Source organism: Cherax quadricarinatus, chromosome 24 (genome assembly GCF_038502225.1).
Source record: "Cherax quadricarinatus isolate ZL_2023a chromosome 24, ASM3850222v1, whole genome shotgun sequence".
NCBI classification, from domain to species: domain Eukaryota; kingdom Metazoa; phylum Arthropoda; class Malacostraca; order Decapoda; family Parastacidae; genus Cherax; species Cherax quadricarinatus.
The window spans coordinates 38,088,608-38,232,786 of record NC_091315.1 but is presented as its reverse complement, the minus strand read 5'-3'; the positions used below and the strand labels follow the sequence as shown (position 1 = coordinate 38,232,786).

The following is a 144,179-nucleotide window of genomic DNA, read 5'->3' as shown; positions in this document are numbered from 1 at the left end:
CAGCTTTGTATAAAGAGTAGTTAGAAACTAACTTGACAATTATATATTTTTTAAATCTGATTCTTCATACACATTGCTGAATGGAGCAGTTTCTGTTAAGATTTTTTATGGCTAAGTTATTCCTACATGTTAAGTGTATTAGGTTCTTGCCAGGTGGTTTAAAATGATAGCACTAGTTCTTACCATCATACATAGGATTTATTTTAACCCGTTACCTATCTCTCATAGAGGTTTTTAGAATCAAGACAGTGATGTACAGTTATATGTAATAAACCTGTGCCAATTTCATAAAGAATTTTTGGTATTGTAAGATACGAAGTTGTAATATACAGTAGTGGGTTATGTATTTACAATTCGTCTGGTTATATAATATAATGCAGATCAACCAGCTGGAGGTGTTTACACTAAATGGAGAAATATGTTATAATAAACACCAGCATTCTCAGTTTTGCATTGCATAAAGTTAATGATTGGCATTTAAGTTTTTAAATTATAGGTACATCACTTTAAAGTTACTGGAGTCACACAAACCCCCAAATGAAATTTTGTGCCTCACGGTTCTTATATTAAAATCGTAAAAAAAGAAACGGTTATAGTTTCTGTTGCATTTTTACCTTTGGGTTACAAACTGTTTTCATGAAAAGGGGGTTCTCATTGGATTATCTTAAGTGATTACCTATTATCTATACATGTCAATTAGTTCACTTAGCCACAAGCTAATGAAAGTGTAGCAATATCTTATTAATGTAACATGTATTGCTAGATGCATAAATCCTTATCTAGTTAAGTCAGACCTGATCTAGAAATTGTTTCAGGGTGCCTGACAACTATGCAGTCTTATCAAGCATAGGATGATGGATTATTGTCAATTTCTTATCTGTCTGTATGTGACAGTAGCAACAATAGCTCTTATAGAGATAAAGCATGTGAAATTCACCCTTCCATGAATCTTGTGTGTAACCTGATTCTAAACATTACTCCTGGTGTTATATACTGTATTGTGCAAGAATGCTCCTGAATATATGTTGACATATATGTTTGTTAGATCTTGTCTTCTAAGATGATACAGGGATATTGTAGTATAGACCTCAGTCTAGAGTTTAAGGTTTGTAATGGTGATTTTGACCACTTATACAGGTAGTTAATGGGGAAGTTCAGTGGCATGGGAAGGCAATTGACATTTTAAAGTCTTTAGCATTGCATTAGGGTACTGTAGATCTAGATTTTCAATGCAGGGTATTTAATTTTTGTATCAGTACAGTAATGGATGTTCAACAGTATTCAAGAGAAAATAGTAAATCTAAAAATTTATATTTTATGTAAGGAGAATTTTTTTTTCCTGATCATACATGTTTACTCTTTTTATTGCAACATAATTTGTTGAGCTGTGCCTACAAATGGTTTTGTACTAAGTACCATATTCAGGCTTCATTTTAGGACTTTCGTGTAATATGATTTAATAGATTTCTCCATGGGCAGCTGTAATATTTCCAGCTTGATCAAATTGACATGAAAGTCAGTGTGTTATATCATTATAGTATCTTAAAGCTCTTGTAAAACATGGGGTGTAGTTTCACTGACATCTTAAGCTATCCATCTCCAGTGACTTCATCAGAAATGAAATTATTTAAAGATTTTATAAATATTTTACAAGCAGTATTGATAGGCACTTTAATGTAATGTATATACCATTATACATTTTATAGTACAATATATTTCGTTATTGTCATCTGAGTAAAATTTTAAGGAAATTTCAGATTAATAATGTTTTAATGGGTTATATAAATTTCTTCTGTAAATTGCACTACTGTATAATAAGGCATATTCTGTAATTAATATGTATGACAGTCACAGAGTACAGTATTTGCAGGGTGTCACCAAGTCTAGAGGCTCTCCAGGCCTGCACGCTATCTCCTGCTTTCAAAGTTAAGCTAAGACTTGAGTATATTCCAACCCATCCCCCTAAACTATATAGTTGGTATTTTACTGTGAATCAAGACTGTCAATAAAGTGACTTGGACACTAAAATGTGAACATTAGAATCTTACTGTCATGGCTCCTCAGTCTTCGTGGTGGCTCCCTGTTTCCTATTCATTCATCAAAACATAGTCTTACCTTTGTGCATTGTTGCATTTATTGATGCTATTATATGTTATAATTGGTGAAATTTTGTTAATTTATTTTGGCTTAGCCTGTTTAGCATGCATAAAGAAATTAACTGAAGCATATAAACATAAAAATCCCAATGTTGGCATTAGGAGGACAGGCTGCATATTCTTGTGTGATTCAAAGATGCTTTATTTTAAGTACATATGGTAATCTCTGGTGATCAGCACACCTACATCTAAAATGAGGACATTGAGATACTTTTTTTTTTATCCAGGATTAATTCTTTCTTGCAACACCTTGATCAGTTCTCACTTGTGAATGATAAGGAATCTGATGGATCTCAACCCCTGTTCTTCCCGTCACCCCCTTCCCCTCTTTGCCATTCCTTTTCTTCCTTCCCTTCTCTTCCTCCCTCTCTCCCTCCCTCTCTCCCTCCCTCCTCTCCCTCCCTGTCTTCTCTCCCCCTCCCTCCCCCTCCCATCTCCCATTCTCCCACTCTCTTAGCCACTCTCTCTTTCCCCCCTCTTTTTCCCTCTCTCCCTCAGTCTTTTTTAATTTTAAACCTATCGTAGTGTAAATTACATGTGTATTCTCACTGTGCTATATTTTATAGGAATCATGCAAACAAAGTTGTTTTGGATATAACTCTCAAATATAAAATGAAAGAATGTACAGTATTTCTATATAGGTTTAATAAATAAATATATAATTTAAAGGGAAACCAAGTGAATTTCATTATGGGCCTAATTGCGTTAGAAATATGCAGATTTGGTTACGATATTGTATGAGATCAAGCTTACCAGACTAAATTTAACATTTATCAATATATTATATACACATGTTTATTTATTAATTATTCATGCAAATTATTGTATCCAAAATATAATTATGGAGAGTTTTGTATTATTTTGGTGTAGACAGATTTCTGTATGCATTTCTTTTCTCTCCTTTTGACAACTGTTATGAACATCTTGCCATTAGTCCACGAATCATACATGTATACATTGTGAATATTGGTATACTGTATAGGAATTCTGCCCTATGGCGCAATCTTTATATTGGTAAGAGCACTTGTATGGGTGTGTGAGAGTAAGGGTGTGTATCATTGTAAAACTGACTCGTATAATGTGCATACATCAATGCATTCATTATTCATTACCTAAATGACAACCTCGGATGCTCACTGACACTACCTGTCATTACTGACAAGGATAGAAAGTTTGCAGATACTGGCAAATTGGAAGATACTATATGGTAGGTGAAAAATGTTGAACTATGTACAATTCAGTGCAATTGGTCACCTTATGATTTTAGTGTCTGCTGAATTTTCAGGTAGCAGTAGAGTTGCTATTGTAAGTTATACTCTTTATTAAATTATAATTTGCTGGCAATATTATGCAAATGTCATTAAGTCAGGTAAGGAATAAAAGATGCATTGTTGTACAGAAGTATACTACAACTGCCCTATGGTGCAACCTTCATGCTAGTTAGAGCTCTTGTATGATGCCTGCCTGTGTGAAACTGTGTACTAATATTTTTGTATTCTAATAAAAATTGTTTGCCCTTACCTGGTATTAAATCACAATAATTGATTCCTCAAAGGTAGATGCTCACTTTTATCTGGATATACTTAAAAAAAAAAAAAGTGTTTATAGTAATACCTTTTGAGAGTAGTCATTTTTTCCATAAGGTGGAAATTATTGAAGCCTAAATAAGAATTATTACAGGCCAGACTTTTTCAAAGGGGGTGACTTGTTGCTGATGAATAATAAGTCCCCAGGCACTGATTGATTCCAATAGGTTTAGCACTTCCTCATGAATATACTAATGACAAAAAAAAGCTTACAGCATACAGTTTTTTAAATGCCTGAAGCCACTAAATAAATGATTTCTTATGAGTGATATAAGTTTAGAAAGTGACCATGGAAGGTGAGAAATAAATGTAGTACTGTATAATTGAAAGCCATGCTGTACGACCCTTGTGGCTTTAGCGTTTAGGTTTGATTGTAATAATTGTTCCATCTTTGACACAGACTCCGTCTTTGATTCTGTCAACAACTTTATTACACTCCTCTGACTCTGTTATACTCTTCACCTTCGCTGGTCTCTGATCAAGCATATTATACCTTTAGCACACCCTACCCTGGATTTAGCGCTTAGTTACGATCATAATGTAATACTTATAATATAATCCAAAATTTACATTAATAGGCAAATTAGAGACTGCAAAACCCAATAAAATAGTCTCTTAAGACACCCTAACATAAGTTTGAAGGCTATCAGATGAGGCATTTTCCAGTTACTGCAGGGAATTCAATGAATCCAAGCTGTTTACTATGTTAATATATCCTCTTCAAGGGGGGCTCCTTGGCGTGGTGAAGAGGCTCTTGGTCTGAGGAATTAGACCTGTCGGTCTTCTTCCTCAGACCGAACCTAATTACCCCCCAATCTTCCCTCCCCTATCCCATCCTCCCCTTTTTCCTTTCCTCCTCCTCCTCCCCACCCCTCCCTTTTGCCCTTCCTCTTTTTGGCCTTAGGGATTTCTCCCACAGGCGCGCTAGCTCGTAGGTAGGGGAAAGGATACCGGGGTCCATCCCATTCCGTTGAGGTTCTTGGCGGTGGCATAGTTTGCCGTGGAATCTGGATCGCCTGGGGATGTCCCGATCCCTCTCCGGTATCCCGGAGTAGCTTTGGGTGTCTTTCGGGTGACGGGTGTATCTCTGGAAGCCACCTTTCAGATTCCGGGGGTGGTGGCCGAAGGAGGTATGCTTTGTGGCGGATATCCGGCCGCCCTCTCTTTTGTCCACCGAGGTAGCTCGGCAGATGTGAGGTTGCTATCCCGGATTGTTAGTTTACTAGCATGATGGGTTGGGTATAGCACGGGTTCCATGCTGCATCTGCGCTACTTGCGGTGCTGAGGTCCTCTTGGGCACGGAGGGAGATTTCTGGCCCTTTCATTCCTCCTAGGAACTATCCCTCCCCGGTCCCCCCTTTTTTTTCTTTTTTTTTATTTTTATTTTCTTTTCTTCTTTCTTTTTTTTTCTTAAAAACAAAAAGAAAGAAGTAACCTAACCATGGCAGCCCTAGTCCATGAACCTACTACCCCCGGGCCCCTTCTTGATACCGCACCCCGTTTTGACCCCGCCTCATCTTTGGACCACTCTTCAGACACTCCTCATGCCTCTGTACCTATTGCCGGTGCTGTTTCCTCACCCGCTTCAGGTACTGAGGCCTCGACTGACTCCTTCGATTTATCGGACCTTCGCTCTCCTCTGACTATGCTTCCGGCCTCTCCCTCTACGGTGCAGCAATTTTCAAATCGCCGACCCGTTCCACGTCGGACCAACTCTGGTCCCACGCCTAAACGCCAACGACAATTAGCGCATCATTACCGTACAGAATGCTACCCAGGCTCATGAGCTCTCTCGTCTTTCCCATATTGATACTGTTCCTGTCACTCTTGAAAAACATCATTCCCTCAATTCTTGTAGTGGTACCCCTCTTCAAGGGGGGCTCCTTGGCGTGGTGAAGAGGCTCTTGGTCTGAGGAATTAGACCTATCGGTCTTCTTCCTCAGACCGAACCTAATTACCCCCCAATCTCCCCTCCCCTATCCCATCCTCCCCATCCTCCCCTTTTTCCTTTCCTCCTCCTCCTCCCCACTCCTCCCTTTTGCCCTTCCTCTTTTTGTCCTTTGGGATTTCTCCCACAGGCACGCTAGTTCCTAGGTAGAGGAAAGGACACCGGGGTCGATCCCATTCCGTTGAGGTTTCTTGGCGGTGGCGTAGTTTGCCGTGGAATCTGGATTGCCTAGGGATGTCCCGATCCCTCTCCGGTATCCCGGAGTAGCTTTGGGTGTCTTTTGGGCGACGGGTGTATCTCTGGAAGCCACCTTTCGGATTCCGGGGGTGGTGGCTGAAGGAGGTATGCTTTGTGGCGGATATCCGGCCGCCCTCTCTTTTGTCCACCGAGGTAGCTCGGCAGATGTGAGGTTGCTATCCCAGATTGCTGGTTTACTGGCATGAAGGGTAGGGTATGGCACGGGTTCCATGCTGCATCTGCGCTACTAGCGGTGTCGAGTCCTCTTGGGCGCGGAGGGAGATTTCTGGCCCTTTCATTCCTCCTAGGAACTATCCCTCCCCGGTCCCCCCTTTTTTTTTCTTTTTTTTATTTTTATTTTCTTTTCTTCTTTCTTTTTTTTTCTTAAAAACAAAAAGAAAGAAGTAACCTAACCATGGCAGCCCTAGTCCATGAACCTTTTACCCCCGGGCCCCTTCTTGATACCGCACCCCGTTCTGACCCCGCCTCGTCTTTGGACCACTCTTCAGACATTCCTCATGCCTCTGTACCTATTGCCGGTGCTGTTTCCTCACCTGCTTCAGGTACTGAGGCCTCGACTGACTCCTTCGATTTATCAGACCTTCGCTCTCCTCTGACTATGCTTCCGGCCTCTCCCTCTACGGTGCGGCAATTTTCAAATCGCCGACCCGTTCCACGTCGGACCAACTCTGGTCCCACGCCTAAACGTCAACGACAATTACCTGCTGATGATACTTCTCCACCTTCACCTTCTCGTTCTTCTCAGAAAAGATCGACACGTCCTTCACTACCTTTCCACGCTCAGTTTCAGACTGAACAGTGGACTAAATTCTTCACTTTACGACCAACTTCCTCTACTGCCTATCTTTCTGACCATAGTATTGGCAAGGCACTCCTACGCCATGTTGGTAAAGATATTTCTTTTCATGCTCTTAAGAGCGGTACGCGCATCATTACCGTACAGAATGCTACCCAGGCTCGTGAGCTCTCTCGTCTTTCCCATATAGATACTGTTCCTGTCACCCTTGAAAAACATCATTCCCTCAATTCTTGTAGTGGTACCGTTATTCTGCCCCATACCATAGTTCAACAAAATTTCCAGACATGTGGCACCGACATTCTAGAACAGCTGGAACTCCAAGATCTCCCAATCCTCAAGGTAGACACTTACGTTCTTCCTGCCCGTGGGCGGAGACGATACCCTAGCAATGTGGCTCGTTTAACTTTTGACAGCCGAGAACTCCCATCCTCAGTTTATATAGCAGGACATCGGTTACAAGTTCGAAAGGTGATCCCTACACCACAACAGTGTAGAAATTGCTGGCGATTTGGCCATCCAGCGAAATATTGCAGATCTATCGCCGAATGCCCAGTCTGTGGTGCCGATGACCATTCTAATACGTCTTGCAATCGATCTCCCTCTTGCCTTAACTGTCATGAGGCTCACCCTTCGTACTCTCGCCGTTGTCAGGTCTATTTAAACGAGCGGGAAATCCGTTACCTCAAAGAGACAGAAGGTCTCCCTTATGCCATGGCAGTTTCTCATCTCCGCCTCCAAGGGAGACTCCCACGTGTTTCTTATTCCCGTGTTTCAAAACGTCCCCCCACTTCTGGTATCCCATCTTCTACACCCACCTCTGTGGTTACCTCTCCCATAATCACTCCTGTATCTAATCCTTTTGCTGTCCTCGGCTCAGACGTCCCTACTTCAACGCCTCAGTCTAATCTCGCTTCTTCGAGTTCTCTCTTACAAGCCTCAGTATCGACGAGACCTCGTACGACACCTCTTCCCAATCGTCCCTCTACTTCTCAAAAGTCAAAAAAAGGTCCGGTAACACCTCCTACCCATCTTCCACCTCCTCATTTTACCCTCCCTGTCTCTGTCCCTAGTTCTTCCCCTCTCACTGGCTCAGTTACAAGTGCAGAGGTTCACCCTCCTCCTCGTAATGTACCTTCCTCCCCTGTTCCCTCCCAAGTTTCTTCCTCTTCTGCCACCTCCCAGGTTCCTGTCTCTTCTGTCCCCTGCCACGCTTCTCCAGTTCCCTCCACCCTTTCGCCCCCCCCTACCTTGGTACAGTCCAATACAGTTCCAATCTTTACTCATCCTCCCCCTACCATTCCCAATATTGTCTCCCATACGACATCTCTGAATTCTGAAACACTTGAAGCAATCTCTGAATATATTGCAGAGACCAAACCATCAATGGACACTGATCCACCTTCCGCTCTTTCTCTCTCCTCTGCTCCATCTGCGCAACTCCTTTCTTCACAGCGCACCGTTCCTTCGCTGCTTGAACATTTTCCACTGCCTCCGCATGTGGACTTTTCTAACCCTCCTAGTCCGTAGGAACCCTTACCTGCGGATTTCAAGTATCTTTATCATTGCCATTCATGGCCTTTTTACAGTGGAATATACGTGGCCTCAGGGGTAATCGGGGTGAGCTTCAGATGTTACTCTCCCAGTTTGCCCCTGTTGGTGTTTGCTTACAGGAACCAAAATTACACTCTGCTGTTATTTCTCACATCTCAGGCTATAATTTATTGTATTCTTCAGATCCTTTTCCTGATGGGACCTTTAATGAAAGTGCCCTTCTTCTCCGCACTGATATTCCGTACCATCAGCTATTTGTTCATACTTCGCTGCATTACACAGCAGCCCGTATCCACTTACATAGGTGGTATACGCTCTGTTCTTTATATCTCTCTCCTTCTCGGGCATTATCTATTCCGGATTTTGCCTTCCTTGTTTCGTCATTACCGCCACCAATTCTGTTACTTGGTGATTTTAATGCCCACCATTTCCTCTGGGGAGGGTCTCACTGTGATTCCCGTGGAATTCAGTTAGAGGCTTTTCTTGCCACCCACCCCCTCCATGTTTTAAATACAGGTACTCACACCCATTTTGATCCTCGGACTCATACTCTCTCTTGCATCGATCTCTCAGTTTGCTCTTCCTCCGCCGCATTAGACTTTACTTGGTCTGTTCTCCCGGACTTACATGACAGTGATCATTTCCCAATCATTCTTACTTCCCCTTCATATTCGCCACCTCTTCGCACCCCACGCTGGCAATTTAATCGGGCAAATTGGAACCTTTACTCACACCTGACTGTTTTTAAAGAGGTTCCTTCTTCGTCCTCCATCGATGAGCTTTTACACCTATTCTCATCCTCCGTTTTCACCGCAGCTTCTCATTCTATACCCCAAACTTCGAGCAGGCATTCTCAGAAATGCGTGCCTTGGTGGTCTCCTGCTTGTGCTCGTGCAGTACGTTTGAAACGCGCTGCATGGGGCAGGTACCGGTACAATAGAACCACAGAGCGACTCCTTGATTTTAAACAGAAGCGTGCGATCGCTCGCCGTGTCATCCGTGACGCTAAACGCACTTGCTGGCGAGATTATGTCTCCACCATCACCTCTGCTTCCTCTATGAGTGCAGTCTGGAAAAAAGTACGAAAACTGAGTGGTAAATATTCTCCTGACCCGGCTCCTGTTCTGCGGGTTGCCGGTGTTGATATAGCAAACCCACTAGATGTTGCCAATGAAATTGGCAATCATCTGGTCCGTATTTCTCAGGGACTCCATCTATGCCCCTCATTTCTTTCCTCAAAGTCTGCCAGAGAGTTAGCACCCTTGGACTTTTCTTCTCTCAGAGAAGAACAGTATAATGTGCCTTTTACACTTCAAGAACTGGAGGCAACACTCTCAGCTTGTCGATCATCGGCAGCTGGGCCCGACGACATTCATATTCGTATGCTACAACATTTACATCAGTCAGCCCTTGCAGTCCTATTACGCCTTTACAATCTTATTTGGTCACAAGGAGTTCTTCCACAGCTGTGGAAATCCGCCATTGTTCTCCCTTTCCGCAAACCAGGCACTACGGGACATGAAACCTCCCACTATCGTCCCATTGCTCTTACCAGTGCAGTTTGCAAAGTAATGGAACGTCTAGTAAATAGACGTTTAGTGTGGTATTTAGAGACACACAACAGTCTCTCCACTCGTCAATATGGCTTTCGTAAGGGACGTTCTACCATAGACCCCTTACTGCGCTTGGATACGTATGTTCGTAATGCCTTTGCGAATAACCACTCAGTTATTGCCATATTTTTTGATCTTGAGAAGGCATATGACACAACTTGGAGGTATAATATTTTAGCCCAAGCCCACTCCTTAGGCCTTCGAGGCAATCTACCATCCTTCCTTAAGAACTTTTTAACTGACAGGCATTTCCGTGTTCGGGTTAATAATGTGCTCTCCCCGGACTTTATCCAAGCTGAAGGTGTCCCCCAGGGATGTGTTCTGAGCACAACACTTTTTCTCCTTGCTATTAATGATTTGGCCTCTAGTCTTCCATCAAATATTTGGTCATCACTCTATGTTGATGACTTCGCTATTGCCTGTGCAGGCGCTGACTGTCACCTCCTTACAGTTTCTCTCCAGCATGCAGTCGACCGTGTTTCCAATTGGGCCACCACACATGGGTTTAAATTTTCCAGCACTAAAACCCACCAAATCACTTTCACTAGACGCTCTGTCATCTCTGATCATCCTTTGTACCTCTATGGCTCACGTATCCCTGAACGTGATACAGTCAAGTTTCTGGGCCTCCTCTTTGATCGTAGGTTATCCTGGAAACCTCACATTACCTCTCTGAAGGCAACTTGTCACAGCCGGCTGAACCTTCTTAAAACCCTTGCTCATCTTTCGTGGGGAGCTGATCGTCGAACCCTCCTTCACCTACATTCCACCCTTATTTTATCGAAACTTGATTATGGTGACCAGATCTATTCAGCGGCATCTCCTGCTACTCTCTCTAGCCTTAACCCCATTCATCACCAAGGATTACGTTTATGCCTTGGTGCTTTTCGCTCTTCCCCTGTCGAAAGCCTCTATGCAGAAGCGAACGTTCCATCCTTATCCGATCGCCGTGATGCCCATTGCCTGCGCTACTATGTACGCTCTCATGATCTCCGCAATCCTTCCATTTATAGAATGGTCACTGATATTAGTAGACATTCTTTATTTGTTCGCCGCCCCTGCTTACTCCGTCCCTTCTCTCTTCGCCTTCATTCGCTCTTGTCTTCTCTTCAACTACCACCTTTCTATGTACATGTAGCATCACACTTTTCCCTACCCCCCTGGGAAGTTCCAGCTGTTCGAGTCTGTTCTTTCTCCCTCCCTTGCTCGAAAGCCCAACTGTCTACGGTCGCTTCCCGCTCTCTTTTTCTTGACCACTTTCACTCTCATTCTCATGCCATTGCTGTGTACACAGATGGCTCTAAGTCTTCTGACGGCGTAGGATTCGCAGCAGTGTTTCCGGACAGCGTCGTACAAGGGCATTTACTATCTTCAGCTAGTATTTTTACTGCTGAATTATATGCCATCCTTACAGCACTTATCCGTATTGCATCTATGCCTGTGTCATCATTTGTGGTTGTCTCAGACTCCCTTAGTGCTTTACAGGCTATACAAAAATTTGATACACCTCACCCCTTAGTCCTCCGTATCCAACTTTGGCTACGCCGCATCTTTACTAAGCATAAAGATATTGTTTTTTGTTGGGTCCCTGGTCATGTTGACGTACAGGGCAATGAACAGGCAGACACTGCTGCGCGGTCAGCAGTACATGACCTACCAGTTTCTTATAGAGGTATTCCATGTACGGACTATTTTGCTGTAATATCTTCCCACCTTCACACCCGTTGGCAACAACGTTGGTCTACTATGCTCGGCAACAAACTTCAGTCTATTAAACCGAGTATAGGTTACTGGCCGTCTTCTTATCACCAGTGTCGAGGTTGGGAGACTACTCTCTCCCGTCTTCGCATTGGCCATACTCGTCTTACTCATGGATATCTCATGGAGAGGCGTCTTGCTCCTCTCTGTGAGAATTGCCAAGCTCCATTATCAGTCAGCCACATTCTGTTGGACTGCCCACTTTATCAACGAGCACGCAGAATTTACCTCTGTCGTCGTCTTCGCCCCGCTGCTCTCTCTTTACCTTCCCTTCTCGCTGATGGACCCACCTTTCATCCGGACTCTCTCATTGACTTTTTGACAACGACTGACTTACTCCACAAATTTTGATACTTTCAGCCCTTTCTACTTGTATCTCTTGCTACCCTCTACCCCCGTACTATCCCCTGCCCCGCTGTTTTCTGTACCCTGCTGATCATCCCCCCTCCCTTCTGCCATCCAATTCCCTTGCTTCCTTCCCTACCCTGCAGCGCTGTATAGCCCTTGTGGCTTAGCGCTTCTTTTTGATTATAATAATAATAATAATAATTGTAGTGGTACCGTCATTCTGCCCCATACCATAGTTCAACAAAATTTCCAGACATGTGGCACTGACATTCTTGAACAGCTGGAACTCCAAGATCTCCCAATCCTCAAGGTAGACACTTACGTTCTTCCTGCCCGCGGGCGGAGACGATACCCTAGCAATGTGGCTCGTTTAACTTTTGACAGCCGAGAACTCCCATCCTCAGTTTATATAGCAGGACATTGGTTACAAGTTCGAAAGGTGATCCCTACACCACAACAGTGTAGAAATTGCTGGCGATTTGGCCATCCAGCGAAATATTGCAGATCTATCGCCGAATGCCCAGTCTGTGGTGCCGATGACCATTCTAATACATCTTGCAATCGATCTCCCTCTTGCCTTAACTGTCATGAGGCTCACCCTTCGTACTCTCGCCGTTGTCAAGTCTATTTAAACGAGCGGGAAATCCGTTACCTCAAAGAGACAGAAGGTCTCCCTTATGCCATGGCAGTTTCTCATCTCTGCCTCCAAGGGAGACTCCCACGTGTTTCTTATTCCCGTGTTTCAAAACGTCCCCCCACTTCTGGTATCCCATCTTCTACACCCACCTCTGTGGTTACCTCTCCCATAGTCACTCCTGTATCTAATCCTTTTGCTGTCCTCGGCTCAGACGTCCCTACTTCAACGCCTCAGTCTGATCTCGCTTCTTTGTGTTCTTTCTCACAAGCCTCAGTATCGACGAGACCTCGTATGACACCTCCTCCCAATCGTCCCTCTACTTCTCAAAAGTCAAAAAAAGGTCCGTTAACACCTCCTACCCATCTTCCACCTCCTCATTTTACCCTCCCTGTCTCTGTCCCTGGTTCTCCCCCTCTCACTGGCTCAGTTACAAGTGTAGAGGTTCACCCTCCTCCTCGTACTGTACCTTCCTCCCCTGTTCCCTCCCAAGTTTCTTCCTCTTCTGCCACCTCCCAGATTCCTGCCTCTTCTGTCCCCTGCCACGCTTCTCCAGTTCCCTCCACCCTTTTGCCCCCCCCCTACCTTGGTACCTGGAGTTTACCTGGAGAGAGTTCCGGGGGTCAACGCCCCCGCGGCCCGGTCTGTGACCAGGCCTCCTGGTGGATCAGAGCCTGATCAACCAGGCTGTTGCTGCTGGCTGCACGCAAACCAACGTACGAGCCACAGCCCGGCTGATCAGGAACTGACTTTAGGTGCTTGTCCAGTGCCAGCTTGAAGACTGCTAGGGGTCTGTTGGTAATCCCCCTTATGTGTGCTGGGAGGCAGTTGAACAGTCTCGGGCCCCTGACACTTATTGTATGGTCTCTTAACGTGCTAGTGACACCCCTGCTTTTCATTGGGGGGATGGTGCATCGTCTGCCAAGTCTTTTGCTTTCGTAGTGAGTGATTTTCGTGTGCAAGTTCGGTACTAGTCCCTCTAGGATTTTCCAGGTGTATATAATCATGTCTCTCTCCCTCCTGCGTTCCAGGGAATACAGGTTTAGGAACCTAAAGCGCTCCCAGTAATTGAGGTGTTTTATCTCCGTTATGTGCGCCGTGAAAGTTCTCTGTACATTTTCTAGGTCGGCAATTTCACCTGCCTTGAAAGGTGCTGTTAGTGTGCAGCAATATTCCAGCCTAGATAGAACAAGTGACCTGAAGAGTGTCATCATGGGCTTGGCCTCCCTAGTTTTGAAGGTTCTCATTATCCATCCTGTCATTTTTCTAGCAGATGCGATTGATACAATGTTATGGTCCTTGAAGGTGAGATCCTCCGACATGATCACTCCCAGGTCTTTGACGTTGGTGTTTCGCTCTATTTTGTGGCCAGAATTTGTTTTGTACTCTGATGAAGATTTAATTTCCTCATGTTTACCATATCTGAGTAATTGAAATTTCTCATCGTTGAACTTCATATTGTTTTCTGCAGCCCACTGAAAGATTTGGTTGATGTCCGCCTGGAGCCTTGCAGTGTCTGCAATGGAAGACACTGTCATGCAGATTCGGGTGTCATCTGCAAAGGAAGACACGGTGCTGTGGCTGACATCCTTGTCTATGTCGGATATGAGGATGAGGAACAAGATGGGAGTGAGTACTGTGCCTTGTGGAACAGAGCTTTTCACCGTAGCTGCCTCGGACTTTACTCTGTTGACGACTACTCTCTGTGTTCTGTTAGTGAGGAAATTATAGATCCATCGACCGACTTTTCCTGTTATTCCTTTAGCACGCATTTTGTGCACTATTACGCCATGGTCACACTTGTCGAAGGCTTTTGCAAAGTCTGTATATATTACATCTGCATTCTTTTTGTCTTCTAGTGCATTTAGGACCTTGTCGTAGTGATCCAATAGTTGAGACAGACAGGAGCGACCTGTTCTAAACCCATGTTGCCCTGGGTTGTGTAACTGATGGGTTTCTAGATGGGTGGTGATCTTGCTTCTTAGGACCCTTTCAAAGATTTTTATGATATGGGATGTTAGTGCTATTGGTCTGTAGTTCTTTGCTGTTGCTTTACTGCCCCCTTTGTGGAGTGGGGCTATGTCTGTTGTTTTTAGTAACTGTGGGACGACCCCCGTGTCCATGCTCCCTCTCCATAGGATGGAAAAGGCTCGTGATAGGGGCTTCTTGCAGTTCTTGATGAACACAGAGTTCCATGAGTCTGGCCCTGGGGCAGAGTGCATGGGCATGTCATTTATCGCCTGTTCGAAGTCATTTGGCGTCAGGATAACATCGGATAGGCTTGTGTTAATCAAATTTTGTGGCTCTCTCATAAAAAATTCATTTTGATCTTCGACTCTCAGTCTGGTTATCGGCTTGCTAAAAACTGAGTCATACTGGGACTTGAGTAGCTCACTCATTTCCTTGCTGTCATCTGTGTAGAACCCATCTTGTTTAAGTAGGGGCCCAATACTGGACGTTGTTCTCGATTTTGATTTGGCATAGGAGAAGAAATACTTTGGGTTTCTTTCGATTTCATTTATGGCTTTTAGTTCTTCCCGCGATTCCTGACTCCTAAAGGATTCTTTTAGCTTAAGTTCGATGCTTGCTATTTCTCTGACCAGTGTCTCCCTACACATTTCAGATATATTGACAGTCCAATACAGTTCCAATCTTTACTCATCCTCCCCCTACCATTTCCAATATTGTCTTCCATACGACGTCTCTGAATTCCGAAACACTTGAAGCAATCTCTGAATATATTGCAGAGACCAAACCATCAATGGACACTGATCCACCTTCCGCTCTTTCTCCTCTGCTCCATCTGCGCAACTCCTTTCTTCACAGCGCACCGTTCCTTCGCTGCTTGAACGTTTTCCACTGCCTCCGCATGTGGACTTTTCTAACCCCTCTAGTCTGTAGGAACCCTTACCTGCGGATTTCAAGTATCTTTATCATTGCCAATCATGGCCTATTTACAGTGGAATATACACGGCCTCAGGGGTAATCGGGGTGAGCTTCAGATGTTACTCTCCCAGTTTGCCCCTGTTGGTTTTTGCTTACAGGAACCAAAATTACACTCTGCTGTTATTTCTCCCATCTCAGGCTATAATTTATTGTATTCTTCAGATCCTTTTCCTGATGGGACCTTTAATGAAAGTGCCCTTCTTCTACGCACTGATATTCCGTACCATCAGCTATTTGTTCATACTTCGCTGCATTACACAGCAGCCCGTATCCACTTACACAGGTGGTATACGCTCTGTTCTTTATATCTCTCTCCTTCTCGGGCATTATCTATTCTGGATATTGCCTTTCTTGTTTCGTCATTACCACCACCGATTCTGTTACTTGGTGATTTTAATGCCCACCATTTCCTCTGGGGGGGGGTCTCACTGTGATTCCTGTGGAATTCAGTTAGAGGCTTTTCTTGCCACCCACCCCCTCCATGTTTTAAATACAGGTACGTACTCACACCCATTTTGATCCTCGGACTCATACTCTCTCTTGCATCGATCTCTCAGTCTGCTCTTCCTCCGCCGCATTAGACTTCACTTGGTCTGTTCTCCCTGACTTACATGACAGTGATCATTTCCCAATCATTCTTACTTCCCCTTCATATTCGCCACCTCTTCGCACCCCACGCTGGCAATTTAATCGGGCAAATTGGAACCTTTACTCACACCTAACTGTTTTTAAAGAGGTTCCTTCTTCGTCCTCCATCGATGAGCTTTTACACCTCTTCTCGTCCTCCATCGATGAGCTTTTACACCTCTTCTCGTCCTCCGTTTTCACTGCAGCTTCTCATTCTATACCCCAAACTTCGGGCAGGCATTCTCAGAAATGCGTGCCTTGGTGGTCTCCTGCTTGTGCTCATGCAGTACATTTGAAACGCGCTGCATGGGGCAGGTACCGGTACAAGAGAACCACAGAGAGACTCCTTGATTTTTGAACAGAAGCGTGCGATCGCTCACCATGTCATCCATGACGCTAAACGCACTTGCTGGCGAGATTATGTCTCCACCATCATCTCTGCTTCCTCTATGAGTGCAGTCTGGAAAAAAGTACGAAAACTGAGTGGTAAATATTCTCCTGACCCGGCTCCTGTTCTGCGGGTTGCCGGTGTTGATATAGCAAACCCACTAGATGTTGCCAATGAAATTGGCAATCATCTGGTCCGTATTTCTCAGGGACTCCATCTATACCCCTCATTTCTTTCCTCAAAGTCTGCCAGAGAGTTAGCACCCTTGGACTTTTCTTCTCTCAGAGAAGAACAGTATAATGTGCCTTTTACACTTCAAGAACTGGTGGCAACACTCAGCTTGTCGATCATCGGCAGCTGGGCCCGACGACATTCATATTCGTATGCTACAACATTTACATCAGTCAGCCCTTGCAGTCCTATTACGCCTTTACAATCTTATTTGGTCACAAGGAGTTCTTCCACAGCTGTGGAAATCCGCCATTGTTCTCCCTTTCCGCAAACCAGGCACTACGGGACATGAAACCTCCCACTATCGTCCCATTGCTCTTACCAGTGCAGTTTGCAAAGTAATGGAACGCCTAGTAAATAGACGTTTAGTGTGGTATTTAGAGACACACAACAGTCTCTCCACTCGTCAATATCACTCGTCAGTCCATCAATCTTGAATAAGTGTTACACTGCCTCTGACTGCTTCACCTCTCCTGCCAACGGTTTATAAGCTCCTTCTCAGCACGTATGCCGTATTCTATTCAAGATTGATGGACTGACCACATCAACTCAAGGTTGAGGGACTGATTACCTCATTCTCCTCCTATTCTTCAAGATTCTCCTTTGTATGGACTGATGAAGCCACTGTGTGGCGAAACGTTTCCTCAATAAAGATACCCAAGAGTTGCACATGTGTCTAATTTATCAACATGTCGGTTCTCTGAACCATTCATCTACAAACTTGGTCTACTATGCTCGGCAACAAACTTCAATCTATTAAACCGAGTATAGGTTACTGGCCGTCTTCTTATCACCAGTGTCGAGGTTGGGAGACTACTCTCTCCCGTCTTCGCATTGGCCATACTCGTCTTACTCATGGATATCTCATGGAGAGGCGTCTTGCTCCTCTCTGTGAGAATTGCCAAGCTCCATTATCAGTCAGCCACATTCTGTTGGACTGCCCACTTTATCAACGAGCACGCAGAATTTACCTCTGTCATCATCTTCGCTCCGCTGCTCTCTCTTTACCTTCCCTTCTCGCTGATGGACCCACCTTTCATCCAGACTCTCTCATTGACTTTTTGACAACAACTGACTTACTTCACAAATTCTGATACCTTCAGCCCTTTTTACTTCAATCTCTTGCTACCCTCTACCCCCGTACTATCCCCTGCCCCGCTGTTTTCTGTAACTTGCTGATCATCCCTCCTCCCTTCTGCCATCCAATACCCTCGCTTCCTTCCCCACCCTGCAGCACTGTATAGCCCTTGTGGCTTAGCGCTTCTTTTTGATTATAATAATAATAATATGTTAATATATTACCAAATTTCACTAACACAGACTAAGGTGAAGCATAATCTAGACATTTCACAGGGGAAAAAAATACTAATAAGGATCCCAGCCTGCTAAGTATGATACAGTACCTGTGCTGGAAGGAAATTTACCCCTCAAGGAAGGTTCCTTGATGTTGGTGAGGGGCTCTTGATTTAGGGAATTGGATCTGTGCTCCAGTTCCCCGAATTAAGCCTGAATGCCTTGCCACAGTTCCCCGAATTAAGCCTGAATGCCTTCCACATCCCCCCCCCCAGGTGCTGTATAATCCTCTGGGTTTAGCGCTTCCCCCTTGATTATAATAATAATAATGTTAGGAATCGTTTGTCCTGGGACAGGTCAATGTCCCAGAACTGAAATAAATAATAAATACGTTGTAGGGATTGTTCATGTGTCTTCTTAAACCAATTTAATAATAATATCTTTATTTCTTCAAGTACATGTACAAGGTATACAGGCCTAGCTGACATCAATGATATACTACTGTATAGAATGCCCCTTGTTAAGTTAAGCAGAGCATTTTGGGGAAATTAGGTCAATTTTGTCCTAGGATGCGACCCACACCAGTCAATTAACATCCGGGTACCCATTTTACTGACGGGTGAACAGGGACAACAGGTGTAAGGAAACACCCAATGTTTCCACCCTTGCTGGGAATCAAACCACAGACCCTCTGTGTGTGAAGCGAGAGCTTTGCCTACCATGCCTGTGGCCTGGCAGGCAAATTACCAAGGTTTATACCATAACCCCCACCCCATGATACTGGTGAGGGCTCTTAATCAAAGGAATTGGATCTGTTTATCTGGAGATCTGGAGTTTATCTGGAGAGAGTTCCGGGGGTCAACGCCCCCGCGGCCCGGTCTGTGACCAGGCCTCCTTAGGTCAGTGTCCCAGGATGCGACCCACACCAGTCGACTAACACCCAGGTACCCATTTTACTGATGGGGAACATAGACAACAGGTGGAAAGAAACACGTCCAATGTTTCTACTCTGGCTGGGAATCGAACCCAGGCCCTCACCGTGTGAAGCGAGAGCGTTAACCACCAGGCCACCAGAGCCCTGTGCTCCAATTCCCTGAATTAAGCCTGAATGTGCCTTCTACCCCTGTTCCCCACAAGCACTGTATAATCCCTATGGGTTTAGCACTCCCCACGATGATAATGCCATGAACCATCTAACAAGGCATTTTCATGATATAAACGAAAATTTGGGAGGATAGTAATACATAGGGACTAATCACATTATTTAAACAATGAACAAATTTATTTATCAGATGATACATATGTATAAAAAATTACACAGTTAAAGTTTACATACATGGAAAAACCTCAAAGTTATGCAAAGCATTTCTACTGGAGAAGGGGATATTGTGCTAAAAATATATTTTTATGTAGTTTTGAGACATGTTAAAGTATGCTCGTGGAACATAGGAACAGAAGTACTGGACCATGTAAGACGGCCAGCTGGACCAAGCAAGGCAGCACCTGTTGGACCAATAAAGGCAGCACTTGTTGGACCAATAAAGGTAGCACTTGTTGGACCAAGCAAGAAAAGTCCTACTGAACCAAGTGAGGCAGGATCTACTGAACCATGTGAGGCAGAAAATACTGGACCAAGGAAGGAAGGATCTACTGGACCAAGCAAGGTAAGTCCTACTGGACCAAGGTAGGAAGGACCTACTGGAACAAGCAAGGTAAGTCCTACTGGACCAAGGTAGGAAGGACCTACTGGAACAAGCAAGGTAAGTCCTACTGGACCAAGGTAGGAAGGACCTACTGGAACAAGCAAGGTAAGTTCTCACACACATCCATTTCCCACTCCTGCAAAGAGACTTAGATGAGAAAAACAATTCGAGGGGGAAAGAAGTGCTTTGATACTGATGGAGGGCTCTTGATCCAAGGAATTGGAGCTTCCCTTTCCCATCCTCGGATCATACCCGAGTGCCTCAGATTCCCTAGGTGCTGTATGGACCATACTGGTTTATGGTTTCCCTGTGAATAAAAAAAACTAATGCATAAATGTGAATGCATTAAAAATCAATGGCAATGGTGACTAGCATAGTGAATGTCAATTGTGACGCTTTCTATCACATGAAATGCACATTATTTACATTGTGACAGTCACTAGAATCTGGAGTGAATTGGTGACCCATACGGGATTAGCACTTATGGGTGAATATAACAGTAATCACGTAAACCGAACACATGAAAGTGATGGAAGGTCATTCTGACTAACTTGTGTAGAGCAGCTCTGAATGATCCACACGGGTTTACAGCTGTTTATTAGGTTCAAAACTTATCCACACAATGATCATTGAGGCTGTGTGATCATTACATCAGTCAAGGATATTTCTGTCCTTAAGACGGGTTAAATGCTCTCAGTATATATACACTAAGTTATACACAGCTCTTGGGTATATAAATCTGTAGATAGTTGGGGGACATTTTGGTGCAGTGTAATATTACAAATACTTGACACATCATTCCCTCTAACAGCTACCAGATGTAACCATCAAGCATTTAGGACTGGAGAATAAAAAGCTGTTACTGCGGAAAATAATTCAACTCGCGCGGTATATCAGAAAGTTTTGCTGTTTCCTTCTTGTATTTAGAAATTTTTACTAGGAATCAAATGCTAATAACTGTACTCAGCAGCTGCAGACTCAATATAGACATTATGATCTTCTGCCATCTGCCTTTCCCATGTACTCCTTGTGTTTTAAATAACTCTTATTCGATATATGATTATTAGTAAACGTGTCATCTTGCGGAGAAAACTTTTCAAGAATTCACTATAAATATTCCTTCGCTGCTTCGTCGTATGCTTCAAGTTCAGCCGATACTTCATCACTTCTACTGACCTCTTTGTAGACTTTGTGAGAAGTCACCTTTACGGGTTTCTGTGTCACCAGGGGATACCCTTTTACATCGTGCGGTAGAACCGTCAGAGTAGGAGGCGTTGTAGACGGCCCCAGCGGGTGGGACCGGTGCATATAATCGACAAGGGGGCCATGACCGTGCACCACAGGGCCATACTGTTTGTGATCTATGAGGGAATAACCTGCATTTTCTATTAGCGTTGGGGTTCTGTGTGAGCTGAGAGACACTGAAGTAGGATGTGATAGGGAGTGCGGGTGCGAATATGAATGCTCGGGTGGTGGAAGTGGATCTGGGAGAGATGGATGAAATTCCGTAGGACCAGAAGGATGCTGGAATGGGAGATGAGGTGGGTGCACGTCCAGAAGAGGCGAAGAATTCGGTGAAAACCGGATGTGAGAATCGGTTGAATAACCAACAAGTGAAGGGTAGGGCCGATGACTGTGTGGATGGGTGGGACTTGGATAATGAGGCGCTAGAATAGGTGGAGGAAAAGTAACTGGATAAGATTTGTGAGAGGAAGACGGATGAGGAAGAGGAAATTCAGCTGTATGCGGAGGGAAAGGAGTGGAAATAATGGGTCGTGGAGGCCGGTAGGGAAGTGGAGAGGAAGAAAGAGATGTAATATGATGAGGTAGAGAAGGAGGTGGAGGATGACCAGGGAGAGCAGTTAAGAAATGAAAACGATGAGGAGGAAGGGGAAGATGTAAATTAGGTGGAAGGGATGAAACGGAATGAGGAAGAGAAGTAATTGAATGAGGACGAAATGTAATCGAATGAGGAAGAGAAGAAATTGGATGAGGAGTAGAAGAAATACTTGAATAAGGAGATGAAATTGAGTGAGGAAAAGGAGTAACTGAAGGAGGTTTGAATATGACCAGACGAGGAGGAAGAGAAGAAATTGAATTAGATGGAGGAAGAGAAGAAAATGAATGAGATGGAGGAAGAGAAGAAAATGAATGCGATGGAGGAATAGAAGAAAATGAATGAGATGGGGGAAGAGAAGAAATTGAATGAGATGGAGGAAGAGAAGAAAATGAATGAGATGGAGGAAGAGACGAAATTGAATTAGATGGAGGAAGAGAAGAAAATGAATGAGATGGAGGAAGAGAAGAAATTGAATGAGATGGAGGAAGAGAAGAAATTGAATGAGATGGAGGAAGAGAAGAAAATGAATGAGATGGAGGAAGAGAAGAAATTGAATGAGATGGAGGAAGAGAAGAAATTGAATGAGATGGAGGAAGAGAAGAAATTGAATGAGATGGAGGAAGAGAAGAAATTGAATGAGATGGAGGAAGAGAAGAAATTGAATGAGATGGAGGAAGAGAAGAAATTGAATGAGATGGAGGAAGAGAAGAAAATGAATGAGATGGAGGAAGAGAAGAAAATGAATGAGATGGAGGAAGAGAAGAAATTGAATGAGATGGAGGAAGAGAAGAAATTGAATGAGGAGGAAGATAATCAGGAGAATGAGGAGGCAACTGAGCACTTGAATGAAGGCGAGATGGAACTGGATGATGAGAGAGAGATGGACTTGAATGATGAAGATGAGAAGTACTTGAATGATGAGAGGGAAGAGAAGTAATAGGATGTGGAAGAGGAGTAATTGGATGAGGATGAGAAGGATTAGTAATTGGATGTGGATTATGAGTGATTGGATGAGGAAGAGGAGTGATTGGATGTGAAGTACTTGGACGAGGAGTGGAATAGGTAACTGGATGAAGACGACGAAGTGGAGTAGTTGGATGAGGAGGGAGATACGTAATTGGATGAGGAGGGAGATACGTAATTGGATGATGAGGGAAAAGAGACGTAATTTTATGACTATTTGAAATTAGTGGAGGAAGAGACAGTGAAGAAGAGAAAGAATGGTGATGTGGCAGAGGAGTGGACATAGGTTTTAAGGTAAGCGAAAATGGCTTTAGTGTAGTAGGTTTTTCGGAAATGGACGTCGAGATTAGTGTAGAGGGCAGTGACGTAGAGGTTAGTGGAGTGGGCACTAGTTTTGGGGGAAGGTAAGTAGGCTTATACGAGGCTTCTTTGAAAGGCTCTGAAGGAATGGGACTCGTTTTTATATGAATCTCTCTTGGCTTCCCAGTGCTCAGAGTTGTTTTCTTGTAAACTGGTATTGGTTTTATACTTGGCTTATAGGCAAGGTCTCCGGGTTCTACGGGAGTGAGAGCGGGTTTCAAGGGAAGGTACACTGGCTCATGCAGATCATCAGATGATTCTTTGGGTAAGAGGGTCGTCTTCGAAGTAATGTAAGTCGGGCCTAAGGTAATGTCCTCTTGTTTTGAAAGAATAGTGCTTAAGTATGAGGCGATGAAAGGAGGAGGAGGAAGAGGCGTGAGTGTGGAAGTGGATATGGGACCCAAGGTGGTAGTACTCGAACTTGGTAGGTAAGTAGGGGACACGGAGAGACTGCCTGGGATGCTTGGCAAGTGAGTCGGCTTGACAAGAGGGTAATCATCATCTTCGTGAGAATAATCAGAGACAGAAGTGTGGACGGGCCTAGGACTGCTGTACTTCGGCTTTAGCAATGTCTTCAAAACTGTTGGGGGAATATCTCTGGGTTGAGCATACAAGGATATCAATGAAGGGCTCAGAGGTTTTATGTAAGGAGAGTAAGGGTATTTACGAGCTGGTCCATGTTTGGCCACACCGCTATAGACGACGTGAGGGTAGTAGCCAGTCTTGTTTGCATAATAAGAGACGGTCTGCAGGCGTCCGTCTGGAAGATGGACGAAGTAACGTCCTTTAGTGTTCAGACCATCACGGCTCTCTGTGTGCCCGAAGTGGTTTCCTTCCAGAGGATCCAGGACTGCATACTCGAAGGCGTAGTTATGCGATATCTGTCAAAGATTGATGAAATATAAACTCATTATAATTCGTAATAAATGAATGTCTATGAATAAACTGTGGCCCGTACTATAGAAAAAGGTCAAAGGAACCGAACCTAACAAATTTAGAATGGAGAAATGCAAGGGGGAACATGATTACGATATAAATTTCACAAAAGGATTTTACAGGATGAATAGGGACAACCAGTTTTAAACCTGGAGTTTACCTGGAGAGAGTTTCGGGGGTCAACGCCCCCGCGGCCCGGTTTGTGACCAGGCCTCCTGGTGGATCAGCGCCTGATCAACCAGGCTGTTGCTGCTGGCTGCACGCAAACCAACGTACGAGCCACAGCCCGGCTGATCAGGAACTGACTTTAGGTGCTTGTCCAGTGCCAGCTTGAAGACTGCCAGGGGTCTGTTGGTAATCCCCCTTATGTGTGCTGGGAGGCAGTTGAACAGTCTCGGGCCCCTGACACTTATTGTATGGTCTCTTAACGTGCTAGTGACACCCCTGCTTTTCATTGGGGGGATGGTGCATCGTCTGCCAAGTCTTTTGCTTTCGTAGTGAGTGATTTTCGTGTGCAAGTTCGGTACTAGTCCCTCTAGGATTTTCCAGGTGTATATAATCATGTATCTCTCCCTCCTGCGTTCCAGGGAATACAGGTTTAGAAACCTCAAGCGCTCCCAGTAATTGAGGTGTTTTATCTCCGTTATGCGCGCCGTGAAAGTTCTCTGTACATTTTCTAGGTCGGCAATTTCACCTGCCTTGAAAGGTGCTGTTAGAGTGCAGCAATATTCCAGCCTAGGAACATAGACGAGGGGGCATAAACGGAAGCTAAAAACACAGATGAGCCACAGAGATGCTTGGAAATATTTCTGCAGTCTCAGGGCAGAACGAGGAATGACCTGGGTGAGAAAGTGAGAAAGTATTTGATACGGTTTCCCACAAGATACTGGTCCATAGGTTAGAATTTCAAGCAGAGATGAAAGAGAAAGTCTTTTACTGGATCAGAGAGTACCAGAAAAACAGGAGATATCGAGTGACAGCACGGGAGAAAATGTTAGAATGGACGAGGGTAACACACGGAGGTCCTCTACTGACCTGCCAGAGGGAATCGAAAACTGTATTATTTGTCTTCAGACGATGTGAAACTATCGAGAAAAATATGAACTGAGAAGATAGATGCAGTTTCCGTTGAGACTTGGACTAAAAGACACTGGTTACTGAGTATATTTTTATTGGGACAACGTTTCACGTTGTAACGTTTTATGGCTTAATAAAGTATACAGAGTGAAACGTTCCAATGAAAGCTTGTTCTTTTGCTTTTACTATTGTCTACAGTACACCATATGGATAAATTAGGCAGGTTGTAGGGTAGTTAAACAGGTAAGTGCCAGACTTCCATCTGACTTAAGTAGAAGGTCATGCAATTTGGGGTGAGAGGGACGACTGGAGGCTGAATACAGATCAAGAGAAAAACAATACAACCTCGACGAAAGAAAAGAATTTGAGAGTGTACATTACAACGAACAAATCGTCGAAGGAACACATCAGCAAAATGACTTTCTCTAGCCTATGACGAGAACTTGTAACACGATGTTTTAAGATTCTATTTAATATATGTGAGGACCATCCACATAAATGCAACTTCAGTGTAAAGTTATATAAGAGGAGAGACTAAGAATTAAAACTTACGACTCTTAGAAGAGAGGAGGACTAGGGAAGCCATGATTACAATATACGAGATGCTCAGACGAAATAGCAAGACGCATATGGCCAGAAACGTCAGTCTTTTAGTTTAATAACGTTATTAAGCACCCCATATCCATCTTGTGGGCGGCAGACAAAAGATTCCAGAGGTAGGTAATGAGTCCAGGGCGTAGACCAGAAAGAAATGGACATCATAGATGGACGCTAAAGATAATGATGTCACAGGAATGCTAGAGGTACTACTTTTAACTCTATTGGAAGTAGTGGGGGTATATTTCATGTACAGTTTTAAGAGGTGTAAGAGATGGTAATACTAGTCAGAAAGCAATATGGACTTAATCTCCGTTTTATGTTATGAAAATTTTAAGAATTCAGTAATCTAAAAAAATAAAGTTAATTTTTAGTGCCTTGAAAATTAGCAATTCAACAGTTCGTCAGCATTCACTCTCTACACTAATGATTCACCAGTAAATCAGTTGACGCACTCTCTATGGCGTATAATGTATAAATGTATGACTTTCCCTTAGAGCAGTTGGCAACCACGCCCCCGTGACGCCACAGATCAGTGTTGGCAAGCCATGCTCCGTGTAATGGATCGTTTCCACCAGAGATATGAGGAAGTGCAATAAGAGCTGAACACGCTCGTCTCCCATGCTGGGAACATCATGAAAACACGCGAGTTTAAGCATCAGATCAGTATGCATTAGCTAATCCACTTCAGGTTTACGAACTGGAGAGAGGCACTGAATTTTAAGTATCTTCGGTGAAAGAGAATTAGCTTAATATCTCTGTTATGCACTCCATACCCATCCTGCGGGCTGTAATCAATAGATTACATAAGCATATAATAAATCCAGGGACTGGGCCGTAAAGTTCTGATAGCTAAGAGAGGGAAAGAAAAATAATCCACATGAAGGTGAATGACTAAACACACATCCAGGCTTCAAGGGCCCCTAATCCCGGCGGGGCCCCAGAAGCTACTTTAGTCCACATTGTTTAAAAATTTTGCGTCTACTGTATGAGAAGTTTTTTTTTTCAAATAATATTAATAATATAGTGTAATTCAATATAAAGTAATGGTTAAAATAAAAATTAAAAGGTTATTAAAGCATCATGTAGGCTAGCCTGGTTGATCAGGCTGATCAAAGACCGGTTTTGCGGGGGCGTTGACCCCCGAAACCCTCTCCAGGTATACTCCAGGTATAGCCGTTGCTGGTGACGTAGGCCACCCCTCTCCCTCTCTCCTCTCCAGGTATAACAGTTCAAGCTTCAGGGCCCCAAAAATGAAGGTCCGCCACTACAGTATCCAGGAGAAGCCATTTCGTCTGATAATTTCTTCTACTTTTTTGTGCTCTGGAGTAACACTACAGACTGAATGTTTCACTATTATTTACATGCTGTTGGAAGTAATTGATGATGATTTACATGATGGCAAAACCACTATAAACAAACACTTGAGTCCAGTATCGTTGTGAAAGGAGTACAAGTCTTGGCCAACAGCGTTAAACTATCATAACAATGTCCTGCCCGAAATGTTTTGAATAAATATGGGATTTACCTAAGGTTTAAAAACGTATTGTTAAACCAAATCTTGTAAAAATTAAATACACTTTTTTAAATAGTATTAATAAAGTTTATTATTATTATTATTATTATTATTATTATTATTATGAATGATGCTTCACATATTAAACAGATTTTCTTCATTGGATCTTTAAGTAATCTAAGCTAGTTTTATGACCTACTGTGTTGTCATGGCTTTTTCCCCCATATTGCCATGTCTTTTCCCTATACTGCCATCTCTTCTCCCTGTGTTATATGTTTTAAATTTATGTTATCCTTCCTTACCTGTGGGCCATCGTGGTAGAGATGTGGGCTTGGCGTCGAGGCTGTGTCATAGGGCCTCGCTGTAGACAAGAATATAGCAGGGCTGGAGGGAGGCGGGTAGCTATCTGACTCAATAATCGTAATTAAATTCTCGTCATTCCTGTATGTTGTATGTGTAGAAGACTTGTGATAGCTGTCAACTGCAGGTCCGGAAGGAATTTCGTAAGTAGGTACAGACAGGGGTGGAGTGGGATAGAGTTTTGGGAGAGGCGTCAGGAATTGTTTTGGAACGCCTGTAACAGGTGTGGATAAGCGGTCTGGGTAGTTATCTAAGGCAGGTGCAAACGGCGAGTTGTGCACCTTTATCGAGGGTCTGTATAGGGTCTCGTGCAGGTTTATTTGAGGTTTGTAAGGTGGGCTTTGAAGAATGATTTCGAGTGAGGATGAAGACCCGTCCATATCTGGATCGTTGAGATCTTCTCCAGGTGCAGAGGACGAGTGTTTATTTTCAGGTGCCAGTCGGGATAATAAGATATCCAGGTTGGTTGCAGATGTGGACAGTTCTACGTCAGGCTTGGATGTGGAATTTTCAAGATCTGTTGCAGGTGTGGCAGGGGAGTTGTTAAGGTCTGATGCTGGCGTAGTTGGGGACTCATCAAGGTCTGCTGCAAATGTGACTGACGACCCATTACGCTCTGTTGCAGGTGTGAGTGAGGATTCGTTGAGGTCTGCTGCAGGTGTGGGCGAGGATTCGTTGAGGTCTGTTGCAGGTGTGAGTGAGGATTCGTTGAGGTCTGTTGCAGGTGTGGGTGAGGATTCGTTGAGGTCTATTACAGGTGTGGGTGAGGATTTGTTGAGGTCTGTTGCAGGTGTAGCTGGGGACTCGTTGACTTCTGCGGCAGGTGTTATCGACGACTTGTTTTCCGTTGCAGGGGTGAGGAGGGTTGCTGCAGGTGTGGATGAACCACTAAAATCAGCAGCAGGTGTTGATGACAGACCTGTAATATCTTCTTCAGGATCAGATAACTCTGTGAGATCATTTACTAAAATGGCTGAAATGTCATTAAAGGTTTTTTCAGGCTTGAGTAATGACTCCCCTACTCGTGCTTCAAGTATAGGCAGACGGCTTTTAGCATCTTCAGAAACCTCTGTAGGTGTGGATGAAGACGTGCGGAAATCTATATCGGGTAAAAATGACGAAATGAACATATGCGTTTCAAGCACTGGTAACGATAAATCTGCTTCAGGTATAGAAGAAAGTTTATGTACGTGAGTTCCTGGTGCGGATTTATTAAGGGATTGTGCAGGTGCTGTGGGCTGATTTTCAAGACTTTTTGTAGGTGTAGTGGACTGAACTTCTGCTGCAGGAATGAAGGCGATTTCATTCATATTTGCTGTAGATGTAGAAGAAAACTCGGGCAAACCTGTCGTAGGAACAAATGATGTATTTCTTGGCTGAGGGTTGGTGGTGTCTGAGGCGGGGGAGCTGTGTGCTCCAGGCTGATGTGTTGTGGGCGTCAAGGAAGCGTCATCTGGATGAGCGGCGGGCGTGAGTGTGGGCGTGGGTGTGGGCGTAGTGAGAGCCCACACTGTGGTTATCACAGTCGCCGTCACTATCGCCTGGAAACACTGGAAATTTATTATGATGTTTGCAAGCTGTGGCCATATAAGAAAATTTTCTAAGCAAATAACATAGCGTGTGAAATGCAAACGCTTTACCCCTGTCAGGGCTACTTTCGGCCCTCCCCGAGGTCGACCCTGGGGCGGGTGGATCCTTACACATGTTGCCGTGTTCGCCTGTGTTAGGTGCTTGAGCCTGCTGTAATAATACTACCACTAATAATAATGATGATATCTTTATTTCTACAAGTACATGTACAAGGTATACAGGCCTAGCTGACATCTATGACATACTTCTATATAGAAAGTCGCTTGTTATGCAGAGCATTTCGGGCAAAATAGGTCAGTTTTGTCCTAGGATGCGACCCACACCAGACGACTAACACCCAGGTACTCATTTCACTGATGGGTGAACATAGACAACCGGTGTAAAGAAACACGCCCGATGCTTCTACCCTCGCTGGGAACTGAACCCGAAACCTCGCCGTGTGAAGCGAGAGCTTTAGCCACCAGGCCACGGTACATGATTCTTAACCACCCACACCATAGATGTGGGAGCAAACATTGTTTTGCCTGTTTCCTATCACTGAAAAGTTATACGTAATTAATAAAAAGTACAATATAAATATTACATTCATGTAATAGAATTGATTGGTTAGTAAGCGAGGTTTAAACACTATCGACTTCACTAGAGTCATCAAAGCTGCCCATAACCTTTCCATCACCAGAGAAGAAAACTTTCTTCCCTACAATAGGGATTAAGGTAAACTCTCTTATATATACTGAGAGAAAAATACCTCTCTGTGTAAATACCCGGTGTCGAAATTTTATGAATCTGATATGTTTGTGGAAAATACTGTATATTTTCCGGAAACACGGTAATTTATAGGTAAATAGATGCCTTATATTGTATTTTTAAAAGAAGTGTGTTATCGAAAATGGGAAACTGAGCCTGCGTCTGCGCAGAAGGGACTCGCCATCTTGGTTTTGAATTTTGTACAAACGTTGGTGTAATGGGAAGAATTTTTCGTGCTCTAGAGGTTAAAATTGTGTTGACACCTCTCAAGTAGGAGGCGAAATTGGTGGATGTGCATTCCTGCATAACTTGAGATATCAGACGACTGGACAAGACAGCTTCAGGAACCTCAGATAAGCTCTCTAGATTTGTGTGTAATTCTGGCCAGCATTATTTTCATAGATTTAGTTAGAGTGAGGTTTTCTGAGTATGATACACATTAATCTCCAGTCAAATTGGTGAGTGATATTAAGATATATTTTCCTTCTGTTATGTAATTGTGTATATATAGAACCATTTATTTTTTTTAATATACAGTCCATAAATTTATATATTTACCAGTATTCTTGGTGTATGTATATTTCATTTAATTAATAAGTCCAGAGCAACTTGTGGATATGACAGTGGTAGGTATCGAAGGGGGACATTTTTTGCGACCTAGGTGTCCCAAATTCCTACTTGTCTATGTAACATTGATAAATAATAATTACCTTTGTTATCATTTACTGTTATGTACATAATTAGTTACATTCAGATAAATGCAATTTTCCACAATATTAATTTTACATTGCATTATATTGTTAATTATAAATGATATATTCTCGTAACTGATATATTCATACAACTGATAGTTTTACATTAAAACGATTCTATATTTTAAATATTAACAGAGAGGACAAAACGGTATGTATAGTATTGTATATATACCTCTGTATAAAATAACAATAACACGAAAACCCTCATGGAAATAACTCAAAATGCTAGACTTTATGGGGTTATCCTAGGTTAATTTATACATTTGTTAAGATAAGACAAAGGTAAACAACTACAGTAATTTTGTATATTAAACATAAATACAGTACAAACTTTGTCTTCATAAAAGCAAACTCAAAAAATCATTTATGGAAAAATACGAGGAGTATTCAATGGGTGTGTTCTCTGGCGGAAGAGAAGAGTACCACAGCCAGGGAAAGTTAAATACCTGATGAATATATAACAACTGTGAGTAAATGATAGGAGAGTGTTGGTGACGGTCACGCGACCCACCACCAGTTTGTCTCAGTCTATCCTCCAACCCACCACCACCACTCATGGTCCTCACAACCCACCACCACCACTCATGGTCCTCACAACCCACCACCACCACTCATGGTCCTCACAACCCACCACCACCACTCATGGTCCTCACAACCCACCACCACCACTCATGGTCCTCACAACCCACCACCACCACTCATGGTCCTCACAACCCACCACCACCACTCATGGTCCTCACAACCCACCACCACCACTCATGGTCCTCACAACCCACCACCACCACTCATGGTTCTCACAACCCACCACCACCACTCATGGTCCTCACAACCCACCACCACCACTCATGATCCTCACAACCCACCACCACCACTCATGGTCCTCACAACCCACCACCACTCATGGTCCTCACAACCCACCACCACCACTCATGATCCTCACAACCCACCACCACCACTCATGGTCTTCACAACCCACCACCACCACTCATGGTCCTCACAACCCACCACCACCACTCATGATCCTCACAACCCACCACCACTCATGGTCCTCGCAACCCACAGCCACAACTCATGGTCCTCACAACCCACCACCACCACTCATGATAAGATAAGATAAGATAAGATTTCGTTCGGATTTTTAACCCTGGAGGGTTAGCCACCCAGGATAACCCAAGAAAGTCAGTGTGTCATCGAGGACTGTCTAACTTATTTCCATTGGAGTCCTTAATCTTGTCCCCCAGGATGCGACCCACACCATGGAAATAAATGGTATAAAATACCGACACAGTGGCAATATAAACACAAATGCAGTATAATGTGATCCTTTATTGACTACGTTTCGCCCACACAGTGGGCTTTTTCAAGTCACAAACAGAACTACCTGGGGTGGAAGGAACGCGAGTATTTATAGTCCGGCTGAGGTCAGGTGAAGAATGCTGCATCTGATGATGTACCGAGTTGGGTTGTAGAGTCTAAAAACTTGGGTAGCTTGGAAAGGAGACTGGACAAGTTTGTGAGCAGACTTCTTCATCGCTATCCCACATAAGAACACTGTAGAAGGTCTGCTCACAAACTTGTCCAGTCTCCTTTCCAAGCTACCCAAGTTTTTAGACTCTACAACCCAACTCGGTACATCATCAGATGCAGCATTCTTCACCTGACCTCAGCCGGACTATAAATACTCGCGTTCCTTCCACCCCAGGTAGTTCTGTTTGTGACTTGAAAAAGCCCACTGTGTGGGCGAAACGTAGTCAATAAAGGATCACATTATACTGCATTTGTGTTTATATTGACCCACACCAGTCGACTAACACCCAGGTACCTATTTGCTGCTAGGTGAACAGGACAACAGGTGTAAGGAAACGTGTCGAAATGTTTCCACCCGCCGGGAATCGAACCCGGGCCCTCCGTGTGTGAAGCGGGAGCTTTTAGCCACCAGGCCACCGGGCCACCGATCATCATAACCCACCACCACTCATGGTCCTCACAACCCACCACCACTCATGGTCCTCACAACCCACCACCATCACTCATGTACCTTACAACCCACCACCACTCATGGTCCTCAAAACCCACCACCATCACTCATGGTCCTCACAACACACCACCACTCATGGTCCTCACAACACACCACCACCACTCATGATCCTCACAACCCACCACCAATTATGGTCCTCCTCACAACCCACCACCACCACTGATGGTCCTCACAACACACTACTACTACTCATGGTCCTTACAACCCACCACCACCACTCATGGTCCTCACAACCCACCACCACTCATGGTCCTCCTCACAACCCACCGCCACTCATGGTCCACACAACCCACCACCACTCATAGTCCTCACAACCCACCACCACCACTCATGGTCCTCACAGCCCACCACCACCACTCATGGTCCTCACAACACACCACCACCACTCATGGTCCTCACAACCCACCACCACTCATGGTCCACACAACCCACCACCACTCATAGTCCTCACAACCCACCACCACCACCACTCATGGTCCTCACAACCCACCGCCACTCATGGTCCACACAACCCACCACCACTCATAGTCCTCACAACCCACCACCACCACCACTCATGGTCCTCACAACCCACCGCCATTCATGGTCCTCACAACCCACCACCACTCATGGTCCTCACAACCCACCACCATCACTCATGTACCTTACAACCCACCACCACTCATGGTCCTCAAAACCCACCACCACTCATGATCCTCACAACACACCACCACTCATGGTCCTTACATCCCACCACCACCACTCATGATCCTCAAAACCCACCATCACTCATGATCCTCACAACCCACCACCACCACTCATGATCCTCACAACTCACCATCATCCATGATCCTCCTTACAACCCACCACCACCGATGGTCCTCACAACCCATTACCATTCAAGGTCCTCACAACCTACCACCACCCATGGTCCCCTTCCCAACCCACCACCATTCATGGTCCTCCTCACAGCTCACCACCACCCATGGTCCTCACAACCCACCACCATCCATGGTCCTCCTCACAATCCACTACCACCAATGGTCTTCACAACCCACCACCATCCATGGTCCTCCTCACAATCCACTACCACCAATGGTCTTCACAACCCACCACCATCCATGGTCCTCCTCACAACCCACCACCACCACTCATGGTCCTCTTCACAACCCAGCACCACTCATGGTCCTCCCCACAACCCACCACCATCCATGGTCCTCCTCACAACCCACCACCACCACCCATGTTTCCCTCTCCCCCCAGGGGAGAGGGAAACATGGGTATATATATATATATATATATATATATATATATATATATATATATATATATATATATATATATATATATATATATATATATATATATATATATACATGTGTGTGTGTGTGTGTGTGTGTGTACTCACCTAATTGTACTCGTCTAATTGTGGTTGCAGGGGTCGAGACTCAGCTCCTGGCCCCGCCTCTTCACTGATCGCTACTGGGTCCTCTCTCTCTATGCTTCCTGAGCTTTGTCATACCTCTTCTTAAAACTATGTATGGTTCCTGCCTCCACTACTTCACTTGCTAGGCTATTCCACTTGCTGACAACTCTGACTGAAGAAATACTTCCTAACGTCCCTGTGACTCGTCTGAGTCTTCAGCTTCCAGTTGTGACCCCTTGTCCCTGTGTCCCCTCTCTGGAACATCCTATCTCTGTCCACCTTGTCTATTCCCCGCAGTATCTTGTATGTCGTTATCATGTCTCCCCTGACCCTTCTGTCCTCCAGTGTCGTCAGTCCGATTTCCCTTAACCTTTCCTCGTACGACATTCCCTTGAGCTCTGGGACTAGCCTTGTTGCAAACCTTTGTACTTTTTCTAACTTCTTGACGTGCTTGACCAGGTGTGGGTTCCAGACTGGTGCTGCATACTCCAGTATGGGCCTAACATACACAGTGTACAGTGTCTTGAACGATTCCTTATTAAGGTATCGGAACGCTATTCTCAGGTTTGCCAGGCGCCTGTATGCTGCAGCAGTTATTTGGTTGATGTGTGCCTCCGGTGATGTGCTCGGTGTTATGGTCACCCCAAGGTCTTTCTCCCTGAGTGAGGTCTGTAGTCTTTGTCCACCTAGCCTATACTCTGTCTGCGGTCTTCTTTGCCCCTCCCCAATCTTCATGACTTTGCATTTGGCTGGATTGAATTCGAGAAGCCAGTTACTGGACCACATGTCCAGCCTGTCCAGGCCTCTTTGCAGTCCTGCCTCATCCTCGTCCGATTTAATTCTTCTCATCAACTTCGCGTCATCTGTGAACAAGGACACTTCAGAGTCTATTCCTCCCATCATGTCGTTCACATATATCAAAAATAGCACTGGTCCTAGAACTGACCCCTGTGGGACCCCGCTCGTAACAGGCGCCCACTGTGATACCTCTTCACGTACCATGACTCGTTGCTGCCTCCCTGTCAGATATTCCCTTATCCATTGCAGTGCCCTCCCTTTTACATGCGCCTGATCCTCCAGCTTCTGCACTAATCTCTTGTGGGGAACTGTGTCAAAGGCCTTCCTGCAGTCTAGGAAAACGCAATCTACCCACCCCTCTCTCTCGTGTCTTACTTTTGTTACCTTGTCATAAAACTCCAGGAGGTTTGTGATACAAGATTTACCTTCCATGAACCCATGCTGGTTTTCATTTATAATCTTGTTCCTTTCCAGGTGTTCGACCACTCTCCTCCTGATAATCTTCTCCATGACTTTGCACACAATACATGTCAGAGACACAGGTCTGTAGTTTAGTGCCTCGTTTCTGTTTCCTTTCTTAAATATGGGGACTACATTAGCTGTCTTCCATTTCTCAGGTAGTTGCCCAGTTTCAAGGGATGTGTTGAAGATTGTGGTTAGAGGCACGCACAGCATCTCTGCTTCTTCTCTAAGGACCCATGGGGAGATGTCCAGTCCCATCGCCTTTGAGGTGTCAAGGTCACTTAAGAGCTTCTTCACCTCCTCCTCAGTTGTTCGTATGTCATCCAACACTTGTTGGTATATTCCCTCTTGATGTTCCCTTCTGTGCTGTCTTCCCACAGCCCTTCCTGTCTCTACTGTAAAAACTTCCTTAAATCTCCTGTTCAGCTCCTCACATACCTCCTGATCATTTCTTGTGAGTTCTCCACCTTCTGTCCTTAATCTGATCACCTGGTCTTTGACTGTTGTCTTCCTCCTGATGTGGCTATACAACAGTTTCAGGTCAGTCTTGATTCTCGATGCTACGTCATTTTCATACTGTCGCTGGGCCTCCCTCCTTACCTGTGCGTACTCATTCCTGGCTCTTCGACTGATCTCCCTATTTTCGTGTGTTCTCTGCCTTCTGTACTTTTTCCATTCTCTATTGCACTTTGTTTTTGCCTCCTTACACCGTCGGGTAAACCAGGGGCTCGTTCTGGTCTTCCCGTTGTTACTGTTGCCCTTGGGAATAAACCTTTCCACTGCCTCCTTGCATTTTGTTGTTACATATTCCATCATTTCATTTACTGGCTTTCCTGCCAGTTCTCTGTCCCACTGGACCTCCTGCAGGAAGTTCTTCAACCCTATGTAGTCCCCTCTTTTATAGTCAGGCTTTTCCCATTCAACTCCTGTTATTCTCTCCACTTGCAGCTCTACTATGTATTCAAAGCACAGAACCACGTGGTCGCTAGCTCCTAGGGGACTCTCATACTTGATGTCCTCAATGTCTGAGCTGCCCAGGGTGAACACAAGGTCCAATCTTGCTGGTTCATCCTCCCCTCTCACTCTGGTAGTGTCCTTAACATGTTGGTGCATGAGGTTTTCCAGCGCCACGTCCAACATCCTGGCTCTCCATGTTTCGGGACCCCCATGTGGCTCCAGGTTTTCCCAGTCAATCTCCCTGTGGTTGAAATCCTCCATAACCAGCAACTTTGCTCTGCTGGAGTGAGCTCTTCTTGCCACCTCAGTAAGTGTGTCCACCATTGCTCTGTTGCTCTCTTCATATTCCTCTCTTGGCCTCCTGAAGTTCTGTGGTGGATTATACATCACTGCAATGACCACTTTGTGTTCCCCAGACTGAAGTGTACCTGCTATGTAGTCTCTCCCATCTCATCTATGCCTTCCATTTTCTCGAATTTCCATCTGTTTTTTACGAGCAGAGCAACCCCACCTCCTCCCCTGCCCTTTCTATCTTTCCTCATGATCTGGTATCCTGGTGGGAAGATTGCATCTGTTATTGTCTCCGTGAGTTTTGTTTCTGTAACTGCTATGATGTCTGGGGACTTCTCATTGATTCTTTCTTGCCATTCCTCATGTTTATTCGTTAATCCATCTGCATTTGTGTACCAAACCTTCAACTTCTGTTCTAATACTGTAACTGTGGTGCGGGGGGTAGAAACAGAGGGATCGGTGTGTGATGGTTGGTTTGGATTGTTCAGTTGCCTTGGGGGTGTCGTGGCTGGAGTCCTTCCGCAGGTGTTTCTGGGGGGTGCGCTTGTCCTTCCATTTGATCCTGGGTTATTCTGCTCTCCTTTTTCATTTCCTCCCATTTCTCCTTTCGTTTTTGAACTCTTTCATTATCTTCTTTTCGTCCTGTGTTCTGTCTCGATCGAGGAACACACTCCGGAACTCCTGCTTGCCTCTCAGCCATGCTTTCTCCTGCAGGATCATGGTTTGGGTTGATTCTGCCTTGAAAATTACTTTGAGAGGCCGATTCCTTTTCTTTGTGAACCACCCAGTTCTCCGAAAATTTGCCACCTGGGTCATGTCCCCCTCGCCTATAACCTTCATGATATCTTCAATCGCTTTTTACTCCTCCTGCTTTCTTTCATCATAAGTTTCCCCTTTAGCTTCGTCTAGCCCATAGACAAACACAGATCTCTCCCTTTCCACCTACCACTGTGACTCCCATTGCATCCTCTGATGTGTTTTAGTTCCTTCCCGTGGAGTGTTCCTTCCTTCAGTCCCTTCCCTAGTTATGGCCCCTATGCTTCTTGGTTTGTCCTTCCTGCTCACCTGTTCCTGGCCCCCACAGGTATCTGGTAAGGTCCTTGCACATGTCCTAGTTCCTTCAATGTCTTCCAACCTCTCATTCTGTCCTAGTGTGCTCCCTGTCTTTCTTTTGGCCCCATGTGGGTTTGACAGGACCTCTGCATACAGTTTAGTTTTTATGCTTCCTTCAGACCTGTTGTCTGTGTTAGATGTAGCCATTGCCGATGCTACTTCTGTAATATCTTTGTCTCTGTGCTGTTTCAGATGTCTCAGCTCCTCTTCTAATCTCTCTATCTTGATTTCTGCTGCTGTGGCCTGTTGCTTCCACCTTCTGCATTCTGCTGCTAACCTCTCTTCCATCTTCCTTTCCAGCTCATCTAGTCTCCTTCCCCAGTCTTCCTCCCTCTTTTTGAGCTCTACCTCCCATTCCTCCCTCCCAGATTCGTCCTTGGAGCCCCTTGTCCTCATCCTGGTTCTAGGTTCCCCCATTGCTCCACAGAAGGGGGGACGGGTGGTTAGGGGGAGGGGAATAGATGGTTAGGAGGAGAGGGGATGGATGGTTGTAGGGGAGGGGGAGGATGGTTATTAGAGAGGTAGAGATAGTTGGGGAGGGGGTTAGATGGTTTGAGGGAGAGAGGGAATGGATGGTTATGGGGGAGGGGGAGGATGGTTATTGGAGGGAGGGAGGTAGTTGGGGGGTAGACGGTTTGGGGAGGGGTTAGGGGGTTTGGGGGAGGGGTAGGTGGCTAAGGTGAGGTGGTTAGGGAAGGGGGAGAGGTGGTTAGGGGAGGGAGGGGTACGTGTTTGTGTCAAGTGTTTGTGTCAAGTGGTGGAGGGTGTGTGTGGGTGTGTGTGTGTGTGTGTGTGTACTCACCTATTTGTACTCACCTATTTGTGGTTGCAAGGGTCGAATCTTAGCTCCTGGCCCTGCCTCTTCACCGGTTGCTACTGGGCCCTCTCTCTCCCCGCTCCATGAGCTTTATCAAACCTCGTCTTAAAACTGTGTATGGTTCCTGCCTCCACTACGTCATTTTCTAGGCTATTCCAATGCCTTACAACTCTATGACTGAAGAAATACTTCCTAATATCTCTCTGACTCATTTGTGTCTTCAACTTCCAATTGTGCCCTCTTGTTTCTGTGTCCCCTCCCTGGAACAGGCTGTCTTTGTCCACCTTGTCTATTCCATGCAGTATTTTATATGTCGTTATCATGTCTCCCCTGACCCTCCTGTCCTCCAGTGTCGTCAGGCCGATTTCCCTTAATCTTTCTTCATAGGACATTCCCCTTAGCTCTGGAACTAACCTTGTGGCAAACCTTTGTACTTTCTCTAGTTTCTTGACGTGCTTTATCAAGTGCGGGTTCCAAACAGGTGCTGCATACTCCAGTGTGTGTGTGTGTATGTGCGTGTGTGTGTGTGTGTGTGTGTGTGGTGTGTGTGTGTGGTGTGTGTGTGTGGTGTGTGTGTGTGGTGTGTGTGTGTGGTGTGTGTGTGGTGTGTGTGGGGTGTGTATGTGTGGTGTGTGTGTGTGGTGTGTGTGAGTGTGGTGTGTGTGTATGGTGTGTGTGTGTGGTGTGTGTGTGGTGTATGTGTGTGTGGTCTGTGTGTTTGTGGTGTGTGTGTGTGGTGTGTGTGTGTGTGGTGTGTGTGTGTGTGGTGTGTGTGTGGTGCGTGTGTGTGGTGTGTGTGTATATGTGTGTGTGTGTGTGTATGTGTTTGTGTGTGTGTGTGTGTGTATGTGTTTATGTATGTGTTTGTGTGTGTGTGTGTGTATGTGTTTATGTATGTGTGTGTGTGTGTATGTGTACTCACCTATTTGTACTCACCTATTTGTGGTTGCAGGGGTCGAGTCACAGCTCCTGGCCCCACCTCTTCGCTGATTGCTACTAGGTCGTCTCTCTCCCTGCCCCATGAGCTTTATCATACCTCGCCTTAAAACTATGTATGATTCCCGCCTCCACTACGTCACTTTCAAGGCTATTCCACGGCCTGACTACTCTATGACTGAAGAAATACTTCCTAACATCCCTTTGATTCATCTGAGTCTTCAACTTCCAATTGTGACCTCTTGTGTCTGTGTCCCTTCTGTGGAACATCCCGTCTTTGTCCACCTTGTCTATTCCGCGCAGTATTTTATATATCGTTATCATGTCTCCCCGACCCTCCTGTCCTCCAGTGTCGTCAGTCCGATTTCCCTCAACCTTTCTTCGTAGGACAATCCCCGTAGCTCTGGGACTAGTCTTGTCGCAAACCTTTGCACTTCCTCTAATTTCTTGACGTGCTTGACTAGGTGTGGATTCCAAACTGGTGCTGCATACTCCAGTATGGGCCTGACGTAAATGGTATACAGAGTCTTAAACGAATCCTTACTGAGGTATCGGAATGCTATCCGTAGGTTTGCCAGGCGCCCGTATGCTGCAGCAGTTATCTGATTGATGTGTGCCTCAGGAGATATGCTCGGTGTTATACTCACCCCCAGAGCTTTTTCCTTGAGTGAGGTTTGCAGTGTGTGTGTGTATGTGTGTGTGTATGTGTGTGTGTGTGTGTGTGTGTGTGTGTGTGTGTGTGTCTACCCTTGTGTGTGTGCTTGTGTGTGAGGGAGGGAGGGTTAGGGGGGGTAGGTGGTGTGGTTGAAAGATCCGTCGTGTAGGCACAAATTTAGTCTCATTTATCTTTCCCAATTATGCTACTCTCTCCACTTATTGCCCTTTCTGGATTTACGTATTAATTGTTGCTGGTTATTATCATTTTCCTTGTTCACATTGAGAGAGGACTTCCTAGCTTCCTAAGTATTCTTACTGCTAATAACTACCGGTAGTAACACTGCCTGTGTGCGTGTGTGCATGTGTGTGTGTGAGTGTGTGTGTGTGTGTGAGAGTGTCTTGTGCGGTGTAATGACTGGCCACAACTTCTTGTGACCTGACACAACCCTCCTGGGACCTGACCCTACACGGTCTTACAATGTTGCCCTTAAAAGCTTGTCCCACCTACCTTCTCACACTCGTCAACACTATATTCTCTATGTCTATGCTATTTCTATTCTAATTCTGGTAATAGCTTGCAGGAGTGAGTGACCAGTATCAAACAGTATGCAAGGCCAGCCAGGGCCGTCAATATGCAAATCACAAATAGGCGAATAAACTTGCGCTGCAATGGTGCGGTGGTAGTTGCCAGCTGCTGATGGCGGAGTCGTCGTACGTGTGTGTTAGTTAGTTACCATTTTGTCCTAGGCACATGTCGATTCGACACTAGGCCTGTTGTATGTGTGTGTGTGTGTGTGTGCATGTGCATGTGTGCATGTGTGTATGTGTGCATATGTGTATGTACTCACCTAGTTGAGGTTGCGGGGGTCGAGTCCGAGCTCCTGGCCCCGATGTGTGTGTGTGTGTGTGTGTGTGTGTGTGTGTGTGTGTGTGTGTGTGTGTGTGTGTGTGTGTGTGTGTGTGTGTGTGTGTGTGTAATACTAAGCGTGAGTTATGGAACATAGCTAAAATATTGTTTGATCTAAAATTATAGAATGCGTTGGCGCGTGAAAAGTAATCACAGATAATATATGCATTTATTTGAACAAATTGATGACTTGCATCAGCGAAAATTTCGATGAATTTAGAGACGCATCGCTCGTTAATGTTCAAGAAGTGTAGCAGTGTTTTATCCACTGTAATAATAATAATAATAATAATAATAATAATAATATCTATTTCTACATGTACAAGGTATACAGGTCTAGCTGACACCAGTGGCATACTGCTATATAGAAAGCCGCTTGTTATACCTGGAGTATACCTGGGTGTTATGCGCAGCATTTCGGGCAAAATAGGTCAGTTTTGTCCCCAGGATGCGACCCACACCAGTCGATTAACACCCAGGTACCCATTTTACTGATGGGTGTACATGGATAACAGGTGTCTTATGGAAACACGTCCTAATGTTTGCAACCGTACCGGAGGATCGATCCCCGGACCGCAGTGTGTGACCTGAGTGCGCTAGCGATCGAACTATGTGATAGTGGCGTGTGATCAACACCTCTGGAAATTACCCATTATTTTGCCCATTTTAAACCACTCCTAACCCCTACAGCAAGACTAAATACATCATTGTATTAGAAGAAACCACAATAAAACGCGTGATTGCAAAATGAAGAAATACCACAGTGAAAATACGAAATAAAACCTGAGCGCTTTCATGTGCTTACACACATCTTCAGAGGAATGAAGATATATGTGTGTAAGTACATGAAAGCGCTCAGGTGTCCCGTAGCTCGATCGCTACCTCATTCAGCTCACACACTGAGGTCCGGAGTTCAAATTTCCGGTACTGCTGAATAGTATTAGGACGTGTTTCCATAAGACACCTGCTGTCTATGTTCACCCATCAGTATAAAATGGGTACCTGGGTGTTAGTCGACTGGTGTGGGTCGCATCCTAGGACAAAATTGACGTAATTTACCGGAAATGCTCTGCATAACAAGCGGCTTTCTATATAGTAGTATGTCACTGATGTCAGCTATGGTCTGAATACGGCTACAAACAAACCACAGAACGGGTGAGGGTTGAACCCATGGCGAGAGAGAGTCGTAAAACTCATAATACCGGCAAGACGTTGAAGATGTTTCTCCATCCACCATCTTATATCATCTTTGTACCGAACTGAAAAATATTACTACTTGGGGGGGAGCGTCTTCAGAAATAGATACCCGGGTGCTGCCTGTGCCTCATCCACTCCCCCCCCCTCATCAACACCACACGCACAACCATGACTTAATAAACACTGCTAAATTACTCATAACCACATATAAATAATAATAATAATAATTATAATAATAATAATAATAATTATAATAATAATAATAATATCTATTTTTACGTGTACTAGGTATACAGGTCTAGCTGACACCAATGGCATACTACTATATAGAAAGCCGCTTGTTATACCTGGAGTATACCTGGGTGTTATGCGCAGCATTTCGGGCAAATTAGGTCAGTTTTGTCCCCAGGATGCGATCCACACCAGTCGATTAACACCCAAGTACCCATTTTACTGTCAATTTTACATTAATGACTTCAGAATTACGATCACACTCAGTACATGCTTAATGTACCGAGGTGTTATACTTCCCTGCACTGATGACAACCATTAATTAAATACTTTCCAGTAATTCCTCACTCGCAGGGTATATACACCGAGAGATGTGTACCTGTCGGTGTATATAAATAGAGAGATGTTTATCTTTCGGTGAATATCAGGTGAGAGGTATATATATATATATATATATATATATATATATATATATATATATATATATATATATATGTCGTGCCGAATAGGCAGAACTTGCGATCTTAGCTTAAATAGCAACGCTCATCTTGCCATATAGGACAAGTGAAAATTTGTGTATGCAATAATTTCGCCAAAATCATTCTGAACCTAACGAAAAAAATATATTTCACTGTGTTTAGTATTAAATTACTGTAAACAAATCTAAAATATATTTAGATGGGTTAGGCTAAAATAAATTGCGCTTGTTATAATAAGGTTAGGTAAGTTTTCTAAGTTCCTTTTGGTGCAAAATTAAAAAATTTTCCATCAACATTAATGAAAAAAAAATCTTTAAACGTATAAGAGAAAATTTTAGAAAAGACTTAATTTTAAATGAGTTCTTTCTAATTGACCAGTTTTACATATTCGGCACAACATATATATATATATATATATATATATATATATATATATATATATATATATATATATATACACACACACATATAGACAGTGTCTGCGTGGACACTGAAGCCAGGTAGTACGGACTTAGTACACTACCGTAGGGTGGTATACCCGGTAGCGCATTCGGCTCATCCATGCCTAAGACACCTCAGTTCGATCATGGCGCTAGTAAAAAATGCTGGCCAGGTTTCTTTACACTTGCTGCCCTTGTTCACCTAGTAACAAGTAGGGACCCGGGAGTTAGTCAACTCATGTGGGTCGTACCCCAGGGTGGATAGGGAAGGGGGACGTCATACCTTGGATTAAGATGATCTTTGAAATAAGCTGATTTAGGATAGCAGTTCTTACATTTTGTCCAGAGTGGGATATTAAAAGCTATTCTGGAAAGAAATACTCTGACTTTGCCTATTGTAAATAACTCAATACTACTTAACCTTGCTGAAATTCAACCCTACTTTGCTAAATATATAAATATAAAAAAATGAAAACCACACATTAGCTAGACTAATATTCTTGTGATGACCTAATTCATATCTGCATAAATAACCCATTACGACCATAACCAGATATAAACATGTAAATAGATAATTACCACTGTATTTTGTTTAGCTATTAAAACTTTGGGGCCCAGTCTCTGGACCCATTATGTACCTCTGTAACATTTCGACTACCTCCCACATGATAGTTATGGGGGCATTATAAAGATATTCAACTTACTGACTTAGTTTGTAAATTCGACAGAGTTAAAAAAAGATATTGAAGGTAGGATTCTGAATGACCTTTAAATTAATTTAAAATCTGGAAGGAATATCCCATTATATAACATCCATTTTCTGTACTCCATTATATCACATCCATTTTCTGCACTCCATTATATCACATCCATTAACTCAAGGGATATATACACTGAGAGGTGTAATTCTCTTAGCTTATATGTGCTAAATTTCCTTGAAGTTATGCGCAGCCTTAATGACCCTCGTATGGTCGATAGACTTGAAACCATATTAAGTAACCAACCACATTATGCAACAGCAAAAACTGATGAAATTTGAAGAAAATGTAGACCAAGTCAGTTCGACAATTTCCATCGTATAAGCTTAACATAAACATTTAAGTATTTAAATTCACGGAAGATAGAAAAAAATGAATCACACGCAGTTCAAGGCACTGGAAACACGATCAATATGAAACAATAAAAATATAACGAAAATCACTGACAGTAGTATATTAGTACCACCTACACAGTGGCCGGTCTATATTACAAGGCTGAGATGAATGAAGAAAGCAATGGATTACTCTCTATTTCATACCGTATATTTATGTTGTTTAGCTCTGGTCTCAAGATATTTGCTAGTTTGTCCTAAATAAAAGGTATCACAAGCTTCACAAGGGATGGAGCATACAATACATACCTAAAGCAACTGTATGTGCAAATGTTATTCAAGTAAAATAATCACAGTGACAAGAAAAGCGTAAATCACAGAATTTTTCGGAGTAAAGTCCCACCTGCGTCCAAGCCATAGTGAACCTTGCGTCTGTCAGTCGGTGCGAGAGTCTTGCTGGTATATATATATGTACCTGGGTGAGTTACGCTTTGTTGGGTGTGATAAAAGTTACTTGGTGATGTTACGTGAGGTGTGTGGTGTATAGTGGTGGTGGTGGTGGTGTGTGGTGTATAGTGGTGATGGTGTGTAGTGTATAGTGGTGATGGTGGTGGTGGTGTGTGGTGTATAGTGGTGATAGTGGTGGTGGTGTGTGGTGTATAGTGGTGATGGTGGTGGTGGTGTGTGGTGTATAGTGGTGGTGATGGTGGTGTGTACTGGCGGTGGTGTGTGGTAGTTGGTAGTGCTTGGTGGTGGTGGTGTATGACGGTGGTGATGGTGGCGTGTGGTGGTGGTGGTGTGTGGCGGTGGTGGTGGTGTGTGGCGGTGGTGGAGTGTGACGGTGGTGGTGGTGTGTGATGGTGAGTGGTGGTGGTGTGATGGTGGTGGTGTGTGGTGGTGGTGTGTGGTGGGGTGGGGGTGTGTGATGATAAGTAATGGTGGTGGTGGTAATGTGTGATGTTGAGTAATGGTGGTGGTGGTAGTGTGTGATGGTGAGTGGTGGTGGTGGTGGTGGTGGTGGTGGTGGTGGTGGTGCGTGGTGGTGGTGTGTGGTGGGGTGGGGGTGTGTGATGATGAGTAATGGTGGTGGTGGTAATGTGTGATGTTGAGTAATGGTGGAGGTGGTAGTGTGTGATGGTGAGTGGTGGTGGTGGTGTGTGACGGTGAGTGGTAGTGTGTGGTGATGGTGTGTGATAGTGGCATGTGGTGGTGGTGGTATGTGATGGTGAGTGGCGGCGGTGGTGGTGGTGTGTGGTGATGGTAGTGGTGGTGGTGTGTGGTGATAGTGGAGTGTGGTGGTGGTGTTGGTGGCATGTGGTGGTGAGTGGTGATATGTGGTGATGAGGGTGTGTGGTTGTGGCGCGTGGTGGCGAGTGGTGGTAGTGACATGCGGTGGTGAGTGGTGGTTGTGGCATGTGGTGGTGAGTGGTGGTTGTGATGTGTAGTGGTGAGTGGTGGTTGTGGTGGTGAATGGTGGTAGTGGTAGTAGTAGTAGTAGTGGTAGTGATGGTAGTGGTGGTAGTGATGGTAGTGGCAGTGTGTGTGGTGGTGGTGATTATTACATACATAGGTGTAGATATGGCCTGCACACCTGACTAACACAATAACCACTCAGGAACGAGCAAAAAGACAGGAGATAATAAATTAATATATTTTCTTCCCCAAAAATAAGCTGATATTTACAACATAAATAACCTTTGCACAGTGAGGCAAATGCAAGCATATGACTCATTAAGAACTGTGACGACCAGCAGGAAAGGTAAGTCTGCCAAAGCTGTTTCACGAGTGTACCACATCGCTTCACAGCTTTGGCGAGCTTCCTTGTGATTGGTTGGTTGAACCAAGGTACTGGTATAACGAAGGGGCCTCTGATCGTTAAACCCCTAGCACCAGGTTCACCGGTCAGGAGTCATGCCTATGTGGTTATGACATATGCCAAATTCAAAGTTTATTCTCTATAAGGATTACAATGCTCAGTTTACAGAATTTGGTTATTGTGTGGTTTATATGTAGTAAAATAATGATTACAGAGTGTACCACTAGAACACCTAGCATGGCTAAGCATTTCGGGCAGAGTTAGTTTATTTCTTAATTTTAAAATATTACAAATTATGAGGTAAGTTGGTATTATGGCTAAGTGACTAAATACTAGTTTGTGTGTTTAGCAATGTGAATGCTTTTGTTTTGGCACAGTACATAGTTTCAGTATATAAAATGTAACATATTCTTAGCATGCCACAGTGGTGGTGTTATTGGTGGTGTGTGGTGGTAGTGGTGATGGTGTGTGGTGGTGATGGCGTGTGGTGGTGGTGGTGGTGGTGGTGGTGGTGGTGGTGGTGGTGTTAGGGTATTACATGTAAGTTACTTGGAGTCACTTCTAGAAATCACCGCCCCTGCGGGTCAGTGCCATGCCAGGCCTCCTGGTTGCTGGCCTAATCAATTTGACTGCTGGTGCTCGCCGCTCACAGTCCAACATATGCACCACAACCTGGCTGATCAAGAAATGACTAAAGGAACTTGACGCGTTCCCTCTTAGAGTCAACTAGGGGTTTGTTGGTAATTCTCAGCATGAAGGAAGGGAGAGTTAAAGAGTCTTGGTCCTTTTACACTTACTGAGCTTTTTTCTCAGGGAACTCACTTCACCCCTTCATTTCATTCGAGGCATATTTATTGCACAATCTGCCAAACTTTTTTCATTTACGTGGAACACTCGTTGTAGATTATGCTGTATCTTTCTCGCCTGCATTATAAGGAGTACAGTTCAGTGTTAGATTGTAAGCCTTAGTTTACATCCGCAGGCTCTGTATATAAATAACATATATATTGTGCATTTTACTGAGATTAATATGAATAAAAAAGTTTTAATACCAGTAATAACAACAGTAATGATAATAACAAAGCAACGATAACAACAGCAACAAAAACAATAACAGCAACAACAACAATAATGATAAATCACGGATCGGGTGAGGCTTGAACCCCTGGCAGGTGAATCCTAAAACTCACAGGCCAGTGCGTTAACCACTGAACCTGCGAGTTTTAGCTTAAGTTCTGTGATTTGTTGGCGACAGTGTTATTAAGACTTCGCGAGTCAATAATAATAATAATAATAATAATAATAATAATAATAATAATAATAATAATACCAGAGCAATAATCCTAACAAAAAGCTATAAGCATTCAGATCAAGACCACCATTTAATAAAGGCATCACAACCATTCAACACCAACAGGGGGTGGAAAAAAAACGACTTTTTAAATCGGTTATCTAAAAAATACTCGCTATCCTTACAAAATTCTCACGCTCGTCCAAATTCTCCCACGGTACCCACGCCACCCGCTAAGATGCGGAAACTATCGGTAGCATTATGCAACACCGGGGTGTCACGGAGAAGAAAAGGAGCCCAAGTGAATAAGTATTTCGTGGAGCAATATCTAGAAAGTGTGTGTGTGTGTGTGTGTGTGTGAGAGAGAGAGAGAGAGAGAGAGAGAGAGAGAGAGAGAGAGAGAGAGAGAGAGAGAGAGAGAGAGAGAGAGAGAGAGAGAGAGAGAGAGAGAGAGAGAGAGAGAGAGAGAGAGAGAGAGAGAGAGAAAGAAAGAAGGGAGGAGCTTTATCTAGAGTATTTAATAAAATGAATCCCTCACTAATGCAGTATGGATTAACTCTGATGAATCAACATCTTTTGTACTAGCTAACCTGCTATTTTGATTTAAATTTCACGTTAGACTTTTTATTTTAGACTGAATACGGGAATAGGATCGTAAAGGGCATGTGATACCCATTCTGTGGGTCATCGCTCTACATGCATTCCATGAACGGTGGGCAGCCAAGTACATCTCAGCTACAACAAAATTACAGGTAGGGAGGCAGGACTTGAAAGTGTTACCTGAAGTTTACCTGGAGAGAGTTCCGGGGGTCAACGCCCCCGCGGCCCGGTCTGTGACCAGGCCTAATGGTGGATCAGAGCCTGATCAACCAGGCTGTTACTGCTGGCTGCACGCAATCCAACGTACAAGCCACAGCCCGGCTGGTCAGGTATCGACTTTAGGTGCTTGTCCAGTGCCAGCTTGAAGACAGCCAGGGGTCTATTGGTAATCCCCCTTATGTATGCTGGGAGGCATACATAAGGGAAATTTGGAAATTTAAATGTACGTTGCTGAGAAAAATAATTAAAATAAAAATCTTTGGTATAAGGAGAGATCTGTCCAAGGAAGACAGAAATATAATAATGGAGAGTGTAAATGGTTACTGAGGTAAGTAATAAATGTGGAGAAGGAGACATCTGCATTTTATAAAGAAAAAAGTGATAGAGTGAAGACTCCAGTGTAATAATTCTTCAAGTTAAACATCATGTTGATGTCTTTTGTTCCAATACTCTGATAATTCAGGCAGATCCGGAGTTTTCTTACACACCGACATTTTGCCCAGGATATGAGTTCCAGTATGTCTGGAGTTTTAAAACACATGATGGAAAATGATGATTATTAACCAAAACTGGCCAAGAAAGTCTTCTTTGTATAGTCTATATTAACTTATGTGATATGTAAATCTTCGTATTTTATCGTTGCTTTCGTTCATACGTTTATAATTATATTCTTCATTTTAAGAAGTAAGATAAGATAAGATTTCGTTCGGATTTTTAACCCCAGAGGGTTAGCCACCCAGGATAACCCAAGAAAGTCAGTGCGTCATCGAGGACTGTCTAACTTATTTCCATTGGGGTCCTTAATCTTGTCTCCCAGGATGCGACCCACACCAGTCGACTAACACCCAGGTACCTATTTGCTGCTAGGTGAACAGGACAACAGGTGTAAGGAAACGTGTCGAAATGTTTCCACCCGCCGTGAATCGAACCCGGGCCCTCCGTGTGTGAAGCGGGAGCTTTAGCCACCAGACCACCGGGCCACAAGGAGACTAAGGAGGAGAAAATATATAGTCTTGTGAGGATTGAGTAGATTGTCGCATTCCTGAGGCTGGCAACAGCAAGCAATCCTTAAACGCACGCAGACTTGACGAGGAGACACGCAACACAGCTTTGTAAAATGTATCTCTTTGAGGGGTGTGTCTTGGAAGACGTCTAGTGGGCGTGGTGCTAAGTGACAGGAAAATTCATTGAGGTATTCCTACGCTACTGCGTGTAAACTTATGTCACAATACACTGCAACACGCATGTATTCACGCACATAAACGCATATGAACATGCAAGCGATCAGCGAAGAGGCTGGGCCAGGAACTGTGCATCGTACCCTGCAACCATAAAGATGTGAGTACAAATGGGTGAGAACACACACACACACACACACACCAGCAAAGAGGCGGAGCAAGGAGCTGTGAGTCGACCCCTGCAACCACAAATAAGTGAGTACACACACACACGCCGAATATTTAGGAGAATAATGGTTTACTGGGTTTCTAAGGCAGTCGAGCCTGGTGAATTGAAGGCATGTCATTATGGTAAGAAATAAGGTTCTAGAGTGGGCACAGATGACGAGTCGAGTTCCTCAAGGGTCAGTGCTTGGCCCCTTGCTGCTGCTGATATAGTTAGATGACTTACAAGTGGAAGCTGAATTCTATGTTTCACTGCACAAGATAAATAATGGAGATAACAACCACAGAAGACAGGAGAAAACTTTAAGAAGACTTCAACAAGGTGCAGACATTACCTGGAGAGGGTTTCGGGGGTCAACACCCCCGCGGCCCAGTCTGAGACCAGGCCTCATGGTGGATCAGGGTCTGATCAACCAAGCTGTTACTGTTGGCCGCACGCAAGCTGACGTACGAACCGCAGCCCGGTTAGGTGCCTGTCCCGTGCCTTCTTGAAGACAGCCAGGGGTCTATTGGTAATCCCCCTTATGTATGCTGGGAGGCAACTGAACAGTCTTGGGCCCCGGACACTTATTGTGTTGTCTCAGTGTACTCGTGGCGCCCCTGCTTTTCATCAGGGGAATGTTTCATCTCCTGCCGAGTCTTTTGCTTTCGTATGGAGTGATTTTCGTGTGCAGGTTTGGTACCAATCCCTCCAGGACATGATCAAAGTAACTACTTGAATTCAATCCTAATATATGTAAAATAATTAAAATATGAGAGGAAGTGAGATAAATGGACAGAATGTACAATCCGGTAGGAGAGACGCATCAGACAACGAGCAAGAAAAATATGTTGAAGTAAGCAGTTATAGACTTGTTAGTATACTCAACATGATGTCTAAAATTCTGGAGAGAGTAGTATATTTTCAAGCAGTTATTTATTTTAATAACAAAAGCATTTGGCATAGTTGTCAATCATGTTTCAGAAAATTTCACTCAACCGGTACCTCGTTCATCAGGGCCAGCAGGCCGAGTGGTGAGGTGATCTGTATCATGTGGCGTGTGAAAACGTGCCTAGTGAGCTCTCTGTTCTTGGCTGAGATTGTGAAGATGGCTTCCCTCAACTTTAAGCAACTGTATCTTCAGGTTAAGGCAGAGTTAGAGGAAGCTAGAAGAGAGATTCAACGATTTAATAAAAGTTTTCCCTAACTACCTCCGTCATCCTAGTTCTTCATGTTTCCATTCCCACTTGTGGATCCCAGCTCTTCCAATGTTTCTTCGTGGTTGAAATCACCCATGATTAATAACTTCACTTCAGCTCTATGAGCTCTACTTCATGCTTTTGCTCGTTAGGTTACGTAAGGTTTGTCAGGATCAGAACAAGTGTTTCCTGACGTGGGTCTAAGTCACATGATGACCCGGAGCTGGAGTTTTTGGTCATCTGACCGAGGCCTTTCCGCTAAGATAAGATAAGATAAGATTTCGTTCGGATTTTTAACCCCGGAGGGTTAGCCACCCAGGATAACCCAAGAAAGTCAGTGCGTCATCGAGGACTGTCTAACTTATTTCCATTGGGGTCCTTAATCTTGTCCCCCAGGATGCTACCCACACCAGTCGACTAACACCCAGGTACCTATTTGCTGCTAGGTGAACAGGACAACAGGTGTAAGGAAACGTGTCGAAATGTTTCCACCCGCCGGGAATCGAACCCGGGCCCTCTTTGTGTGAAGCGGGAGCTTTGGCCACCGGGCCACCGATAGTTCCCGACTAACTTGGGTGTGGTTCGTACGTTGGTTTGTGTGCGACTAGCAGTAACAAACTTGTTGATCAGGCCCTTATGCACCCTTCAGGTAAATGTTAGTTATTGTTAGTTCGTGTTACCCCAATCCACAAATACGACCTTACTGTAATCAACAATAATACACCAATCTCTAACGTACCATTATTTTCTAAAATCTTTAAAAAGATATATCATAGCTCCGGACCTTCCTTTGCGGATGACACCCGAATTGCCATGACAGTGTCATCCATCGAAGACACTGCAAGACTCCAAGTCAGTACCTGACCAGCCGGGCTGTGGTTCGTACGTCAGTTTGCGTGCGGCCAACAGTAACAGCCTGATTGATCAGACCCTGATCCACCACAAGGCCTGGTCTCAGACCGGGCCGCGGGGGGAGGGGCGATGACCCCGAAACCCTCTCCAGGTATAATGGAATATATGCCTTTACCACTACACAAAATATTCTTAACCTCTGCCAGTTCAGCTTCGGGCCAGAAAAAAAAAAAGTATTGATGATAGGAGCATTAAGATTTAGAATTTTCTACGATCCTCTTAAGGGAAAAAAAGTGATTTTGTGCTTCGGATTTTTTTCTATTTGAGAAAAATTTCATCGCTTCCCCTATACAAACTAATCCAAATGGATGATATCCTGGTCATAAGATGTTGAATCCATTCAGAAGACCATTCAGGAGAATACTGAATCCATTCAGAAGATCATTCAGGAGAATACTGAGTCCAGTCCAGTCTGAGTCCAGGTTAGAAGCGATCAAGGTCCCAGTGTTTGCTTACGTGTCTTTCTAAACCAATACTGAGTCCATTCAGGAGATATAGGCACATGTATTTTTATTGTTATGATTAAATTGGGCTCAAGATGTCACAGTTTTACACATAAAATGATCAACTCTCCACCTACATACTTGGGTTTCACCCTCCACCTACATACTTGGGTTTCACTCTCCACCTGCATACTTGGGTTTCACCCTCCACCTACATACTTGGGTTTCACCCTCCACCTACATACTTGGGTTTCACCCTCCACCTACATACTTGGGATTCACCTTCCACCTACATACTTGGGTTTCACCCTCCACCTACATACTTGGGTTTCACCCTCCACCTACATACTTGGGTTTCACTCTCCACCTACATACTTGGGTTTCACCCTCCACCTACATACTTGGGTTTCACCCTCCACCTACATACTTGGGTTTCACCCTCCACCTACATACTTGGGTTTCACCCTCCACCTACATACTTGGGTTTCACCCTCCACCTACATACTTGGGTTTCACCCTCCACCTGCATACTTGGGTTTCACCCTCCACCTACATACTTGGGTTTCACCCTCCACCTACATACTTGGGTTTCACCCTCCACCTACATACTTGGGTTACACCCTCCACCTACATACTTGGGTTTCACCCTCCACCTACATACTTGGGTTTCACCCTCCACCTACATACTTGGGTTTCACCCTCCACCTACATACTTGGGTTTCACCCTCCACCTACATACTTGGGTTTCACCCTCCACCTACATACTTGGGTTTCACCCTCCACCTACATACTTGGGTTTCACCCTCCACCTACATACTTGGGTTTCACCCTCCACCTACATACTTGGGTTTCACCCTCCACCTGCATACTTGGGTTTCACCCTCCATCCTCGAAAGTTCAAATTAACTTTAACATGAATCACATGCCAAGTCTTCCAAGAATCACCCCTCAAGGAAGGTTCCTTGATGTTGGTGAGGGGCTCTTGATTTAGGGAATTGGATCTGTGCTCCAGTTCCCCGAATTAAGCCTGAATGCCTTCCACATATCCCCCCCCCCAGGCGCTGTATAATCCTCCGGGTTTAGCGCTTCCCCCTTGATTATAATAATAATAATAATTCCAAGAATCTGGGTCTCGTTCATAATTTGAATCTGATCGGACGAGAGGTTCTGGAGTTGTGAGTGAAATAAAATCGAAAAGTAGGAGCAAGAAAAAAAAAAAAGGAGAAAAATTAAGGCTAATTCTGAAAGGAATTCCTCTTCAGAAAAGAATATTTTGTTGGCATTTAGAAATGACAACTTTGGTGGCAGAAGGCCAGTGTAAGTAGGTATGTTTATTTAGGTACAGGTACACATAAGTCCATTATTATTATTATTATTATTATTATTATTATTATTATTATTATTATAATTAACGGGGAAGCGCTAAACCCGTAGGATTATACAGCGCCTGGGGCGGGGATGTGGAAGGTATTCAGGTTAAATTTAGGGAACCGGAGAACAGACCCAATTCCTTAGATCAAGAGCCCCTCACCAGCATCAAGGAACCTTCTTTGAGGAATACATAAGTGCAGATTATGTAAATTTAGAGGGAGCTGGACAGGCACCTGAAGTCAGTTCCTAATTAGCCGGGCGTGCGACCAGCAGTAACGACCTGGTTGATCAGGCCCTGATCCACCACGAGGCCTGATCATGGACCGAGCCGCGGGGGGGAGGGGGTGACCCCCCGAAACACCCTCCAAGTATATATAGTACACGTGTAGATTACCTTGGATAACCCCCCCCCCACAAAAAAAAAAAAAAAAAAAAAAAAAGTCAAACTCACTTATTTCCACTGGGGTTCCTGTAATATCTTATTATTTAAAGTTTAGCTATAAAACACAAAATATATCAGCAATAAGTATAACTTGATCAATTAAAACAGCTAAGTAATTCAACTGCGTAAAAATCACTTACAGCAAAAAGAATTGCAATTAAAAATAGTGTACTGGGTTATTTACAAGAATAATAACGAGGATCGACTTACAGTATCAGGAACACCAATGTTAACTGTATTACAGGAAATCATTCTCTTTTTTTTCTGTAATTTCATTCATTAATTAAGAAGCTTTTAACTGGCTTCTTGAACTGGCTTATACTGGGACTGGCTTTGGCATGTTCAGACTATCACTTCCGATTCTTAATTGCTGTATTTATTTATTTATTTATTTCGAAATTTTAGCATACATACAGAGGTACAAAAAAAATACAGGTAAGAGCAGCATGCCAAAGCCACTTATATGCATAGTATTACGGGCTGGCTTTATTTGAGGTCTGACCACATACTGTAGCTGCTATAGATTGAAAGCAGCAAATCTATAAAAATCATCTTTATATATAGACTAAATGAAGTTTACATAATTGTTTATTTTGGTTCTCTCTCTTAATCTAAAATACAGCAAAACGTGTTTTGGGATCAGCTGTTATTCTCAACCAGAACATCACATCAAACTTGTTTTAAACTAACAGGGACAAGCTTAAATGCATTAAAGAGATAATTCAAACTAAGTATCACTATTTAGTTACTCTATTTAATGTATAACAAGAATAAAAATGGTTTTAATTAGGGTTTTTAAACAATTTTAAGAGGGTTGTGAGGGAAGGAGAGTATTGGTACCACTGTAAGTCTCCAGAGGCGGCAAGGCGCTGTTTACACCACTTGTGAGAACAGTCACTTCCAGTTTTTGTCATTTTTAGTTATTTTGCGAGGGACTTACATCTCTATGTTCCCTCCACACACATTGCTTGGTTAATGATGCATATTTGGCTCCATCTTTTGTAACACATAGTGTGTATTTAGAGATTTGCGCCTTTAACACAGAGGTGATGGAACTTGCAACTTCAACACCTCTTTAATTGAGGTTTTTTAAATATGGTTTCTGTGGTTATTTTAAGACATTATCTTGCATATTTTGTGGAGAGACGGTCATGTTATATAGATTACCACACTTTTTGGTTATTGTAAAACGTTTTAGCTGCAGCTGTTGAATATTTTGAACCTCGTGTCATAATTCGTTGTTTGTTTATTTGCATTGGCTTTTTAAACTATTAATATTTAGAATATTATCCATAGACAATATGTAAATATTACATTCATGCTTTATAATATATTTGTATTGGTTAATTTTTTTTTTATATTTTCGGATTTTTGAAAACCTTCTGTCAAGAACTTTGAGAAAAGATCACAATTTTTGTTTTAATATTTCCAGATGTGATAAGATAATGATAACACCGAGTTAACAGGAACTTTGGCACATATGTACCCACATAATGCAACTAAGATGTTTGTGCAACATTAGAACATTTATTAAGAAATGTTTCACCTCTGGGAGCTTTGTCAATCCAAGTAGAGAATAAAAAGTCACAATACATTGTCTAGAGTCAATTACATTATTATTATGATCAAGGGGAAGCGCTAAACCCGTAGGATTATACAGCGCCTGGGGGGATGTGGAAGGCATTCAGGTTTAATTCGGAGAACTGAAGCACAGATCCAATTCCCTAAATCAAGAGCCCCTCACCAACATCAAGGAACCTTCCCTGAGGGCTAGAGTCCATTACAAATAACCGTCAGTTAGAACAGCCAACATATTAGTGGTTTAGTCCATCCTTCACATACTGGGAGCTTTCAAATTATTGCATATGTTTGTACATTAATTTGAAATAGTCATTATTACTGTCATTATCACTACATCTTAACAATGGTCAGGGATAGACCTAAATGTCATTATGAGTTTCCTCTCATGTAGACAGGTTTCATTTAGGCTCTTTAAACCCTTGACCATTTAACAAAGGTCTTTTGAGAGCCTTGATTGAACAAGGTATTAACTGTGTTTCTTTGTCTTGTTCCATGTAGTATCACACAAGCTACAGGTAAGGTAGCTTCAGCTACACCACATTCAGTGATTTTTGAAGCAAATTTAGCACTAGTAATTGCAGGTTCATTATCTTTATCAGGATTAGTACTGGTACTAAGTTGTACTAATTCTTGTAACCCTACTCTAATCTCAGAACTAGAGAAATACCCTTTATGATAATCTTAGATTTCCATTCTACAGTTTTGTAATTAATTTTCCCTTGTAAAATGCATATTACATGGAACCTAATCAGCAACTGTTAATCATTATTATACATAGTCTTCAGTGGCCAGGTTGGGATCACAGGCACAGAATGTCCCTGGTTCAATCTCTGGTATGGGTGGAAATGTTGGGCATGTTTCCTTACACTAGACCTCATCTTCACTAACAATGATGATCTGATAAGAAATGTCACCATATCAAAAACAATATACTCAGATCACAACATAATTGAGGTTCAACACATGTATGCGTGGAGCCCCAGACCGACATAATGAGACTAGTCACGAGGGAGCATTCACCAAAGTCAACTTCAATAACAAAAACATAAAGTGGGACCAAGTAAACCAAGTCCTAACTGATATAAGCTGGGAAGATATACTAAGCAACACAGACCCCAACGTATGCCTAGAACAGATTAACTTGGTGGCACTCGATGTATGCACAAGGCTTATTCCTCTAAGAAAAAGGAGGAGTAGATGTAAAATAGAAAGAGACAGGTGCTCCCTTTACAGGCGATGGAAAAGAAAAACAGAGCGGCTAAAAGAGGTCAATATATCTGAAATGCATAGGGAGACACTGGTCAGAGAAATAGCAAGCATCGCACTCAAGCTAAAGGAATCTTATAGGAGTCAGGAATAGCGGGAAGAACTAAAAGCCATAAATGAAATCGAAAGAAACCCAAAGTATTTCTTCTCCTATGCCAAATCAAAGTCGAGAACAACATCCAGTATTGGGCCCCTACTTAAACAAGATGGGTCCTACACAGATGACAGCAAGGAAATGAGTGAGCTACTCAAGTCCCAATATGACTCAGTTTTTAGCAAGCCGCTAACCAGACTGAGAGTCGAAGATCAAAATGAATTTTTTATGAGAGAGCCACAAAATTTGGTTAACACAAGCCTATCCGATATTATCCTGACGCCAAATGACTTCGAACAGGCGATAAATGACATGCCCGTGCACTCTGCTCCAGGGCCAAACTCGTGGAACTCCGTGTTCATCAAGAACTGCAAGAAGCCCCTATCACGAGCCTTTTCCATCCTATGGAGATGGAGCATGGACACGGGGGTCGTCCCACAGTTACTAAAAACAACAGACATAGCCCCACTCCACAAAGGGGGCAGTAAAGCAACAGCAAAGAACTACAGACCGATAGCACTAACATCCCATATCATAAAAATCTTTGAAAGGGTCCTAAGAAGCAAGATCACCACCCATCTAGAAACCCATCAGTTACACAACCCAGGGCAACATGGGTTTAGAACAGGTCGCTTCTGTCTGTCTCAACTATTGGATCACTACGACAAGGTCCTAAATGCACTAGAAGATAAAAAGAATGCAGATGTAATATATACAGACTTTGCAAAAGCCTTCGACAAGTGTGACCATGGCGTAATAGCGCACAAAATGCGTGCTAAAGGAATAACAGGAAAAGTCGGTCGATGGATCTATAATTTCCTCACTAACAGAACACAGAGAGTAGTCGTCAACAGAGTAAAGTCCGAGGCAGCTACGGTGAAAAGCTCTGTTCCACAAGGCACAGTACTCGCTCCCATCTTGTTCCTCATCCTCATATCCGACATAGACAAGGATGTTAGCCACAGCACCGTGTCTTCCTTTGCAGATGACACCCGAATCTGCATGACAGTGTCTTCCATTGCAGACACTGCAAGGCTCCAGGCGGACATCAACCGAATCTCAGTGGGCTGCAGAAAACAATATGAAGTTCAACGATGAGAAATTTCAATTACTCAGATATGGTAAACACGAGGAAATTAAATCTTCATCAGAGTACAAAACAAATTCTGGCCACAAAATAGAGCGAAACACCAACGTCAAAGACCTGGGAGTGATCATGTCGGAGGATCTCGCCTTCAAGGACCATAACATTGTATCAATCGCATCTGCTAGAAAAATGACAGGATGGATAATGAGAACCTTCAAAACTAGGGAGGCCAAGCCCATGATGACACTCTTCAGGTCACTTGTTCTATCTAGGCTGGAATATTGCTGCACACTAACAGCACCTTTCAAGGCAGGTGAAATTGCTGACCTAGAAAATGTACAGAGAACCTTCACGGCGCGCATAATGGAGATAAAACACCTCAATTACTGGGAGCGCTTGAGGTTCCTGAACCTGTATTCCCTGGAATGCAGGCGGGAGAGATACATGATTATATACACCTGGAAAATCCTAGAGGGACTAGTACCGAACTTGCACACGAAAATCACTCACTACGAAAGCAAAAGACTTGGCAGATGATGCAACATCCCCCCAATGAAAAGCAGGGGTGTCACTAGCACGTTAAGAGACCATACAATAAGTGTCAGGGGACCGAGACTGTTCAGCTGCCTCCCAGCATACATAAGGGGGATTACCAACAGACCCCTGGCAGTCTTCAAGCTGGCACTGGACAAGCACCTAAAGTCGGTTCCTGACCAGCCGGGCTGTGGCTCGTATGTTGGTTTGCGTGCAGCCAGCAGCAACAGCCTGGTTGATCAGGCTCTGATCCACCAGGAGGCCTGGTCACAGACCGGGCTGCGGGGGCGTTGACCCCCAGAACTCTCTCCAGGTAAACTCCAGGTAAACACTAGCAGTAAGTAGGTACCTGGGTGTTAGTTGACTGGTGTGGGTTGCATCCTGGGTGGACAAGATTAATTAAAGGGCCCCAATGGAAATAAGACAGTTCTTGATGACACACTGACTTTCTTGGGTTATCCTGGGTAGCAAACCCTACAGGTTAAAATTCCCACCAAATCTTATTTTAACTACAAAATTATGTTGAGACTTAAGATATCTTAACTCGTGTATCAAGTTAAATATGTTCGATTTTGAGATAAGCTTTTGTTTGGATTTTTAACCCCGGAAGGTTAGCCACCCAGGTGCATCATTGAGGGACTGTCTTTTCTTATTTCCATTGGGGTCCTCAATCTTGTCCTCCAGGATGTGACCCACACCAGTTGACTAACACCCAGGTACCTACTTGCTTGGTAGGTGAACTGGACAGCAGGTGTAAGGAAACATACCCATTGTTTCCACCCTTGCTGGAGATCAAACCACGGACACTGTGTGAAGCAAGAGTGTTGCCTGCTAGGTCTCTAAGAGATCTACTGCTTGCTCATAGTCTATAATTAATGTGTGTTCATTACCTTCTACTTGTCTGTTTAAATAGATCAATTTAGTAACAGCATTTAAGCCTTTTCTATCATTAACTGAAGCTGTGAAACTAGACTAAAATCCTTCCTAATTATCGGGAGGTCTAATAACTATAATGTTTAAGAACATAAGAAAGGAGGCACACTGCAGGAGGCCTGTTGGCCCATACTAGGCAGGTCCTTTACAATTCATCTCACTAACAAAACATTTGCCCAACCCAATTTTCAATGACACCCAAGAAATAAGCTCTGATGTGAAAGTCCCACTCAAATCCAACCCCTCCCACTCATGTACTTATCCAACCTAAATTTGAAACTACACTATAAGTTGCATTAACCTTATGGGTTACAGTAAAGTCAGATAATGACTTTGAACAAAAAATTTGTGCTCAAATACATTATCTTGTAGTTCACTGAATTGATCTTGTAGATGTTCTGCTCTTACTTGTTAATACAGCCACCTACTAGTAGGAATCATCTCTCTCTCTTGCAGTTCTTCATAATGAAATTTAGTTCTTACCTATTTATAACTTCAATACAAACCTCTTCACACTTTTGTAAATCTTTGGTCACATGACCTTTTTTTAGTGTTGACAGATACTGAGACAGATTTATTTCATTCAATGACAATGGACATTATATTTAAAATGCTTGCCTAGATGCAAAACACTTTTTGAGTTAAGAGTCAAAGCTTTATCTGCAAAGAATTAGCTGATGTCTTTTTGAAGAATTGAAATGAGAGTGTTAGTTTTGTTTGTCTTATTCAGAAAGGTTTCCTTATGACACATTTTTTATTTCACAGATGTGAAACATTTTATTGAGGGTGATAGTTCCAGCCTTGCACGATGGATCAACTAATAAGAGAGTTAAGCCACAGGTGCTTACCTGTGAGGCAGTTGAAGAAGCTACTAAAAAATCATATGTCCCAGAATCATGTAAGTATTTATCTGGAAGCTAGCCATGGTTTTAAGTGGTGCAGAGTAAGACATTATTGGTAAAATGAATGTCAAGTGTACAAGTAGTTAAGTTGGGTGTTAATTATACTGTACATGTATATGTTATCCCTTTTCTGAGGACATTGGCACAGAATCATTTCTTTATAACCATGTGTATCATAGGAAGTAACTAAAATACCTAGAACAAGGGATTTCTTATCTGCACACACTTAAGAATGAAACGAAGAAAATTTTAAAGATAGTTTGTTTGAATAGGTGAGAATATAATATGACTTAGGTAGGATTGGTTGATGTTATGAATGAATGGAAAATAGATAACCTAACACTGAACAACACCGAGTTAAGAGGGAAGAGAAAATTTGAGTAGGAGGAAGTTTAAAAATGAGTTGAAGAAAGGCATAGTGGTAATGGTAAATGAACAATTGCAGGAAAAGATTGGTACAATATAAATGCTTAATTAAAAAAAAATAAAAAATGGTTACAAGAAGTGAGTAATAGGTGTGTGTGTTTGGGTTACAAGAAGTGAAAAATAATTTTGTTTATTTTGAGATGAATGAAATTTTGGAATATGCTAGCTGAATATCTGAGAATGTTGAGTCAAGCAAGAGAATAATTGTTTTGAGTCATTACTGTCAAAAACGGGGTAGACTGTTGTGGAATGCATGCTAAGACAGTTCGTATTGGAGTATTAACTGTGACAGTGCTGGATCTTTAATACAAGACTTGTACAGTTATTTTATTAGTTATTGTATTATTTTCATTCTAATATTAATAACTCGAGCCACATTTTCTTTTTGTAGTGATCTTGATCTTAGTTCGGCTGCACCTGTACTGTGGCTTTTACTTAATTACTTTGTCCCTAACTCTTATTTAATCATCCTCTCTCAGGTTGGTGAATAAAGAAAGTGATTGCTCTTTTTGGAAATATATCTTCAGTTGTGTAAAGATGCAGTGAATTACAGTAGCACTTGTATGCCTAGACACTTTAAAATAGTGATGTCATTGCTAATTATTTCATGTAATCTATTAACAGATGAAAAATCAGCATAAATGGGTCAAGGTTGCTAAACGTTTAGTCAATGAGGCTGTAGATTCTGCATCAGAAATACTATTTGAAAATGTCTTTAGAATAACTAAGATGTAAGTATTCATTAACTGATTTTATAGAAGTACATTTTTTATGTGCGTGGATGTTGTGCAGATGATAAGAAAGAGATGATTGTGGATGTTATGAATGAGAAGAAGCTGGATGTCCTGGCTTTAAGTGAAACAAAGCTGAAGGGGGTGGGAGAGTTTCAGTGGAGAGGAATAAATGGGATTAGGTCAGGGGTTTCAAATAGAGTTAGAGCTAAAGAAGGAGTAGCAATAATGTTGAAGGATAAGCTATGGCAGGAAAAGAGGGACTATAAATGTATTAATTCAAGGATTATGTGGAGTAAAATAAAGATTGGATGTGAAAAGTGGGTTATAATAAGCATGTATGCACCTGGAGAAGAGAGAAGTGTAGAGGAGAGAGAGAGATTTTGGGAAATGTTGAGTGAATGCGTGGGGAGTTTTGAATCAAGTGTGAGAGTAATGGTGGTTGGGGATTTCAATGCTAAAGTGGGTAAAAATGTTATGGAGGGAGTAGTAGGTAAATTTGGGGTGCCAGGGGTAAATGTAAATGGGGAGCCTTTAATTGAGCTATGTGTAGAAAGAAATTTGGTAATAATACATATTTTATGAAAAAGAGGATAAATAAATATACAAGGTATGATGTAGCACGTAATGAAAGTAGTTTATTAGATTATGTATTGGTGGATAAAAGGTTGATGGGTAGGCTAGAGGATGTACATGTTTATAGAGGGGCAACTGATATATCGGATCATTATTTAGTTGTAGCTACAGTTAGAGTAAGAGGTAGATGGGAAAAGAGGAAGGTGGCAACAACAAGTAAGAGGGAGGTGAAAGTGTATAAACTAAGGGAGGAGGAAGTTCGGGTGAGATATAAGCGACTATTGGCAGAAAGGTGGGATAGTGCAAAGATGAGTAATGGGGGGGTTGAAAAGGGTTGGAATAGTTTTAAAAATGCAGTATTAGAATGTGGGGCAGAAGTTTGTGGTTATAGGAGGGTGGGTGCAGGAGGAAAGAGGAGTGATTGGTGGAATGATGAAGTAAAGGGTGTGATAAAAGAGAAAAAGGTAGCTTATGAGAGGTTTTTACAAAGCAGAAGTGTTATAAGAAGAGCAGAATATATGGAGAGTAAAAGAAAGGTAAAGAGAGTGGTGAGAGAGTGCAAAAGGAGAGCAGATGATAGAGTGGGAGAGGCACTGTCAAGAAATTTTAATGAAAATAAGAAAAAATTTTGGAGTGAGTTAAACAAGTTAAGAAAGCCAAGGGAAAATATGGATTTGTCAGTTAAAAACAGAGTAGGGGAGTTAGTAGATGGGGAGATGGAGGTATTAGGTAGATGGCGAGAATATTTTGAGGAACTTTTAAAGGTTAAGGAAGAAACAGAGGCAGTAATTTCATGCACTGGTCAGGGAGGTATACCATCTTTTAGGAGTGAAGAAGAGCAGAATGTAAGTGTGGGGGAGGTACGTGAGGCATTACGTAAAATGAAAGGGGGTAAAGCAGCTGGAACTGATGGGATCATGACAGAAATGTTAAAAGCAGGGGGGGATATAGTGTTGGAGTGGTTGGTACTTTTGTTCAATAAGTGTATGAAAGAGGGGAAGGTACCTAGGGATTGGCGGAGAGCATGTATAGTCCCTTTATATAAAGGGAAAGGGGACAAAAGAGACTGTAAAAATTATAGAGGAATAAGCTTACTGAGTATACCAGGAAAAGTGTACGGTAGGGTTATAATTGAAAGAATTAGAGGTAAGACAGAATGTAGGATTGCGGATGAGCAAGGAGGTTTCAGAGTGGGTAGGGGATGTGTAGATCAAGTGTTTACATTGAAGCATATATGTGAACAGTATTTAGATAAAGGTAGGGAAGTTTTTATTGCATTTATGGATTTAGAAAAGGCATATGATAGAGTGGATAGAGGAGCAATGTGGCAGATGTTGCAAGTATATGGAATAGGTGGTAAGTTATTAAATGCTGTAAAGAGTTTTTATGAGGATAGTGAGGCTCAGGTTAGGGTGTGTAGAAGAGAGGGAGACTATTTCCCGGTAAAAGTAGGTCTTAGACAGGGATGTGTAATGTCACCATGGTTGTTTAATATATTTATAGATGGGGTTGTAAAGGAAGTAAATGCTAGGGTGTTCGGGAGAGGGGTGGGATTAAATTTTGGGGAATCAAATTCAAAATGGGAATTGACACAGTTACTTTTTGCTGATGATACTGTGCTTATGGGAGATTCTAAAGAAAAATTGCAAAGGTTAGTGGATGAGTTTGGGAATGTGTGTAAAGGTAGAAAGCTGAAAGTGAACATAGAAAAGAGTAAGGTGATGAGGGTGTCAAATGATTTAGATAAAGAAAAATTGGATATCAAATTGGGGAGGAGGAGTATGGAAGAAGTGAATGTTTTCAGATACATATATTATGTACTTGGGAGTTGATGTGTCGGCGGATGGATTTATGAAGGATGAGGTTAATCATAGAATTGATGAGGGAAAAAAGGTGAGTGGTGCGTTGAGGTATATGTGGAGTCAAAAAACGTTATCTATGGAGGCAAAGAAGGGAATGTATGAAAGTATAGTAGTACCAACACTTTTATATGGGTGCGAAGCTTGGGTGGTAAATGCAGCAGCGAGGAGACGGTTGGAGGCAGTGGAGATGTCCTGTTTAAGGGCAATGTGTGGTGTAAATATTATGCAGAAAATTCGGAGTGTGGAAATTAGGAGAAGGTGTGGAGTTAATAAAAGTATTAGTCAGAGGGCAGAAGAGGGGTTGTTGAGGTGGTTTGGTCATTTAGAGAGAATGGATCAAAGTAGAATGACATGGAAAGCATATAAATCTATAGGGGAAGGAAGGCGGGGTAGGGGTCGTCCTCGAAAGGGTTGGAGAGAGGGGGTAAAGGAGGTTTTGTGGGCGAGGGGCTTGGACTTCCAGCAAGCGTGCATGAGCGTGTTAGATAGGAGTGAATGGAGACGAATGGTACTTGGGACCTGACGATCTGTTGGAGTGTGAGCAGGGTAATATTTAGTGAAGGGATTCAGGGAAACCGGTTATTTTCATATAGTCGGACTTGAGTCCTGGAAATGGGAAGTACAATGCCTGCACTTTAAAGGAGGGGTTTGGGATATTGGCAGTTTGGAGGGATATGTTGTGTATCTTTATATGTGTATGCTTCTAGACTGTTGAGCATTTATATTTTTATAATTATTTAAAGACTAACTCTATGTGATCTCCCAAGTTAAATGAAAAACCAGTAAAATATAAAATGATGTAAAAATGTGTAAAACGGTGCAAAATGTATTTATAATATAGTTATGTCATCTTGTTTTATGCATATTAACTTAAGAATGTTTTCTTGAATAGACTTTAAACTTGAAATACTAATTTATGCTCATAAAATAAAGCTTCCTATATATTGAACATGTGTTTGGGAAGTGTAACTTGCTCACTCTGCTTTTCGAGGTTTTAAGTTAGTGTCAGGACTCTTAGTTCTGAAGTTTTGTTGTTTGAATTTGTTTTGAAATGAGCAGTTTTAAGGCTTGTAAGTGCTTTTAAGTAACCTTATTTATTCTAAGGAGCTTTAAGTATTTTCTTAGTAAATTCTTCACAGTTCTCTTATATTTTTGGTAAAGATAGAAGGGCTTGATGCTGAATAGGAAGAGGGGAAAAGAAAGAAAATAAATAAGAGGAAAAAGAAATGGAAAGGATTTTATTTTTTAGACAGGTTCATTAAATTGTGTTATGAAATACATGGGGATAAAACAAGGGATAACTCATTTAGTTACCCTATTGTGTTCCATAACACATATGCACTTCCTGACAAAAAAAAATAATTTGAGTACCATTCTCAATAAAATTAATGTACAGTATTTACCATTACTCAAAAGGATTATGATTTTTACTGTCATTTATTTTTTTTATTTCATAGTAATACAGAGAAGGCAGTGGAGAGAGGGTTAAAAAATCCACAGTCTGATGGACTTTTATACCGTGTCCTCCTAGGAAGCTTGATCAAGCATGTCCACTGTGCTGTTGAGAATTCTGTGAGTATTTTAGCCAAAGCTTATTTCCTTGGTTACATGTTTATTTTTTAAGTACAAAGCATGGCATAGAATTTTACAAGTTTATGTTAAGTATAAACTTAGTGTTTGCATTAAATCTTCAGTGATAAATCAGATATGTATTCTACACTAGAATTAATCTTTAAATAAAGGGCATTGAGCAACTGGACTGATTGGAAATTGCTTTGCAGTCAGCAGAAGGATGATCATGATTCTATCATACATTGCATTGACTCGCCCACATGGGTTAAGCGCATCATGAAGTGTAATCTGCATTTTTTGTAATAAAAATATTAGCCTTTTCAGGTAATTTTAAACATTTTAGTGACCAGAATGCATACTGTTAACAGGTTGTATAATACACTACATTGTATTAACCCTTAAACTGTCCAAACGTAGATCTACGTTTTTTCAACATTTGAAAGTATGTAAAAAAACATAGATCATCTTCTTTTTTTTTTTTTACATTTGAAAACGTGTAAATAAAACTTTGATGTACTTTTTTTTTTGTTTTATATGAAAATATGTAAAAAAATGTAGATCTACTTTTGGAGCACTATGTATGTGAACGTAAATTTGTTTGGACAGTTTAAGGGTTAAGTACTGTGATTGTTATGTTTAATATACTGTTGGGATTCATGTTAACCCTTTGACTGTTTTCAACGTATAAATACGTCTTACGAGCCAATGTTTCTGACGTATATATACTCAATAATTCTAGCGGCTTCAAATCAAGCGGGAGAAAGCTGGTAGGCCCACATGTGAGAGAATGGGTCTGTGTGGTCAGTGTGCACCACGTAAAAAAAATCCTGCAGCACACATTGCGTAATGAGAAAAAAAAAAACTGATCGTTTTTTTGGAATAAAACGCCGACTTTGAGGTGTATTTTCGTAAAATATTTATCGTTGTATTCGTGTTTTCATGGTCTTAGGTGATAAAATGGAAAACATATTACAGAAATAGAGATGATTTTCATTACTTTGACGATGAAAACGACCTTGAAACTGAGCTCAAAGTAGCGGAAATGTTCGATTTTTACCAATGTTCAGGAATAAATAAATCACACCACACGTCCAATACACGTCAACTGGGGAGTCTAATATTCTTTCAGTAGTGCACTGATATTATTTATACCATTTTTACAATAATGCAGTAGTCTGCATAGCAGTAAATTTTGTATTTTTTTGTATGAATAAAAAATCAAAATAGAAAGCAATAATAATATAAGAGGGGCCTAGAGATGTGACTAATGAACAGAGCATATGTTATTTTAGTGCCACGAATGTCTACCTTGTTTATTCTGGACCCTATTTTGAAATTGGCATCTTTTTTAGTTTGCGTGAAATTGGCCAAATTGCCAATTTCTGACCACCATATTGGGTAGTCCAAATTAGTAAATGGGAGGTTTCTTGTACTTAGCTGATAGATAAAATGGAGTTCTAAAGAAATAGCGATGAGTTTGGTCAACTGGAACAATGGAATTGGCTGAAAATAGGGCTCAAAGTCGGCGAAATCGCCAATACGCATATGCCGCCGAGACCTCTAACTTCGCAGGAGCATAATTCCATGAGTTTTTGACCAAATTTAGAACTTTTGGTGTCATTACCATCGGGAAAAGATTCTCTATCATTTCATAAGAAAAAATAATTTTTTTTTACAAAAATTGAGCAACATAGAATGACAGTTTCAGAAAGGGGCCTGAAACAGTCAAAGGGTTAAGTATGGAATTAGGTGTTTAACCCTTTGACTGTTTCAGGCCCCTTTCTGAAACTGTCATTCTATGTCGATAAATTTTTGAAAAAAAAAATTTATTTTTAATTATGAAATGATAGAGAATCTTTTCCCGATGGTAATGACACCAAAAGTTCAAAATTTGGTCAAAAACTCGTGGAATTACGCTCCCGCGAAGTTAGCGGTCTCGGCGACATATGCGTATCGGCGATTTCGCCGACTTTGAGCCCTATTTTCAGCCAATTCCATTGTTCCAGTTGACCAAGCTCATAGCTATTTCTTTAGAACTCCATTTTATCTATCAGCTGAGTACAAGAAACCGCCCATTTACCAATTTGGACTACCCAATATGGTGGTCAGAAATTGGCAATTTGGCCAATTTCACGCAAAATAAAAAAGATGCCAATTTCAAAATAGGGTCCAGAATAAACAAGGTAGACATTCTTGGCACTAAAATAACATATCCTCTGTTCATTAGTCACATCTCTAGGCCCCTCTTATATTATTATTGCTTTCTATTTTTATTTTTTATTCATACAAAAAAATACAAAATTTACTGTTATGCAGACTATTGCATTATTGTAAAAATGGTATAAATAATATCAGTGCACTAGTGAAAGAATATTAGACTCCCCAGTTGACGTGTATTGGACGTGTGATGTGATTTGTTTACTCCTGAACATTGGTAAAAATCGAACATTTCCGCTACTTTGAGCTCAGTTTCAAGGTCGTTTTCATCGTCAAAGTAATGAAAACCATCTCTATTTCTGTAATATGTTTTCCATTTTATCACCTTAGACCATGAAAACGCAAATACAACGATAAATACTATACGAAAATACACCTCAAAGTTGGCGTTTTAATCCAAAAAAAAATGATCAGAGTTGTTTTTTTTCTCATTACGCACTGTGTGCTGCAGGATTTTTTTTATGTGGTGCACACAGACCACACAGACCCATTCTCTCACATGTGGGCCTACCGGCTTTCTCACACTTGATTTGAAGCCGCTAGAATTATTGAGTGTATATACGTCAGAAACAGTGGCTCGTAAGACGTATTTATACGGCGTAAACAGTCAAAGGGTTAAAATCCTAATGAAAATTTTATAATTTTTATCTCAATTCTTTCATCATATTAGTAAAATATCAAGAGCATTTAATTTTAAAATGTTTTAGCTATTTATGTAAGTTTGTCTAATGTATTGTTTGCCTATTTAATGTAGGGGTAGTATTTTGAAACTTTCATTAATATACATTTTACTAGGAGTTCTCTGGATCCGAGATCACAAGATTGATCTCTCTCCTCCTTTCTGCAGTGATTGACATGGAAGCTGCTTCTGTCAGGTGAGGATGCTTTTAATATCATATTTTTTTTTTTTTTTCAACAAGTCGGCCGTCTCCCACTGAGGTAGGGTGACCCAAAAAAAGAAAGAAAATCCCCAAAAAGAAAATACTTTCATCGTCATTCAACACTTTCACCACACTCACACATTATCACTGTTTTTGCAGAGGTGCTCAGAATACAACAGTTTAGAAGCATATACGTATAAAGATACACAACATATCCCTCCAAACTGCCAATATCCCAAACCCCTTCTTTAAAGTGCAGGCATTGTACTTTCCATTTCCAGAACTCAAGTCTGACTATATGAAAATAACCGGTTTCCCTGAATCCCTTCGCTAAATATTACCCTGCTCACACTCCAACAGATCGTCAGGTCCCAAGTACCATTCGTCTCCATTCACTCCTATCTAACACGCTCATGCACGCTTGCTGGAAGTCCAAGCCCCTCGCCCACAAAACCTCCTTTACCCCCTCTCTCCAACCCTTTCGAGGATGACCCCTACCCCGCCTTCCTTCCCCTATAGATTTATATGCTTTCCATGTCATTCTACTTTGATCCATTTTCTCTAAATGACCAAACCACCTCAACAACCCCTCTTCTGCCCTCTGACTAATACTTTTATTAACTCCACACCTTTTCCTAATTTCCACACTCCGAATTTTCTGCGTAATATTTACACCACACATTGCCCTTAGACAGGACATCTCCACTGCCTCCAACCGTCTCCTCGCTGCTGCATTTACCACCCAAGCTTCACATCCATATAAGAGTGTTGGTACTACTATACTTTCATACATTCCCTTCTTTGCCTCCATAGATAACGTTTTTTGACTCCACATATACCTCAACGCACCACTCATCTTTTTTCCCTCATCAATTCTATGATTAACCTCATCCTTCATAAATCCATCCGCCGACACGTCAACTCCCAAGTATCTGAAAACATTCACTTCTTCCATACTCCTCCCCAATTTGATATCCAATTTTTCTTTATCTAACTCATTTGATACCCTCATCATCTTACTCTTTTCTATGTTCACTTTCAACTTTCTACCTTTACACACATTCCCAAACTCATCCACTAACCTTTGCAATTTTTCTTTAGAATCTCCCATAAGCACAGTTTCATCAGCAAGAAGTAACTGTGTCAATTCCCATTTTGAATTTGATTCCCCAAAATTTAATCCCACCCCTCTCCCGAACACCCTAGCATTTACTTCCTTTACAACCCTATCTATAAATATATTAAACAACCATGGTGACATTACACATCCCTGTCTAAGACCTACTTTTACCGGGAAGTAGTCTCCCTCTCTTCTACACACCCTAACTTGAGCCTCACTATCCTCATAAAAGCTCTTTACAGCATTTAGTAACTTACCACCTATTCCATGTACTTGCAACATCTGCCACATTGCTCCTCTATCCACTCTATCATATGCCTTTTCTAAATCCATAAATGCAATAAAAACTTCCCTACCTTTATCTAAATACTGTTCACATATATGCTTCAATGTAAACACTTGATCTACACATCCCCTACCCACTCTGAAACTGCCTTGCTCATCTGCAATCCTACATTCTGTCTTATCTCTAATTCTTTCAATTATAACCCTACTGTACACTTTTCCTGGTATACTCAGTAAACTTATTCCTCTATAATTTTTACAATCTCTTTTGTCCCCTTTCCCTTTATATAAAGGGACTATACATGCTCTCTGCCAATCCCTAGGCTGTAAATTACTATATGGTTATTAATATTAAACAAACTTAATTATAAACTTAAAAATATATAATTGTATCATGAATTGTACTACCTCATATTAATAATGGAGTAGTCTACCACTCTTCACCTGTCTACACTTAAGTAGACTATAAGTATTAGGTTAAGTCTGCCTGAAATGCCTCGGCATGATAGTGGCTTTCTTTGTTCCAATCAAATTATAAAATGTAAACACAGATTGTAACCTTAGCAAAGAAATACACCTACCATCCGACTTACGACCGAGTTCGGTTCTGAGAAACCGGCCGTAAGTCAAAATGGTCGTAAGTCGAACTTTACTACTGAATGTCAACAAAACATTTTTGTAATGACTTTATTTTATTGTTTTATTTTGGTATTTCATGTTTTACTTTACTTTTTATGTTGTTAGTACTGTATTTTATATTGTAAGGTTTAGGATAAACACTGTGTACAACACAAATAGTTGTTTATTTCCCAGAAATTTGGCATAAAAAACACGGCCGTAAGTCGAGTGGCCGTAAGTCGAGCAGGTCGTAAGTCGGATGGTAGGTGTAGTTTTATTTTTATATCTTTATTTATTCTGGTCAGATAATTCAGTGCCCTAGAGTTTGAATCTCTGAGAGGAGACCAGTGTTAATTTTAAATTCTAGTAAAGTAACTTTCAGGAGTGTGCAATGCTAATCGTCGTTGGTTTATTGTAACATTTCATTTATCTTTTAAGTTAAATATATATATATATATATATATATATATATATATATATATATATATATATATATATATATATATATATATATATATATATATATATATTTTTTTTTTTTTTTTTTTTTTTTTTTTTTTTTTTTTTTTTCAACAAGTCGGTCGTCTCCCACCGAAGCAGGGTGACCCAAAAAAGAAAGAAAATCCCCAAAAAGAAAATACTTTCATCATCATTCAACACTTTCACCACACTCACACATTATCACTGCTTTTGCAGAGGTGCTCAGAATATAACAGTTTAGAAGCATATACGTATAGAGATACACAACATATCCCTCCAAACTGCCAATATCCCAAACCCCTCCTTTAAAGTGCAGGCATTGTACTTCCCATTTCCAGGACTCAAGTCCGACTATATGAAAATAATATTTTTTTATTTTTTTATTATCACACCGGCCGATTCCCACCAAGGCAGGGTGGCCCGAAAAAGAAAAACTTTCACCATCATTCACTCCATCACTGTCTTGCCAGAAGGGTGCTTTACACTACAGTTTTTAAACTGCAACATTAACACCCCTCCTTCAGAGTGCAGGCACTGTACTTCCCATCTCCAGGACTCAAGTCCGGCCTGCCGGTTTCCCTGAATCCCTTCATAAATGTTACTTTGCTCACACTCCAACAGCACGTCAAGTATTAAAAACCATTTGTCTCCATTCACTCCTATCAAACACGCTCAAGCATGCCTGCTGGAAGTCCAAGCCCCTCGCACACAAAACCTCCTTTACCCCCTCCCTCCAACCCTTCCTAGGCCGACCCCTACCCCGCCTTCCTTCCACTACAGACTGATACACTCTTGAAGTCATTCTGTTTCGCTCCATTCTCTCTACATGTCCGAACCACCTCAACAACCCTTCCTCAGCCCTCTGGACAACAGTTTTGGTAATCCCGCACCTCCTCCTAACTTCCAAACTACGAATTCTCTGCATTATATTCACACCACACATTGCCCTCAGACATGACATCTCCACTGCCTCCAGCCTTCTCCTCGCTGCAACATTCATCACCCACGCTTCACACCCATATAAGAGCGTTGGTAAAACTATACTCTCATACATTCCCCTCTTTGCCTCCAAGGACAAAGTTCTTTGTCTCCACAGACTCCTAAGTGCACCACTCACTCTTTTTCCCTCATCAATTCTATGATTCACCTCATCTTTCATAGACCCATCCGCTGACACGTCCACTCCCAAATATCTGAATACGTTCACCTCCTCCATACTCTCTCCCTCCAATCTGATATTCAATCTTTCATCACCTAATCTTTTTGTTATCCTCATAACCTTACTCTTTCCTGTATTCACCTTTAATTTTCTTCTTTTGCACACCCTACCAAATTCATCCACCAATCTCTGCAACTTCTCTTCAGAATCTCCCAAGAGCACAGTGTCATCAGCAAAGAGCAGCTGTGACAACTCCCACTTTGTGTGTGATTCTTTATCTTTTAACTCCACGCCTCTTGCCAAGACCCTCGCATTTACTTCTCTTACAACCCCATCTATAAATATATTAAACAACCACGGTGACATCACACATCCTTGTCTAAGGCCTACTTTTACTGGGAAAAAATTTCCCTCTTTCCTACATACTCTAACTTGAGCCTCACTATCCTCGTAAAAACTCTTCACTGCTTTCAGTAACCTACCTCCTACACCATACACTTGCAACATCTGCCACATTGCCCCCCTATCCACCCTGTCATACGCCTTTTCCAAATCCATAAATGCCACAAAGACCTCTTTAGCCTTATCTAAATACTGTTCACTTATATGTTTCACTGTAAACACCTGGTCCACACACCCCCTACCTTTCCTAAAGCCTCCTTGTTCATCTGCTATCCTATTCTCCGTCTTACTCTTAATTCTTTCAATTATAACTCTACCATACACTTTACCAGGTACACTCAACAGACTTATCCCCCTATAATTTTTGCACTCTCTTTTATCCCCTTTGCCTTTATACAAAGGAACTATGCATGCTCTCTGCCAATCCCTAGGTACCTTACCCTCTTCCATACATTTATTAAACAATTGCACCAACCACTCCAAAACTATATCCCCACCTGCTTTTAACATTTCTATCTTTATCCCATCAATCCCGGCTGCCTTACCCCCTTTCATATATGTATATATATGTATATATATGTATATATATACATATATAAATATCTATATATATATATATATATATATATATATATATATATATATATATATATATATATATATATATAATATATATATATAATATATATATATATATATATACATATATATATATATATATATATATGTGAGCAAAGTAACATTTATGAAGGGATTCAGGGAAACCGGCAGGCCGGACTTGAGTCCTGGAGATGGGAAGTACAGTGCCTGCACTCTGAAGGAGGGGTGTTAATGTTGCAGTTTAAAAACTGTAGTATAAAGCACCCTTCTGGCAAGACAGTGATGGAGTGAATGATGGTGAAAGTTTTTCTTTTTCGGGCCACCCTGCCTTGGTGGGAAACGGCCGGTGTGATAATAAATAAAAAATATATATATATATATATATATATATATATATATATATATATTTTTTTTTTTTTTTTTTTTTCAACAAGTCGGCCGTCTCCCACCGAGGCAGGGTGACCCAAAAAAGAAAGAAAATCCCCAAAAAGAAAATACTTTCATCATCATTCAACACTTTCACCACACTCGCACATTATCACTGTTTTTGCAGAGGTGCTCAGAATACAACAGTCTAGAAGCATAAACATATAAAGATACACAACATATCCCTCCAAACTGCCAATATCCCAAACCCCTCCTTTAAAGTGCAGGCATTGTACTTCCCATTTCCAGGACTCAAGTCCGACTATATGAAAATAACCGGTTTCCCTGAATCCCTTCACTAAATATTACCCTGCTCACACTCCAACAGATCGTCAGGTCCCAAGTACCATTCGTCTCCATTCACTCCTATCTAACACGCTCACGCACGCTTGCTGGAAGTCCAAGCCCCTTACCCACAAAACCTCCTTTACCCCCTCTCTCCAACCCTTTCGAGGACGACCCCTACCCCGCCTTCCTTCCCCTATAGATTTATATGCTTTCCATGTCATTCTACTGTGATCCATTCTCTCTAAATGACCAAACCACCTCAACAACCCCTCTTCTGCCCTCTGACTAATACTTTTATTAACTCCACACCTTCTCCTAATTTCCACACTCCGAATTTTCTGCATAATATTTACACCACACATTGCCCTTAAACAGGACATCTCCGCTGCCTCCAACCGTCTCCTCGCTGCTGCATTTACCACCCAAGCTTCACACCCATATAAGAGTGTTGGTACTACTATACTTTCATACATTCCCTTCTTTGCCTCCATAGATAACGTTTTTTGACTCCACATATACCTCAACGCACCACTCACCTTTTTTCCCTCATCAATTCTATGATTAACCTCATCCTTCATAAATCCATCCGCCGACACGTCAACTCCCAAGTATCTGAAAACATTCACTTCTTCCATACTCCTCCTCCCCAATTTGATATCCAATTTTTCTTTATCTAAATCATTTGACACCCTCATCACCTTACTCTTTTCTATGTTCACTTTCAACTTTCTACCTTTACACACATTCCCAAACTCATCCACTAACCTTTGCAATTTTTCTTTAGAATCTCCCATAAGCACAGTATCATCAGCAAAAAGTAACTGTGTCAATTCCCATTTTGAATTTGATTCCCCATAATTTAATCCCACCCCTCTCCCAAACACCCTAGCATTTACTTCCTTTACAACCCCATCTATAAATATATTAAACAACCATGGTGACATTACACATCCCTGTCTAAGACCTACTTTTACCGGGAAGTAGTCTCCCTCTCTTCTACACACCCTAACCTGAGCCTCACTATCCTCATAAAAACTCTTTACAGCATTTAATAACTTACCACCTATTCCATATACTTGCAACATCTGCCACATTGCTCCTCTATCCACTCTATCATATGCCTTTTCTAAATCCATAAATGCAATAAAAACTTCCCTATCTTTATCTAAATACTGTTCACATATATGCTTCAATGTAAACACCTGATCTACACATCCCCTACCCACTCTAAAACCTCCTTGCTCATCCGCAATCCTACATTCTGTCTTACCTCTAATTCTTTCAATTATAACCCTACCGTACACTTTTCCTGGTATACTCAGTAAGCTTATTCCTCTATAATTTTTACAGTCTCTTTTGTCCCCTTTCCCTTTATATAAAGGGACTATACATGCTCTCTGCCAATCCCTAGGTACCTTCCCCTCTTTCATACATTTATATATATATATATTTATATATATATATATATATTTATATATATATATATATATATATATTTTCTTTTTCTTTTAACACACCGGCCGTATCCCACCGAGGCGGGGTGGCCCAAAAGGAAAAACGAATGTTTCTCCTTTTGCATTTAGTAATATATACAGGAGAAGAGGTTACTAGCCCCTTGCTCCCGGCATTTTAGTCGCCTCTTACAACACGCATGGCTTACGGAGGAAGAATTCTGTTCCACTTCCCCATGGAGGTAAGAGGAAATAAACAAGAACAAGAACTAGAAAGAAAATAGAAGAAAACCCAAAGGGGTGTGTGTATATATATGCTTGTACATGTATGTGTAGTGTGACCTAAGTGTAAGTAGAAGTAGCAAGACATACCTGAAATCTTGCATGTGTATGAGACAGAAAAAAAAGACACCAGCAATCCTACCATCGTGTAAAACAGTTACAGGCTTCAGTTTTACATTCACTTGGCAGGACGGTAGTACCTCCCTGGGCGGTTGCTGTCTACCAACCTACTACCTATAATATATATATTTTTTTTTTTTTTTTTTCAACAAGTCGGCCGTCTCCCACCGAGGCAGGGTGACCCAAAAAAGAAAGAAAATCCCCAAAAAGAAAATACTTTCATCATCATTCAACACTTTCACCACACTCGCACATTATCACTGTTTTTGCAGAGGTGCTCAGAATACAACAGTCTAGAAGCATAAACATATAAAGATACACAACATATCCCTCCAAACTGCCAATATCCCAAACCCCTCCTTTAAAGTGCAGGCATTGTACTTCCCATTTCCAGGACTCAAGTCCGACTATATGAAAATAACCGGTTTCCCTGAATCCCTTCACTAAATATTACCCTGCTCACACTCCAACAGATCGTCAGGTCCCAAGTACCATTCGTCTCCATTCACTCCTATCTAACACGCTCACGCACGCTTGCTGGAAGTCCAAGCCCCTTACCCACAAAACCTCCTTTACCCCCTCTCTCGAACCCTTTCGAGGACGACCCCTACCCCGCCTTCCTTCCCCTATAGATTTATATGCTTTCCATGTCATTCTACTGTGATCCATTCTCTCTAAATGACCAAACCACCTCAACAACCCCTCTTCTGCCCTCTGACTAATACTTTTATTAACTCCACACCTTCTCCTAATTTCCACACTCCGAATTTTCTGCATAATATTTACACCACACATTGCCCTTAAACAGGACATCTCCGCTGCCTCCAACCGTCTCCTCGCTGCTGCATTTACCACCCAAGCTTCACACCCATATAAGAGTGTTGGTACTACTATACTTTCATACATTCCCTTCTTTGCCTCCATAGATAACGTTTTTTGACTCCACATATACCTCAACGCACCACTCACCTTTTTTCCCTCATCAATTCTATGATTAACCTCATCCTTCATAAATCCATCCGCCGACACGTCAACTCCCAAGTATCTGAAAACATTCACTTCTTCCATACTCCTCCTCCCCAATTTGATATCCAATTTTTCTTTATCTAAATCATTTGACACCCTCATCACCTTACTCTTTTCTATGTTCACTTTCAACTTTCTACCTTTACACACATTCCCAAACTCATCCACTAACCTTTGCAATTTTTCTTTAGAATCTCCCATAAGCACAGTATCATCAGCAAAAAGTAACTGTGTCAATTCCCATTTTGAATTTGATTCCCCATAATTTAATATATATATATATATATATATATATATATATATATATATATATATATATATATATATATATATATATATATATATATATATATATATATATATATATATATATTGCATTTATGGATTTAGAAAAGGCATATGATAGAGTGGATAGAGGAGCAATGTGGCAGATGTTGCAAGTATATGGAATAGGTGGTAAGTTATTAAATGCTGTAAAGAGTTTTTATGAGGATAGTGAGGCTCAGGTTAGGGTGTGTAGAAGAGAGGGAGACTACTTCCCGGTAAAAGTAGGTCTTAGACAGGGATGTGTAATGTCACCATGGTTGTTTAATATATTTATAGATGGGGTTGTAAAGGAAGTAAATGCTAGGGTGTTTGGGAGAGGGGTGGGATTAAATTATGGGGAATCATATTCAAAATGGGAATTGACACAGTTACTTTTTGCTGATGATACTGTGCTTATGGGAGATTCTAAAGAAAAATTGCAAAGGTTAGTGGATGAGTTTGGGAATGTGTGTAAAGGTAGAAAGTTGAAAGTGAACATAGAAAAGAGTAAGGTGATGAGGGTGTCAAATGATTTAGATAAAGAAAAATTGGATATCAAATTGGGGAGGAGGAGTATGGAAGAAGTGAATGTTTTCAGATACTTGGGAGTTGACGTGTCGGCGGATGGATTTATGAAGGATGAGGTTAATCATAGAATTGATGAGGGAAAAAAGGTGAGTGGTGCGTTGAGGTATATGTGGAGTCAAAAAACGTTATCTATGGAGGCAAAGAAGGGAATGTATGAAAGTATAGTAGTACCAACACTCTTATATGGGTGTGAAGCTTGGGTGGTAAATGCAGCAGCGAGGAGACGGTTGGAGGCAGCGGAGATGTCCTGTTTAAGGGCAATGTGTGGTGTAAATATTATGCAGAAAATTCGGAGTGTGGAAATTAGGAGAAGGTGTGGAGTTAATAAAAGTATTAGTCAGAGGGCAGAAGAGGGGTTGTTGAGGTGGTTTGGTCATTTAGAGAGAATGGATCACAGTAGAATGACATGGAAAGCATATAAATCTATAGGGGAAGGAAGGCGGGGTAGGGGTCGTCCTCGAAAGGGTTGGAGAGAGGGGGTAAAGGAGGTTTTGTGGGTAAGGGGCTTGGACTTCCAGCAAGCGTGCGTGAGCGTGTTAGATAGGAGTGAATGGAGACGAATGGTACTTGGGACCTGACGATCTGTTGGAGTGTGAGCAGGGTAATATTTAGTGAAGGGATTCAGGGAAACCGGTTATTTTCATATAGTCGGACTTGAGTCCTGGAAATGGGAAGTACAATGCCTGCACTTTAAAGGAGGGGTTTGGGATATTGGCAGTTTGGAGGGATATGTTGTGTATCTTTATATGTTTATGCTTCTAGACTGTTGTATTCTGAGCACCTCTGCAAAAACAGTGATAATGTGCGAGTGTGGTGAAAGTGTTGAATGATGATGAAAGTATTTTCTTTTTGGGGATTTTCTTTCTTTTTTGGGTCACCCTGCCTCGGTGGGAGACGGCCGACTTGTTGAAAAAAAAAAAAAAAAAAAAAAATATATATATAAATGGGAAGTACAATGCCTGCACTTTAAAGGAGGGGTTTGGGATATTGGCAGTTTGGAGGGATATGTTGTGTATCTTTATATGTTTATGCTTCTAGACTGTTGTATTCTGAGCACCTCTGCAAAAACAGTGATAATGTGCGAGTGTGGTGAAAGTGTTGAATGATGATGAAAGTATTTTCTTTTTGGGGATTTTCTTTCTTTTTTTTGGGTCACCCTGCCTCGGTGGGAGACGGCCGACTTGTTGAAAAAAAAAAAAAAAAAAAAAAAAAAAAAAATATATATATATATTTATATATATGCCTGTAATTGTTTTACATGATGGTAGGATTGCTGGTGTCCTTTTTTCTGTCTCATGAACATGCAAGATTTCAGGTACGTCTTGCTACTTCTACTTACACTTAGGTCACACTACACATACATGTACAAGCACATATATACACACCCCTCTGGGTTTTCTTCTATTTTCTTTCTAGTTCTTATTCTTGTTTATTTCCTCTTATCTCCATGGGGAAGTGGAACAGAATTCTTCCTCCGTAAGCCATGCGTGTTGTAAGAGGCAACTAAAATGCCGGGAGCAAGGGGCTAGTAACCTCTTCTCCTGTATATATTACTAAATGTAAAAGGAGAAACTTTCGTTTTTCCTTTTGGGCCACCCCGCCTCGGTGGGATACGGCCGGTGTGTTGAAAGAAGAAGATTTATATATATATATATATTTTTTTTTTTACATCAGCTCTCTCCTAATCTTAAGAAACTAAACATTCAACATCACTTATTCAATAGCTGTCTTGCCAGAAGTAGGCGAACATTATAATTCAAATGACAATCCAAACTGTAACATCATCCCCCCCCTCCCCCAGTTCCAGCATTCTGAGGGAGGGGTGGGAGGGGATGTTATAGTTCAGCTTGTCATTTGAAATGTCTGCACCTCTGGCAAACAGCTCTTGAACAAGTGATGAGCATTTTTTTTTTTTTGTTATCCTGCCTTTGTGGAAGATGGCCAATATGGTAAAATAAAAATGAGGGATTCTGTGTAACTTGCTAACGTGCTGTAAATATAGTACCAACTGGAATCGCAAGAATGAGTTCATTCGTGAACATATTTATCCTTGTTAGAAACCTTTCATATTAAGTGTCCTGTGGCTCAGTTGATAGAGCACACTTCTCACATACTGAGTATCTGTGGTTTGATCCCTGGCATGGGTGGAAATGGTGGGCATGTTTCCTTTCACTTGCTGCCCCTTTTCACCTAGTAGTAAGTAGGTACCTCGTGTTAGTTGACTGTTGTGGGTCGCAGCCTGGGGGGGGGGGGGGGGGGGGTAGAGGTAGGTTAACAGCTCTTCTGTAAAACTGATGGTCTTTTAACAAACTGGTCTTATCCCACCGAGGCAGGGTGGCCCATTAGTAATGTATATAGGACACTGGGTTACTAGCCCCTTGCTCCCTGCATTTTAGTTGCCTTTTATAACACACATGGCTTATGGATGAAAAATTCTGTTCCACTTCCCCATGGAGATGAGAGGAAATAACAAGAACAAGAACTAGTAAGAAAATAGAAGGAAACCCAGGTGGGTGGGTGCATATATATGCTTGTACATGTACATGTACATGTACGGGTGAGATATAAGCGACTATTGGCAGAAAGGTGGGCTAGTGCAAAGATGAGTAGTGGGGGGGTTGAAGAGGGTTGGAATAGTTTTAAAAATGCAGTATTAGAATGTGGGGCAGAAGTGTGTGGTTATAGGAGGGTGGGGGCAGGAGGAAAGAGGAGTGATTAGTGGAATGATGAAGTAAAGGGTGTGATAAAAGAGAAAAAGGTAGCTTATGAGAGGTTTTTACAAAGCAGAAGTGTTATAAGAAGAGCAGAGTATATGGAAAGGTAAAGAGAGTGGTGAGAGAGTGCAAAAGGAGAGCAGATGATAGAGTGGGAGAGGCACTGTCAAGAAATTTTAATGAAAATAAGAAAAAATTTTGGAGTGAGTTAAACAAGTTAAGAAAGCCTAGGGAAAGTATGGATTTGTCAGTTAAAAACAGAGTAGGGGAGTTAGTAGATGGGGAGATGGAGGTATTAGGTAGATGGCGAGAATATTTTGAGGAACTTTTAAATGTTAAGGAAGAAACAGAGGCAGTAATTTCATGCACTGGTCAGGGAGGTATACCATCTTTTAGGAGTGAAGAAGAGCAGAATGTAAGTGTGGGGGAGGTACGTGAGGCATTACGTAAAATGAAAGGGGGTAAAGCAGCTGGAACTGATGGGATCATGACAGAAATGTTAAAAGCAGGGGGGGATATAGTGTTGGAGTGGTTGGTACTTTTGTTTAATAAATGTATGAAAGAGGGGAAGGTACCTAGGGATTGGCGGAGAGCATGTATAGTCCCTTTATATAAAGGGAAAGGGGACAAAAGAGACTGTAAAAATTATAGAGGAATAAGTTTACTGAGTATACCAGGAAAAGTGTACGGTAGGGTTATAATTGAAAGAATTAGAGGTAAGACAGAATGTAGGATTGCGGATGAGCAAGGAGGTTTCAGAGTGGGTAGGGGATGTGTAGATCAAGTGTTTACATTGAAGCATATATGTGAACAGTATTTAGATAAAGGTAGGGAAGTTTTTATTGCATTTATGGATTTAGAAAAGCCATATGATAGAGTGGATAGAGGAGCAATGTGGCAGATGTTGCAAGTATATGGAATAGGTGGTAAGTTATTAGATGCTGTAAAGAGTTTTTATGAGGATAGTGAGGCTCAGGTTAGGGTGTGTAGAAGAGAGGGAGACTACTTCCCGGTAAAAGTACGTCTTAGACAGGGATGTGTAATGTCACCATGTTTGTTTAATATATTTATAGATGGGGTTGTAAAGGAAGTAAATGCTAGGGTGTTCGGGAGAGGGGTGGGATTAAATTTTGGGGAATCAAATTCAAAATGGGAATTGACACAGTTGCTTTTTGCTGATGATACTGTGCTTATGGGAGATTCTAAAGAAAAATTGCAAAGGTTAGTGGATGAGTTTGGGAATGTGTGTAAAGGTAGAAAGTTGAAAGTGAACATAGAAAAGAGTAAGGTGATGAGGGTGTCACATGATTTAGATAAAGAAAAATTGGATATCAAATTGGGGAGGAGTATGGAAGAAGTGAATGTTTTCAGGTACTTGGGAGTTGACGTGTCGGCGGATGGATTTATGAAGGATGAGGTTAATCATAGAATTGATGAGGGAAAAAAGGTGAGTGGTGCGTTGAGGTATATGTGGAGTCAAAAAACGTTATCTATGGAGGCAAAGAAGGGAATGTATGAAAGTATAGTAGTACCAACACTCTTATATGGGTGTGAAGCTTGGGTGGTAAATGCAGCAGCGAGGAGACGGTTGGAGGCAGTGGAGATGTCCTGTTTAAGGGCAATGTGTATTGTAAATATTATGCAGAAAATTCGGAGTGTGGAAATTAGGAAAAAGTGTGGAGTTAATAAAAGTATTAGTCAGAGGGCAGAAGAGGGGTTGTTGAGGTGGTTTGGCCATTTAGAGAGAATGGATCAAAGTAGAATGACATGGAAAGCATATAAATCTATAGGGGAAAGAAGGCGGGGTAGGGGTCGTCCTCGAAAGGGTTGGAGAGAGGGGGTAAAGGAGGTTTTGTGGGCAAGGGGCTTGGACTTCCAGCAAGAGCGCGTGAGCGTGTTAGATAGGAGTGAATGGAGACGAATGGTACTTGGGACCTGACGATCTGTTGGAGTGTGAGCAGGGTAATATTTAGGAAAGGGATTCAGGGAAACCGGTTATTTTCATATAGTCGGACTTGAGTCCTGGAAATGGGAAGTACAATGCCTGCACTTTAAAGGAGGGGTTTGGGATATTGGCAGTTTGGAGGGATATGTTGTGTATCTTTATATGTGTATGCTTCTAAACTGTTGTATTCTGAGCACCTCTGCAAAAACAGTGATAATGTGCGAGTGTGGTGAAAGTGTTGAATGATGATGAAAGTATTTCCTTTTGGGGATTTTCTTTCTTTTTTTTTGGGTCACCCTGCCTCGGTGGGAGACGGCCGACTTGTTGAAAAAAAAAAAAAAAAAATGCGTGTGTAGTGTGGCTTAAGTGTAAGTAGAAGTAAGAAGATGAACCTGAAATATTGTGTGTATATGAGACAGAAGAAAGACACCAGCAATCCTACTATTGTGTAAAACGATTACAGGCTTTTGTTTGTACAGTTGATGTGTAAAACAAAAAAATAAAATCATTGCTTTCTTAACTAACTGGTAATCAAGAAAGTTAGTTGTACACTATGATACCACACTTTGATCTTGTTTCAAAGGACAGGTTGTTTTCATTATCAGGAAATGTAATTTTTTTTTTTTACATTCATACTTAACCTGTTTTTTTATTTTTTGCATGTGAATTCACAATAAAGTAACGAAAGCATACTTTAAACCCCAGTTTTCAGGATCATTCATACTTGCCATATTTTATGTTTTATCTACAATTAATCTATTATGTTTGGTGTCAGATAATGGCTTTGATCAAGAAAAGGAGTGAACTGAGAAGGGTTCTGCAGTTGAATTTGTGTAAGACATTGAATGACACCATCATTTGCATGAATATCATTGTATGAAAAGTTGCATTAATTAATAAAATATGTTGCAGAACTGAAGAAGTGCCTGTAGCTGTTTCAAAGATTTCTACCAACTTCATTTTAATGCTTGGTGAGTATTGCTGAAGGTAAAAGTATTGTCAGTATACTAGGCGTGCATGCGTGAGTGTGTGTGTTGATTAGTGGATGGGTGGATGCGGGGGCATACATCATATTTTTTTTATTTTACCTTGACATGTGTCTCCTGTCAAGGCATTGTTGTTCAGAGATGAAAATGCATTCACCATCATTTATTCAATTGCTGTCTTTTCAGATGTGTGCTAGCACCACACTTTTAAATTACCTTCTTGACTGTAATGCCCTACCCTCCTTCAGAGCTCAGGCACTGCCCTTCCCACCTCCAGTACTCAAGTCTGGTTAATAATTTTTAACAATTTTCTTTATAAATGTAGGAAAATCTTTTAACTTTACTAATATGTTGGGTTTTTCATTGATGTTGGCCATTTAACTTGGTATGATAATATTTATTGGTGTTGTGTTTGTTGCTTTTATTATTCTTTAATTTTATCTCTGCTTTTATTGTATGTTGTAAATATTCTTTTCATGGCTATGAGTGCTAAGTGATCTACACAGTCAAAGAGCTTAGTAAATATTGTTGCTGCTGCTACTGCCATCGGTCCTTTCATGTGTGTTACCTTGCTAACATTACAACATGTCAAGTAATAAAAACTACTCTCTTCCAGTCTGAGTTTACTCGCTCACCCAGGCCTGTTGGATGTTCAAGCCCATACTACTTAAAACTTTTAACCCTTTCCTCAAACCCATCTTTACCCCCCTCTCTCCAACCCTCCTAGTCATCTTGTTCTCTTCCATCAACAAATGCCAATACACTTCATTAACCTCCTCCTCAGCTCTGATTTATACTTTTGGTAACCCCCACAGTGTTCTGATCTCCAAGCCTGAATTCTCTGCAAAATACTCACACCACACATTACTCTCCAATATGACGTTCTGATACTTCCAGCCTCCTAGTACATTGATTCCTTTGTATTTGTACCACCTGTTTCATTCATGCTAACAGATTTTAATGTTAATGTGTTATTTTTTTTTTTTTGTGTGTGTGTGGTATGTATTTTGTATTGCCAAGAGCATTTAATGATATACACAGAATTATCTGCCTACCTACCTATTACCTTTTGGTTCCTTCATTATCTGTTGAAGGATACATCATAAGAAATATCCTTGATTTCTCTTAAACTAAGCATTTAAAAATAAGGCACAATACCATGACTGGAACAGTGCACAAATAACATGCATGTAGGACTGAAATGTCATCATGAGTCTCATTCTCCTATGTGTAGGTTTTTAATGTAGGCATTTAAGTGTATGCCATCTAGTATATTTTATGTTCCTTTAAATTTAATTTTGAAAAGTTACTACAATTTTTAAAATAATGAAATGGTTAAATATTCATTTTCTTCAGGTCACTGCCAAGAGCATATCCTGGATACCTTACTGCACTGCAGAACTCTTATCTTCCATAATGAAAGACGTCCGTGGATATATGTACCGTTAATAAAGTAGGTACAGTACGGTACTGTTTATTTGGCTACTTCCATTGTATCGCTATTTCCTGACCTTCAAAGCTTTTCCGTGGACTGCTGTTTTATACTTCTCATTATTTTACTTATTTGAGGAATGCATTCCCCGGAAGGAGGAATGAATCTTCCTTTTTTCACGTGCTTATTATTTTTTTTTTTTTAACAAGTCGGCCGTCTCCCACCGAGGCAGGGTGACCCAAAAAAGAAAGAAAATCCCCAAAAAGAAAATACTTTCATCATCATTCAACACTTTCACCACACTCACACATTATCACTGTTTTTGCAGAGGTGCTCAGAATACAACAGTTTAGAAGCATATACATATAAAGATACACAACATATCCCTCCAAACTGCCAATATCCCAAACCCCTCCTTTAAAGTGCAGGCATTGTACTTCCCATTTATTATATTATTATATACTTATTATATACTTAAATAATCATGTTTATCATTGCTGGCGTATGGCACCTGATTATTGGATATGGGGAATGCTGTGTTGAATATAATATATATGTTTCTTTCAACAAACCGGCCGTATCCCACCGAGGCAGGGTGGCCCAAAAAGAAAAACGAAAGTTTCTCTTTTTAAATTTAGTAATATATACAGGAGAAGGGGTTACTAGCCCCTTGCTCCCAGCATTTTAGTCGCCTCTTACGACACACATGGCTTACGGAGGAAGAAATCTGTTCCACTTCCCCATGGAGATAAGAGGAAATAAACAAGAACAAGAACTAGAAAGAAAATAGAAGAAAACCCAGAGGGGTATGTATATATATGCTTGTACATGTATGTGTAGTGTGACCTAAGTGTAAGTAGAAGTAGCAAGATGTACCTGAAATCTTGCATGTTTAAGAAACAGAAAAAAGACACCAGCAATCCTACCATCATGTAAAACAATTACAGGATTCCATTTTACACTCACTTGGCAGGATGGTAGTACCTCCCTGGGTGGTTGCTGTCTACCAGCCTACTACCTGCCATATAAGTGGGGCCCTACTGTATTAGGGTCTAGAAACAAGTGTACTGTTAGTATGTAAATGTGTTTAATTCTAATTGAGTATGGACAGATGTAATTTGCATGTAGTATGTTTCATTAAGGATTTCTTTCCTGCTATTCTGTCCTTGCTTATGTGTTTATGTATCCACATGGTTTTATAAAGTCATCATCTTTTAACCCTTAAACTGTCCAAACGTAGATCTACGTTTGCGTGCGTAGCGCTCCGACCTTGATTTTCTCCATAAGAAAGCATGTAAAAAACGTAGATATACGTTCAGAGTGCTATGCGAGCAAACGTAGATCTGCGTTTGGACAGTTTAAGGGTTAAGTAAGTTATTAAAATGACCTAGAAAAAACTTAGCACTGCAGCCTTTTCCGTTCCTTATGCTGAACATGTTTTTGCATTATCTATCATTTCATGTTCATACTAATGCATTGGAAACCTAAATTTATATTTATTATTGAAATTAGCTGCAAATCTGCAAAAGAAAATTCAAAAGTTTGATTTGAAAAAGGATGAAATACAGCCAGTTACAGTATCTGATGCTTTACCTGTTTGACATAACATTGTTCATTTCAGGAGGCTTCTTTCTTCAGTGAAGAATGGAAAAACTTTATCTCCGCAGCTGTACCTGAAGTACGTATTACTGGCCAAACTGCTGCTCTCCATGACAAGAAAGGAGGAGGTAACAAAATTACTACTTCTAGTACATAGTATTACTGCCACACCACTACTACGGTGAAACCTCGATATAATGAACTAATAGATGTCTGTTAAAACAAAAATCCATTGTATTGAAATGCCTGATGCACTTGACATGGTCCATTGTACAAAAAACCTACTAGATGCACACTAACTCTATCAGACAAAATCTTGATGCAGCAGACTTCGTTGCAGGTCTTTGGAGTCGGAATCAATTCTTGGGTTACTGGAGTCGGAGTCAGTAAAAATGTACCGACTCCAACTCCTAATAAATTTAATTTAGTATAAATTAGGAATGTGGGGTAGGGGTCATCCCCAGAAAAGTTGGAAGGAAGGGGTAAAGGAGGTTTTGTGGGTGAGGGGCTTAGACTTCCAGCAAGCATGTGTGAGCATGTTAGATAGGAGTGAATGGAGACGGATGGTTTTTGGGACCTGGAGTGTGAACAGGGTAATATTTTGTGAAGGGTTTCAGGGAAACCAGTTAGCCAAACTTGAGTCCTGGAAATGGGAAGTACAATCTCTGCACTTTAAAGGAGGGGTTTGGGATATTGGCAGTTTGGAGGTTGACTTTTAAACTGTTGTATCTGACTGTCTCTGCAAAAACAGTGATTATATATGAGTGAGGTGAAAGTGTTGAATGATGATGAAAGTATTTTCTTTTTTGGGATTTTCTCTTTTTTTTTGGGGTCACCCTGCCTCAATGGGAGACGGCCGATGTGTTACAAAAAAAATTCAGTACGGTATATAATTAAAGAAGTCAGAGTCGAAGGTTTTATGTGCCAACTGCACAGCCCTGCTTTGTTGCATCAAACATTTCTGACCATATTTTTCATCAGTTCTATCTGAAAATCATTACATAGTGGTCCATTGTTGATCTTACTGTACAGGTACTCCTCACTTAACGACCTGCTTGTTAAACGACCGCTCTGACTTACGACCAGCTCTTCAATCAGTATGCAAACCTAAGTAATGTATATTAGAGCCGATTTCTTCTATTCTGTTTATTACAGTATACCTGGAGAGGGTTTCAGGGGTCAACGTCCCCATGGCCTGGTCTGAGACCTGGCCTCATGGAAACAGTACACTACTGTATAAACATTTAAAAATATACTAAAAATGTTATAAATAGTGCAGAAGTGACATTAAAACAATATCTAAAGACGGTTGACACAAACCCACTACCAGTACAGTATTCTCCTTGCTTAATGACTAATTCACTTACCAACCTACTCTTAGGAAGGGAACTCGGTCGTTAAGTGAGGATTACCTAGTACACCACCACACCACCCCAGCTGTTTTACCACCCGCTGCTGCCACTGTGGTTCTACCACCACAGCAACACTATAGGATTGTATGCACTATTTTTTTCTTAACTGGCCATCTCCCACTTATGTAGGGAGATGGCCAGTGTCTTGCCAGAGGTATGCCGATACAACAACTCAGAGACCTCTCCAAATTGCAATATCCCCACCATTCCTTCAGAGTGACATATGCTAAATCACATTTCCTGTTACTTTTCTAAGCAGATAACCACTCTGATACAAAGGTAGGCCCAAGAGCTAAAGCTTACACACTCAGATAGGTTATTATACATGTTCCTCAACATGGGAAAGCTGTAGTATAAATATTAAAATATTTTGTATCTCGTATTTTCTCAGGTTATACAAGTGAAAACACTCATCATGAAGGCTGTGAAGATGCCAGTGACATTTGGTGACTGGGCCAATCAAAACAAAATCCCTTGGCTGAATCTCGACAGTTATAACACTCGACTAATTCTCAAGAGCATGAAACTCTCAGCCGCTCTTAAGGTAAAATTTACATTATGGTTTGTCATTCTTGGGTTTAAGGGTTTCAGATACATGCTTTATAGGAAGGTAAAAAAATTTACATTATGGTTTGTCATTCTTGGGTTTAAGGGTTTCAGATACATGCTTTATAGGAAGGTAATCAGAATTCATACAGCTTTTAGCTGCATATAAACTAATTTATAATTGAACTTTTTTTTTTTTAATGTAATGATAGATTTATGAATGGATTTATGATGGATTTATGAAGGATGAGGTTAATCATAGAATTGATGAGGGAAAAAAGGTGAGTGGTGCGTTGAGGTATATGTGGAGTCAAAAAACGTTATCTATGGAGGCAAAGAAGGGAATGTATGAAAGTATAGTAGTACCAACACTCTTATATGGATGTGAAGCTTGGGTGGTAAATGCAGCAGCGAGGAGACGGTTGGAGGCAGTGGAGATGTCCTGTCTAAGGGCAATGTGTGGTGTAAATATTATGCAGAAAATTCGGAGTGTGGAAATTAGGAGAAGGTGTGGAGTTAATAAAAGTATTAGTCAGAGGGCAGAAGAGGGGTTGTTGAGGTGGTTTGGTCATTTAGAGAGAATGGATCAAAGTAGAATGACATGGAAAGCATATAAATCTATAGGGGAAGGAAAGAGGGGTAGGGGTCGTCCTCGAAAGGGTTGGAAAGAGGGGGTAAAGGAGGTTTTGTGGGTGAGGGGCTTGGACTTCCAGCAAGCGTGCGTGAGCGTGTTAGATAGGAGTGAATGGAGACGAATGGTACTTGGGACCTGACGATCTGTTGGAGTGTGAGCAGGGTAATATTTAGTGAAGGGATTCAGGGAAACCGGTTATTTTCATATAGTCGGACTTGAGTCCTGGAAATGGGAAGTACAATGCCTGCACTTTAAAGGAGGGGTTTGGGATATTGGCAGTTTGGAGGGATATGTTGTGTATCTTTGTGTGTATGCTTCTAGACTGTTGTATTCTGAGCACCTCTGCAAAAACAGTGATAATGTGCGAGTGTGGTGAAAGTGTTGAATGATGATGAAAGTATTTTCTTTTTGGGGATTTTCTTTCTTTTTTTGGGTCACCCTGCCTCGGTGGGAGACGGCCGACTTGTTGGGAAAAAAAAAAAAAAAGTAATGATAGATCAGTATTCTAGTTCTTTTTGCTCTGTGGTACAAGTTTCATTACAGGCTGACAGTGTAAATCATAAATATAAGTGCCTTCTTCAAATTATGTTAGTGCAGTTTTGGAAAATTAAAAAATTACTCACATATAGCTTCTACAGATGCTTAACCCTTAAACGGTCCAAACGTTTATATACGTTCTCTTGCATAACACCCCCAACATATATGTACGTTTCTTTTGCCATTCATTCAATATTGGCACGATAGGCCTGAGTCACCTAGACGTGAGAGAATGGGTGTGTGCACTCAGTGTGCGCCATATGAAAAAAATTGGGGACCCCTGGGTACCACATGCTCTTTTTTCCTATAAAAAAAAAATTTTTCTCAAAATATTTGGGGCGCTGCGCAGGTGAACGTATATATACGTTTGGACCGTTTAAGGGTTAACTGCTGTACTAATTAAATTTGATTAATAAAATATACTTTGTCTATGAGAAAATGGAACATTTTGCAGTCTCTAATTTCATGCATTTATTAACCCTTTCAGTATCGCGACCCCTGCTTGCAAACTTGCTCTCGGGGTCGAAGAATTAAAAAAAAAAAAGAAATCTTATGAAATGATGATCTTTTTCCAAAGGTAATGAAACTAAAATTACGAAATTTGATGGAAAATTCATGGAATTACGATTTTGCAAAGTTAGCTGTCTCAGTGATATTTACACATCGGCGAGTTTTGGCCATTTTGAGCCCTATTTTGGGCCAATTCTATTGTTCCTGTCAACCAAACTATTTGGCTAGTGTACTCCCTTTACTGTATCAAATAAATACAAGCACCCATTTACTTATTTCAACTACCTAATGAAGTGATCAGAAATTGGTAATTTGGCCAATTTCACACAAAATTAGAAAAAAGGCCAATTTCAAAACGGGGTCCAGAATAAACAGTGCAGACATTCATGGCACTAAAATAAAAATTTTTCTGTTCATTAGTCACATCTCCAGGACCCTCTTATATTACGCTTGCTTTCCATTTTGAATTTTTATTCACACAAAAAATAGAAGATTTACTGTTATGCAGACTACTGCATTATTATTGTATAAACAATATCAGAGCATTTGTGAACGCATATTAGACCCACCAGTTGATGTGTATTGGATGTGTTACGTTATTTGCTTACTCTTGAATAACGGCAAAAATCAAACATTTCTTCTACTATGAGCTCAATTTCAAATACTTTCAGTCCTGAAACCAATTAAAATTGTCTTTATCTCTGTAACATATTTTCCATTCTATTAAATGCGTCCAAGAAAATGAGAAAGCACCCATAAAAACCATATGAAAATGCACTACAAATTCGCTGTTTTAAACCAAAAATAGTGAGTTTTTCCTCATGCACTGCATGCATAATGACAAAAAACCCATTTTCTCTTATCTATTCCCAAATTTACCACTCACAGCTTATCTGAGTGAGCTGAGCTGAGCTCATGGCATCATATTTTGGTGTTGGTTCTGTGATATAACGGAACCAACACCACAAGGGTTAATGTTCGATGCTGTCACACTACTGTACCACACTGGGTGATTTATTATCTGAATTGTATCTATATTTCAGACTTTTGCCACGGTGTAGATGTAAGGTTATGTATATAAAAATTTTCATATATAAAGGAGTGAATGGAGACGAATGGTATTTGGGACCTGACGAGCTGTTGGAATGTGAGCAGGGTAATATTTAGTGAAGGGATTCAGGGAAACCGGTTATTTTATATAACCGGACTTGAGTCCTGGAAATGGGAAGTACAATGCCTGCACTCTAAAAGAGGGGTTTGGGATATTGGCAGCTTGGAGGGATATATTGTGTATTTTTATACGTATAGACTTCTAAACTGTTGTATTCTGGACACCTCTGCAAAAACAGTGATTGTGTGAGTGAGGTGAGTGTTGAATGATGATGAAAGTATTTTCTTTTTGGGGATTTTCTTTCTTTTTGGGTCACCCTGCCTCGGTGGGAGATGGCCGACTTGTTGAAAAAAAAAATGAACTTTCGTCAAACGTATAGAGGAATGTTGTTGGTTACCTGCAACAATTGTGGAGATTGAATGACTTATTTAAGGAATGATGAACAGTGAAAAAAAGCAATGCGATTGAAACATTTGACAGAATAGTCTTATACATGTATATAGTCTTATACATGTATATAGTCTTATATAGTAGTGCCCCGCTTTGTGACGTTTAGCTTTACGGTATTCCGCTAATACGGTCATTTCAAATTATAACCAAAACTCTCTATACAGCTCCCCCCACCTGACTTTCGAATACGGTCACTGTGCCCCACCCAGTTTGTTTACATTCTTCGTGAGCTCTGTAAGCACAATGTCTCTCCATTTTGTCTGCAAACTACAAAATTTCAAGTGTTTTTAAAAATTATTTCATATTTTATATATCTTTCTTTCAACACATCGGCCGTATCCCACCAAGGCAGGGTGGCCCAAAAAGAAAAACGAAAGTTTCTCTTAAATTTAGTAATTTATACGGGAGAAGGGGTTACTAGCCCCTTGCTCCCGGCATTTTAGTCGCCTCTTACAACACGCATGGCTTACGGAGGAAGAATTCTGTTCCACTTCCCCATGGAGAATTTTATATACACTTTGATAATTATACTTATGTATATCTGTACCTAGGTAGTAGGTTGGTAGACAGCAACCACCCAGGGAAGTACTACCGTCCTGTGAGATGACTGTGAAACAGAAACCTGTAACTGTTTTGCATGATGGTAGGATTGCTGGTTTCTTTTTCTGTCTCATAAACATGCTAGATAACAGGGATATCTTGCTACTCCTACTTACACTTTGGTCACACTTCACAGACACGCACATGCATATATATATATACATACATCTAGGTTTTTCTCCTTTTTCTAAATAGCTCTTGTTCCTCTTTATTTCTTCTATTGTCCATGGGGAAGTGGAAAAGAATCTTTCCTCCGTAAGCCATGCGTGTCGTATGAGGCGACTAAAATGCCGGGAGCAATGGGCTAGTAACCCCTTCTCCTGTAGACATTTACTAAAAAAGAGAAGAAGAAAAACTTTACAAAACTGGGATGCTTAAATGTGCGTGGATGTAGTGCGGATGACAAGAAACAGATGATTGCTGATGTTACGAATGAAAAGAAGTTGGATGTCCTGGCCCTAAGCGAAACAAAGCTGAAGGGGGTAGGGGAGTTTCGGTGGGGGGAAATAAATGGGATTAAATCTGGAGTATCTGAGAGAGTTAGAGCAAAGGAAGGGGTAGCAGTAATGTTGAATGATCAGTTATGGAAGGAGAAAAGAGAATATGAATGTGTAAATTCAAGAATTATGTGGATTAAAGTAAAGGTTGGATGCGAGAAGTGGGTCATAATAAGCGTGTATGCACCTGGAGAAGAGAGGAATGCAGAGGAGAGAGAGAGATTTTTGGGAGATGTTAAGTGAATGTATAGGAGCCTTTGAACCAAGTGAGAGAGTAATTGTGGTAGGGGACCTGAATGCTAAAGTAGGAGAAACTTTTAGAGAGGGTGTGGTAGGTAAGTTTGGGGTGCCAGGTGTAAATGATAATGGGAGCCCTTTGATTGAACTTTGTATAGAAAGGGGTTTAGTTATAGGTAATACATATTTTAAGAAAAAGAGGATAAATAAGTATACAAGATATGATGTAGGGCAAAATGACAGTAGTTTGTTGGATTATGTATTGGTAGATAAAAGACTGTTGAGTAGACTTCAGGATGTACATGTTTATAGAGGGGCCACAGATATATCAGATCACTTTCTAGTTGTAGCTACACTGAGAGTAAAAGGTAGATGGGATACAAGGAGAATAGAAGCATCAGGGAAGAGAGAGGTGAAGGTTTATAAACTAAAAGAGGAGGCAGTTAGGGTAAGATATAAACAGCTATTGGAGGATAGATGGGCTAATGAGAGCATAGGCAATGGGGTCGAAGAGGTATGGGGTAGGTTTAAAAATGTAGTGTTAGAGTGTTCAGCAGAAGTTTGTGGTTACAGGAAAGTGGGTGCGGGAGGGAAGAGGAGCGATTGGTGGAATGATGATGTGAAGAGAGTAGTAAGGGAGAAAAAGTTAGCATATGAGAAGTTTTTACAAAGTAGAAGTGATGCAAGGAGGGAAGAGTATATGGAGAAAAAGAGAGAGGTTAAGAGAGTGGTGAAGCAATGTAAAAAGAGAGCAAATGAGAGAGTGGGTGAGATGTTATCAACAATTTTTTTTGAAAATAAGAAAAAGTTTTGGAGTGAGATTAACAAGTTAAGAAAGCCTAGAGAACAAATGGATTTGTCAGTTAAAAATAGGAGAGGAGAGTTATTAAATGGAGAGTTAGAGGTATTGGGAAGATGGAGGGAATATTTTGAGGAATTGTTAAATGTTGATGAAGATAGGGAAGCTGTGATTTCGTGTATAGGGCAAGGAGGAACAACATCTTGTAGGAGTGAGGAAGAGCCAGTTGTGAGTGTGGGGGAAGTTCGTGAGGCAGTAGGTAAAATGAAAGGGGGTAAGGCAGCCAGGATTGATGGGATAAAGATAGAAATGTTAAAAGCAGGTGGGGATATAGTTTTGGAGTGGTTGGTGCAATTATTTAATAAATGTATGGAAGAGGGTAAGGTACCTAGGGATTGGCAGAGAGCATGCATAGTTCCTTTGTATAAAGGCAAAGGGGATAAAAGAGAGTGCAAAAATTATAGGGGGATAAGTCTGTTGAGTATACCTGGCAAAGTGTATGGTAGAGTTATTATTGAAAGAATTAAGAGTAAGACGGAGAATAGGATAGCAGATGAACAAGGAGGCTTTAGGAAAGGTAGGGGGTGTGTGGACCAGGTGTTTACAGTGAAACATATAAGTGAACAGTATTTAGATAAGGCTAAAGAGGTCTTTGTGGCATTTATGGATTTGGAAAAGGTGTATGACAGGGTGGATAGGGGGGCAATGTGGCAGATGTTGCAGGTGTATGGTGTAGGAGGTAGGTTACTGAAAGCAGTGAAGAGTTTTTATGAGGACAGTGAGGCTCAAGTTAGAGTATGTAGGAAAGAGGGAAATTATTTCCCAGTAAAAGTAGGCCTTAGACAAGGATGTGTGATGTCACCGTGGTTGTTTAATATATTTATAGATGGGGTTGTAAGAGAAGTAAATGCGAGGGTCTTGGCAAGAGGCGTGGAGTTAAAAGATAAAGAATCACACATAAAGTGGGAGTTGTCACAGTTGCTCTTTGCTGATGACACTGTGCTCTTGGGAGATTCTGAAGAGAAGTTGCAGAGATTGGTGGATGAATTTGGTAGGGTGTGCAAAAGAAAAAAATTGAAAGTGAATACAGGAAAGAGTAAGGTTATGAGGATAACAAAAAGATTAGGTGATGAAAGATTGGATATCAGATTGGAGGGAGAGAGTATGGAGGAGGTGAATGTATTCAGATATTTGGGAGTGGACGTGTCAGCGGATGGGTCTATGAAAGATGAGGTGAATCATAGAATTGATGAGGGGAAAAGGGTGAGTGGTGCACTTAGGAGTCTGTGGAGACAAAGAACTTTGTCCTTGGAGGCAAAGAGGGGAATGTATGAGAGTATAGTTTTACCAACGCTCTTATATGGGTGTGAAGCATGGGTGATGAATGTTGCAGCGAGGAGAAGGCTGGAGGCAGTGGAGATGTCATGTCTGAGAGCAATGTGTGGTGTGAATATAATGCAGAGAATTCGTAGTTTGGAAGTTAGGAGGAGGTGCAGGATTACCAAAACTGTTGTCCAGAGGGCTGAGGAAGGGTTGTTGAGGTGGTTCGGACATGTGGAGAGAATGGGGCGAAACAGAATAACTTCAAGAGTGTATCAGTCTGTAGTGGAAGGAAGGCGGGGTAGGGGTCGGCCTAGGAAAGGTTGGAGGGAGGGGGTAAAGGAGGTTTTGTGTGCGAGGGGCTTGGACTTACAGCAGGCATGCGTGAGCATGTTTGATAGGAGTGAATGGAGACAAATGGTTTTTAATACTTGACGTGCTGTTGGAGTGTTAGCAAAGTAACATTTATGAAGGGGTTCAGGGAAACCGGCAGGCCGGACTTGAGTCCTGGAGATGGGAAGTACAGTGCCTGCACTCTGAAGGAGGGGTGTTAATGTTGCAGTTTAAAAACTGTAGTGTAAAGCACCCTTCTGGCAAGACAGTGATGGAGTGAATGATGGTGAAAGTTTTTCTTTTTTGGGCCACCCTGCCTTGGTGGGAATCGGCCAGTGTGATAATAAATAAATAAATATCTGTACCTAAATAAACTTACACTGTGCTGGCATGCAGGTACACATTAAAATCAGTAAGAGTGTCTTATGTCTTGAGATGCCATATTAGTAATGACAATAATAATACTTATAGGTAGTAGGTTGGTAGACAGCAACCACTCAGGGAGGTCCTACCGTCCTGCCAAGTGAGTGTAAAACGAAAGCCTGTAATTGTTTTACATGATGGTAGGATTGCTGGTGTCCTTTTTTCCTGTCTCATAAACATGCAAGATTTCAGGTACGTCTTGCTACTTCTACTTACACTTAGGTCGCACTACACATATTTTTTTTTTTTTTCAACAAGCTGGCCGTCTCCCACCGAGGCAGAGTGACCCAAAAAGAAAGAAAATCTCCAAAAAGAAAATACTTTCATCATCATTCAACACTTTCACCTCACTCACACATAATCACTGTTTTTGCAGAGGTGCTCAGAACACAACAGTTTAGAAGCATATACGTATAAAGATACACAACATACATACATGTACAAGTATATATACACATACCCCTCTGGGTTTTCTTCTAATTTCTTTCTAGTTCCTGTCCTTATTTATTTCCTTTTATCTCCATGGGGAAGTGGAAACGAATTCTTCCTCCGTAAGACGTGCATGTTGTAAGAGGCATCTAAAATGCTGGGAGCAAGGGGCTAGTAACCCCTTCTCCTGTATATATTATTGAATTTAATAAGAGAAACTTTCGTTTTTCTTTTTGGGCCACCCTTGGTGGGATACATCCGGTTTGTTGAAAAAAAAAATAATAATCAATAATAATAATCAATAATAATCGCTGAGTCTCATTAAATGTCATATATTACTTTAATATACACATTTTCATTAATCCATCTATGATATTTTTTCAGAATTATGTAATAAACATGATACATAACATATAAAGATGATAAATACACCCCACAGTAGAATAAATAAACATAAATGTGAGATGTGGTAGCCAGATGACTTGTACGAGTGATACCATATTAGTAATAATAATAATAATAATCGCTGAGTCTGATTAAATGTCGTATATTATGTTAATGTACACATTTTCATTAATCCATCTATGATATTTTTTCAAAATTATACAAACACGATACATAAGATATAAAGATGATAAATACACCCCATAGTAGAATAAATAAACATAAATATGAGATGTGGTAATCAGACAACTTGTAAGAGTGATGACAAGAATAACATTTTCTCTAGTCTAACATAAGAGAAAATGTGTTACAGGGCGTAACTGTAGAAAATTATTCCTTTCGTATGCCTTCACTCAGAGCCTCATTTCATCTTAAAATAATGTTATATGAGAATTGGAGTGTTCCTCTTTATTTATTCTACAGTATCAACGTAGAGACAACTTGTACACAATGTAACTTGCACACAAACCAGATGCGTTCACCTGGTTTGTTTACAAAACTCATGTTCACCTGGTTTGTTTACATAACTTCACACAAGTGTCTCTCTCTCTCTCTCTCTCTCTCTCTCTCTCTCTCTCTCTCTCTCTGTCTCTCTTTTTTTTTTTTTTTTTTTTTTTTTTTTTTTTTTTACACATGGTTTGACAAGGTTAAGGATCCCTAGCTTTATTGACAAGCTATTTACAGGTTAAGGATTCCTAACTTTATTGACAAGCTAAGAGCTGTTACCTACATCAGCTCATTTGAAAGCATTTTTATTGTTATGAGACATACAAGTAGGGAACAGGATGAAGTTGGAGCCATCTGTGGGCCAGCATTTTCATTTGATCAACTGACGTTATCTCGTTGACATCATTATGCTGAACGAATGTGTTCCATACTCGAGTCATCCTGGGTATGTATGATCTCAGATGGAGTGATGTTCTGGAGAAGGGTACAGCCAGAGTGAAGTTGCTGCTTTCTGCCCGTCTTGTGGCATAAAAGCTTGTTTCGCGCTGTCCTCGAAGTGGATCCAAGTGTGGTATTTTGACAATATTGGCCTTGTACATAACAGTAAGGCCACCCACATCCCTCCTATGTTGAAGGCTCTGCTGAAATGACAGATCCATCCAGGATGGGTCCAGGCGAGAGATGAGACGTCTTGCTCTGTTCTCTACTCTGTCAAGCAGTCGCAGATGAGAGGGGGGACAGGCAAACCAAGAAAGTGGAGCATACTCAAGGTGTGAGCGTACTTGTGCCTCGTACAGTATCTTGCAACCCCTACTGTCAAGCAGATGCGAGATACGGCGAAGTGCTGTAAGCTTCCTGGCTGCCTTGTTTGCAAGATTTACAACATGGTTCTTCATGGTTAGTTTGGAGTCAAATTTCACCCCAAGGATATCAACTTCTTCTCCAGGTGCCAACATCCTCCCATTCATCCTTACTACTGCACCAGCATTACCATCATGGTGCCTAGAGACGATCATCATTTGCGTTTTCTCAGGTGCAAATGTTACTTGCCATCTATTTCCCCAAGCTGATATAGCTCTCAGCTGGTGATTGATGTAGCTTAGAGCAGCTGGCATTTCTTCTCTTGGATAAGTGAATGTCAGTGTACAGTCGTCTGCATATGCATGTGATTCTGGGATGAGATGAAGAAGGTCGTTGGTCTCTCTCTGTCTCTCTGTCTCTCTGTCTGTCTCTGTCTCTCTCTCTGTCTCTCTCTGTCTCTCTCTGTCTCTCTGTCTCTTTGTCTCTGTCTCTGTCTCTCTCTCTCTCTCCACCCACCCCCTTTATTGGTTTTATCTCGTTTACTCACCTCTAACCCTACATTAAGACTACAAATATTTTAAGGTAAATAATGAGTGAACTGTATATGCATTTTATCGCTCTGGGATGCTTAACCCTTTCAGGGTTTCGGACGTACTAGTACGGCTTACGCACCAGGGTTTCGGACGTACTAGTACGCCTAAATTCTAGAACCCTCAAATCTAGTGAGAGAAAGCTGGTAGGCCTACATATGAAAGAATGGGTCTGTGTGTTCAGTGTGCGCAGTATAAAAAAAATACTGCGGTACACAGTGCGTAATGAGAAAAAAAAAGAACTTTGACTGTGTTTTTGGATTAAAACAGCGACTTTGCACTGCATTTTTGTATGGTATTTATTGTTGTATTCTAGTTTTCCTGGCCTCATTTTATAGAATGGAAGACATAGTACAAATTAAAAAATTAAATTAATCCATGTTAAGCGCTAAACCCAAGTGAGTCATTCAGCGCAAGACGTGTTGGAGGCTCGATCCTCCGTCTGGTGAGTGCCAGACAGACGCGCTTCCTATTTGTACTCGCCTAGATGTTCAAGACATAGTACAGAAATTGAGATGATTTTGGCTGGTTTTACAATGAAAAGTGCCTTGAAATTGAGCTCAAAGTAGCAGAAATGTTCGATATTTACCAAAGTTCAAAAGTAAACAAATCATGCTACGCGTCTAATACACGTCAACTGGTGAGCCTAATATTCTTTCAGAAGTGCACTGATATTATTTATACCATTTCTACAATAATGCAGTATTGTGAGAATAAAAATTCGAAGTGGAAAGCAAAAGAATGTAAGAGGGGCGTGGGGACGTGACTAATGAACAGAGGAAATGTTATTTTAGTGCCAGGAATGTCTTTCTTGTTTATTCTGGACCCTATTCGGAAATTAGCATCTTTTCAAATTTGTGTGAAATTGGCAAAAATTGCTAAATTCTGACCACTTTATTGGATAGCTGAAATCGGTAAATGGGTGGTTTCTTGTACTCAGTCGATAGAAAAAATGGAGCTCTAGCAAAATAGTTATGATTTTTGTCGACTAGTACACTGGAATTGGCTGCAAATAGGGCTCAAAGTGGGCAAAATCGCCAATGCGTAAGCATCGTTGAGACCGCTAACTTCGCGAGAGCATAGTTTTCCATCAAATTTCATACTTTTGTTGTCATTATGATCGGGAAAAGATTCTCTATCTTTTCATAAGAAAAAATAATTTTTTTTTTTTTGAAAATTTGGCGACCCTGAGAACAAGTCTTCGGAAAGGACCTGGCGACCCTGAAAGGGTTAAATGTCACAGAATATTGTGTGGGTTGGTTGGCCTGGTATGGTAGCTTGGCTGGCTATGATATATACCACACTTGATTTCTTAAAATAAATAGTATTCTTCTCACCCTAGATTAAGACTACAAATATTTTAAGGTAAGTAATGAGTGTACTATATGCGTATTTTACTTTTTTATTGTTTTTAATGCCTAGTTCTATTGTTAACTTAATATGTTAATGTAAACTTATCTAGTATTTCTCTGCATTTATAAGTGGGAAAAAAAGAGTGTTCCACTTTATGGCAATTTCTGCTTTACGGTGGTAGCCTGGAACCTAACCTGCTGTATAAGTGGGGCCCTACTGTATATTGGTTGTTTAACATATAGATGGGGTTGTAAAAGAAGTAAATTTCTAGAATGTTGGGGAGAGGGGTGAAATTAAATTATGGGGAATCAAATATAAAATGGGAGTTGACAGTTACTTTTTGCTGATGATACTGTGCTTTTGGGAGATTCTAAAGAAAAGTTGCAAAGGTTAGTGGACGAGTTTGGGAAGGTGTGTAAAGGAAGAAAATTGAAAGTGAACATAGATAAGAATATGGTGATGAGGGTATCAAATGATTTAGGTAAAGAAAAATTGGATATCACATTGGAGGGAGGAAGTATGGAAGAAGTAAATGTTTTCAGATATTTGGGAATTGACTTCTCAGCAGATAGGTTTATGAAGGATGAAGTTAGCCATAGAATTGATGAAGAAAAAAAGGTGGGTGGTGCTTTGAGGTATCTGTGGAGACAAAAAAAACGTTATCCATGTTGGCAAAGAAAGGAATGTACAAAAGTATAGTAGTACCAACACACTTATGTGGGTGTGAAGCATTGGCTGTATATGCTGCAGTGAGGAGGAGGTTGGAGGCAGTGAAGATGTTGTGTTCGTGGGCAGTGTTATTTTTATTTTATTATCACACTGGCCGATTCCCACCAAGGCAGGGTGGCCCGAAAAAGAAAAACTTTAACCATCATTCACTCCATCACTGTCTTGCCAGAAGGGTGCTTTACACTACAGTTTTTAAACTGCAACATTAACACCCCTCCTTCAGAGTGCAGGCACTGTACTTCCCATCTCCAGGACTCAAGTCCGGCCTGCCGGTTTCCCTGAATCCCTTCATAAATGTTACTTTGCTCACACTCCAACAGCATGTCAAGTATTAAAAACCATTTGTCTCCATTCACTCCTATCAAACACGCTCACGCATGCCTGCTGGAATTCCAAGCCCCTCGCACACAAAACCTCCTTTACCCCCTCCCTCCAACCTTTCTTAGGCCGACCCCTACCCCCGCCTTCCTTCCACTACAGACTGATACACTCTTGAAGTCACTCTGTTTCGCTCCATTCTCTCTACATGTCCGAACCACCTCAACAACCCTTCCTCAGCCCTCTGGACAACAGTTTTGGTAATCCCGCACCTCCTCCTAACTTCCAACTACGAATTCTCTGCATTATATTCACACCCACACATTGCCCTCAGACATGACATCTCCACTGCCTCTAGCCTTCTCCTCGCTGCAACATTCATCAATGTGTGGTGTAAATATTGTGCAGAGAATTCATAGTGTGGAAATTAGGAGGAGGTGTGGAGTTACTAAAAGTATTAGTCAGAGCACTGAGGAGGAGTTGTTGAGGTGGTTTGGTCATTTAGAGAGGATGGAACAAAGTAGAATGACTTTGAGAGCATATAAATCTGTAGTGTAAGGAAGGCAGGGTAGGGGTCGTCCTAGGAAAGGTTGGAGGGAGGGGGTAAAGGTTTTGTGTGCAAGGGCTTGGACTTCCAGCAAGCATGTGTGAGCATGTTAGATAGGAGTGAATGAAGATGAATGGTTTTTTGGGACCTGATGAGCTGTTGGAATGTGAGCAGGGTAGTGTTTTGTGAAGGAATTCAGGGGAACTGGTTAGCCAGACTTTGAGTCCTGGAGATGGCAAGTATAATGCCTGCACTCTAAAGGAGTGGTTTGGGATATTGGCTGTTTGGAGTGACGTCTAAACTGTCGTATCTGACCGCCTCTGTAAAGACAGTGATTATGTATGAGTGATGGTGAAAGTGTTGAATGATGAAAGTTTTTTTTCTTTCTCTTTTGGGTCACCCTGCCTTGGTGGGAAGTGGCCGACATGTTAAAAAAGGAAAATAATATTGTGATGCTTTAAAAATTGAATATCTAATTAAAAGGTAGCATCATATATTTAAATATTTACAAAAATAATTTTTTTTTTTTCCAACAAGTCGGCCGTCTCCCACCGAGGCAGGGTGACCCAAAAAAGAAAGAAAATCCCCAAAAAGAAAATACTTTCATCATCATTCAACACTTTCACCTCACTCACATAATCACTGTTTTTGCAGAGGTGCTCAGAACACAACAGTTTAGAAGCATATACGTATAAAGATACACAACATATCCCTCCAAACTGCTAATATCCCGAAACCCCTCCTTTAGAGTGCAGGCATTGTACTTCCCATTTCCAGGACTCAAGTCCGGCTATATAAACATAACTGGTTTCCCTGAATCCCTTCACTAAATATTACCCTGCTCACACTCCAACAGATCGTCAGGTCCCAAATACCATTTGTCTCCATTCACTCCTATTGAACACACTCATGCACGCCTGCTGGAAGCCCAAGCCCCTTGCCCATAAAACCTCCCTTACACCTTCCTTCCAACCTTTTTGAGGACGACCCCTACACCGTCTTCCTTCTACCGATTTAAATGCTCTCCATGTCATTCTACTTTGATCCATTCTCTCTAAATGACCAAACCATCTCAACCCCTTTTCAGCCCTCTGACTAATACTTTTATTAACTCCACACCTTCTCCTAATTTCCACACTCCGAATTTTCTGCATAATATTTACACCACACATTGCCCTTAGACAGGACATCTCCACTGCCTCCAACCGTCTCCTTGCTGCTGCATTCACAACCCAAGCTTCAAACCCATATAAGAGTGTTGGTACTACTATACTATACTAAAATTAAATGTATTATTTTGATATATACTGTGTTCAGTATATAAATTCAAAAGTGGAACATTTTGGGTTAATGATGCCTTATTTCCTAAAGTCAGTCAGCAACTTCTCACATCTGCTTTTGTTTGAAATTTAGAGTATTTTTCAGAGTTTCTTAGGATTCTTTTTTTATTATTAAACATTGATACAGAGGTCTACATATGTTTTAGCCAGATTTATTACCTGTACATTTAATTGTAGTTTCCATTGTTTGTCTGTTTCAGACACTATACGGTGATAAGGCACTAGCATCTGCTCAAGAAACAGATTCTCAGACCCCAAACAAGAACAACAACAATTTATTTCAGACATCTGATAATGTCGTTAAACAAAATGACTGTGAAAAAATATTAAAGAAAAGTAAGGAAACCGTTAATTCTAAATTGAAGTCCAAATTGCCTGCCTTACAAAGTATTGAAATTGCTCAAGGTAAACCAAATTGTAAAGTTGCAGCAAATATAGGGAAACGAATAAGTAACGTTGATTCTGGAATGGTTAAGAAAAGAAATGTGAAGTCACTGAATATTTCTCATTCTTGTATTCTCAAAAAACAGGAAGATGTGGATGAAAGAAAGATAAAAGTACCTAATGCAAATTCACAAAAATGTTGCCCTTATGATGTGAAAAACAAGACTAATGTGAATTCACAGATATATTGCATTAATGATGTGAACAACAAGAAAGAAAAATGTACAAGGAAAGTAGTATCAGACTTGAACACTAATGAGGGGCAGCAAGGAGTGATTAAGGCAAAGAAACTGTGTGATATGACACTGAATGAGGGGAAACACACCAATGATAATTTTAAGGTGAATAGAAAAAGTAAGCCAAAAATGGAAGGGATTTTGGGTTTGAATATTGATGAGCTACAAATAGTGGTTAAGCCAAAGAAAAAGGAGGAGCTGCATGGTGTGAAAGCAAAATTGAAAAGCCAAGTGAGTAACACAGATACTGTTGAGTTAGAGAATGATAGAAATATGGAAATAGAAATGGATGTAAATATTCCAGAGACACAAGTGGTTGCTAAGGCAAAGAAAAAGAAGAAAATGGTGGGTATAACAGGAAATGAGGGCAAACACACCAGCGGCATGGATTTTGAGAGAGACAAGAAAGGAAATGTGAAAGTGGAAAATTATTCTTGTTTAAATGGTCATGAAGCACAAGAAAAGGTGGTGAAGATGAAGAAAAGGTTACACGATACAAAAACAGATAAAAATGCAAGCACTGTAGATATTTTGGATAAAAATATTAATGTAAACTTGGAAAAGAATTTCTATTTGGACATTGGTGAGATGCAGCTTGAAGAGTTAAAGACAAAGAAGAAGAAGAAAGCACAGTCTGTTGCGATGGTAACAAGGGTGAAAAGCACAAATGACATAGATTTTGGGACAGACAAGAAAGCAAGAAAGAAAGTAAAAGAAGACAAAGAGCAAGAAGTGATGAAAGTACAGAAAATGAAGAACTTGCAGAATATGACAGTAAACATGGGAAAACACACAAATGACAATGACTTTGGCTTAGGCAGGAAAAGCAGCATGATAGAGGGAAAAAATTCTGTTGCAGAGAGTCGTAAAGCACAGCAAAAGGTGGCTAAGGCAAAAACAAATAAAAAGATATCTGATTTTGGAAGAGAAAACACAAAAAATGTGATAAAAGAAAATTTCTGTTTAAAGGGTCATGAGTTACAGGAAGAAGTGGTAAAGGTAAAGAAAATGAGAATAGTGCATGAAATGGGAAAATTTGTTAATCATGTGAATGTTTGGAGAGAGAAGAAAGACAATGTTAAAGTAGAAAAGATTTCTTGTTTTGAAATTCAGAACACTTCACAAGAAGTGGTTAAAACAAAGAAAAGAAAAGAGATGGCAAAATTAAAAAAAAGCAATATAAGAGTCGGAGAGATTTCTGGTACAGGTGTTCATGAGACACAAAAGGTAGTCATCACAAAGAAAAAGAAAAGTGATGAAAATGCTGAAAATGACATGAAAGGAAAAGCAAAAGTGGAAAATATGACTGATTTAGACAGTAATGAAATGGATCAGTTTGGAAAAACAATGAAAACAGAGCAATTAGGAAGAACATTGAAAAGGAAACTATTACTTGACGCTAAGAAACCTGTAAAACAATTAAAGTTTTCTTATGGCTGGGAAGTGTGTGATAAAAAGGTGAGTACAGGAGTGGAGAAAGTGATTAAAATGAAACAGTTGAAAACTTTAGAGAGAGATTACTTAAAAGAGTATCCTGATTCAGTCAAAAAGAAAGGAAAGATTAATGTAAAAGAAGATACAGAGAACAGTTTGGCTGTAAAGAGCAAGTGTAGGAAACATAAGAATATAGAAACTACAGTTAGTAACAAAGAAGCTGGTGTTTTTGCTGAGAACTCAGGTCTTGTAAGTTTAAATAAAGAAGCAAATTCATATGCTTCAAATCTTTGTGTGTCAAAGAACATTTCAGTGGCTGCTGGACAAACAGAAAAAAGTCTAGTTCAGAATAAGGGCAGCATTTATTCAGGACTTAACATTAGAACCCCTAGTGATCAAATACAGCATTCAAGAACTGCAGTTGTTAAACCTGAAGTGAAATTTAGTGATCAGCCAACAATGGAAACAAAGATACATTTTCAAACCAGAGAGAGAAGACTTAATTGTGAAAGGGGTCTGATATATAGGAAAACAAAGCGTGAATTAACCAACATTCGTCAGAGAAAAAGAAGGAATGCTATTAATTTCACAGTCACAAATTTAGAGCCAAAGATGCCTCAGAGCCATTTAAATATTAAATCTGAATATACAAAGAAAGATGATAAACAGATTGAAAAGAATAGGAAGGACACATCACTGAAAACAAAAACAGTTTCTCCAGCTGTTGCATATTCTGTTAAATTATCTGATGAATTTGAAGGTGACTGTAAAATTCCTTGTTTGTTACAAAGCTATGATATTGAAGTGCTTGATGAATCAGGTACCAATATGAGTAATGCATTTAATGATTTAGGTTTTAGAAGTGATACAGTTAGTGAAGTGGATAGATGTATGAAAGAATATCTGGGTAAAGTGAAAAACTGTGAAGTAGCAGATGAACTGGGCTTCAAGGATAGTGACCCTTGGAACTGCTTCAAGTTAAGAGAAAATCAGAGTGAAATAAAAAATGAGTTGGACAGTAGTAGAGCCATTAGTGACTCTGGTGATGTTGGTAAATTGGAAAGTCAGTTGGCAACAGTTACAATGGAAAATGATTGGGTATCTGACTGTTTTGGTAGTGAAGAGGGGAAAAACTCTGATACTTTTCTAAGCAAAAATGATTTTGGCAAATTATTCAACGAGATTGATCCATCTGACAAAAAAGAAATGAGGTCAAGTGAAGTTGGAGAGGTCAGTGCTGTGGTAACCTCCAAGAAAAATTCTACTCCATCTGCTGTGTGCCCTGAAAATTCTGACTCTGATATAGAAATACTTACGGAAGAAAGTTTAAAGACATCCAAGTCTTCACTGTCACTTACTTTCCATGATGCATGTGATGTTGATGAGGCATCAGGGTCAGATAGTGATATTGTTCCTTGTGATGAAGAAACAAAAATGTTCACTGATGAAGAGATCAAAAGTTACCACACCAAGCTTAAGGATGCTGTAATACAGAAAAAAGTTGAGGATATATTGAAAGAAGATGAGAAAGAACTGAAAATGAAGCTGACAGAGGATAAAAAAATGAATGTCACAAATACAGAAGGAAGAGAGAAAAATAAAGACAAAAGCAGGCACCAAGAAACTATTAAGAAACCAAAGGCGGATGCTGCTGGTGATTTAGTCAGCCAGATGATAAACAAGCTCTACAAGACTTCTTCGGAGAAGAAAGACGAGGAGTTAAAGGAGCACAGCTGCCATGAGCCTGACAGTGAAGATGACATCGAGATCATCTTGCAGACAATTGTGAAAGATACTGGAAAGGAAACCAGTATTCATGGATTACGTGAAAGATTTTCATCGTCCCTTGCAATTATGAAAGAAGATTCGAGTGAAAGTGTTGAACAAAATTTGGTTGAAAGTGAAGCACAAAAAACTGAACCACTTAAGAATGTAAGTGATTGTAATGAAGAGAAAGTTCATGGTCCTAAAGATTTAGTCAGCCACATGAGGAACAAGATCTGCAACAGTTATCTAGAGGAGGGGAAAAAGGCTTTGAAGGAACATGTTAGTTATGGGCCAGACAGTGAAGATGGCATCAAGATAATCCAGCAGACAATAGTAAAAGATATTGAACAATTAACGAATCTTCATGGATCACATAAGAAAGAGTTGTCTATTACAGTCAAGGAAATGCCAAGTAAAGCTGTTATTCAGGAAACATTAACTACAGGCGAGGTACAAAGAACTGAAATAATTGAGAAATCTCCAAACAGTAATAAAAATTTCAAGACCATTGAAGAACGTGAAATTTTAGTACCGTTTAATAAATATAGCCATGAAAATAAAGAATTTATTGATAAAGTGTATAAAGACCAAAAAACTGAAATCATTAATAACGAAGACCTGAAATGTAAAAACCAAGAAACTGAACCCGCTGGTAAAGAAAAATTAAAACTAAATGAAGATAAAGATATTGAATTTCTTGAAGTAAAAATTTCAAAGGAAAGTAATGAAGTGTGTGGCTTAAATGTGAAATTAGAAACCAAGGATACTAGACAAACATCATCCTGTGTATCAAATGAAATGTTCTTGAATTCTGGGATTAGCAAAAATAATGCTCGAATAATAAATGATTCTTTTGTACATGAAACTAAAATCAAAGGGGTAGATGACAATGTAATTTTGATGCCTAAAATTGACTTGCCAGATAAAGTCAAATTAACCAAAGATAAATTATCAAGGACAATGTTCAACAATAAAGAGGAAAAATATAGCATCAGTCAAAACAAAAATGTAAATGTGTGTGAAACGAATGTGAGATCAAATAATAATAATACCACTAAGACTGATCTTACAGAAGAAGTACTGAAGAAGGGAAATTCAGAGGAAACTGACAGTGTTGGTGTTTTAGAAGAAAATGAAATAATAGTATCTAATTGTGAAAATGATGGATTTGTTGTTGATTTTCCAGTTATGGAACATCTAATAAAAAGGGAAGATTTCCCACAAAATAGTGTAAATATAAACCCATCAGAAGCTACATTAAAGAAACAAGAAGAAAATTTGTCTTGTGTTTCAGGTAAAATATTTGACTCTAATGGTGATATACAGCTTAATAATAGTGATGAAAGAACCATGAGTTTTGAGCCTGTTATAGAAGAATTTGATGGAAGACCTGCTGAAGGAACAGATGAAGCTTATGAAGCAAGTAGTGATGCTTCTGAAAATCCTACACCCAAGGTGAGAAAGAAAACGCGTGCATTACGAAGAAATCTTGTTGCTCATGAAGTTTCACAGGAAGCTTCAGATTCCGATGCATCTACAGTTCAGAGCAGTCGAAGAAGCTGGCTGTCTGAAGTAGCCCTTATTACGCATTTAGAACCAATAGGAAGAGGGAGCAAGGTTTCTCTGGAGACTGGTAATAGTGTATGTGATTTTTCAAATACCAGTCGTGCTTCTCACACTTCATCAGAATCTATTACTGCTGAAACAGAAAACATGATAAGGACTGATTCATTTAATTTAAGGAGCAGTAGTGAATGCTTTAAAAGTAATGAATTGGATAATAAACAAAATATTTCTGATGCAGTAATGCCTGTGACTGAAGTTAGCAGATCAAATACATCATCTTTCAGCTCCACTAGATCTTCAGAATCAATATCAGAATTACCAGTGAATGACATTGTAAAGGATAGAAATATTGAATTACTTAAGGTGGAAGATGCAAGAAAAAGATCCCCCGGCTCTCCAGTAAGAAGATCAAGTAGAATAGCTACCAAGCTGGCAGATCAGCAGAAGCAACAATCCGATAGTACTGTTGAATTCAGCTGTTCCTCGATAGCAACACTTGCTGATGGATCTACTAAGGATGCCGACAACACATGTCTGGACAATGAATATGAAGCTTGTAATTTTGCAATGGAAGAAAAATGTGCAGTAGTTGAAAATGACTCTAATCATCTTTGTTTTGGTTTTGATGGGTTTTCACCTCCTGTAAGTCCAAGAAGTAAACAGGATCAGCCAAGATTTACTAGTGAGGCTGAGAGAAAATTAACAAGCACCCAAAATCATGAGGAATGTGAAGATGACTTTGATGCACAGAATGTGGAGAGAATGAGTAATGTGTTTAGTGGCATGGTGACTGAAATGGATGGTATATTAAGAATTAGTGAAAACAAAATTGCAATTGAACAATTAGATGAAAGAGAAAATAATGTAGAGGACAACGAAATTTTAGATGAAAAAAAAAGTGATACAGAATATTTTGATGAAGATGGAGAAGAGCTGGAGGTGTTGTCTACATCAGGGGCTGAAGAAAGTGAAGACGTTTCATGCTGTCATTCAGCAAGTGTGGGAGGGAGTAACAGTGACAAAACTGGTATCTCGACAACTCGAATAATGCTGCAGTCTCTGTCACGTCAACCTTCATGCAAGAGGGGATCAAAGAAAAGTTTTTCAGATACAAAAAGGGATGATATCCATTTATCCATACCACATTTAGAGGTCCACTGTGTTTCAGAGGCAGTCTTGACTAAAGAAGTTCTTATCAGCCCGGAAGTAAGTGATGAGGAATGTGAATTAGTGTCACCTGGAATTGTTAACGATTCTAGCGAGGCAAAAACTTTTTCTTTACCCGAGCATTTGGCTACTAGCTCTAAAATGATTCCTTCCCCGATAAGCTTATCAACTTGTGACGCAAAAAAGCATAGTGGAGGAATTAGATCTCCACAGAAGGTGATACCAGAAGAGCAAGATGAAAGTACCCTACCTAATAGCAAAGGTGAAACTGTAGTTAAGATGTCTGATGCTCTTAAAACTAAACCTCAGGCTTCCCCAGGTACTGTGTCTTGTTTTAACTCTTATGACAAAAGTATCATCACTGGAAAGTTGCCAAGAGCAATAGTTCTTGTTCAAAAAATGTCTTTATCAAACCATGATGTTCCAAAATCACCAAAAACTTCCATAGGTAAAACTAGCAGTAGTAATCTTGAATCATCAACACTTCATTTGTCTACCAAACATTCTCTGTCTGGTAAGGGTTGCTTACCAGTAGAGAAAAGTTCTCAAGAAAAGTCAACTACTAAAGTAAGTTTAGTAAAGAAATCTAGTTTTGAAGATTTTCACAATAGTGTGAAAGTTGATAATGAAACATCTGCTCACACATCCCGTTTAATCAGAAGTAGCAAGTTAGTGGAGGCATCACCTATTCCTTTTGAAGTGACTGGAGGGTATACTGATCATGTTAATTGTTCTCCAGAAAAACTGCTACTTAGAATTCCTACAGAAGAAAATGATAGTGCTTCAAATAAATTGAGTTTCAGTGAAGAATCTGACTTGAAAAATTCTAAAAGAAGAAGATATGATTCTGAATCTAAAGTTTTGTTAGAAGAGATGATTGTCACTGAAAAAATGACCTACAAACATGATGAAAATGAAAAATTATCCGACAGTTATTTGAAGCAGCATAAGGAGGAAGGGAGGAGTGACCTATCTTCAAGTAATCAGGACAAAAGTCTTATTCATTTTGAAGGCATAGAAGACAAATATGCCCCTAAAAACTCCTTTTCTGACATTTCTGTTTCATCAGCAGGGTTGAGGAGAAGTAAGAGATTGAGGAAAAATGAAGAGATACCTTCATTTGCAGCTAATGTAAGTATTAGTCATACATTTTTTGACTGGCAGTTTTATATAATGTAATTCACATTTTATTTGCTATTTGTATATTTGTGGATTAAAGGTCAAGGGACATTTTCCAGTGGAGGCCTAATCAGAATGTACTGCATTCCATTGTTTTTAATTAAAACAACTTGGAATTTCAGTTAATCCATGGAAACAGCAAAGTTTTCCTTGAGTATATGCTGCTGTTACTGCTCTTCCTTCTCCTTGTCCTCCTCTTCCTCTTCTCTTCATCTTTCTCCTCTTTCCTCTTCCTCCTCTCTCCTCTTTCCTTCTCTTTCCTTCCCCTCCCCCTTCCTCAAGGAATATGTTGCTGGTGGGAAAACCGTACTGGGTCATTCCATGTCAGGTGGACCTCTGGCACACTTGACATGGCATGAGCCTGCATACTAAAGTTGTTCTCTTAAAAATAATGGTCCTCATGAAAAAGGTGTTTATTTCTTATATCTAAATCTGCACATTACAGTGAAAGATTATCGGCACTTGTAGCCATGTTTTAAGGTCTTTTGGTACCAGTAGCTTGAAAGATGTTATTTACTTACTTTTTCTTGTTTTTTAATGTTTCAGGATAAGGAGACTATTAGTAATAGCATTGCAGCAGCTCAAAATGAAAAAAAAGCCAGGGAAGAAGAAACCACAGATGCTGCAAGAAAAAGCAATTTTAGTACTCCTACTTCATTGAGGACAGATGAGCTGCCCTCTGAACTTAGCAACTCACTAGTCACAAGGAAAAGATCCCACCTGATGGTCAAGAAGGCAACATGCGGTGTGACGGAATGTTTATCTGCAATAAACGAGCACCAAATATCAGTTGGCCAAGTTATTAAAATTGCATATCCAACAATTGGATCATTTGCACAGTTAACTTCCACCAGAGAGGGGTCACCCAAAGTCATGGCTTCTATGAAAGAAAAATTGCCAGGTCACTTGTCTTTGACAAAGGTGCCACTGGACAGCTCATTCACTTGTGAAGCTGAGACATCATCTACTGGTGGAAATGGGCCAGTTGGAACAACACCAAGCAAACACCATTTTCACATGAAGCCACCCCAGTCAACAGCCCAAGTATGTTCCAAGAAGGATGAATCAGCTCTCACTTTGCTTTTGAAGGGTGGATTACAAGTCACATCCCCTAATATAGTCGGGTCAGCAATCAAATCCCCCATCAAGGCCAGGTCACCATCCAAATCCCCCATCAAGGCCAGGTCACCATCCAAATCCCCCATCAAGGCCAGGTCACCATCCAAATCCCCCATCAAGGTCAGGTCACCATCCAAATCCCCCATCAAGGTCAGGTCATCATCCAAATCCCCCGTCAAGGTCAGGTCATCATCCAAATCCCCCATCAAGGTCAGGTCATCATCCAAATCCCCCATCAAGGTCAGGTCATCATCCAAATCCCCCATCAAGGCCAGGTCACCATCCAAATCCCCCATCAAGGTCAGGTCACCATCCAAATCCCCCATCAAGGTCAGGTCACCATCCAAATCCCCCACCAAGGCCAGGTCACCATCCAAATCCCCCACCAAGACCAGGTCACCATCCAAATCCCCCACCAAGACCAGGTCACCATCCAAATCCCCCACCAAGGCCAGGTCACCATCCAAATCCCCCACCAAGGCCAGGTCACCATCCAAATCCCCCATCAAGACCAGGTCACCATCCAAATCCCCCATCAAGGCCAAGTCACCATCCAAATCCCCCATCAAGGCCAGGTCACCTGCCAAATCCCCCATCAAGGTCAGGTCACCTACCAAATCCCCCATCAAGGTCAGGTCACCAACCAAATCCCCCATCAAGGTTAGGTCACCTACCATATCCCCCATTAAAACCAGGTCATCAGTCAAATCCCCTGTAGGGACCAGGTCACCAGTCAAACCTTCCAAAAAGATCAGCTCGCCAGCCAAATTCTCCATCAAGGTCAGTACATTGACCAAATTCCCCAAGGTCAGATCAGCTGAATCTCCCAGGGTGGTCAAGTCACCAGCTGAATCTCCCAAGGTCAGGTCACCAGCTGAATCCCCCAAGAAGGTCAGGTCACCAGCTGAATCTACCAAGGAGGTCAGGTCACCAGCTGAATCTGCCAAGGTCAGGTTGCCAGCTGAATCCCCCGAGGAGGTCAGGTCACCAGCTAAATCCCCCGAGAAGGTCAGGTCACCAGCTGAATCTACCAAGGAGGTCAGGTCACCAGCTGAATCTACCAAGGTCAGGTTGCCAGCTGAATCTCCCAAGGAGGTCAGGTCACCAGCTGAATCCCCTGAGGTGGTCAGGTCACCAGCTGAATCCCCCAAGGAGATTAGGACACCAGTTGAATCCCTTGAGGAGGTCAGGTCACCAGCTGAATCCCCCAAGGAAGTCAGGTCACCAGCTGAATCCCCTGAGGAGGTCCGGCCACCAGCTGAATCCCCCAAGGAGGTCCGGCCACCAGCTGAATCCCCCAAGGAGGTCCAGCCACCAGCTGAATCCTTCGAGGAGGTCAGGTCACCAACTGAATCCCCCAGGGAGGTCAGATCACCAGCTGAATCCCCCAAGGAGGTCAGGTCACCAGCTGAATCCCCCAGGGAGGTCAGATCACCAGCTGAATCCCCCAAGGAGGCCAGGTCACCAGCTGAATCCCCCAAGGAGGTCAGGTCACCAGCTAAATCCCCAAAAGTGGTCAGGTCACCAGCTGACTCCCCAAAGAGATCCCCCAAGAAGAGCCAGTCACCAGTCAAAACCCCCAAGGAGGTTATGTTGCCCAAATCTCCCAATGTCTGGTCACTAGTACAGTCTTCAAGCAAGAATGAGCCTTGTCAAAAATTATCATTGACATCCTCCTTGAGTAAGAATGAATCGCAAATCAAGTCTTTTTGCAGGACACCAGCTAAATCATCTCCCAGTCCAAAGATGCCTCTAGCCAAGTCATCCTCAGAGGAGAATGAAGAACTTTCTACGTCATCTTTTATAAAGAATGAGGCAGTCTTCAGGCAGTGTTTGAGCAAGATTGAATCGCCACCATCCATAATACATTCCAACTCCGAATCTCCCACCGGATCCTCCATGACCATGGATGATTCATCAGTTAATATGCACACAAGAGTGAATGAAACGCCTTCCAGGTCATCTGTAAATGTAATAGAGTCACCCTCCCAGTCACGTTTAAACAAAAATGACTTGCCAGCCTCCAGTAAATCATCTGCAAGTTTGCCTGATCATGAAAAGAATGAGCCAAGTTATGAAGGTAAGGGAATTTGTGATTTCACTGCACTTATGAGAGAGCAACTGGTGTGGGAGATGGTTTTTCTTTTTCCATTTATTCCATTTTTGTTGGGCTCATCGGAGCTTCTGTTATTGTACCTTTTTACCTTTTTGCTCATTTACTGGCTTATTTAAGTATTGTAGTTAAAAGGTTAACCCTTTCAGGGTCCGTCCCGTAGATCTACGGCTTTACGTTCAGGGTCCAAACCGTAGATCTACGCCATGAGCTCAGCTCACTCTGATAAACTGTGAGTGGTACATTTGGGCCTAGATATGAGAGAATACATCTATGTGGTATGTGTGTATCACATAAAACAGATCCTGCAGCACACTGTGTATAATTGAAATCATGATTTTTCGATTAAAACAGCAACTTTGCAGTGCGTATGTTTTTTATAGTTGTATTTGCGATTTCGTGGACTCATTTGATAGAATGGAAGACATATTACAGAAATAGAGATGATTTTGATTGGTTTTAGCACAGGAAATAGCTTGAAACTGAGCTCAAAGTAGCAGAAATGGCCGATATTCAAGAGTTCACAGTCTAATACACGCTAGCTTGTTCTAAGATACATTCACAAATATGGTGATGATATTTATACAATTATTACAGTATTGCATAACAGTAAATCTTCATTCATTATGTGAATAAAAAATCTAAAGCCTCAAAACATAACTGGACCCTATTTTGAAATTGGAATATTTTGAACTTTGTGTTAAATTGCATTAATTTTGTCAATTTTCCACCAAATTTGTACTTTTTGTTTTATTACCTTGATTATCTACGATTTCATTCATGACTCCAGATTTGGGCCTTGGACCCTGAAAGGGTTAATAGAGAATGTAGGTTACAAATATTTTGCTTTTTGCACTGCATAGCACTGTATGACCCTTTTGGGTTTAGTTCTTGGTTATGATTATATTAATAATAATCATAAGCTACACTGCATTAAATTGTGTTCATTTGGGATACTTTAAAAAGTATTTTTAATAGCTTCATTTCTAATGTCGAACTATGTAATTTAATAAGATAAAATCACTATCTTGATTAAGGTGTCATACATAATTTAAAAAATGCAGGGTTCAGAAATGTTGTTGGAATTCTTACATTGTAATTTTTAATTTGCTTGCATCCTTTACAGTAGGTTGGAACTAAAGCATTGCTAAGTTAAAAATTTTGTCTTCAGGTGCAGCAGTGGTAACTGGAGTACATTTCTTGCGACGACGCAAAGTGATGTATTTGATGAACTGAAGACTCGGTGTGAAATGAAGCTATACAGTAATCTTTAGTGAAGGGATATTAGATTGACTAGTTTGTTTTAGCTTGTTTGGCATGGATACTAGGACTAATTAAGAAACTGGTATTGAAAGTTAGTTTGCGTAATTTTGATGGACATCGGCCTTGTACTTTAGTCTGGGTAAATAGATCGAAGGTTTTCTTTTGTTGTATATTTATTCATACTTAGTGTATGAATTTCTGGTGAAGCATTACTTACTGTCAGTGGATTTTGTTATTTAATTTTTTGGTCTGTACATATAGAGAAACATTGATTTTTGTATGTTCAGACAGTCAAGTATGTACATACAGTAGTGTATTTACTGTAGTTGTGGAAAACAATTTATTTGTAAGGAGAGTAATATTTGGATCATGATGACAAATATACATTATATATTTTATAAATCCCCCAGAACACAGAATAATTAGTTTAGAATAAGAAGCAGAAGTAGCACAAATAGTTTTTATAATCATTAAATTTTTGCAGAATCGTATATTAGTACTATGTACTGTATTTGCAGTATCAAACATGAACTTTTAAAGATCAGAGTCTGTTTTATATATTTCTTACATTGGATATATTGTAGCTTTGAAGATATTTCAAATTTTGTAAAATGTTGAAGTGCACTTTATTTCACATATGTATAATAAAAATGTGAAATTGTGATAGTATTATGTAATATTGTGTATAATATCTACAGTATATTGACTCTCATTTTCTTTTTTACTAATTGTTGTTAAGAGGTTTTGTGAAGTCTTATTGTTTATAATTTGACATTGTTAAATTAGACACATTAGAGCCATTCATCTACTATAATTTGACATTGTTGAAGTTTGAGAAAACTATTATTTTCAAGTTTATAAGAAATACTACGGGCCTAAGCTTTTGTAGAATAAAAGTCTTAGTGTTATGTGCTGTCATTACTTTTGTTAACAGAAGATATTTTTTATAATGTACCATTATTTAAATGGCCCATTATAATTTTTGAATGATTAAAGCTTTATAAAATGACAGATATTATTTTTCTTGAGTGGGCAAGTCTTCCATGTCATAATCAGGCTAACATGCAAAATTGTAATGACACCTTTGTAAACTACTCGCAGAATAGATAAGGTTTGAACTATTGGGGAGCCAGTCCTAAAACTAACAGGCTTGTGCTCAAGCCATTATACCACGCCAGCCTAATAATATTTGTTCAGCCAGGTATGTCTCTAAATCCTAGGAAGGTTAGCTAGCTAACCTTCCTTGGATGTAGAAATTTACTTACCTTGATGAATTTTATTAGGTTGGCACAGTACAGTGGTTATAGAACTGACCTGCCATTTTTAGGACTGGATCCCCATGAGTTTGAACCTTATCTCTTCTGTCATAATCAGGATATCACTTATAATTACAACAATGGCTGTGCTAGCAACTGATATTGGAAACAGATCTGTTAGTCTTAACACTGTATCGCATTATTTTAACACTAACTCTGATTACTGTTTTAACATCACAAGATGGCTAGGGTCAATATGATTACTTTTAGTAATGTAAGTGTTGTATGAGCTATACAGGTTTGGCACATTTTTTACAATAATTTAATAACCTAAAGTTAAATATGACTTACCACACTGGAAAAATTCATCTGCAGTGGATATAAAAAATGTATTAAGGGATCGTTTTGACTTGGGTAAAGAAGGTAAAATTTATTGAAGCAGTGTTCAGCTAGTGTGTCATTCATGAGGCCTTGATTTTGTCCACATAAGACACTTTCTCCATTTTTTGTATTTTGTACAATGTGTATGTAAATATAATTTTATATATGTTTGCAAATAATTCATGTAGGTAACATTCCTTTTAGTTAAACCACTTCAACATTTAGCATTATTTAGCATTTTTTGCATTGTTTAATTTACTGGCTAAACTCACCATGTACACATTCTTTTTCTTTATGGCCTTGTCTTGCAAGAGATTATTAGCCCTTTCATTTTTAAATATATTAATAATATGGTCTTGTACATAATTTTAGGCAAATAATACTGGTGAGAAAGATAATATGCATTGAGCACTATCATTGTTATTATTAAATAAATAACAAAAAGGCACAATACCATGACTGTTATTATTAATTTAAGATTCCTTGAAGTGATTGCTATTTGGCTTGTTTAGATAAACTCTTTGAATATTGTTGAATACACTTTGTATCATAGCATCATTGATATTTGAAAGCCTTTTCTAAGTATCTTTAAGAAGTAATTGGTAATGTTACTTTGTGAACACCCTGTGTTTAAATTATGTATTCTTACATATACCAAATGTAATTGTATCTGTCACTGTTCAAAAATATCACATTGTGTAGGTTGTTTGTATATTGAATTGGCAAGATAGTAGTATATTCTACCATGGGGTATAGTTACAAATCAAGACACCAATAAATTAGTTAGACTTAGGCTCTTGATCCTTTCATTTTGATTTTTGATTGCCCTCTGTTGAACCAGTGCTCAACTTTGGATTATTTTTTTTGTTATTTTAATGGTTTTCCTTTTATATATAAACTGGCTGTCTCCCACTAATGTATGGTGATCATAAAAAGAAGAAATATAAACTCTTTCACTATGGCTGTTTTGCCAGAGGTGTGTTGACGTTATGTCTCGGATGCCCCTCCAAAATACACTATTCCAACCCTTCCTTCAGAGTGCAGGCACTATACTTACCATCTCCAGGACTCAAGCCTGGCTAACTGGTTTTCCTGAATCCCTTCATAAATATTATTTTGCTTACACTGCAATAGCAGTCATAAAAACCACTTGCCTCTACTCACTCCTGTCTAACATGCTTGCACATGCCTGTTGGATGTCCAAGCCCCCTCACACCAAGGGGCCTTTTGTACCCTTTGGTACATTGAGAGTTAGGATGAGTATAAGGTTCAGCCTTACTGAATCACTAACTCTCAAGTTGTCTCTCTGACACACTGACAGAATTTTTCACTTGTAGCAGCTTAGTGCTCCATATTTCTGGTCTCCCATGCAACACCAGATCCTCCTGTTCTGTTTCCTTGTGGTTAAAGTCTCCCAGGATCAGTAGTTTTGCACTGCTTGTGTGGGTCATGCTAGCCACTTGTTTTACATCGCTATCACTACCTTGGGTTTTCCTGTTCTGAGTGTGCCTGCTATGTAGATATATGATTCAAAATTATACTGGTTTCTGATTAGTAATGCTGCTACTCCACCTCCCATGTTCCCTCTGCCCTTTTGTCATTTTTTATATCCTCCTGTCTGTGTAGGTTGTGGTGAAAATTTGTATTAAAATATTGCAGATATCTTGAGTAAACAAATTTTTAGATAGTTTAGTTCCTTACTTGCATAATGAGGTAATGATTTGCCAGTTGCATATTTTCAGTTCAAGACTTATTACCATTGAAGAAAAACTAAAGTTTTATGTAGTTCATGTTGGATATGTAAAAACAAATGTTAATGGGTAACCCAAACCAGATTTATTTTCTACAAAAAACATGGTGTGTATTTTCCTGTTACAGTAAGGAAATCTTGCTGATATCTAAATATGTCAAAGTTTACTTCAATTATTTTTTTTTTAAACCCTTTCAGGGTTTCGGCCGTACTAGTACGGCTTACGCACCAGGGTTTTTGACATACTACTACGCCTAAATTCTAGCGCCCTCGTATCTAGTGAGAGAAAGCTGGTAGGCCTACATATGAAAGAATGGGTCTATGTGGTCAGTGTGCGCAGTATAAAAAAAATCCTGCAGCACACAGTGCGTAATGAGAAAAAAAAAACTGACCGTGTTTTGGGATTAACCCTTTCAGGGTCCGTCCCATAGATCTACGGCTTTATGTTCAGGGTTCAAACCGTAGATCTACGCCAAAATTCTAGCGCCGTCAAATTTAGTGAGAAGGCTGGTAGGCCTACATCTGAGAGAATGGGTCTGGGTGGTCAGTGTGCACACTATAGAAAAAATCTGAATGCCGGCAAAGTAGCTTTGTTCATCTTGTTCATCGTGCCTTGCAGCAAGGAAGCTCTCACTCCCCACTCACTCTCTGGGTGAATTCTGACTCTCCTCTTCACAACTTACAGTTCTAAGACTGATGGAAGTGGAGCTGAAGACAAATTCAACGGTTTTGAGCCATGTGGTACAATGGTGCCATGTCATACAAAGGTATCATATGTACAATGGTACCATATGGCACAATGTACCATATAGTACATTGTACCATATGGTGCATGTGTGTGTGTGTGTGTTTGTCCGTCGATTCGACGAGGGCCATCTAGTCATCCTGGGGTCGAAATTGGTGGGTACGCAGATGACTTGTCAGGCCAATACGCGCACGAAACGTTCTCTGGCAGTGTGGACAGGGAAGGGTGGCAGCATCAAGGGGTCTGATGGCTCTGGTCTTCCTCGCCTGCCTGCGCTGCTCAGCTAGTGAGATTCTGCTTGCCTCGCAGGATGTTGCCCCTTTCTGGACAACTGCTCACCAGTCATTCCTGTCCTGAGCTATCAGCTCCCACATGGTGTGGTTGATGTTGAAAGCTTTCAGAGCAGTCTTAAGGGTGTCCTTATAGCGCTTCTTTTGGCCTCTTTGAGAGCGCTTTCCATGCTGCAGTTCGCCAAACAAAAGTTTCTTTGGCAGCCGGTGGTCTGGCATGCGAGCAACGTGACCTGCCCAACGAAGCTGTGTCTGCATTAGGATGGTGTAGATGCTAGGCAGGCCAGCTGTAGTCAGCACTTCTGTGTCTGGGATCTTATCTTGCCATTTGATGCCAAGAATTTTTCTGAGCCGTGTGGTGTGAAAGTGGTTCAACTTTCTGGCGTGACGTTTGTAGACAGTCCAGGTTTCGCAGCCATAGAGAAGTGTGGTTAGGACTATGGCTCTGTACACCTTGATCTTGGTGCTTGTGGTGATGCCTCTTCGGTTCCATACATTCTTGTGGAGCCTGCTGAAGGTGGCACTGGCTTTGGCAAGTCTGGCATTCACCTCATCATCGATGACAACGTTTCTGGAAAGGGTACTGCCGAGGTAGGTGAATTTGTCTACGGCGTTCAGTCGCTGCCCGTTGATGGTGATGTTTGGCTCAACATACGTCTTTCTTGGAGCAGGCTGGTGCATCACTTCAGTCTTCGTTGTACTGATTGTCAGCCTGAAGTTGTTGCAGGCGTCGGAGAACTTGTCAACACTGTGCTGCATGGCGGCTTCTGAAGCAGCGTTGAGGGCGCAGTCATCAGCAAATAGCAGGTCATTGATGGTGTCGGTTGCAGCCTTGGTTTTTGCTTGAAGCCTCCTGAGGTTGAAGACAGACCCATCTGTACGGTACCTGATGCCGATTCCTGCGTCTGTGTCCCTGAATGCGTCTGTAAGCATGGCCGAGAACATCAGGCTGAACAGGGTGGGAGCAAGCACGCAGCCTTGTTTCACTCCATTTGAGACTGGGAATGGTTTAGACGTCTCTCCATTGTCTTGGACTCTGGCCAGCATTCCATCGTGAAGTTGGCGTACGATGGCGATAAACGTCTTTGGGCAGCCGTACTTTGCCATGATTCTCCAAAGGCCCTCTCTACTAACGGTGTCAAAGGCCTTGGTCAAATCGACATAGGTGGAGTACAAGTCAGCGTTCTGTTCCTGACATTTCTCCTGTAGCTGTCTAGCAGCGAACACCATGTCGATAGTCCCTCAATCTTTCCGGGAGTCCATGCTCTAGATGTTCATTGAGCCGACTGAGTAGAACTCTAGCCAGGGTTTTGCCTGCGATGGAGAGCAGGGAGATACCACAGTGGTTGTCGCATATGGTACAGGGTACAGGGACCCTAATGAAAATAAGTCTGTCTGACTTTTTTGGGTTATCCTAAGTTCTCCAAACATATGCTGCTAAGTATGATATTCTATGGAACTTTATTTGTGTATACCTAAATAAACTTACTTATGATGCCACACACACTTGAGTAAGTTTATTCAGGTGTACAGAAATACAATTACATAGATTATCATACATAGCAGCATACATATAAAATCCTAGGATAACCCAAAAAAGTCAGGGTGACTTATTTCCATAGTTATCCCTGTATCTGTACCATATGGTGTCCTGTACTGTATGGTACCCTGTATTGTATGGTACCCTGTGCCATATGGTACCCTCCAGTTTCCGAGACAAAGTGCTTTGTCATCCACCTCAAGGAACATGTCAAGTTCCTGTACACTTGTAAATATATAATAGAACATTAATATACAACATTTTTGCATATTTTTGTTGTAAACAACTTTATAAAAAAAATAATGAAAATATTAGTGTGTTATTGTGTTGAATACAACAGTACCATATAGTACCATACAGTACAATGAACCATATGGTATCATTGTACTGTATGGTACAATGTACCATATAGTACCATTGCACCATATGGTACCATTGTATCATATGGTATCATTGTACCAAATGGTGCCATTGTACCAAATGGTGCCATTGTACCATATGGTACCATTGTATCATATGGTACCATTGTATCATTGTATTGTGCCATTGTACCATATGGTACCATTGCACCTTATGGCACCATTGTACCATATGGCACTATATGGTACTGTTGTATTCAACACAACCGCACTAATATTTTCATCATTTTGTTTACAATAAACTTGTAAACAAGTTTTGTAAGCAATATAATAATAAACAAATTAGTGCAGTTATTGTGTTGAATACAATGAGTGTACACTAATACAATATACTGGTCTCACAGGCCACAAATGTTATTAGAGAAAGAAAAAAATTGAAAAGAAAAAAGTATAAAAAATGTAAAATAAAAAAAATGGGATTTTGCAGAAGTCATTGATGTTGCTGCCACCTGGTCATTTTGGGTCAACTTCCCGCCGCTGTATCTTGGTAAGTACTGATCAGAATTTTTTTTATTACCTTCACAAAAATATTATCTGCAGCTTCTCTTCAGAATCACCCAAGAGCACAGTGTCATCAGCAAAGAGCAGCTGTGACAACTCCCACTTTGTGTGTGATTCTTTATCTTTTAACTCCACGCCTCTTGCCAAGACCCTCGCATTTACTTCTCTTACAACCCCATCTATAAATATATTAAACAACCACGGTGACATCACACATCCTTGTCTAAGGCCTACTTTTACTGGGAAAAAATTTCCCTCTTTCCTACATACTCTAACTTGAGCCTCACTGTCCTCGTAAAAACTCTTCACTGCTTTCAGTAACCTACCTCCTACACCATACACTTGCAACATCTGCCACATTGCCCCCCTATCCACCCTGTCATACGCCTTTTCCAAATCCATAAATGCCACAAAGACCTCTTTAGCCTTATCTAAATACTGTTCACTTATATGTTTCACTGTAAACACCTGGTCCACACACCCCCTACCTTTCCTAAAGCCTCCTTGTTCATCTGCTATCCTATTCTCCGTCTTACTCTTAATTCTTTCAATTATAACTCTACCATACACTTTACCAGGTACACTCAACAGACTTATCCCCCTATAATTTTTGCACTCTCTTTTATCCCCTTTGCCTTTATACAAAGGAACTATGCATGCTCTCTGCCAATCCCTAGGTACCTTACCCTCTTCCATACATTTATTAAATAATTGCACCAACCACTCCAAAACTATATCCCCACCTGCTTTTAACATTTCTATCTTTAACCCATCAATCCCGGCTGCCTTACCCCCTTTCATTTTACCTACTGCCTCACGAACTTCCCCCACACTCACAACTGGCTCTTCCTCACTCCTACAAGATGTTATTCCTCCTTGCCCTATACACGAAATCACAGCTTCCCTATCTTCATCAACATTTAACAATTCCTCAAAATATTCCCTCCATCTTCCCAATACCTCTAACTCTCCATTTAATAACTCTCCTCTCCTATTTTTAACTGACAAATCCAAAAATATTATCTTTAATTCTGTAAGAAAAAATATTTTTTTTTTTTCAAAATTTCTTGGAGACTGGGGCACCACTTAAGATTTTGGCCTTGGACCCTGAAAGGGTTAAAACAGCGACTTTGCACTGTATTTTCGTATGGTATTTATTGTTGTGTTCTAGTTTTCTTTGTCTCATTCTATAAAATGGAAGACATATTACAGAAATTTACATGATTTTGACTGATTTTACAATGAAAAGTACCTTGAAATTGAGCTCAAAGAAGCAGAAATGTTAGATTTTTACCAAAGTTCAAAAGTAAACAAATCATGCTAAGCGTCCAATACACGTCAACTGGCGAGTCTAATATTCTTTCACAAGTGCGCCGATATTATTTATACCATTTTTTACACTAATGCAGTTGTCGGCATAACAGTAAATATTCTATTTTTGAGAATAAAAATTGAAAAAGGAAAGCAAAAGAATGTAAAAGGGGCGTTGGGACGTGACTAATGAACAGAGGATATGTCATTTTAACGCCAGGAATGTCTTTCTTGTTTATTCTGGGCCTTATTTGGAAATTGGCGTCTTTTGAAATTTGTGTGAAATTGGCAATATTGCTAAATTCTGACCACTGTATTGGATAGTTGAAATCGGTAAATGGGTGGTTTCTTCCACTCATTTGATAGAAAAAATGGAGTTCTAGCAAAATAGTTATGATTTTTGTTGACTAGTACAGTGGAATTGGCCGAAAATAGGGCTCAAAGTGGGCAAAATCGCCGATGCGTAAACATCGTTGAGACCGCTAACTTCGCGAGAGCATAATTCCGTAAGTTTCCATCATTATTATTATTATAATAAAAAAAAAAAAGAAGCGCTAAGCCACAAGGGCTATACAGTGCTGCAGGGCTGGAAGCGAGGGCATCAGGTGGCAAAAGGGAGGTGGATGAGTAATAGGTTACGGATAACAGCGGAGCAGTGGATGGTGAAAGGGTAAAGGGCAGCAAGAGACTGAGCTAGAAAGGGCTGAGGGGAGTGCGTAAGGTATCATCATCAGAGTTTGTGGAGTAAATCAGTCGTTGTCAAGAAGTCAAAGAGAGAGTCAGGATTAAAGGAGGGTCCATCAGCAAGAAGGGAAGGTAAAGAGAGAGTAGTAGAATGAAGACGGCGTTGGAGGTAAATTCTGCGTGCTTGTTGATAGAGCGGGCAGTCTAACAGAATGTGGCTAATCGATATTGGAACTTGACACTGCTCACAGAGAGGTGCAGGGTGCCTCTCCATGAGATACCCATGAGTAAGACGAGTGTGGCCAATGCGAAGACGGGAGAGAGTGGTCTCCCAACCACGGCACTGATGACAAGAAGACGGCCAGTAACCTATGCTCGGTTTAATAGAATGAAGTTTGTTACCAAGCAGAGTTGACCAACGTTGTTGCCAACGGGCGCGAAGGTGGGCAGCTATTGTAACAAAATAGTCCAGAAATGGAACACCTCTATAGGAAATTGGTAGGTCATGTACTGCTGACCGCGCAGCAGTGTCTGCCTGTTCATTGCCCTGTACGTCGACATGACCAGGGACCCAACAAAAAACAAAATCTTTATGTTTGGTACAGATACGGCGTAGCCAAAGTTGGATACGGAGAACTAGGGGATGAGATGTATCAAATTTTCGTATAGCCTGTAGAGCACTAAGGGAGTCTGAGACTACTACAAATGATGACACAGGCATGGATGCGATACGAATAAGTGCTGCAAGAATGGCATACAGTTCAGCAGTAAAAATGCTAGCTGAAGATAGTAAATGTCCCCGCACGACGCTGTCCGGAAACACTGCTGCGAATCCGACGCCGTCTGAAGACTTAGAGCCATCTGTGTACACAGCGGTGGCATGAGAATGGGAGTGAAAGTGATCAAGAAAAAGAGAGCGGGAAGCCACCGTAGGCAGTTGAGCTTTCGAGCAAGGGAGTGAGAAAGAACAGACCCGAACAGCTGGAACTTCCCAGGGGGGTAGGGAAAAGTGAGATGCTACATGAACATATAAAGGTGGTAACTGAAGGGAAGACAAGAGTGAATGTAGGCGAAGAGAAAAGGGACGGAGCAAACAGGGGCGGCGAACGAATAAAGAATGTCTACTAATATCGGTGACCATTCTATAAATGGAAGGATTGTGTAGATCGTGAGAGCATACATAGTAGCGAAGGCAATGGGCATCACGGCGATCAGACAAGGATGGAACATTCGCTTCTGCATAGAGGCTCTCAACAGGGGAAGAGCGAAAAGCACCAAGGCACAAACATAATCCTTGGTGATGGATAGAGTTAAGGCTAGAGAGAGTAGCAGGAGAGGCCGCGGAATAAATCTGGTCACCATAATCGAGTTTCGATAAAACAAGGGCTGAATGTAGGCGAAGCAGAGTTCGACGATCAGCTCCCCAGGAAAGATGAGCAAGGGTTTTAAGAAGGTTTAGCCGGCTGTGACAAGTTGCCTTCAGAGAGGTTATGTGAGGTTTCCAGGATAACCGACGGTCAAAGAGAAGGCCTAGAAACCTGACTGTATCACATTCGGGGATACGGGAGCCATAGAGATACAAAGGATGATTGGAGATAACAGAGCGTCTAGTGAAAGTAATTTGGTGAGTTTTGGTACTTGAAAATTTAAACCCATGCGTGGTGGCCCAAGTGGAAACACGGTCGACCGCATGCTGAAGAGAAACTGCAATAAGATGACAGTCAGCGCCTGCACAAGCAATAGCGAAGTCATCAACATAGAGTGATGACCAAATATTGGGTGGAAGAACAGAGGCCAAATCATTTATAGCAAGGAGAAAAAGTGTTGTGCTTAGAACACATCCCTGAGGGACACCTTCAGCTTGGACGAAGTCCGGGGAAAGAACATTATTGACTCGAACACGGAAATGTCTGTCAGTTAAAAAGTTCTAAAGGAAGGATGGTAGATTGCCTCGGAGGCCTAAGGAATGGGCCTGGGCCAAAATATTATACCTCCAAGTTGTGTCATATGCCTTCTCAAGGTCAAAAAATATGGCAATAACTGAGTGATTATTCTCAAAGGCATTACGAACATACGTATCCAAGCGTAGTAAGGGGTCTATGGTAGAACGATCCTTACGAAAGCCATATTGACTAGCGGAGAGACTGTTGTGTGTCTCTAAATACCACATTAAACGTCGATTTACGAGACGTTCCATCACTTTGCAAACTGCACTAGTAAGAGCGATGGGGCGATAGTGGGAGGCATCATGTCCTGTAGTACCCGGTTTGCGGAAAGGGAGAACAATGGCAGATTTCCACAGCTGGGGAAGAACTCCTTGTGCCCAAATAAGATTGAAGAGGTGTAAGAGGACTACAAGGGCTGACCGATGTAAATGTTGTAACATACGAATATGAATGTCGTCAGGCCCAGCTGCCGATGATCGGCAAGCTGAGAGCGTTGCCTCTAGTTCTTGAAGTGTAAAAGGCACATTATACTGTTCTTCTCTGAGAGAAGAAAAGTCCAAGGGTACTAACTCTCTGGCAGACTTTGAGGAAAGAAACGAGGGGCATAGATGGAGCCCTCGGGAAATACGGACCAGATGTGTGCGAAGTTCAATGGCAACGTCGAGAAGGTTTGCTACATCAACACCAGCGACCCGTAGAACAGGAGCCGGGTCAGGAGAGTATTTACCACTCAATTTCCTCACTTTTTTCCAGACTGCACTCATAGAAGAAGCAGAGGTGATGGTGGAAACAGTCTCGCCAACAAGTGCGTTTAGCTTCATGGATGACACGGCGAGCGATTGCACGCTTCTGCTTAAAATCAAGAAGTCTCTCAGCAGTTCTACTGTACCGGTACCTGCCCCATGCAGCGCGTTTCAAACGTACTGCACGAGCACAAGCAGGAGACCACCAAGGCACGCACTTCTGAGAATGCCTGCCTGAGGTTTGGGGTATAGAATGAGAAGCTGCGGTATAAACTGACGTCGAGAAGATGTGTAGGAGCTCATCAATGGAGGATGAAGAAGGAACTTCACTAAAAGCAGTGAGGTGTGAGTAAAGATCCCAATTTGCCCGATCAAATTGCCAGCGAGGGCTACGGAAAGGTGGTGAATAGGAAGGAGAAGTAAGAATGATTGGAAAACGATCACTGTCATGTAAGTCCAGTAGAACAGACCAGGTGAAGTCTAGTGCAGTGGAGGAAGATCAGACTGATAGATCGATGCAAGAGAGAGTATGAGTACGTGGATCAAAATGGGTGGGAGTACCCGTATTTAAAACATGGAGGGGGTGAGAGGCGAGAAAAGCCTCCAACTGGATGCCACGTGAGTCACAATGAGACCCCCCCCCCCAGAGGAAATGGTGGGCATTAAAATCACCAAGTAACAGAAGTGGTGGTGGTAAGGATGAAACAAGAAAGGCAAAGTCTGGGATAGAAAATGCTGGAGAAGGAGAGAGATATAAAGAACATATTGTAAACCACTTATTCAAGTGGATACGGGCTGCAGTGTAATGCAGCGAGGTATGGACAAATAGTTGACAGTATGGAATATCATTGCGTAGAAGAAGGGCACTTTCATTAAAGGTCCCATCTGAGAAAGGATCCGAAGAATACAATAAATTATAGCCTGAGATAGGTTGGAAAACAGCCGAGTGTAATTTTGGTTCTTGTAAGCAAGCACCAACAGGGGAAAACCTGGAAAGCAACATCTGAAGCTCACCCCGATTACCCCTGAGGCCGCGGATATTCCACTGTAAATAGGCCATGATTGGTGATGAAGAAAATACCAGGAATCTGTAGGTAAAGGCACCTACGGACTAGAGGGGTTAGAAAAGTCAACGTGTGGTGGCATTGGAAGACGTTCAAGCAGCGAAGGAACGGAGCGTTGCAAAGAATGGGGTTGTGTAGATGGAGTAGAGGGAAGAGAAGGAACAGGAAGTGAATCAGTGTCAATTGAAGGTTTAGTCTCTGCAATATATTCTGAAATGGTTTCAAGTGTTTCTGAATTCAAAGATGTATGGGAGACCATATTGGAGATAGGAGGAGGAGGGTGAGTAAAGATTGGGACAGTAATGGACTGTACCAAAGTAGAGGGGGAGGGAAGAGTGTAAGGGACTGGAGATGAAGTGTGGGGGGGGGGACAGAAGAGGCAGAAACCTGGGAGGTGGCAGAAGAGGGAGAAACTTGGGAGGGGATGGGGGTGGAAGGCATAGTACGAGGAGGAGGGTGAATCTCCACACATGTAATAGAGCCAGAGAGAGGGGAAGAACTAGGTACAGAGACTGGAAAGGTAAAGTGTGGAGGTGGAAGAAGGGAAGGAAGGGGCAACAATTTGAGCAATGTGGATTTTTTGGACTTCTGAGAAGTAGAGGGGCGATTGGTATTAGGTGTCGTATGAGATCTTGTCGATACTGGGGCTTGTGAAGAAGGACGCGAAGATGTGAGAACAGACTGAGTTGTAGTCGGGACGTCAGAGCCAAGGACAGCTAAAGGATTAGATGCCGGAGTGGCTATGGGAGGGGTAACAACAGAGGAGGCTGCAGAAGATGGGACCCCAGAAGTAGGGGGATGTTTGGAAACACGAGAATAAGAAACACGGGGTGGTTGGTTCCCTTGGAGGCGGAGATGAGTAACTGCCATAGCATAAGGGAGACCTTCTGCCTCTTTGAGGCAACGGATTTCACGTTCATTTAAGTAGACCTGGCAACGGCAGAAGTACGAAGGGTGAGCTTCATTACAATTAAGGCAAGATGGAGGTTGACTGCAAGATGTATTAGAATGGTCGTCGGCACCACAGACTGGGCATTCGGCCATAGATCTGCAATATTTCGCTGGGTGGCCAAAACGCCAGCAATTTCTACATTGTTGCGGTGTAGGTATTCTCGGCTGTCAAAAGTTAAACTAGCCATATTGCAAGGGTAACGTCTCCGTCCCCGGGCAGGAACGACATAAGTGTCTACTTTGAGGATTGGGAGATCCTGGAGTTCCAGCTGTTCAAGAATGTCATTGCCACATGACTGGAAATTCTGTTGGACTATGGTATGGGGCAGAATGACAGTACCACTACAAGAATTGAGACAAAGATGTTTTTCAATAGTGATAGGAGTAGTATCGATATTCGAAAGGAGAGAAAGATCATGAGCTTGGGTAGCATTCTGGACAGTGATGATGCACGTACCGCTCTTGAGAGCATGAAATGAAATATCTCTACCAACATGACGCAGGAGCGCTTTGCCAATACTATGGTCAGAAAGGTAGGCAGAAGAAGAAGTCGGTCTTAAAGTAAAGAATTTAGTCCGTTGTGTGGTCCGAAACTGAGCGTGGAGAGGGAGTGCTTGATGTGTCAGTCTTTTCCGAGTAGAATGGGAAGGTAACGAAGGAGCATCATCAGGAGATTAACGTTGGCGTTTAGGAGTAGGACCGGAGTTGGTCCGGCGTGAAATGGGCGGGCGATTCGAAAATTGCCGTACCGTAGAGGGAGAAGCCGGAAGCATAGTCAAAGGAGAGCGGAGTTCAGACAAATCGAAGGAGTCAGTCGAAGCTCCGGTACCTGAAGCAGGTGAGGAAACAGCACCAGCAAGAGGTACAGGGGCATCAGGAGTGTCCGAAGAGTGGTCTAAACACAAGGCAGGGTCAGAATGGGGTGCGGTATCAAGAAGGGGCCCGGGGGTAGTGGGTTCATGGATTGGGTTCTCCATGGTTAGGTTACTCCTTTGCTTTTTGTTTTTAAGAAAAAAAAAGAAAGAAGAAAATAAAAAAGTAAAAAAAAGAATTAAAAAAGGGGGGAGAGGGGAGGAATAGTTCCCAGGAGGAATGAAAGGGCCGGAAATCTCCCTCCGCGCCCAAGAGGACCTCAGCACCGCTAGTAGCGCAGATGCAGCATGGAACCCGTGCCATACCCTACCCTTCATGCCAGTAAACCAGCAATCCAGGATAGCAACCTCACATCTGCCGAGCTACCTTGGTGGACAAAAGAGAGGGCACCCGGATATCCGCCACAAAGCATGCCTCCTTCGGCCACCACCCCCGGAATCCGAAAGGTGGCTTCCAGAGATACACCCGTCGCCCGAAAGACACCCAAAGCTACTCCGGGATACCGGAGAGGGATCGGGACATCCCCAGGTGATCCAGATTCCACGGCAAACTACGCCACCGCCAAGAACCTCAACGGAATGGGATGGACCCCGGTGTCCTTTCCCCTACCTAGGAACTAGCGCGCCTGTGGGAGAAATCCCAAAGGCCAAAAAGAGGAAGGGCAAAAGGGAGGGGTGGGGAGGAGGAGGAATGGAAAAAGGGGAGGATGGGATAGGGGAGGGGAGAATGGAGGGTAATTGGGTTCGGTCTGAGGAAGAAGACCGACAGGGCTAATTCCTCAGACCAAGAGCCTCTTCACCACCCCAAGGAGCCCCCCTTGAATTATTATTATTATTATTATAATAAAAAAGAAGCGCTAAGCCACAAGGACTATACAGCGCTGCAGGGCAGGAAGGAAGCGAGGGCATCAGGTGGCAAAAAGGAGATGGATGAGTAATAGGTTACGGATAACAGCGGGGTAGTGGATGGTGAAAGGGTAAAGGGCAGCAAGAGACTGAACTAGAAAGGGCTGAGGGGAGTGCGAAAAGTATCATCAGAGTTAGTGGAGTAAATCAGTCGTCAAGAAGCCAATGAGAGAGTCAGGATTAAAGGAGGGTCCATCAGCAAGAAGGGAAGGTAAAGAGAGAGTAGTAGAACGAAGACGACTTTGGAGGTAAATTCTGCGTGCTCGTTGATAGAGAGGTCAGTCTAACAGAATGTGGCTAATCGATACTGGAACTTGACACTGCTCACAGAGAGGAACAGGGTGCCTCTCCATGAGATACCCATGAGTAAGACGAGTGTGGCCAATGCGAAGGCGGGAGAGAGTGGTCTCCCAACCTCGGCACTGATGACAAGAAGACGGCCAGTAACCTATGCTCGGTTTAATAGAATGAAGTTTGTTACCGAGCAGAGTTGACCAATGTTGTTGCCAACGGGTGTGAAGGTGGGTAGCTATTGCAGCAAAATAGTCCAGAAATGGAACACCTCTATAGGAAATTGGTAGGTCATGTACTGCTGACCGCGCAGCAGTGTCTGCCTGTTCATTGCCCTGTACGTCGACATGACCAGGGACCCAACAAAAAACAATATCTTTATGTTTGGTAGAGATACGGCGTAGCCAAAGTTGGATACGGAGAACGAGGGGATGAGATGCATCAAATTTTCGTATAGCCTGTAGAGCACTAAGGGAGTCTGAGACTACTACAAATGATGACACAGGCATAGATGCGATACAAATAAGTGCTGCAAGAATGGCATACAGTTCAGCAGTAAAAATGCTAGCTGAAGATAGTAAATGCCCCCGCACGACGCTGTCCGGAAACACTGCTGCGAATCCGACGCCGTCTGAAGACTTAGAGCCATCTGTATACACAGTGGTGGCATGAGAATGGGAGTGGAAGTGATCAAGAAAAAGAGAGCGGGAAGCCACCGTAGGCAGTTGAGCTTTCGAGCAAGGGAGACAGAAAGAACAGACCCGAACAGCTGGAACTTCCCAGGGGGGTAGGGAAAAGTGAGATGCTACATGAACATATAAAGGTGGTAACTGAAGGGAAGACGAGCGAATGTAGGTGAAGAGAAAAGGGACGGAGCAAACGGGGGGCGAACAAATAATGTCTACTAATATCGGTGACCATTCTATAAATGGAAGGATTGTGGATATCGTGAGAGCGTACATAGTAGCGAAGGCAATGGACATCACGGCGATCAGACAAGGATGGAACATTCGCTTCTGCATAGAGGCTCTCAACAGGGGAAGAGCGAAAAGCACCAAGGCATAAAAGTAATCCTTGGTGATGGATGGGGTTAAGGCTAGAGAGAGTAGCAGGAGAGGCCGCTGAATAAATCTGGTCACCATAATCGAGTTTCGATAAAACGAGGGCTGAATGTAGGCGAAGCAGAGTACGACGATCAGCTCCCCAGGAAAGATGAGCAAGGGTTTTAAGAAGGTTTAGCCAGCTGTGACAAGTTGCCTTCAGAGAGGTAATGTGAGGTTTCCAGGATAACCTACGGTCAAAGAGAAGGCCTAGAAACCTGACTGTATCACGTTCGGGGATACGAGAGCCATAGAGATACGAAGGATGATCGGAGATGACAGAGCGTCTAGTGAAAGTAATTTGGTGAGTTTTGGTACTGGAAAATTTAAACTCATGCGTGGTGGCCCAAGTGGAAACACGGTCGACCGCATGCTGGAGAGAAACTGCAATGAGATGACAGTCAGCGCCTGCACAAGCAATAGCGAAGTCATCAACATAGAGTGATGACCAAATATTGGGTGGAAGAACAGAGGCCAAATCATTTATAGCAAGGAGAAAAAGTGTTGTGCTCAGAATACATCTCTGAGGGACACCTTCAGCTTGGACAAAGTCCGGGGAAAGCACATTATTGACTCGAACACGGAAGTGTCTGTCAGTTAAAGAGTTCTTAAGGAAGGATGGTAGATTGCCTCGGAGGCCTAAGGAGTGGGCTTGGGCCAAAATATTATACCTCCAAGTTGCGTCATATGCCTTCTCAAGGTCAAAAAATATGGCAATAACTGAGTGATTATATGCAAAGGCATTACGAACATACGTATCCAAGCGTAGTAAGGGGTCTATGGTAGAACGGCCCTTACGAAAGCCATATTGACTAGCAGAGAGACTGTTGTGTGTCTTTAAATACCACATTAAACGGCGATTTACCAGACATTCCATCACTTTGCAAACTGCACTAGTAAGAGCGATGGGAGGATAGTGGGAGGCATCATGTCCTGTAGTACCCAGCTTACGGAAAGGGAGAACAATGGCAGATTTCCACAGCTGGGGAAGAACTCCTTGTGCCCAAATAAGATTGAAGGGTACACGTAAGAGGACTACAAGGGCTGACTGATGTAAATGTTGTAACATACGAATATGAATGTCGTCAGGTCCAGCTGCCGATGATCGGCAAGCTGAGAGTGTTGCCTCCAGTTCCTGAAGTGTAAAAGGCAAATTATACTGTTCTTCTCTGAGAGAAGAATCCCCTCAAGGAAGGTTCCTTGATGTTGGTGAGGGGCTCTTGATTTAGGGAATTGGATCTGTGCTCCAGTTCCCCGAATTAAGCCTGAATGCCTTCCACATCCCCCCCCCCCAGGCGCTGTATAATCCTCCGGGTTTAGCGCTTCCCCCTTGATTATAATAATAATCTGAGAGAAGAAAAGTCCAAGGGTACTAACTCTCTGGGAGACTTTGAAGAAAGAAACGAGGGGCATAGATGGAGCCCCCGGGAAATATGGACCAGATGAGTGCCAATTTCAATGGCAACGTCAAGAGGGTTTGCTACATCAATACCGGCGACTCGTAGAACAGCAGCCGGGTCAGGAGAGTATTTACCACTCAATTTCCTTACTTTTTTCCAGAATGCACTCATAGAGGAAGCAGAGGTGATGGTGGAAGCATAGTCTCGCCAGCAAGTGCGTTTAGCATCACGGATGACACGGCGAGCGATCGCACGCTTCTGCTTAAAATCAAGAAGTCTTCCATTGGTTCTATTGTATCGGTACCTGCCCCATGCAGCGCGTTTCAAACGTACTGCAAGAGCACAAGCAGGAGACCACCAAGGCATGCACTTCTGAGAATGCTTGCCTGAGGTTTGGGGTATAGAATGAGAAGCTGCGGTATAAACTGACGTCGAGAAGAGGTGTAGGAGCTCATCAATGGAGGATGAAGAAGGAACCTCACTAAAAGCAGTGAGCTGCGAGTAAAGGTCCCAATTTGCCCGATCAAATTGCCAGCGAGGGCTACGGAAAGGTGGTGAATATGAATGAGAAGTAAGAATGATTGGAAAATAATCGCTGTCATGTAAGTCCGGTAGAACAGACCAGGTGAAGTCTAGTGCAGTGGAGGAAGAGCAGACTGATAGATCGATGCAAGAGAGAGTATGAGTACCAGGGTCAAAATGGGTGGGAGTACCCGTATTTAAAACATGGAGGGGGTGAGAGGCGAGAAAAGCCTCCAACTGGATGCCACGTGAGTCACAATGAGACCCCCCCCCCAGAGGAAATGGTGGGCGTTAAAATCACCAAGTAACAGAAGTGGTGGTGGTAAGGATGAAACAAAGGCAAAGTCTGGGATAGAAAATGCTCAAGAAGGAGAGAGATATAAAGAACATATTGTAAACCACTTATTCAAGTGGATACGGGCTGCAGTGTAATGCAGCGAGGTATGGACAAATAGTTGACAGTACGGAATATCATTGAGTAGAAGAAGGGCACTTTCATTAAAGGTCCCATCTGAGAAAGGATCCAAAGAATACAATAAATTATAGCCTGAGATAGGCTGAGTGTAATTTTGGTTCTTGAAGAGGAAAAAACCTGGGAGGGAACAGGGGAGGTAGGTATAGTACGAGGAGGAGGGTGAACCTCTACACTTGTAACAGAGCCAGTGAGAGGGGAAGAACCCGGTACAGAGACAGGGAAGGTAAAATGAGGAGGTGGAAGTAGGGAAGGAGGGATTAAATGACCTTTTTTTGACTTCTGAGAAGTAGAGGGACGATTGGGAGGAGGTGTCGTACAAGGTCTCGTCGATACTGAGACTTGTGAGGGAGAACATGAAGAAGCGTGAACAGACTGAGGCGTTGAAGTAGGGACGTCTGAGCCTAGGACAGCAAAAGAATTAGATACAGGAGTGACTATGGGAGAGGTAACCACAGAGGAGGCTGCAGAAGATGGGACCCCAGAAGTGGGGGGACATTTTGAAATACGGGAATAAGAAACACGAGGTAGTCTCCCTCGGAGGCGGAGATGAGAAACTGCCATGGCATAAGGGAGACCTTCTGCCTCTTTGAGGTAACGGATTTCCCGCTCATTTAAGTAGACTTGGCAATGGCGAGAGTACGAAGGGTGAGCCTCATGACAATTAAGGCAAGAGGGAGGTCGATTGGAAGACGTATTAGAATGGTCATTGGCACCACAGACCGGGCATTCGGCTATGGATCTGCAATATTTAGCTGGATGGCCAAATCGCCAGCAATTTCTACACTGCTGGGGTGTAGGGATCACCTTTCGAACTTGTAACCGATGTCCTGCCACATAAACTGAGGATGGGAGTTCACGGCTGTCAAAAGTTAAACGAGCCACATTGCTAGGGTATTGTCTCCGCCCGCGGGCAGGAAGAACATAAGTGTCTACCTTAAGGATTGGGAGATCTTGGAGTTCCAGCTGTTCAAGAATATCAGTGCCACATGTCTGGAAATTTTGTTGAACTACGGTATGGGGCAGAATGACGGTACCACTACAAGAATCGAGGGAATGACGTTTTTCAATAGTGACAGGAACAGTATCTATATGGGAAAGAAGAGAAAGATCATGAGCTTGGGTAGCATTCTGTACAGTGATGATGCACATACTGCTCTTAAGAGCATGAAAAGAAATATCTTTACCAACATGGCATAGGAGTGCCTTGCCAATACTGTGGTCGGAAAGATAGGCGGTAGAGGAAGTCGGTCGTAAAGTGAATAATTTAGTCCATTGTGCAGTCTGAAACTGAGCGTGGAAACGGAGTGCATGACGTGTTGATCTTTTCTGAGAAGAACGAGAAGGTGGAGAAGTATCATCAGCAGGTAACTGTCGTTGGCGTTTAGGCGTGGGACCAGAATTGGTCCGACGCGGAACGGGCCGGCGATTCGAAAATTGCCGCACCGTAGAGGGAGAGGCCAGAAGCATAGTCAAAGGAGAGCGGAGGTTAGATAAATCAAAGGAGTCAGTCGAGACCTCAGTACCTGAAGCGGTACAGAAGCATGAGGAGTGTCCGAAGAGTGGTCCAAAGACGAGGCGGGGTCAGAAAGGAAGGGGCCCGGGGGAATCAGGTTCATGGACTAGGGCTGCCATGGTTAAGTTACATCTTTCTTTTTGTTTTTAAGAAAAAAAAAGAAAGAAGAAAAGAAAATAAAAATAAAAAAAAAGAATAAAAAAAAGGGGGGGGACTGGGGAGGGATAGTTCCTAGGAGGAATGAAAGGGCCAGAAATCTCCCTCCGTGCCCAAGAGGACCTCAGCACCGCAAGTAGCATAGATGCAGCATGGAACCTGTGCCATACCCTACCTATCATGCCAGTAAACTAGCAATCCGGGATAGCAACCTCACATCTGCCGAGCTACCTCAGTGGACAAAAGAGAGGGCGGCCGGATATCCGCCACAAAGCATACCTCCTTCAGCCACCACCCCTGGAATCCAAAAGGTGGCTTCCAGAGATACACCCGTCGCCCGAAAGACACCCAAAGCCACTCTCCGGGATACCGGAGAGGGATCGGGACATCCCCAGGCAATCCAGATTCCACGGCAAACTACGCCACCGCCAAGAACCTCAACAGAATGGGATGGACCCTGGTACCCTTTCCCCTACCTAGGAACTAGTGTGCCTGTGGGAAAAATCCCAAAGGCCAAAAGGGAAGGGTGGGGAGGAGGGAGGAGGAAAGGGAAAAGGGGAGGATGGGATAGGGAAGGGGGGATTGGGGGGTAATTAGGTTCGGTCTGAGGAAGGAGACCGACAGGTCTAATTCCTCAGACCAAGAGCCTCTTCACCACGCCAAGGAGCCCCCCTTGAAGAGGCTCTCCTTCATAAACCCATCCACTGACAAATATCTGAACACATTACTTCTTCCATACTCCCTCCAATGCGATATCCAATTTTTCTTTACCTAACTTGTTTGATACCCTCATCACCTTACTCTTATCTATGTTCACTTTCAACTTCTTCCTTTACACACCCTCCAAAACTTGTCTACCAACTTTTGCAACTTCTCTCTAGAATCTCCCAAAAGCACAGCATCAGCAGCAAAAAGTAACTTTTTCAACTCCCATTTTGTATTTGATTCCCCATAATTTAATCCCATCCCCTCTCCCCAACACCCTAGCATTTACTTTTTACAACCCCATCTATATATATGTTAAACCACCATGGTGATATTACACATCCCTGTCTAAGGACTACTTTTACTGGAAAGTAATCTCCCTCTCTCCTACACACCCTAACCTGAGACTCACTATCCTCATAAAAACTTTACAGCATTTAGTAATTTACTACCTATTCCATACACTTGCAACATCTTCCACATTACTCCCCTATCCACCCTATCATATGCCTTTTCTAAATCCATAAGTGTAATGGAAACTTCCTTACCTTTATTGTTCACTTATATTTTTCATTGTAAACACTTGGTTTACACATCCCCTACACATTCTTGAGCCTCCTTGTTTATCTGCAATTTTGCTGTCTTACCTTATTGTAAACCTTAAATTATATTCACGTGGCAGGGGGGGAAGGGGTTACAGTAAACTTGTAATCCTTAACACTTGTCACAAAAGATTTACCGAATACTTTTTTTAATACACCATTGGAAAACGTTCAGATATGGCATATTGAGCTTGTTAATGAGTGGTTTTATGCTTATTATTGATAACTTTCACTAGTTAATAACAGTCTAGTATCTAGTAATAAGTTATTAAATATCCTAAGTGCAAAGAGAAATTTTTACCTTTTTATGATGGAATTAAAGTTTGTCTTGTATTTAAGTTAATGTACTAATAGGTGATCAGCCAAGAAAGTGGTACTACATTACTGTCCATAGTCTTTCAAAGAGTTTTCATATAAAAGTTGGTAAACTAATGGTTTAACCCTTTGACTGTCGCGGCCGTATACAGTGGACCCCCGCATACCGTTGGCATCACATAACGTTAAATCCGCATAGCAATACATTTTATCACTAAAATTTTGCCTCGCATAGCGCTAAAAAACTCGCTCAACGCTATTCGTCCGAGACGAGTCTATGTGAGGCCTAAGCCAGCCTCACATGTTCCGCTGGTGGCATTGTTTACAAGCCAGCCTCCATGGTAACATCCAAGCATACAATCAGAACATTTCGTATTATTACAGCGTTTTTGGTGATTTTATCTGCAAAATAAGTGACCATGGGCCCCAAGAAAGCTTCTAGTGCCAACCCTGTGGTAAAAAGGGTGAGAAATATTATCGAAATACTGTGGTACCATGGTCAACTGCTGATGCTGCTGTACCACCATCAGCTGCTGCTGTAGTACCGTCTGCTGCTGCTGTAGCACCGTCTGCTGCTGCTGTAGCACCGTCAGCTGCTGCTGCTGCTGCTGTAGTACCGTCTGCTGCTGTTGTAGCCCTGTCTCCCCTCAAGGGAGGTTCCTTGACGCTGGTGAGGGGCTCTTGATCTAGGGAATTGGATTTGTGCTCCGGTTCCCTGAATTGAGCCTGAATACCTTCTATCCCCCCCCACATGTGCTGTATAATCCTACGGGTTTAGCGCTCCCCCATGATTATAATAATAATGTAGCCCTGTCAGCTGCTGCTGCTGTAGCACTGTCAGCTGCTGTTGTTGGTGTGGCTTATTGAGAATACCAAGAAACAACCCCAGAGGGTTAGCCACCCAGGATAACCCAGAAAAGTAAGTGTCATCGAAGACTGTCTAACTTATTTCCATTGGGGTCCTTAATCTTGTCTCCCAGGATGCAACCCACACCAGTCAACTAACACCCAGGTGAACAGGGAAAAATGCTTGGAACTAGTGCTCATATTGGTGAATTTAAAGCCAGCAAAGGTTGGTTTGAGAGATTTAAGAATCGTAGTGGCATACACAGTGTGATAAGGCCTGTTCTGGAAGAAAATGCCAAACAGGACCTACAGTACTCAGGAGGAAAAGGCACTCCCAGGACACAGTGTCTCATCAGTCATTGCTGCATCTTCAATAAAGGTAAGTGTCATTTATTCTTCATTTAGTAGAGTAGTACATGCACAATATATATTGTGCATGTACTACTCTACTATTGTGCATGTATCCTTCTCTTTGTGTGTAGGAAAATGTATATTTCATGTGGTAAATTTTTTTTTTTTCATACTTTTGGGTGTCTTGCACAGATTAATTTGATTTCCATTATTTCTTATGGGGAAAATTCATTCGCATAACGATAATTTCTCATAACAATGAGCTCTCAGGAACGGATTAATATCGTTATGCGGGGGTCCACTGTATATGTCTTACGAGGTACCGTGTTTGACGTATATATACTCATAAATTCTAGCGGCTTCAAATCAAGCAGGAGAAAGCTGGTAGGCCCACATGTGAGAGAATGGGTCTGTGTGGTCAGTGTGCACCATATAAAAAAAATCCTGGAGCACGCAGTGCATAATGAGAAAAAAAAAACTCAACGTTTTTTTTAATTAAAATGCAGACTTTGTGGTCTATTTTCATATAGCATTTATGGTTGTATTCTCGTTTTCTTGGTCTCATTTGATAGAATGGAAAACATATTATAGAAATAGAGGTGATTTTGATTGATTTTACTATAAAAAGAACCTGGAAATGGAGCTCAAAGTACGGGAAATGTTTGATTTTTGCCAATGTTCAAAAGTAAACAAATGATGTCATTGTCCAATAAATGTCCAACTAGCGATTCTAATATGCAGTCATGAATGGGTTGATGTTATTTATACAATTATTACAGTATTGCAGTAGTCTTCTATTTTTTGTTTGAATAAAAATTCAAAATAGAAAGCAAGAGTAATATCAGAGGGGCCTGGAGACATGACTGATGAACAAAGAAAATGTTATTTTAGAGCCAGGAATGTCTGCATTGTTCATTCTGGACCTTATTTTGAAATTGTCATATCTTTTAATTTTCGTGAAATTGGCCAAATTGCAAATTTCTGACCACATTATTGGGTAGTTGAAATTGGTAAATGGGCAGTTTCTTGTGCTCAATCGATAGAAAAAATGGAGTTCTAAAGAAATAGCTATGAGTTTGGTCGACTGGAACAACGGAATTAGCCGAAAATAGGGCTCAAAGTGGGCGAAATCGCCGATTTGTAAATATCGCCGAGATCGCTAACTTCACGAGAGCATAATTCCGTCAGTTTTCCATCAAATTTAGTTTTTTTTTGGTGTCATTACAATCAGGAAAAGATTCTCTATCATTTCATAAGAAAAAATATTTTTTTTTTTTTAAATTTTGCGACACCAGGAGACACCTCAGGATTAGGGGTTGCGACAGTCAAGTGGTTAATGGACTAATGAGGAAGAATGGGTGGCCAGTAATGGTGATTGTGGTTTAATGGACTAATGAGGAAGAATGGGTGGCCAGTAATGGTGATTGTGGTGGATAAAGATTATTATTATTATAATCAAAGAAAGGATAAAGATAAGATTTTGCCATAATTATAATGGACAGTTTTGTAAACAATGGACTTTGTCCACTGTTTCCAAATCTAGTGACCTACCATATTTTGTCCCATAGTTCTCAAGTCCCTTAAATTGAGGGTTTACTATGTACGTATATACAGTACTCTCTATATAACTAACAATATAATGGACTTGTGAAGTAACACTTTAAACCCAGTTGGTAAATGGTATTTAATGCCTTTATTTTCAATCTTTATTGCAGTATGACCTTCAAGGGAGGTTCTTTCATGCCAGTGTGGGGCTTTCGATCCAAGAAGTGGATCTACCCTTCCTTGGATCAAACCTGAATACCTCCCATTCCTCTGGGTGCTGTATAGGTTTAGCAATTCTCCCATGAATGTAATACAAGGTATACACTGAATATTTTAGTGCTTTTTCTTTGTTTTATCAATGTCCTTTACATTGAGAGTATTGTATACCTACCAGTAACATTAATATTTTCTGGTCGTGCCTGTTGCATTTATCACAGTACGTACTGACACTGAGGAATTGGTACAACTGTATGACCCTTGTCGGTTTAGCGCTTTATTTTATTACAATAATTAATGACTCCACTTAAATACTGCTCAGGGAGGCTCCTCACACAAAATTAAGACTGAGAAAAATCCAAATGAATATCATTAAACTTTGGCTAAATTTATTTTTACTCCACACCATCTCCAAGATGGGGTGATTAAAAAACAAAAGGAGAGCAGAGTGAGTGAGGTACTGTCAAGAAATTTTAGTGAAAATAAGAAAAATTTTTGGAGTTAAACAAGAAAGTGTAGGGAACAAATGGATTTGTCAGTTAAAAACAGAGTAGGGGAGTTAGTAGATGGGAAGATGGAGGTTTTGGGTAGATAGCGAGAATATTTTGAGGAACTTTTAAATGTCGATGAACAAAGGGAGGCGGTAATTTCACGCACTGGCCAGGGAGGTATACCATCTTTTAGGAGTGAAGAAGATCAGGATGTGAGTGTGGGGGAGGTGCATGAGGCATTATGTAGAATGAAAGGGGTTAAAGCAGCTGGAACTGACGGGATCATGACAGAAATGTTAAAAGTAGGGGGGGACATAGTGTTGGATGGTTGGTATTTTTGTTTAATAAATGTAGGAAAGAGGGGAAGGTACCTAGGGATTGGCAGAGAGTGTGTATAGTCCCTTTATATAAAGGGAAGGGAGACAAAAGAGATTGTAAAAATTATTCCTCTATAAGTTTACCGAGTATACCAGGAAAAGTGTACGGTAGGGTTATTATTGAAAGAATTAGAGGTAAGACAGAATGTAGAATTGCGGATGAGCAAGGAGGTTTTAGGGGATGTGTAGATCAAGTGTTTACATTGACGCATATGTGTGAGCAGTATTTAGATAAAGGTAGGGAAGTTTTTATTGCATTTATGGATTTAGAAAAGGCATATGATAGAGTGGATAGGGAAGCAATGTGGCAGATGTTGCAAATATATGGAATAGGTGGTAAGTTACTAAATGCTGTAGAGTTTTTATGAGGATAGTGAGGCTCAGGTTAGGGTGTGTAGAAGAGAGGGAGACTATTTCCCGGTAAAAGTAGGTCTTAGACAGGGATGTGTAATGTCACCATGGTTGTTTAATGTATTTATAGATGAGGTTGTAAAAGAAGTAAATGCTAGGGTGTTTGGGAGAAGGGTGGGATTAAATTATGGGGAATTAAATACAAAATGGGAAGTGACACAGTTACTTTATTTTTACTGTATTATAATAGTGCTAAAATAGCACTTGGAAGACAATAAAGATGTCAGGAAGGGAAGGGTAGTCTTAATTCCTTGGATCAAAAGCTATTCACAATCCTCAAAATCTCCCTCTGGAAAGGTATACTTCCCGGAAAATATGATGTATCTGAGTATTAAGATTTTATACTCTTAGTACTTCTAACACAAACCACACTAAGTTTGACAATTCCTCAAAATATTTTCACTTATAACATGTCCACCTGTACTTATCATCAATAGTACATTAATTTTTTATTGTATTTTAAGTATGGTTTTGATCATTTTTTACAACCACAATATACTTAACACTCCCTTTCTTTAGTTTTAAAACAAAATTAAATATGGAGCATGTAATGGTAAAATTATATCCAATTTAAACATTTGCTGCACCACTAATTACTTCCTGCCTCTTGCCTTGTTTTTGGGTTTGGAGATTCCCTTACCAGCTTTTCTTTTCTTGGAATCAAATATTTTAATAGCCCTTTTATCTTTTTTCATTCTCTTGTCTACCAGTTTGTAGGGACCTTTAATGCCTTTAGGCTTCTTCCCTGCATGCCTCTTCTTCATCACAACATAAGTAGCTTCTTTCTTCTTCAAGGGTGTCAGTGCCTTTTTATACAAACTGGATAATACAAAATGAATATTAATGCATACGAAAATATGTATGTGCTCAGTCTTCATATATATCTAAACATTTCTTAAGTAATCAAAATTGAAGGAAAAATGGGATTGTAGAAGAATAGGCAAGAAGGGAAAGGATTGGATAAACTAGAAAAATGATCTAAAATTTCAAAATACTGTAAAGGAAGAGGAGAGGGGCAAGATGAAGGCTTAAAAAAGAAAGGACATTTGTACTTACGTCTTAACTTCCTGTGCCTTTTCTCTTTCTGTCATATCAGCATTATTTGTCACAACCTCAGCCTTTTTCCGTGCCTTTTCTAATCGCTTCTTCAACCGCCTCTGCTTGCGAGCCTTTGCTTCAACTACCTTCTTTATTGTTCGAGCATTGACATCCTTTGAACGATCACGGTACATTCTCAAATCCTCCTACAACAAAAATATTTTGATTAGTCATTTCCAATACTATTATTACCAAAGGAATCATTTATATCAACTCTTTCATCTCCTGAAGTGTACATGTATAGTCTGTTGTACTCCTGTTAACTGGAATACAAAATACAATACTTCAGCTTTGTCCTTATGGATTAAAAAATAAAATAAAATGGCAAACTACACAGAACCTGAAAATCATTAACATCCAGTTTGACTATTTGTTGACAAAGGAAGTTGACCTAGGACACAACAACCTTACATTTGAGCATTATGAGCTGTTGCTCATATAAACTTGCCTTAAACTGTCCAAACGTAGATCTACGTTTTTCTTTTACATGCCTTCTTATGGAGAAAATGAAGGTCAGAGCACTACGTGCGAAAACGTAGATCTACGTTTGGACAGCTGAAGGGGTAATGTTATCAATAGGGACTAACACTTAACCATCGAAGATGTTTTAGATGGAATCTTCTTTCAGAACTTGTCTCATCAGCAATCAATACTTACTCAGGTTTGTAGCCACCTTCAGATAGTAACACTAGCTAGCTCAGCTGGAAACTTTTCTGCAGCAGCATGGTCATCCAGAATTTATTTTCAGGCTGTCCTTTCCCCTCACATACTGCTTTATAAAGTGGTACCTTGACTTACGAGATTAATTCATTCCGTGACCGAGCTCATAACTCTATTTGCTCGTACATGTATATTAAATAAATTTTCCTCACTGAAATTAATTGAAATGCCATTAATCCATTCCAGCCCCCAAAAAACCACCCCAATTTTTTTTTGCTATGGGTTTTTAAATGAAAATGTACAGTGGACCCTTCGTTATCGGCCGTTCCAGTTATCGGCCATTATTTCACTTATCAGCTGTATTGGACGCATCCACCACCAGCCACTCGCGCGTTCCTGAGTCAGTGTGGCTGTGTCTCTGGGCGAGTGAGGAAACTTCTGCTCATTCATTCAAACACTTCGCTACAATCCATTGTTTTTGATGGTTA

At 41.4% G+C, this 144,179-nt stretch overlaps 2 protein-coding genes across 5 annotated transcripts; one reads left to right on the top strand and one right to left on the bottom strand.

The window, feature by feature from the left end:
* Positions 1 to 54,918: 54,918 nt before the first annotated feature.
* LOC128690891 (microtubule-associated protein futsch) lies at positions 54,919 to 140,904 on the top strand. Of its 4 annotated transcripts, none has more exons than XM_070088381.1 (12): positions 54,919 to 54,958; positions 60,335 to 60,467; positions 61,522 to 61,628; positions 65,524 to 65,638; positions 68,651 to 68,730; positions 83,459 to 83,517; positions 84,889 to 84,985; positions 86,586 to 86,691; positions 88,367 to 88,519; positions 103,171 to 110,715; positions 111,310 to 113,962; positions 140,609 to 140,904. In XM_070088381.1, the coding sequence occupies exons 2-12, from the start codon at positions 60,378 to 60,380 to the stop codon at positions 140,611 to 140,613; spliced, it is 11,010 nt and encodes a 3,669-aa protein (XP_069944482.1). In that variant the 5' UTR covers positions 54,919 to 54,958; positions 60,335 to 60,377; the 3' UTR covers positions 140,614 to 140,904. The 4 variants fall into 4 exon arrangements, with proteins under 4 accessions (XP_069944482.1, XP_053635626.2, XP_053635628.2 ...); XM_053779651.2 differs by lacking the exon at positions 140,609 to 140,904 and adding an exon at positions 115,167 to 117,704; XM_053779653.2 differs by lacking the exons at positions 54,919 to 54,958; positions 140,609 to 140,904 and adding exons at positions 54,967 to 55,045; positions 115,167 to 117,704.
* An 11-nt stretch (positions 140,905 to 140,915) lies between these two features.
* On the bottom strand, positions 140,916 to 143,177 carry LOC138853174 (pre-rRNA 2'-O-ribose RNA methyltransferase FTSJ3-like; the record flags this gene model as incomplete). The annotated part of the gene is given in 2 exon segments (XM_070088382.1): positions 140,916 to 142,752; positions 142,990 to 143,177. Coding segments are annotated over 2 exon segments (414 nt in total), but the record flags the coding sequence as incomplete, so codon positions are not given.
* Positions 143,178 to 144,179: the final 1,002 nt, after the last annotated feature.

What these genes read in the sequence shown, in the direction of transcription:
- LOC128690891 (XM_053779651.2), top strand. Translation starts at nt 60,378, where the DNA reads ATGGATCAACTAATAAGAGAGTTAAGCCACAGGTGCTTACCTGTGAGG. An exon ending in GTCTTTAGAATAACTAAGAT is followed by an intron (nt 61,629 to 65,523) that starts GTAAGTATTCAT and finishes TTTATTTCATAG; the next exon opens with TAATACAGAGAAGGCAGTGG. An exon ending in ATATATGTACCGTTAATAAA is followed by an intron (nt 84,986 to 86,585) that starts GTAGGTACAGTA and finishes TGTTCATTTCAG; the next exon opens with GAGGCTTCTTTCTTCAGTGA.